Source organism: Erpetoichthys calabaricus, chromosome 16 (assembly GCF_900747795.2).
Source record: "Erpetoichthys calabaricus chromosome 16, fErpCal1.3, whole genome shotgun sequence".
NCBI lineage: Eukaryota > Metazoa > Chordata > Cladistia > Polypteriformes > Polypteridae > Erpetoichthys > Erpetoichthys calabaricus.
The window spans coordinates 75,756,424-75,900,602 of NC_041409.2; the positions used below are offsets into that span (position 1 = coordinate 75,756,424).

At 40.1% G+C, this 144,179-nt stretch overlaps 1 protein-coding gene and 1 long non-coding RNA gene across 6 annotated transcripts; one reads left to right on the forward strand and one right to left on the reverse strand.

Annotated features, from left to right (window-relative positions):
• The first annotated feature begins 32,502 nt into the window (after positions 1-32,502).
• Positions 32,503-100,399, forward strand: LOC114666903 (tumor necrosis factor alpha-induced protein 2-like). Of its 4 annotated transcripts, none has more exons than XM_028821943.2 (15): positions 32,503-33,161; positions 37,904-38,024; positions 47,953-48,339; positions 62,520-62,678; positions 63,198-63,377; positions 63,718-64,351; positions 64,438-64,552; positions 73,073-73,195; positions 74,794-74,894; positions 83,908-84,006; positions 84,391-84,517; positions 89,047-89,172; positions 90,823-90,978; positions 93,556-93,677; positions 98,808-100,399. In XM_028821943.2, the coding sequence occupies exons 3-15, from the start codon at positions 48,003-48,005 to the stop codon at positions 99,022-99,024; spliced, it is 2,496 nt and encodes an 831-aa protein (XP_028677776.2). In that variant the 5' UTR covers positions 32,503-33,161; positions 37,904-38,024; positions 47,953-48,002; the 3' UTR covers positions 99,025-100,399. The 4 variants fall into 4 exon arrangements, with proteins under 4 accessions (XP_028677776.2, XP_051775674.1, XP_028677778.2 ...); XM_051919714.1 differs by having other exon boundaries at positions 37,925-38,024; XM_028821945.2 differs by lacking the exon at positions 37,904-38,024.
• Positions 98,319-106,738, reverse strand: LOC114666905 (uncharacterized). 2 transcript variants are annotated; one of them, XR_003718648.1, is made up of 4 exons: positions 106,710-106,738; positions 104,956-105,083; positions 103,712-103,908; positions 98,319-98,395 (listed from the first exon to the last, which is right to left on the reverse strand). It is a non-coding gene; the product is annotated as an uncharacterized LOC114666905 (long non-coding RNA). The 2 variants fall into 2 exon arrangements; XR_003718647.1 differs by lacking the exon at positions 104,956-105,083 and having other exon boundaries at positions 106,710-106,734.
• Positions 106,739-144,179: the final 37,441 nt, after the last annotated feature.

The window sequence follows — 144,179 nt, forward strand, 5'->3', positions numbered from 1 at the left end:
ATGATGTCCTACATTTGACTTCACTCAGACTTAACTGAGAAATTTTCTTTACTGACCTTATTCGATTACTGGTTTGTAGCATATCTGAGCTTATTTTGGTAGAACTCACCATTGACCATAGTGGCAATACTGGCAATTTAGGGAGATCAGCACATTCAACCAACTGCCTGATAATTCCTACCCTCAACAACATTTTTTGTATCTGCAACTCCAGACAGTGTTCAGGTTTGATGTTTACTTCAGCATGCTTGCTCAAACATTCTTATGTTCCTACCCTGTCATCTATGACATAGTCTTCACCCTCTACTCCTTACTCTGTTAAAACTACTTACAAACCATCTGTCCATCTATTTTTGAACCAACATCATCAGATTCAGGGTCCCAGAGCTTAGAGCCTATCCCAGCAGTAGCTGGTGCAAAACAGAAATCTACCATGGATGAGTCCATTGTAGGGCACAGTAATACATAAATGTTGCATGTTGATTAGCACATTCAAATAAACATTTCACTGTACTTTGAACTTTTGACAATATCGACCCTATGAACCTATAAACCTATTCTGCCAGGCAGCAGACTGAAAAGGAGAGGACCAGGAAATGAAACATAGTAAAGCAAAGTACAGGTCAAAACCAGGGAATCAAACTGCTCTTTAGGCTGCCTAAGGACAAAAATTAACTCATCGTCACAGATGAAATGAAAAACTGTTTTCCAGAAAAGTTGATTGTATAAACACGCACCGAAAATTCATAACATACTTGCTTAGTCTCTTACACCTACAGTATTAGCTTGTGAGATTTACATATGATGGCACCATTGCTATCTAGTTTGGGCTGTCTTCAGTGCAGTTCCCCTAGTGAATCTGACAGTCTTTGGCTATTCCTCCATGTTGTGTCCTTATGTTTTTCTTCGTTTTCCTCACTTTTGTTTTTGTCAGTTGTACCTTTACTGGGAACACAGAAGTCATTTTCTAGCCACCTTTATCGCCATTTCTTGAATATGGTTATCATGTTTTCCAATCTGAAGATATCACAGAATCTTGCATTGGATATTGTGGCTGGCCTGTGGATTTTCAATAGTCATATCAGGCAATTGTTATGAAACTTTGCTAATCTGTTTATGTCCTGTTGGGTGAGATGCCAGCATTCTGAGCCATACTGAAGGACACAAAGAACAATGCTCTGGAAAATTCTCAGCTTGGTGTTTTTTGGAGAGATGAATGAATCCCAGAGGGGTCAAAGTCTGGTCGAGGAAGTGTCTTAATATCTTCTTCAGTTTCCCACTGTGCAGGCAGCAGAATTGGTTAACATTCTTTGTTTGTTGGTTCTTATGTGATAGTAAATGTTTGCACTATGGTGATGCTGGTTATAATTTTGGTTTTAGTAATATTGATATTGACTCTAATGGACTTGGCAATCTGGTCTAGACAATCTAATTTTCTCTATGTATTTTATGTGTAGGAGATCAGAGCATGGTCTTCTGCAAAGTCTAGGTAGTCTAGTGAAGCAAACACTGTCCATCTGATACCAGCCTGCTGCTGAATAGTTGTCATCTTCAACTCTTAGTCAATAGTAAGGGTGAAAAGAAAAGCCGACATGACACAGCCTTATCATACTGCACACTTGATAGAAAATCTGCCTGCGGAGTTACTCACATTGCAGGCAAAATCTTTGTAGAAAATTTTGATCCACTAAATCATTGTTATAGGGATGTCATAGTGACTGAGAATCTTCCAGATGCTCTCTTGATGCATGCTGTCATATGCTTCTTGATGTTGACAAATTAAATGTTGTTGCAGTAGATGCGTGGAGCCACCTCTTGAACCCTCAGGTACCACTCCAGACACTGGATAAAAGTACAAGACTCTTTTATTTTGTCTTGACGTGCACAAAGCACCCTCCACTCCACACTCATAAACTAAAATTATTCTCTCTCAAAACCAATCCTCCTCGCCCAGACACTTCGCCCTCCTACCTCCCAGCTCAGCTCAGTGTCTGGGCTTTCCCAAAGTCCTTTTATACACCCTGACCCGGAGGTGTTCCTGTCCAACAGTCCACAGTTCCTTATTCCTTCTGGGTCAGGGTAAACAGTCCTTTTCTTCAGCCCGGGAGCACGTCGTTTCTTCCCGTCACGTGACCATGATGTACTCCCGGGTTATAGGGCACATAAGAGCCCACGAGCCCTCCTACAGCGACGCCTGGTGGCCCCCAAGGTATCCAGCAGGGCTGTGTGTAGAAACTACAAAGTCCATGAGGCCCTGTTGGAACTCGGGGCACGTTTATGCTGTCCGGAGAGCTCCTCCTGGCGGCCTGGGGGTGAGGGCCGGAGTAAAATGCCGGCAATCCACCACAATGTATATTGATCTTTGACATTCTTAATGCTGATCAAAGATATTCGGCAGCATGAAGATGTTTTCTGTGGCTCCTCTTTCTTTTCTAAAGCCTGTTTGTTCCATGCACAGCAGAATGTCAACACATGAAGTCACTACGATGATTTTACTGAGAACAGAAAGAAGTGTGATAGCTCTCCAGTTGCTACAGTTAGCCAGAATCTGTAAGTTATCCACAAACCTGGACTCTGTGCCAGTGGCTTTTATACCGTCACACCAAAGACGTCAGCCAGTATAAAGTGTATAGAAAAATTTATATTGTTTAGAAAAAATGAAAATTACAACCAATTGATGACAGAACCTATACTTACTTTTTTCAAACCAATGTAAAGCTATCAGTTAACCTTTCTTTATTTGCAAATTAACCAAATATGGAAAGGGAAACCATCAGGAAAAATGTAGAAATTAATTATTCGTAATTAATTAAACCTAAAGACTTTAGTAATAACATTAAAAAAATCAAAACAGTACAAAATACTAAATACAAAACCCAAAATACAAAACAGGCAAATTGCAAAAATCAAAATTCAACTTACAATAATGAAAATGGAAAACAATTATTTCCAAGAAACATCTAAACTTCAAAATCTAGAAGTTGAAATCCTAGATATCAAAGTCAAACATCAAAAGCTGAAAAGCTAAATGAAATGGTCAGAAGACCCACCAAAAAGTGGGGAGAAGAAGAACTCGGCACAAAGTTAATGCCATTGCTGTTTGTAGCACTCAACATACAGCAACTAAACTAATGACCACACCTGAGGACTGTGACCTAATCAGTGGTCTCATCTCTCAATTACCATTAAACATCATTATACAATGAGCAAAACACAGTGGTGAGGAAAGGTGTGCAAGTTGTGAACCCTCATAAATGTTTTTGGCATTTGTCAGGAAATCATCATCAGTATGCATTTCAAATTTACAAACGCACACCTGTGTTAAAAGGCAGCTGAAAGATTCTGGGTTAAGTCACCAGTTATCGTAAGTGACATATTCAAGAATAACATGGTACCACCAGCAATGGTTCCACTCTCAATCCGAAGTTAAATTTAAGTTGCTGTTGGCTTCTGAAAAGTCTTAGTCTCTGAACTGAACCCAGATATAGTGGTATGGATTTTGGGCCCCCATTTCTAGTTGTGTTTTTTACTGTTTTCAGACCAGGTGGTAGGTATTGGCCAATATTGGTTGATTATGTTAAAATATTAAACAGAGATTATATTGATGGCTATAACGTTATTGTTTATAGCTCTATAGAATCATTCAGGGACACTCACTGATGTCTGTACTGCTAGATGTTTAGAGCACAGTTTGTGAGTGTCAGCAGCTGCATCCCTATATATTGCATATCAGCAAAATCAGCCACACTGTTCATTTGTCTTTAGAGAGGACAGTATCAGTTCGAGTGAATTAGTGACTGTCATTTCTGTGATCACTTGCCCAAGAAGAAAGACAGCCAGATGTGACTAGGTTATTGTGGTTTTCTTCATTTCAATTATGTTAATCCCTATGTAAATTATTTTTGCGCAAATTATGTGGTATGTGCTATATACTTGATTGGTATATTGAAGTTATTAAATTGTGTTTCTCCTATGAATATAAATAAACATCTGCCTTTGGGTCAATAACACACTTTTATTTTACATGTCTGTAGTTAGGTCCAGGCTGGAGGTAGGGATTAGAGGGCCTGATGTCATGTCAGCTCTAGGGGCTATGAAATTAGGATCCGTCCACCAAGCCAGGGCTGTCAGTGGTCAGTGCAGCTTTTTTTTGATGAATGGGAGTGGGAGAGTGTTATGATTCAGCCAGAGTTACTATCTTGGCATACAATTATTTTTTTATGTATTTCATATTTTCTTTGTTTTGTTTTTTTGTTGTCTTTCATGTAAAATGATTTCCTTTGATTATGTTTTCTATAATTAATTAATGTATAATGATTTCGTTTCTCTGTGTAATATTGTGTTCTCTTAATCTCTTGTATTTTGTGGGTGATACACAAAATAGAAGGTGGAACCACCCTGAAATCACAACTCCTGAGTCCTCCCTCCAGCTATTCAGAGCAGAGGAAGGTTAGGAGTGGAACATTGCTGTTGTGAAGGAGATAATTACAAGCACAGGTCACCCCTTCAATCACAATAGTTAGGGGCAGATGACCCCAATGAATGTGAAAATTTGCAAATAATACTTGGGGATCCCTCCCAAACTGTGGTGGGATGTGTCACTGTAGAATATTTTTGTGGTTTAATTAATTAATTAACTAATGTTATTAAATACCCACTGGCACACAGGTCAGCTGAGGTTTGACACAAAGATATAAAGAAGTGGGGTGGAAGAAAAGGAGAAAAACAAATGATGAGAAATAAAATCAAGAAGTTAGCGAGTGAGTGAGAGCTTGAGAATGGCGAGAGCCGAGAAGGACAACCAGAGCTCTACGTGGGCTTCCAGTAGGAGAGAGAAAGAGTGAGAGAGAACGAGAGCAAGAAAGATAGAGGTAGAGCAAGAGTGAGAGTTGAGCGAGAGTGTGTGCAGATGGCACAAACCAGTTGGGCGGAAACTTCTGCATAACTATAGGAGCAGTGAAGGTGCAACACAGCTGGTCGGTAGATTCCACACTTCTTTGTTTCTCAAAAATAACCTAATATTAACAATATAGTGTGAACTTACACTAAGAAACATTAAATAACACTAATATTTATATATTATATGATTTTATATGATAGAAATCATTTTCAGTATTGTTTATATATGTTTGGCATACACATCGTCTGTGACTTTCTCTGCTGTTTTGGCAAGCTCCAAAAATATTCCAATTTGAGTTTTCACACTCAACTCATGAATAACCGAATATCAAATTTGAGAATCTGGAGAGGCAACTGTATTATTTCTTGTTTGTTTTGTTTTTTTTTTCCTTCAGTTCTGCTCTGGATTCTGATTCTGATTTTGGATTGTGCATGGGAACAAGTTTGCTGTTGATTGCCCTTTTAGGCAACTCCTTTGTTATGCTGTTGAGTATTTCTTGTTTCTTTTTAATATTTTGTGTAATATACCTTAACTTATAAAGATCGCTTTGTTTAGTTTGTTTCTTCAAACCAAAGGTTTTTATAACACCCTTTTTCTTGGGATACATTAAAGATACTTCAAAACTGTTAAAGGCATTTCGAACTTTAATAGCCCATTTCCCCATTTGTGAGCCTGGTTAGGCCATGGCCTCAGGTAGCATTGTGGGAGCTGGCTTGTTTGGGTGAGGCCAGTGTGAACAGACCAGTGAAGATCTTGGCCTGCTTTGGTGCTTATTTGAAGGTCTCTCACCCATTTGATTGTGGTCTTGACTCCATTTCATAACCAAGAGAGCACATGTCACTGACGAGAAGTTCACCTGGGGAGCGTCCTTCATGGTTACATGTCTGCTAGATTCAGAGTTCAGCCATATTAGCCAGCTGAGTTTAAGGCGAACCACCCCCTGTGGCCACTGCAGCCTTAGGTTTTTGTTCTGGGCTAACAGGAGTGGAAACTAGTGTGTTCTCCTGCTGTTGTAGCCCATCTACCTCAAGGTTCAATGTGTTGTGTATTCTGAGATGATTTTCTGCTCACTACAGATGTAGAGAGAGGTTATTTGAGTTACTGTAGCCTTTCTGGTTTTCGTCCTGGTCGTGGAACAGTGGACCAGCTCTACACCTTTAGCAGGGTCCTGGAGGGTACATGGGAGTTTGCCCAACCAGTCTACATGTGTTTTGTGAACTTGGAAAAGGCGTTCAACCGTGTCCCTCTGGGAATCCTGTGGGGGGTACTCCGAGAGTATGGGATACTGGACCCCCTGATAAGGGCTGTTCGGTCCCTGTACGATCGGTGTCAGAGCTTGGTCCGCATTGCCAGCAGTAAGTCGAACCCGTTTCCAGTGAGAGTTGGACTCCGCCAGGGCTGCCCTTTGTCACCGATTCTGTTCATAACTTTTATGGACAGAATTTCTAGGCGCAGCCAGGGCGTTGAGGGGGTCCAGTTTGGTGGACTCAGGATTGGGTCACTGCTTTTTGCAGATGATGTTATCCTGTTTGCTTCATCAGGCCGTGATCTTCAGCTCTCTCTGGATCGGTTCGCAGCTGAGTGTGAAGCAGCTGGGATGGGAATCAGCACCTCCAAATCCGAGACCATGGTCCTCAGCCGAAAAAGGGTGGAAAAAAGGGTTGGGAGCGAGATACTGTCCCAAGTGGAGGAGTTCAAGTATCTCGGGATCTTGTTCACGACTGAGGGAAGAATAAAGTGGGAGATCGACAGGTGGATCGGTGCGGCATTCACAGTGATGTGGGCTCTGCATCGGTCTGTCGTGGTGAAAAAGGAGCTGAGCCACAAGGCAAAGCTCTCAATTTACCAGTCGATCTATGTTCCTACCCTCACCTATGGTCATGAGCTATGGGTAGTGACCGAAAGAACGAGACCACGAATACAAGCGGCTGAAATGAGTTTCCTCCGTAGGGTGTCTGGGCTTTCCCTTAAAGATAGGGTGAGAAGCTCAATCATCCAGGAGGGGCTCAGAGTAGAGCCGCTGCTCCTCCGCATCAAGAGGAGTCAGATGAGGTGGCTCGGGCCGGGATCCAGGACGCCTCCCTGGTGAGGTGTTCCAGGGACGTCTAACCGGGAGGAGGCCCTGGGGAAGACCCAGGACACGCTGGAGGGACTATGTCTCTCAGATGGCCTGGGAATGCCTTGGGATTCTCCCGGAAGAGCTAGAAGAAGTGGCCGGGGAGAGAGAAGTCTGGGCATCTCTGCTCATGCTGCTGCCCCTGCGACCCGATCTCGGATAAGTGGAAGAGGATGGATGGATGGATGGATGGATGGATGGATGGATGGATGGATGGATGGATGGATGGATGGATGGATGGAGCCTTTCTGTCAGCTTAAACCAGTCTGGCCATTTTCTTGTGACCTATCTCATCAACAATGTGTTTCTGCTGTGCCGGACAGCTCAGGATCCTGCCTAGCTGGGACGCTTGGAAGGGCCGGGAGAGGGACAATATCTCCCCTGGGCCACGAGAGGGCAGCTGCCTTGGTCTGCAAGGGGGCCACGGGATCAGAGCTTAGAAGTTCAATCCTGTTGGGGCCTGTGGCCACCGCCAGGGGGGCACCCGGAAGATAATGGAGCACTGGACTGCAGCATTTCTGCCACAACCAGAAGTGCTGCTGGAGGAGATTCTAGACACACCTGGAGTGCTTCCGGGTGCTCATGCGGCACTTTCGCCACACCAGGAAGTGCCGCCAGAAGACTGTCATGGAGCACCTGGAGCACATCCAAGGCATTATTAAAGGGGCTGCCTCACTCCATTCGGGGAGCCGGAGTTGGGAGGCAGAGGATGGAGCTTGCGAGTGGAGGAGTGAGGGCGGCAGTGTGTTCCAATGGTTGGAATAAGTTCTTTTGCAATTACGGCATCTTAAGTAACCTGAAACTATATAAATATAATATTAAAAAGTGATACCTCTCCCATAGTGATATGGTGGTAAGAAATCACATAAGAGAAAATAACATAGCTTTCTTTAATGACGATTTACGCGGCATAACAGACAAAAGGAAGCCAATGGCAAGACCATTAACAAAGTGGGAGTTCGATGTATACAGTCTGCCATTTTCGTCGCTGTGCTGGAAGGATTTTCAGGATCAGATGACACTATCTCCCATCCATCTGTTGGCTTCCCAGGTGTGTCGGTCAATGTTCCAAGGCATTATACTCTTTCTCCATGTGCAGGCCCTTACTTAGGTAAATCATACCATTCCAACCAAGGCAAAGAGAGGATTCAATTTCATGCACACAGAAATAGTACAGTGCCCATTTTTGTAGTTGACCCTTTTGTGTCTTCTAATGCTTGTCTAGCTGTTCTAAATGATGAGCCCCTGCGTGCTAAATCTGGCCTTTAGCTGTACATGTGAGAAAGAAGCAGATTTATAAAATATTTTTTGTACATAGCACAGTGACATATTAAACATATAAACTTATATTCTGATTACAGGCAGTAAAGAGAAGAGTAACGGAATGAGGAAAAAAAGGACAGAGTTATCGTTGTGGTGATTAGTGGACTGTGTGTGCTGTGCTTAAGAAAAGAACTGTAAATAAACGTGTGTGTTTGCGGACTTCTGGTGTTGTGTCTATCTGTGTCTGGGCATCTTTCACACTGTCTACAAAACTGCCTCTCCCTTGATGTTTTTTGATTTCTGCACTGTTCAGAGTAAACTTTAGAGACTGTTGTCCATGAAAATCCCAGAAGATCAGGTGAGACAGAAATACTTAAACCAGCCCCCCAGCACCAACAACCATGTCACAGTTGAAATCACTGGGATCAAATGTGTTCTGCATTCTGTTATTTGATATGCATATGATTTGAAGCTCCAGACCTGTATCTGTGTGATTTGTTGCATTGCACTGCTGCCACAGGATTGGATGATTAGAAAGTTGCATGGATTCACAGGTGTACAGCTGTTCCTTACAATTTGTGCGATGAGTGTGCATTTTAAAAAAGCAAGTCAGTTTCCATAAAATAAATATGTACCAGGAAAATACTGAATAATTTGAACCAAAGAATTGAAACCCAGAAGTTTACATCAGAAAACTACTTTTAAAAAATCAGAATTATTATGAATGTTACATGCTGTATTAATGAAGTATTATAATTATATTATCAAACTGAAAAAGGGAGGACCATTTTCAGCAATGAAGAATGAGATGGCCACAAAAATACTTTGATTGGGAACTTTCTATTAAACGTATTCTGCAAAATTTGAATTTTATCTGGATCAAGTTTCAGAATGGTGCACAAAGTTCTATTTTATCATAAAAAAGAAGACAATAATATTGGAATAATAGGTACTCATCCATTTGTCCCACAGACATGAAGCTTGGAGCCCTGCATGGCAGCATTAGACACAAGGTCTGAACAAAATCAGAAAAAGGCAGCAGTCAATCCCAGGACACATTCATGCACTCGGCTAATATAACAGCATCCTTGAACCTAACAGACACAGCTTTGGGATCATAACTGTAGTGCCCTCAGAGAAACTCAACGGGTATGGAGAGAAACTACACACAGACACTACGCAGGCTGGGATTTGAACCTAACACTCTGGAAATGTGAGACAGCAGCATTAACAAGTACACCAACCCACCAGACATACTAATAAAAATGAAAAATATTTCATAAGAAGAAACAACTTTGATTAAAAAATCCCTACAGTTCAGAATCATACTCTTAAATGCTAATTTGAGTACACGTTGTTATTGTATCTTCATTTGTATTACTGTTTTTCAAAGGACACAGGAGCAAAACAAAATGTTCTGTCACCTCAATACTGATTTATACTACTGCATAGAGTCTACGCCATTGCCTATGTAGCCTACAGCATATCTACGGCATAGCCAGACTTAAACCTCCTCAAAGATGTGACTACACGTCATGTGGACACTAACCCTATGTAGACCGCTATTATTCTGATTGGCCATTTTGATAGATAGATAGATAGATAGATAGATAGATAGATAGATAGATAGATAGATAGATAGATAGATAGATAGATAGATAGATAGATAGATAGATAGATAGATAGATAGATAGATAGATAGATAGATAGATAGATAGATAGATAGATAGATAGATAGATACTTTATTAATCCCCAAGGGGAAATTCACATGCTCCAGCAGCAGCATACTGATAAAAAAAATATTAAATTAAAGAGTGATAAAAATGCAGGTATAACAGACAGTATCTGTCGCTGAAGCTGCTCCTCTGTCTGGAGATGATACTCTTCAGTGGATGCAGTGAATTCTCCATGACTGACAGGAGCCTGCTCAGTGCCCGTCGCTCTGCCACAGATGTCAAACTGTCCAACTCCGTGCCTACAATAGAGCCTGCCTTCCTCACCAGTTTGTCCAGGTGTATCTCCTTAAACATGCTCAGTTCGTCTTCCACTTTGGAAGGTGCAATGCAGAAGTATAAACTGCTTTCGATAGCATAGCCTATGGCGCAGTTTAAGCACACAGCTACAGTGTAGGCTTGTCCCTGAAGAATAAATGAGCCTTCACAGCACCTAGCCCTGGCCAATCACTATTAGGCTTTGCCTGTGCTTGTGTCAGCTTTCTCTAGTATTCCAGTTTCATTCCACAGTCCAGGCGACTGAGAGCTCCATATTGGCTCACTATGAGTGAGTGAGTGAGGGTTCCCTGTCATTGCATACCAAAAAGACAAACCAATCTTGCGCCAAGTCAGAACCATAGCACATGAATCAAAAAACCATTGAACAAAAAGTAAATCAGAGTACTGAGATAAAAAGACATAGAGAATCACATGTAAATTATTTTAATCCAAAATATGGATAGATGAGAATTGCCCTGATTCAGAACTCCCATGGAACTTTGGTTGAATTGCCTATGCAATGACTGAGGCTCCTACTACAAAATGGCGGCACCTGAAACCAATCGAAAATGGCGCCATTGGAAGACAATAAAAATTATTAACTTTTAAAATAAGTCAGATACAGAAAAACTAGTATAAAAATCATGTCTATGTTAAAAAAAAACAAAAAAAAAACCAGATTAGCTGCATAGGTCACCTAAAAATACAAACAGAAATAAAATCATAATAACCACTATGATACATGACTGTAAAGCAGACATTCAGCAATATTCTTCCTGGTGTGTACACTGCTAAAGCAAGCGAGCTAACCATCACATGCACATCAAACTGATCCTCGCAATCACAGGGTGTTATGATCAAGTTAAGGTTCTTCCCTGGCTAACGTTTAAAGTGCTTTTTTATCTTCTTTGTTCGTTATTCATTATTGTTCACTGTTTTCCATTTTTTGTAATATAAAAAAAGATGGAAAAGAGGACTTCACCACCAAGAAAGGTGGACGGTCGCATCAAAATCCTTGTGACCCCAAAACAAATAATTGCATTTCTCTAAAATGTAAAATAAAAGTCGACATGACAATAAAAGTTGACAAACCATAAATCCAAGTTCTTTAGCTTCATCGTCATGAGCTAATAACAATAAGATGTGAGGAATTAAGTCTGAGGACTGTGGAATAGTGGGTCCATGGCTAAGCAGCACCGGGTCAGTTTTCACATAAATAAGTAACTGAGTAGTCGTCTCGATCTCCGTGGGTGGGTGTATGTGCTCGCATACCTGTGGGAGGTTGGTGGGGTAGTTGAGATGGAACATGCCTGCAGCTGTGGGTTTGATTTGTCTTGATTGCTCAATTTGCTTTCTGCAGTTCACGATTGAAGCGTTGTGCCCAAAGAGGCATGTAAGGTGGAGCCGGCATGGAAGAAAATAGAGTGAAAGAACAGGAGAGGAGATCAAAAGGAGACAGAGGTTAAAGAATGAAGAGACAAAGACAGAACATGGAGAGAACTGCTCAGAGACAGAGGGGTGGGTGGGGGAGACTTGCAGCCAGGAGGTAGTCCCTATGGGAACGTGTGTCTGATGCTCAGGGACTTAAGTAGATCACTCCCATTGAGCAATCAAGGAGCTGGTGAGACGTGGTGCTCGATGGAGTTGTAAGTCCAGGAGAAAGGCAGCGGGTGCTGCAGGGGTAACAGAAGGATCAGGTTGCTGTTCTGCATGGTATCCTTGGACAGCAGTGCCTGGCAGTGGGAGTTGGAGGATTGGCGTGGTGCCCTGCCAGGGCCATGAATGGCTGCAAGGGCCTAAGAGCAAGGTGGTCCAACATGGTGTCCTGCTGGGAGCCATGGGCTTCAGGGATCTGGACCTGGCAGAGAAAGTTAGTCGGTTAGGCATTTCCTTGGCTACAAGGCCTTGTTTGGGTGCAAACTGAGGAGACATCCATTTTAAAGGGATGCACAGGCAACTTGGTTTTAAAGAACAGATACCTGCCTGTGTTTTTAACCTCAATTTTAAAGGAATATTTATTGAACTTTTTTAACCTCCACATTTTGCACTGTTATTTGGATAACTTATTGAACTTTTTGCACTGTGCTAATTATTCCAACATTGTTTTGGTTTTTGGATTAATTAAATAACAGCACTATTCACTTTTACACCAACCCTTTCTATGTGTGTGTCCTGGTCTGCTCGACTGATCTCGGTTACGGTATCGACGGTGGCCTTTAATTTCTTGTCTTTTATTAAGTCAGAATAACTGAGTGCTTCCTGCTAAAGGCTTTTTCATCAGCCTTTTTCTGTTCTGGACATTTCTGAACAATTAATGATTTAATCTAATGCACTAAGCCCTGAAGAAAAACATTGACATATAATGGTTGGTTATTTTCATTCACTTCTGTGCAAGTACATTTTTTAAAGATCCCTTTACACCCATCCCAGAAATCACAAGGGATCTCACCAGTCTTTAGTGCTTTACTTCAATTTCGTTTAGGTGGAAAGATTTCTATGATAGCTCTCACTAATGCTTCAATAACATCCAGTTTTTATTTGTCATCATTCATTGTTCATCACTGTATGCTGTTACGAGCCTTACTATTGTCCCACATTGATTTATTAGTTATGACAAGCATAAGTTGATCAACATCTCCATACTTAGGCAAATAGATATGTATAGTTAAAGCCAGTTGTTTAATAAATGCTTGAGGATCATCTTTAATGGATGGCTAACTGAGCATCAGCAAATGCTCATTAAGTTCTGTGGCTCGTTCTCACTAAACTCTCTCTTTCAGTGGATGCATTCCAATCACACGTACAAAGTCACACCTTCTTCTCCCTTGCATTTTAATCGTCTGTATTTTCTAATTTGACTCTTCCTTACTAACTGTTTTGATTCTGATTCTAGCAGCCACATTCATCTCATACATTTGGCCTATTCCCATATGACATCAGTTTTTGCTTATCTGTGCAGACTCTTAAATTTGTTTCGTTGTAAGTGATCACATATTGACAAATTCAATTTCATTGTGTTACTTTGAACTGTTTTCTTTCTTCTTTGCTTTATAACAGTCCTTGCGTTGACATGCTCTGTGAAAGATGTTATATTGTACTTAATAAAAACTAATTGCTACCTCCTGCTAAATACAATACATTTACATCCTGACACTGGTAAACTTCATTTGGGTCCATTGTGTCTGCTAGGCCAGACCTTGAAGAAGTGATCATGTAGGTAAGAAAATCACTACAAAACAACCATTTACATTTTTATGGTGTTTTTCTGCCATGCAAGATTTAACGATTTTACAAATAGAGCATAATCTGCTTTAGTAACTCACCTGGGGAGTTTTGAGCATGCACCAAATTAACATCGTTTTGGACAAAAATCTTTGAATGCCTCTCAGATAGCCTTGGTGTCACAATCCCTCGTAACCCCTTAATAGCTGTGTTTGGTGGACTCCCAGATGGGCTTAAAATGGAGAAGGACAAAGAAATCGTAATTGCCTTTACCTCACTACCATCACATAGACTTATCTTACTCAACTGGAAGAATCCCACCACACCAGTTTTAAGTCAGAGGGTAAATGATGTCCTATCATCAATTTTAAGATGAAGTTTATGATGTAATAGTTTTAACGTGGACATTTTGAGATTAAAGTTGAATATTCATCTTTAATTACAAAATAAACCACAAGATTAAAGTGGAAAATTCGAGATCAAGATCAAAATGTCATGAAATAGACATTTTTTTCTTCACTGTGCACCTTATTTTTTCCTTCTCTGTGGCCCTAATAGACTTATGTAAACAAGAGACAATAATAATAATAAAAATAATTCTTTACATTTATATAGCGCTTTTCTCACTACTCGAAGCGCTCTCCACAAGGGGAGGACCCGGGAAGCAAACCCACAATCTCCTTACTGCAAAGCAGCAGCACTACCACTGCGCCACCTGTGAGGACGTTAGTTTGCAGTTTGTGACTGCTAAAACACCTGCATTCTTTATTCCCCATCGCTACATTAAATTTATTGTACTTCCAGATGAGCATTAACAGGTTGTCAGCTCTCATGCACACACAGCCCGACCCTACAACTAAAGACAAAATCAAACTTCCTGTTCGACATTATCAAGGAGAGCTGCGGACTAGTTAGAGTGAGGGACTAGGTATGTCAGACTATATACCAGGCCTTCATGGGAGTACATAGTCGACTGCCTCTGATGTGCTAAGATTATGTCAATGAAGGCTATGACTGAAAATTGCTTTGTGTGAAAATTGTTTAATGTGACGTGGGCTTTAAGGATGCAACCAGTGTCCTTCAGCCCAACATAAAAGCACTAGGCCACACTGCCTGTCCTTTAACTGCTCACTCCACTTTCCACATGTCCAATATCACAGACTCACCAAGTTGTCACTTTCCTCATGTGGAGTGCTCCTCCATACAAATTGCTTATCTGGTTTATTTATTGATAGTTTACCTCAGACTTTTTGCTTTACTTGACTACATAACCACCAGCTACAGTAAAAAACGAGTTCTGTGTACAGGTCTTTTGATGTCACAACTCGATTAATTAGTAACGTTTGGTCTTGTGCTTCCTGTTTGGAAGATGGCTGTTTGCTTTGTGTCTGTCTGCTTTCTTTGTGAGCTGTAAATCCCCGGGTCACTTGGGACAATAGCAACAAAACTGCCATAATGGATTCTGCCCAGCTTTCTTCCTTCCATTTGTTTATTTAGTGAATCTGCTTTATCCATTTCAGTAGCAAAACGAGACGCCTTATAGAACCACACTTTGGGCAGCATGCCAGTCTTTCAACGGGCACACTCATGTATCTGCCTGAACCGTAGAAAGACACTGGATTTGGCCTTATGAACACGCAGTGAATTCAGGACTGCCTTCACATGCAGACACATTGCTCTTTGTAATAAGCTCTTTGAAGTTGTGTTACATTTCTGTCTCTGCTGTCCCGTCTAGAGTTTGTTCTAATCTTGCACCTATTGTGTCTGGTTTGACCTTCAGTTAACTGATTAAATAAAGCAGGTTCAGAAAATGGATGAATGTGTGTAATTTAGTCAGTTGTGTTTTTGTATTTCCATTTCTTTTACTTTATTACTGAGTTCTTACATTTTTAGGAAGACAGAAAGCACTAATAACCATTATACTTATTAGATGGTAAAATAAACTAAATATATAAACAAATTAATATGCACTCAGAGATATGTCCTTTCTCACCAAGAAAATTATCATCCTAAAAAGGCCCAGGAAATCAGGTCACAATGAGTGTGCTTATATACACACACAAATCCGGGATAATGCAGTTAAGGCACAAACCTGGTTTCTTAAAAACTTACGCCTATAGGTGCAAGTACGCTTCTGGAACTCTCCTTTGGCAAAACGCTACAACGTCATTAAACTGCACAAAAAAGAGTTAAGTGTCATTATCGGCCACAGTGAATCCGAAAAAAAGCATGAAGTCTGCGATTATTTTCATGTCTTTTAATAATATGTTGTCACACATGTGCACACTGGAGGCAGTCGATGGGCTTGACTAAATGTGTTGTTACGCCAGATCCTCAGAAGCAAACTCAACCTAACCCCACTTCCAGTTCCTCTGCAGGCTAAACTTCCAACTCCACGTCTGATGTCACTGACACGTTTCTTCCTGCCTCTCCCCTATAAAGCCATCATACCCTCTCTATTACTTCCAGTCGACTCAATCTATTTAGATTACTCTGGTTTTTGTATAGTTGCCTCGATCTCATTATTTTCTCAAGTATATGGGGTGGATCCCCAAACCTTTTCTTGCCTTTGCTCTTCTCTGCTTACAACGTGTAGTCTTTCATTTGCTGTGAAGCCTTTTTAACAGCCTTGACCTGAACCACTGATGATGTGTGGTATGAACACTGACCACTTTGTCACCCCATCACACTGTTTCAACATATCTATGCCAAATAGCTGGATGAAAACTAAACAAACATTTTATTTATAGGTTTCTGTTGCACACTGCACACTGCTTTCTGCTTGAAGTATAATTGAGCCCTACAAAGGACCCAGTACATGTGCCTCTTGCCTTACTTTATACCCAGTACTGCAGGGATAAATAACAACACATGTATTTTTACTTCAGTAAAATAAGTACAGTATTGTTTTTGGTGACTCGTTACTATTAAAAAGTAATCAGACTATGTAATACACGTTACCAGCCACACTGCTCCCAAGATTGAGCTGCTGACTTTAGTACTGTATGTTCAGCCCCTCAGCATAAATTTAGAAATTTATGAATGGCAGGAATAATGTGATTGCCAGAGCATTTGCCTCAAGAAATGTATCTTTTGAACACTTCTACCTGTGGCTGCTGAAAGCATGGGTGAAGCTATGCTGGCAAACAGAGTGTATCAGACAAAAGCTTTAACTGTATGTAGTTCATGGTTTACATAGCCACATAACTGGGTTACTCACAGAAAAATCTTCATGTGTTAACCTGGTTTCTAAGTGACCAATAACCTGGTTTCTGAAACCAGTTTCTGTGAATAAATGGGTTATTAATGCACATATAAGCGCACTGAATATGTGGCATGAATCAGAAGCAAGAAGTCTGCAGAATTAATTGAAATAAAAGTACCCCCTACCTGATCTACATGCTGGTTTCTACCTCTCTCCTGACGCTGCTGGGATATGCAGTAAAGTAATATAACCCTATATTAGAAATAATGAGTTCAGAAAAAAGACAGCCAAGTCCAACACAAACATCGCCTCCATGACCTAGTTGTGGCTGCGGTACCCTGTCACTCTCTGGTATTGTTGATCTGCCCTGACTTGTCTGCCTCACACTACTACTGTCTCGTGAACAGGTCAAACAATAAAGAGCCAGGACAGGCTGTTCTTTTTTTTTCTGCATGTTCGCTTTTCAATAGAAACCGATTTCACACGAGGCCTTTCATTCACCCCACTGTCCATTCGTAGCAAAGCTAGAGCTGCTCTTCTTTCTGACTTGTTGTAAGTATGGATGAGACAAATTATTTTTCCTGCCATCAACAAAGTTCCCAGATGATATTTCTGTCTTTAAGTATTCAGGCCATATGTTGGTCAGTTATCCAATTCATAACTTCTTTATTTTCAGGCAGAGGAGCAGAAATGGACAGAACCAATACACTTTAATATTGTTGTGTGTTCTCATCCTGTTTGTTTTCTCTTGGATCTAAGTCTGTTTATTCATATTTGTGTTGGGTTTTCTGAGTTTGTTTGCTTATAACTTGTCTTAAATTGAATAATCTTGTAAGAGTTTACATTGATTTGGAATCTTATTTACTTCTTAGATAACTGTTGGATGGTGTAAAGGGCACTATACAGTATAAAACAAAGATTGATGTATTGAATAATATATGTAATCATACTTTGAAGTATGTGCCTCTTTGATGATGGTCTCTTGCTTACAGGGCCGGTGTGTTAAATAATGCTGACTGAGGCAAGACATGTTACAGTGCATCCGGAAAGTATTCACAGCGCATCACTTTTTCCACCTTTTGTTATGTTACAGCCTTATTCCAAAATGGATTAAATTCATTTTTTTCCTCAGAATTCTACACACAACACCCCATAATGACAACGTGAAAAAAGTTTACTTGAGGTTTTTGCAAATTTATTAAAAATAAAAAAACTGAGAAATCCCATGTACATAAGTATTCACAGCCTTTGCTCAATACTTTGTTGATGCACCTTTGGCAGCAATTACAGCCTCAAGTCTTTTTGAATATGACGCCACAAGCTTGGCACACCTATCCTTAGCCAGTTTCGCCCATTCCTCTTTGCAGCACCTCTCAAGCTCCATCAGGTTGGATGGGAAGCGTCAGTGCACAGCCATTTTAAGATCTCTCCAGAGATGTTCAATTGGATTCAAGTCTGGGCTCTGGCTGGGCCACTCAAGGACATTCACAGAGTTGTCCTGAAGCCACTCCTTTGATATCTTGGCTGTGTGCTTAGGGTCGTTGTCCTGCTGAAAGACGAACTGTCGCCCCAGTCTGAGGTCAAGAGCGCTCTGGAACAGGTTTTCATCCAGGATGTCTCTGTACATTACTGCAGTCATCTTTCCATTTATCCTGACTAGTCTCCCAGTTCCTGCCGCTGAAAAACTTCCCCACAGCATGATGCTGCCACCACCATGCTTCACTGTAGGGATGGTGCCAGGTTTCCTCCAAACGTGACACCTGGCATTCACACCAAAGAGTTCAATCTTTGTCTCATCAGACCAGAGAATTTTCTTTCTCATGGTCTGAGAGTCCTTCAGGTGCCTTTTAGCAAATTCCATGCGGGCTGCCATTTGCTTTTTACTAAGGAGTGGCTTCCGTCTGGCCACTCTACCATACAGGCCTGATTGGTGGATTGCTGCAGAGATGGTTGCCCTTCTGGAAGGTTCTCCTCTCTCCACAGAGGACCTCTGGAGCTCTGACAGAGTGATCATTGGGTTCTTGGCCACCTCCCTGACTAAGACCCTTCTCTCCCGATCGCTCAGTTTAGATGGCTGGCCAGCTCTAGGAAGAGTCCTGGTGGTTTTGAACTTCTTCCACTTACAGATGATGGAGGCCACTGTGCTCATTGGGACCTTCAAAGCAGCAGAAATTTTTCTGTAACCTTCCCCAGATTTGTGCCTCGAGACAATCCTGTCTCGGAGGTCTACAAACAATTCTTTTGACTTCATGCTTGGTTTGTGCTCTGACATGAACTGTCAACTGTGGGACCTTATATAGACAGGTGTGTGCCTTTCCAAATCATGTCCAAGCAACTGAATTTACCACAGGTGGACTCCAATTAAGCTGCAGAAACATCTCAAGGATGATCAGGGGAAACAGGAAGCACCTGAGCTCAATTTTGAGCTTCATGGCAAAGGCTGTGAATATTTATGTACATGTGCTTTCTCAATGTTTTTATTTTTAATAAATTTGCACAAACCTCAAGTAAACTTTTTTCACATTGTCATTATGGGGTGTTGTGTGTAGAATTCTGAGGAAAAAAATGAATTTAATCAATTTTGGAATAAGGCTGTAACATAACAAAATGTGGATAAAGTGATGCGCTGTGAATATTTTATGTGTTCTCACTGGGTCTGAATTAATAAACTTAATCTACATAAAATATATATTGCAATAAAAGGTTCAAAATGAAATGCACCTGTAATACAGTACATCCTTGGAACAACAGGCAAAATAATAAATAAATAAATAACATTTTTGAAAATAAAAAAAATTAAAATATAATAAAACACACAAAATAGTCAAGGGCTGCGCATTGGCACAGTGGTAGCGCTGCTGCCTCGCAGTAAGGAGACCCGGGTTCACTTCCCAGATCCTCCCTGTGTGGAGTTGCATGTTCTCCCCGTGCCTGTGTGGGTTTCCTCCCACAGTCCAAAGACATGCAGGTTAGGTGCATTGGCAATCCTAAATTGTACTTGGTGTGTGTGTGCCCTGCGGTGGGTTGGCACCCTGCCTGGGATTGGTTCCTGCATTGTGCCCTGTGCTGGCTGGGATTGGCTCCAGCCGACCCCCATGACCTTGTGTTAGGATATAGCAGGTTGGATAATGACTGGACTGACTGACAAAATAGTCATTTAAAACAATGCAAATATATAAATTCTTCAATGCTTCAGCTTGACCCAAAGATATATTTTTATTGTGGTTGCAATGACAAAATTGCATACAAAATAAAATGGCTGTTTCGAGTGTCCTGCACACTCTCTAAATACCTCGTGGCAGGTTCAAAAAGCTACAATGTACTGCACTTTTACTACGAGATATTTAACAGACATCATACCTGTGACTGAAAATTTAATAACATTCCACAAATGAACAAAATTTGACAAAATTATCATCGATATACAGTATACACAATACAATACGCAGCAAATCAGGAAAATGAAGACCAATATCAATTACTGAAATGTAGCTTCCAAATGAACTTTTAAAGCTTGGACACTTGCTCTGCAGTAAAGTGATCCATATCACAGTTATGATATATTTGAAAATTTTTATATTCAAATATTTCTTACAATTTTTAAAAGCAGCATATAAATTGGGCACTTGATAAGCTTACAACTCTTACAGTTCATGCTTATTGTTTACTTTTTTGCATTATTACTTTGTAGTGTTAAAAAAAATAATATTGTATGAAAATGCTGCGCTGATCAAAGTGTCACCCAAGGGGATCACCTCTTCATCTCACCCTATGTGCCAGCCCTGCTTATTTAGATTTTAGGAAGACAAATAACTCTGTGTGCTGATGCCTTTTTTAGATTAGGCACATTTTTCAGATCTTCCTAGTATGTGTGGCATGTCAGATTTGCAAAGAAAGTTGCTGTTTATGGAAAAAAAAAACAATGGGCAATGCACAAGATTCAAATCAATGTCAGCTCAAAGCCACAATCTACTGTATTGAAAAGGCCATGTCTCAGAGGGTCGTTCAGATATGTTACTCTTTCTAAACTAAAATGGTAGCATTTATGCAGGCACTTTCCTAAGCATGCCAAAATGTCTGTTCAGAGTCTAAGCTTTCTCAGCCCTTTCTCCAAGCAGCGTGTGGAGAAGGAGTTGTACTTCTGTGTTAATTGGTCATTTATGAAGGGCCATGACGTTTTTAACACTTCTGTACCTTTCTCTGTTTCTTAAATAGTACAGCATTTCTGACTAGACATTTTCGACACTCCGTCCTATGATTAGATTTTCTACTCATGAATTATTTATGCCTCAACCCGTTAATCCTTCACATTAAACCTGCTATTTTGCAGGTTAATTTCAGGGCCATGGTTGCCCCAGTAACTGAGCTTGATTTTGTATAATCTTTGTTTCTAGAACAGGCAGAGCCTGAGTGCTTTCCAGAAGGAAGGATTAGCGAATTATTCGCATCATTGGCCTCACAGATCACATAATTCTGGCTTTATTTGTTCCAGAAAAATGGGTTTAGCAAACTCCAGTTTTTTTTCTGGAAATGAATTAGTCCTGATTCTGTGGATTTTGATTTATATTAGACAAGTTTCACACTAATCTTCCTTTCTGGAATAGACCCCAGGCATTTCCAAAGATGTTGATTCCAATTTTTCGGAGAGCACCAAAAAAATGTTTTATAGACTGGAGCAGATCAGAATTTCTCAGACCTTCACTTTTCCCTTTTCAAATAATTTATCGAAAAAGATATTTTACGATTGACACAGAAGTGTGTATGGGATGAAGCTAAGCTGTCCTCTATTGGCTTGATTTGCATCTTATTATTGTTTGATTGCTGGAAAGAGTTAAATGTTCTGAATCTTAAAAAGCTAGTCAATTAAAATCAAAGTAAAGAAGTTATTGCAGTAGCAGCAGTAATTGGTGTCTAATTAAAGAAGTGGCTGGAACAAAAATCGGTGCCCACAGCAGCCCTCCAGGCTCTGAGTTAGTCCACCTCCTGTTAATTTTTTTCTTTTGTATGACTTTTTGAATCTCTACAGTATATGTTTTTAATAAACTGTACAGTATATCAGTTATCTACATTCCAAAGAAAAATAAAGTCTAAGGTTTGAACACAAGTTTTCTTCTAAATGACAATTTAAAAATATAGGTAAAGGTTTAGGTGTTCTATTGGATACTATCAGTGAACAAACCTAGTTTTTCAAAGACATATAATCTCTATTAAACTACAGCTGATTCTTAAGTTCTTCCTGTCTCTGGACATGAAAAATGCATTTTAAAGAAATAAATTTGAAAACTTACTCTGCAAAGGTGGGTTTGGACCCAGTGGTTCTGTGTCGATTAAATTATTTTGCTCTCACCTGGCAGCATGGTGGCGCAGCTGTCAGGTGTTGCTGCCACACACACCCAACACCTTAGTTTCAAATACTGCACCTGTTTGTTGCCTGTGTGATGTTGGCTCTTTCTTCCTTTATCTCTGTGGGTTTTTCTGTCACATCCACAGAGTTGTCAAGTTTAGGTCAATTGGTGACTGTCCACCAGCTCAGATGTATGTTTGTGTGCCCTGTGATGGACTAGCAGACCCTGGATTGTATTAAGTGAATTTGACAATATATTTACTGTATATGCTTAATTATTATCATAATTATTGTATTTCTCGCTGTTTTGCTTTCTTTTATTTTTTTTCCTGAACTTATTTATATACTCATATTTATTTATTTGAAGAGTTCCTGTAAAAAGATAAATTTCCCACTGAGGACAAATAAAGTTCTATCTATCTATCTATCTATCTATCTATCTATCTATCTATCTATCTATCTATCTATCTATCTATCTATCTATCTATCTATCTATCTATCTATCTATCTACCATATTCTATGACAAGCAGGCTGTGAGTCCTTTAAGTTCTAGGACACAGTGTACATGTCTTCAGCTCCCTTTGAATGTGATGTGCACCAAACAAAGTATCTAACTACTAAAAGCAAATTCTTATTTGTGCCTGGGGCTGTCATCCCTGTTCAATAAAACTATAAAAGTTGACCTTTGGTTCATGCTGAAATCCTTGTGCCTCACTGGCTCAGACTAGTCATTGGCCCTGCTATTAACTTGTTAATGATACCTGCCCACATCTGCTGTTTTTCCATAACTGCCTGACCTGACTAGAGTATTTTGCATTGTACTGTAGCTTTGACAATGGGTTTAATGAAGCTGTATTGCCTCATGAACACATGCCTATTTGTCAGGGGGCAATTTAGCATTGGCAGTCAACCTTACCTGCATGTCTTTGGACTGTTGGAGGAAACTATTGAACAAGGAAAACATGCAAACTCCATGCGTGGGAACACCAGGGACTTGCAATAGTGCTACCTTGGTGGAACTGGGATGCTCATGTAAGAACTTCTTGTACCTATACTGTATGTTGCTGAACATTCACTTCCAATTCATCCATTTTCTGAACCCATTCCGAGATTAAAAGCATTTTTGCACAAGGATGTAACTGTCTTGGAAGAAGCACCATAACATCACAAGAAACATTTACCGAAACTTGCACTCACTCACTCTAAGCCAGTTTAGAGATGCTAGTTAACCCAGTATACACATCTTTATGATAAGAGAGAAAATCTGAATCCCAGGAGAAATATATACATGTTCATATTTACCAATTCAGTTTCTGATTCTGCTTATTCCATTTCAGGGTTGTGAGAACCACAGTCAATCCTAATAATATTAAGAATAGGAGAAGAATCCACTCTGGACAGAATACCTTTAAATTACAGAATGCACGTTATATAATTCTAGCTACCTGCTATCTTGACTAAGTTGGTTCAGTAAATAGACAGATGGATGGAATGACAGGCTCAGGCCATGCTGACAGGTTTCAGCCCAGTTCCCTGATCATTTGTTCACACTAGCAGGCGTAGATTCACAAAGCTCCTTACGACTCCTTGGTTCCAACAGTCTGGGTAAACATTGTATTATTGTTTGGGATCCACACTTTGACTATCTCTATAATGTTATGCTACTTGTATTGTATATTTTTTAAAATGACAGCTGCCTTCTTCAAAAGTTAACAGATTCAAGGAGTGACAGGACACAGCATGAACTGATATGCAGTAGTTAATGCAATAGTCCAACAGGGTACATTCCACGAAGCATATGATTGCATCCTAATAAAGATAATGAAATCTGATAAGATTACCTGTAAGGGTGGATTGATTGCTCAGCAGTAGGAAGGTATGGAATTTAAAGGCAAGGTTTCCATCACGTGTCTCAATTGTATTCCTGTACACTTAGTGTGAAAAAAAAAACAAATTGTACCCAGAAACAGAGGCTCTGTTTTTACAGAAACAGACACAAGAAAAGCATTATTTGGTGCTGTTTTGCATGAGTGACTACCACTGGAGGGAAACTCAAAGGGCTAATGGTAAAGAGATCTGGAGGAGCATCAGCTACTCTACAATGACTGCTGGTTATAGTCAGATTAAATATGCAACGATAGGTGGAGGAGATGCCTCCAGCCAACATACATACGTTTGAAGTGGACCCGCTTAGAGCTTGTCATGATCTGGATTTTGTTTTGAATATTTTTACAGGTTTTCCTTGTCCCAAAAAATCTTTTGAAGGTTTTAGAGATCAGGGGATCTTGTAGTCATATTAGTTTTATGTTTAAAGTATGTTTTAACTGTGTTAGAAACTAAATATTATACTGTAAGTACACTGACAAGTTGCCAGCTTTGCGATGACATCAGCAATAAGTCGCTAACAGTTTGAGCTGAGATTCAATCACCCAAATGAGAAGCTTTAGTGCCAGCGGTAGGGGAGGCTATAAAAAAAAAAACAGCAAGCCTGCCAAAGATGCACAGATATCATCTGGTGCAGCAATAGTTAGCTGTACTTCAGAAGACAGCGAGCTACCTAAAAAAGTGGTGTAAAGAGCAAGAATCCATTGAATTGGTGCCACAAAGTACCACACGGCATTATAATATGTTTCTATGCAGTACCATTTTGTTTTCAATATTGGTGCCACCATCTTGTGACCTTTGTAGAATAACCAGTAGTATGTGACACATGGCATAATGAACAGAAAGATGTAAAGGTCAATGGCATCCACCCCCTCATTGTCCAAATGTTGTGGATATACCAAAGAAAACAATTAGCATTGTTATTGGTTGTTCGATCAGATTTTTGGTAACAAATCCTCTTGTTATTTTGACTTGGACTTTCGTCTTTTGTTTTGGGTCTCGCTATTCAACAACTCTGGTTTTTGACCGCCCAGTGCGTTCTTTTAATTATGATTTTGATTTCATTTTCCTGGGCTTGTTGATTTGATAAATGGTTTCCTGCATTATGGGCTTTCCTTGTTTTAAAGCCTGCAAACCATCTCCTAATTCCATTCTTACTTAAAAACAGTTCAGTCAATAGAGCTTGTCTGAAAGGACAATGCCTGAATATTTTCATGTTTTCAGTACTCTTCACTTAACTCATGCTGCTATCTCAGTCTCTGATTTAGTACGTGTTGGACATTGTGAAGCGCCAGCTACGGTCTGTTTGACACCCTCAGCACACCACTGCCTAGATGTGCCATTTAATATTTGCACTGACTGCACAGAGGAGCAGCCATTTTGAGTAGAGATGGCTAAGATAACTAACCAATGACAAAATTGGTAAGACAAGATTTAGTAGTACAGCCTAGGACTTGAGACATAAGTTACAAGTAGAGTATCGTAGTGAGAATCTCAGAAACCAAAAATAATGAATAGGGCCAAAGCCAAAATGTTAAGTGTAAATCTCAGTTGATGGACATTAAATAGTTCAAAACCAGAGATTATTTTAAATGTTCAAACAGAAAAAATAAGCGTGTTGGCTTGTATCAAAAAATACTATAGGATTGGGTTGTATCCATAAAAAAACACTATAGGTATTGGGTTGTATCCATAAAAAAACACTATAGGTATTGGGTTGTTTCCACAAACCTGAATGATGAATGTTCCGTGTTGCTGGCTTAGGGGTTGTTACACTGATTATGTCACTCAGAATTATTTAATCTTGCTAGATCTCTCCTCTGACTTTGACATCGTCAACAACCAGATCCTCCTTGCCATTCTCTCTGACCTTGGCATTACTGGGACTACACTCAGGTGGCTTCAGTCATACTTCTTGGGCAGATCCTACCATGTTTCCTGGTTTGGAGAGATGTCAAAGGTGTAACAGGCAAACATGGGGGTGCCCCTAGAATTGGTACTGGGCCCGCTCCTCTTTTCACCATCCACTCCTCACTAGACCCTATCATTGAGACCCATGGTTTTTCTTAGCAGTGGTATACTGCCATATCTGTTATTCCTTCCAGAGTGCTATGTAGTATCCAATAGCATCTCTGCATGTCTCACTGATATTGCAACCTGAATGAAGGTACACCATCTCCAGCTCAACATGGCAAAGACATATCTTCTTGTTATCCCAGCTCATCCATTTATTCAGCACCCCATATCTGTTCAGTTTGTCTCACTACTGCTAATACTCGCCAACTTGGTATGCAACCTGTCCTCAGCTGTCGTTTAGGGTCCATGTTGATATGGTTTCATTCTTGCTGATTTGTTTTATACAATATCCACCAGTTCAGACCATATCTCACAGAGTGTACAACACAATTCCTTGTCCAGGTTCTGGTCTTCTTAATTTTATCCATCTCCAAGTCTTCACTGGCAGGAGTATGGGCACGTACCATATATACTCGTGTATAAGTTGGGCCCTGAAACCCGAAAAATCAATCATAATATCAGACCCCAACTTATACGCCCATTCAAAAATACGACTTTTATTTATTTATTTATTTTTATTTTTTACATCTTCTTGTACTGGGTACAGCCTCCTTTCTGCTCTCAAAACAACCTCAAATTTTCATGACATGAGATTTTCATGGCGCCGCAGATGGCAGCCTCGGTGCCTCGTTCCTTGGTGCTTTCTCTGTTTTTGTTTGTTTGTTCCGTGATAAGCTGTCCACCTCTGATCACATACAGCAGAGAGGAACTCTTACACATCGGTCAATTCGCTGGTGAAATTTTTTCACCGTCTTTCACTCAGACGGAATACTTTACAGAACTTTTAGTCGGAGGAGCAGCTGCCCTTTACGGAATTAGAAGGAGACGCCGACGAGGGAAGCGAGCCGGAGCGCTTGTTAAACTGCGCCACCGGGGATTTCGAACTGCGCTCCCTTCAATTCACCTGGCGAACGTCCGCTCTTTGGCCAACAAGATGGACGAACTGCTTCTGTTAAACAGAATAAACACGGACTTTTCCAGATCTGCTGTCCTGTGCTTCACTGAAACCTGGCTTGGTGAGCACATCCCCGATAGCGCATTATACCTGCCGAGCTTCCAACTTCTCCGTGCGGACCGCGTCATGGAGCTCTCGGGGAAAACGAAAGGAGGCGGAATCTGTTTCTACATAAACGAAGGTTGGTGTACAGATGTCACAGTACTAATCAAAACATGCAGCCCTCACTTAGAGTCTTTTTTCATTGACTGTAAACCGTTCTATTCACCGCGGGAGTTTTCCTCGTTTATTCTGGTTGGTGTTTACATCCCACCTCAGGCCTGTGTTAGTGAAGCATTACAACACCTGGCTGACCAGATAACTAACATGGAGCACAAACACCCGGACTCCCTGCTCATTGTTCTTGGTGATTTTAACAGAGCAAACCTCAGGCAAGAACTGCCAAAATTCAGTCAGCATATTAAGTGTCCTACCAGGGACAAAAACACACTGGACCACTGCTACACTACATTAAAGGATGCTTATCGCTCTGTCCCTCGTGCTGCCCTGGGACTCTCTGACCACTGTTTGGTTCATCTTCTCCCGACTTACAGGCAGAACTTAAGATCTGCAAAGCCTGTGGTGAAAACGGTGAAGAGATGGACCAACGAGGCAAAGCTGGAACTACAAGCCTGCTTTGACTGTACTGATTGGAGTGTTTTTGAGTCTGCAGCGACAGACCTGGATGAGCTTACTGACACTGTGACATCCTACGTCAGTTTTTGTGAGGATATGTGTGTGCCCATGAAAACTTTTCGCACATACAACAACAACAAACCCTGGTTTACTACAAAACTCAGGCAGCTTCGTAAGGCTAAGGAGAAGGCCTACAGAAGTGGGGACAGAATCCTGTATAATCAAGCCAGAAACACATTGACAAAGGAGATCAGAGTAGCAAAGAGGTGCTACACTGAAAAGCTGGAAAATAGGTTTACAGCCAACGACCCTGCATCAGTGTGGAGAGGTTTGAAAGACATCACCAACTACAGGAAACCATCCCCCCATACTGAAGAGAACCATCAACTAGCCAACGAGCTGAATTTGTTCTACTGCAGGTTTGATAATCCCTCTTTCACACCTCTCACCCACGCCAATCTAAATACAGTCCCAGCACTCACTACCAAGCCCCTGCCCCTCCCCACTGACACCATACCTGCACTCAGGATCTGTGAAGGGGACGTGAGTCAGCTCTTCAGGAGACAGAAGATCAGGAAGGCACCAGGTCCAGATGGTGTGTCACCCTCCTGTCTTAAAGTCTGTGCTGATCAGCTGGCCCCCATATTTACACAGATCTTCAACAGATCCCTGGAGCTATGTGAAGTTCCCTCCTGCCTTAAACGTTCCACAATTATCCCGGTTCCAAAGAAAACCTCCATTGCAGGGTTAAATGACTACAGGCCAGTCGCCCTGACGTCTGTGGTCATGAAATCCTTTGAAAGACTGGTGTTGACCTACCTGAAGGACATTACAGACCCCCTGCTTGACCCCCTACAGTTTGCTTACCGAGCAAACAGGTCAGTGGATGATGCAATCAACATGGGACTGCACTACATCCTGCAACATCTCGACTCTCCAGGGACATATGCTAGGATCCTGTTTGTGGACTTCAGCTCGGCGTTCAACACTATCATTCCAGAAGTCCTCCACACCAAACTCACTTGGCTCACTGTACCAGCTCCCATCTCCCAGTGGATCAAAAACTTCCTGACAGATAGGAAGCAGCAAGTGAGACTGGGAAAAATCACATCCAGCACACGAACAGTCAGCACTGGCGCCCCCCAGGGATGTGTCCTCTCTCCTCTGCTCTTCTCCCTCTACACAAATGACTGCACCTCAAGAGACCCGTCTGTTAAAATCCTGAAGTTCGCAGATGATATGACAGTCATTGGCCTCATCAAGGACAGTGATGAGTCTGTATACAGACGAGAGGTCGAACAGCTGGCCCTCTGGTGCGGTCAAAACAACCTGGAGCTGAACAAGCTTAAAACTGTGGAGATGACAGTGGACTTCAGGAGGAGCCCCCCAGTGCTGCCCCCTCTCACACTACTCAACAGCATTGTGTCCGCTGTGGAAAACTTTAGGTTTCTGGGATCCACAATTTCCCAGGACCTAAAGTGGGAACTAAACATAAACACAATTGTTAAAAAGGCCCAGCAGAGGTTGTACTTCCTGCGCCAGCTCAGAAAGTTCAACCTGCCTCAGGAGCTGCTCATCCAATTTTACTCTGCAGTAATCCAGTCTGTTCTCTGTTCATCTATCACAGTCTGGTTTGGCTCAGCCACAAAACAGGACAGGAACAGACTTCAACGGACAGTCAGGATTGCAGAAAAAATCATTGGTGTTGATCTGCCCTCCATTCAAGACTTATACAGATCTCGAGTCAGGAAACGGGCAGAAAACATCATTGCAGACCCATCACACCCTGGTTACAACCTTTTTCAACTTCTTCCCTCTGGTAGGCGCTACAGAGCACTGTACGCCAAAACTACCAGACATGTGAACAGTTTCTTTCCTCAGGCCATCACTCTCATGAACACTTAAGTCAATCTCACAGCATCAGGGACAATACTAGGTAAAACCGGAGTCCAATTCCTTGTATGTGTACATATACTTGGCCAATAAAGCTGATTCTGATTCTGATTCTGATTCTGATTCTGAAACATTCCTTTGAGATACTGGTTCATGTTGACCTCCTTGTATCACACAATTTCTGAAGATTTGACAGCTGCACATTTATATTGCCAGTCTCCTTTTCTACTAGATCCCAAATGTGTTTAATTGGATTCAGATCCGATGACTAGAAAGGCCACTGAAGAACATTGAAAACATTACCATGTTCATGAACTGAAACCAGTTTCAGATGACTTTCCTTTGTGACATGGTGCATTATCAAGCTGGAAGTAGCCATTACAAGATTGGTAAACTGTGGCAATGAACTCAAATAGGCCATGTGACTCAACCGATGATTGATTGGTATTAACAGGCCTAAAGTGTGCCAATAAAACACTCTCCTCACCATTACACCACCACAACCAGCCTGAGTTGTTGACACAAGGCAGGGTAGGTGCATGGGTTCATACTGCTGGTGCCAAATTGTGATCCTACTATATGTGTGCCTCAGCGGAAATCAAGATCCATCAGACCAGACTACATTTTTCTAGCTCTTAAGCTGTCCAGTTTTGGTGACCCTATGTCCACTGTAGCCTCAGCTTTCTGTTGTTGACTGACAGGAGTGAAGTACAATGTGGTCTTCTACTGCTGCAGCCCATGCACCTCAAGGTTCAACATGTTGTGCATTCTAAGATGCTTTTCTGCTCACCACAGTTGTACAGAGTGGTAATCTGAGTTACTGGAGCCTTTCTGCAGTGGCATAGCTGGGGGGGGTGGCAAGGGGGGACATCTGTCCCCAGGCGCAGCATCCAGGGGGCGCCGAGTTGATGTTCCTGGAGGGTGCGCGAAATCTTCAGTTGTCCCCGGGCACTGAAAACCCTAGCTACGCCTCTGCCTTTCTGTCCACTTGAACCAGTCTGGCCATTCTCCTTTGACCTCCCTCATCAACAAAGCAAAGATCCCCTGATCAACCTTTGTCCACAGACCTGCTGCTCACTGGATGTTTTTTGTTTGTCACATCATTCTGAGGGCGGCACGGTGGCACAGTGGTAGCGCTGCTGCCTCGCAGTAAGGAGACCTGGGTTCGCTTCCCAGGTCCTCCAGCGTGGAGTTTGCATGTTCTCCCCGTGTCTGTGTGGGTTTCCTCTGTGTGCTCCGATTTCCTCCCACAGTCCAAAGACATGCAGGTTAGGTGCATTGGTGATCCTAAATTGTCCGTAGTGTGTGCTGGATGTGTGCCCTGCCCGGTTTTGTTCCTGCCTTGTGCCCTGTGTTGACTGAGATTGGCTCCAGCAGACCCCTGTGACCCTGTGTTAGGATATAGCAGGTTGGACAATGACTGACTGAATGACTGACATCATGCTAAGAAAACTTGAGAGACTGTTGTGCATGAAAATCCCAGAAAATCAGCGGTTACAGAAACACTCAAACCAGCCCGTCTGGCAGCCAACAATCATGTCATGGCCAAAGCCACTGAGATCACAATTTTTTTCCCCATTCTGGTGTTGTATATGAACATGAACTGAAGCTCCTGACCCGTGTCTGCCTGATTTTATGCATTGCACTGCTGCAACATAATTGTCTAATTAGATAACTGCATGGATAAGCAGGTGTACAGGTGTTCCTAATAATTTTTCATAGTTAAGTATATATAGTTGTGTTGAGTTGTATATATATATATATATATATATGGAAAATGCTTGTGATAAATTCCATAGCACTGTCAAGTGAAGCAGTTTTTGACAAAAGATTTATTCTAGCAAAGTTACACTTTTACCAGAAGTGAATTTCTGCTCTTGGCAGGTTCTGTGATTTGATCAATTTTAAGTGGTGGTGACAGAATGTTTACTTTTATGGTTAACAGTACAAAAATGCTACAACAGGATTAATTGTGGGCTTGATGACACACCGAGGGTCATTGAGCATTAAGACTGAACCTTTCTGCCAACAGTTGGCCACTTCAAAGAATATTTTTTATCACTTTTGATATTTGGCTATTGTCTTAATCCAAGATGATTTATAAGATGTGTATACTGTACGTATAATTGCCTGCATGTATTTTCTGCAGTTGATGCACAGGTAAGTTAACCATCTTGCTCAGGGTCACACAGTGACCACTATATGCCAGCTTTATATGGCACAATTCCATAGTAAACACTGCTTTGAATTCACTTTAGTTGACCCGTTTAATTGTGTTTGTGTGTTTTCACCTGCAGAGCTGGCAGGTGACTCACAGGGTCGGAAATCTTGAGTTTAAAATCCAACAACTTAACAACCAGTTCACACCGCCCGTAACCAGCAGACCTTGCTTTTTACAGTATATATTACCTTCTATAGTGAGGCTTTGAAGCTACCAAACCATTTCCATGTGTCTCTAAAAGGAACACTCTCATGCCAAAAGTGATTCTTAGAATACATTAGCATTACACAACTGCCTTAAATTGGTTTGACTAAACATGGACATGTTTTAAAGCTTTGTATGCAAATGCTCATAACGGCAATTTAATTTAGATTCAAACAAAGCCAGCAGTTTCATGGTCCGACTCACTCGGGGTCATTTAATATGACGACTGGTCCAGTAGCCTTGAGGTTTACAATTAAGCCGGCAGACGTGCTCTCTGAAGAGCATCGGCACAGCAGACGCTATATGAAGGTGATCCACCGGTACAGAACAACAGTTTCCGTAATTTTACAGCTGGAGTTCTGCCAAGTAAATGACAGTGGAGTCACTGGGAGAGTCACCAGGCAGAGATGACCCTGTGACCTTCTGCTTCAAAGCCAATTTACCACTGGGACACGAGAATGCGTCTCCTAGACTCTCACTCTGAACTTTAAGATTACAGTACTGCGCAAGGCGTACATTTCCATTGATTACATGACTTTTTAAACTTTTCGTCGTGAATGAGTGCATTGAAGCAGACTGAACTAACCTCCCAGCAATGCCATGGTGTCCTGTGAATAGACAGAAGGATCACCGTACATGTGTTAGGCACTGGGTCAGATAAACATATTTTATTTTGTGCACTGGTCGTGCCCAACGTTAGATGCTGGTAACGCGTTGGGAAAAACTCCACAGCAACGCCCACTGCCAGAGAGGACAATTAAACCAGCAGCAGGAACAGAAATTCAGCCTCCGCTTACACGTACAGCGGACTGACAGCAAAGTCCAAGACAGTCAAAGGGGACCACCGCACTTCGCTGTCCTGCCTGCTTGTCCACTTTAACTAACCGAGGCTTCTAGGGTGTTAAAATCGGAAAAAGCTGAAGACGTTTATATGGGTCATTTATTTTAATACAGCAGAACCGAGTAAACGCATATGATTCGCTAGAAAAAGTTTAAGAAGAAACTTGATCGATGATGACATTCATCCTGGAGGAGTTCAGGCATCCATTGGGATAAAACAGAGAGACGAGGAGAGTGATAATCTGCTTTCGCGTGTACGGATGCGTGAATACTGTTTGCGGATCAGAGTCGGGTAACCTGAACAGATTGAGCAAGCCTGCGTAGAAAGTGGCTTTCTTCTGTCACCATTAAAGCTCGCGCATACAACCAGGTAAGTAACCTTGGTTTGCTAATGGAAATGATTCTTCATCGGTCTCTTCTCACTTTCCTGGGGATTTTTCTGCTTGTTGGTTTCTCTATCGACAGACAACAGGTTCTCTCGAGGGAGTCACTTATATAAACACACACACCTACAGCTCAGGTTTTACTACATATTCTCCTTTTATCACTTAACAAGTACGAAAGTGCAAGTCAAAGGATGATTTCGCTTTCATTTCAAATAACAGGTGTTTATCAGTTTACAGTTTTCGAATGACTCTTCCTTAATAAAAAATAATTCGAGTCGCAGGCGTCCTTGAGCGACGAGACTTACCTGAATGTCCGCTGGTGGTCATCTGATCCGTGGTCTCGCTTGTGTTAAGAAATCAGAAACAAGCAGTTAAACGAAGCGCATGTGGCAGAGTAAAAGAAAGTTACAGTTAAAGTGAATTACTCTTAAACCATAACTCATTAGAGTGCAATTTAAGACTAGAAGCCTGCTTCAAATCAATCCATTGCTATAATATATACCAATGAGAAAATATGAAACTTGACAGTTTGTTTTTTGATTATTCCTTACATAGTACACGCAATTTAATATTTGAATTAATCGCAGCACGTCAAGTACAGAAGCTGAGGTTAGCTGAACTGGACCCCCGTCGGACTGTATCAGCACTTGTAGGTCCGTAGATGATATTCGAGTCAAATTAGTCAAATACTTCTAGAGATTTTCTTACAATGTTCAGAACTAACAACTATTTCAATATGTACTTCGCTGTATAGCAAAATATCTTTAGGAGTACTTTGAAATTAAATAAGGCTCAACATATCAACCCTTAGAATATCAAAGAGCATTTGAGAAAGCCACATAACAGTTTGATCCATCCATCCATCCATTATCCAACCTTCTATATCCTAACTACGGGGTCACGGGGGTCTGCTGGAGCCAATCCCAGCCAACACAGGGCGCAAGGCAGGAAACAAACCCCGGGCAGGGCGCCAGCTCACCGCAGGGCGCACACACACCCACACACACTAGGGACAATTTAGGATCGCCAATGCACCTAACCTGCATGTCTTTGGACTGTGGGAGGAAACCAGAGTACCTGGTTACCCATGGGAAGAACATGCAAACTCCACGCAGGGAGGACCAGATAAGTGAACCCGGGTCTCCTAACTGCGAGGCAGCAGCGCTCAGTTTGATTGTAATTTAAAAAAGTACCATCTTTATAATATACTACACGTAATACTCTAATAATATTCAAATGAATTTTGTTCTTTCTTTCTGGACATTCTTTATTTTGGGAAAATTTGTTAGGCTTCAAAGATTTGAATTTCTGCAATATCATGTATTTTTGTTACTCTTTCTATAAATGTTCTTTCCCTTTTAAATATACTGCTGTAATAAATTAGAACTATTATTACTACTACCACAACTAATAACACTCATACATTTCATGTAAGGACTACCAAATACAGAGCCAAAGTATAATTTACACCTGTTCCCAGGTTAAGTGAATTGCGATCCACAGTGAATCAAATATGAATAGATAATCTTATGGTTAATGCAAAAGTGAAGTGATTTATATTCATTGTATCACAAATGGGATAGATGGATCCTTACCTGGTCCGATGCACATATAATGGAAGGACAGGGGGATACCACCTACTGTGTTAGGGCTGTATAATGTCCCAATGCAGGATGTGGCAATATCCCGTTGTTGGATTTGTCCATTCAGAAGCCCTGCAGGTTGCTGTCTGTGCCACCAGAGGGAGCCACTGAGAGCAGATATCCCCAATTTGAGGGGGTTCCGCCTGTCCCCAAAGTACTCCCTCTGTGTAGTATTGTGGCACCAGAAGTACTCCCGGGTCCAGCATAGGAAGACAACATTTGAAGGATGTTTAGGGTATTCCCTTCAAAATAAACAGTGTTTAAACCCAGGACAGTTATGAGTGTGGTTGTGTCTGGGGTTTGGGGCTCTGACATTTACACTTAATAAAGGGGTGTTTGCGTGGTGTCTGTGTGTCCATCGGTTGCTATGTCTCTGGCATTCCAATAGTAGTAATAAAATGCATTGCATTTGTCTTTCCAACACATGGCATGTCACAAACATTAACACTGCTTTTACAGGTCCCATACCAAATGGCATATAACAGAGGTGTATGCATTGCTTTTGTCATTCTAACAGCTGGCACACACAAACTTCCAATGATCATTTTACTACTAGAAATGTTTGTGACCTAATTAACTCACCAGCTGATTATCAATATTGGATCAGGTATGTTGAGGCGGGCAATACCCAGCCTTCCTTCGTCATCTTCATCGAAGCACCTTCTAGTTCTTTTTTCATTCCATGTAAACCTTTAATCGCAATGTGATCAAATCACATTCTTGTGACTAAGTTGTGTCTCCTTTTCAGTTTACTTGATGTAATCACATGTTAAGATCAAATGTTAAAATATTAAATTGTGTCCAATTGATCGGCCTTTTTTTCACTTTATATATATGTATGGGCAAGGGATGGGCCCTGAGAGACCCTGATCTATGTAATAGGAGTAATAATAATAATAATTGTTTACATTTATATGGTGCTTTTCTCACTACTCAAAGCGCTCTCCACGCAGGGAAGAACTGGGAAACAAACCCACAACCTTCTTACCTGTATCTCCTCAGACAGTACTAAGTATTGTTCAGCTTATTCATTCACTGAAATCTGGAATAAAGGTTTTGATTCTTTTTAATTTTTTTTCTGAAAAACGATACATTTTTCAGTCCATTAAAAATCCATTAAAGCTAAATGAAAGAAATCATGCAAAATAATGACTGGATTATGTAAGATTAACATAATTAAAATGTGTAGCATAAAACCAGAAGTATTGTAAAATGGCATACCTAATTCATGTAGTAGTAACTTTATCATAATGTATAATTTGAATGAATAAATGACACTGAACTGATATAACATGTATATGTTGAAAACAATGCAGAAGTATTGAGCACTGTAGAAGCAGCATCCATAATTCATCTAAATAATTTGAGTGGGTTTGTTTCAGTGTATATATATATATATATATATATATATATATATATATATATATATATATATATATATATATATATACAGTCATATGAAAAAGTTTGGGAACCCCTCTTAATTCTTTGGATTTGTGTTTATCATTGGCTGAGCTTTCAAAGTAGCAACTTCCTTTTAATATATGACATGCCTTATGGAAACAGTAGTATTTCAGCAGTGACATTAAGTTTATTGGATTAACAGAAAATATGCAATATGCATCATAACAAAATTAGACAGGTGCATACATTTGGGCACCCCAACAGAGATTTTACATCAATACTTAGTTGAGCCTCCATTTGCAAATATAACAGCCTCTGGACGCCTCCTATAGCCTTTGATGAGTGTCTGGATTCTGGATGGAGGTATTTTTTTGGTATTTTGGAGATCCAGGTAGGTGGAGTTGACAAACGCGTGAAGTTCAGGTATGTGTAGTTGATTCCAATGGGCACCAACAGGGTCTAGCTATTGACCTCCAGAGCTCCGCTCAGTTACAACATTGTTAATATTAGGGTCATGGGGCATCCAAGTACTGTCACATGTTAGCTGCACCTACTTGGAGGTCCAGGGTGGAGGCTCAGGGTTGCAGTGATAGCAAACTCATTTAATGCAGAGTTTTCGGGAAGTACTGTAACTGTTAGTAATAATATTTTAGCAAAACAAAATGCACACATTTTGCAAGTTTTAACCATGCAAATGGTTATCAGACATATGGATTATGCGACACGAGTTACATGAGAATTTTTTTTCTTTTTCCCATGGACTTTTTCACATCGTTAGGCACTGTACACTGCTGGTCACCTATCGACCACATTGTGTTTTAATGTTCAATGTTTTATTTCTGCACGAAAACATGAGATTACATTTTTTTTCTTGGCCCCCACTACAACCGACATAGGGTATGTAACATTTTTTAAAAATATATTATTTTTGGGGGGAGTATTCCTTTAATTTTGAGTAAGATTAACAAGAAAAATACAAATAATTACAACAGTTCCCAAGACAATTTATGCCACTGCTTAAAAGAAGATCATTTGGTTTGTTTCTAACGTTAGTTAATATGTTAATGTGACACTTAAGACATTTATGTCAATATATCTTCAAACTGCTATTCATAACACCAGCAGAGATGACATCAATTAATTTGAATTCGATATATAAAATTAAAAATTCCATTGGTTCATTTTTGGCGTATAGTCCAAATTACTTGAAGAAAAAGCAGCTCCTTTTATTGATATTCTTTTCGTTTAAATGTGCGCTTTTAATATTCTGAAGCAGTAGCGTAGTTGGCTTGACCTTATTAGCAGGCCTAGTGTCTGGCAAAATATAACGTTGGATTAACAAATTGTAACGTTTCAGGTCTGCTCTCTGTGACCATATACCGCTTTTAGCGCCGTTCAGAACAACAGACGTATGGATAAACTTTGAAATAAAATTTTAATTAATCAATAAGTGCTCCAGATGTAATGAAAAGCGCTACCTGCTATGTAAATACGAATGTGTGTTTTTCCGGTCTACAAATCCATACCGTTGACTGCGTCTTCATCAGATTTTGCACTGATTCCCCATTGGTACAGAGAAAGACGATTAGCTAAGCCTGGTTGGTTCCCTCACCTCGGGGAGACCAGGATACCCCAGCCAGTATATAATGAAAAACGTTTTGTTTGTTTTTTTGGTCTAGCCATCACTGTCGGCCATTTAGAACGAAACTGAAAGTTCCCTGATCTTCGGATAAGGACTGCCCCTGAGGCTGATAGGATAGAGGAGGTCTGTCCGGTGCCGGTATCGAGTGCGCAGCATTGGTAAGTTCTTCTTGCTCTACTAAAGTCACACTATATGATTTGTTTTCATTAGTTTCAAGGGTTTTGTGAGTGAAGCAAGTCGCACATTTGTCTTTGTGTTTGAACGCAGGCTGCGACCCTAATTTCCTTTGGAGTTTCCTATCGAGTGTCACGAGTGACTTCGCTGCGCTGAATAAAAACGTCGTCTTTGGTCGGTACTACGTTTGGAAGTACAGATTGATCGTTAACCGACGTGAAGTGTATTAACACGTAGGGCACAGTTACATTCTTATACCCCTAAAACGCACAAGTTCTCCGCCAGTCCGCATCCTCAAATCGTCTCACGGCAACGGCGCTTCGCGGCTCGTAAGTACGGCTCTGCTCAGCAGCCTGTCCTGCATCCAGCGACCGGGATGCCCGGACTAGTGATTGAAAGCTTTTCAGTGGTTTCCATAGTTTCTTGGTTTTGTTTGGTTATCAGTAGTAGCTGCGGTGGGTTTACTTGTTAGAAACATAAATCTCAAACTTTAAAAATACGTTTAGGACGCACTTTGGCTTTTATATATGTGTCAGTTTATGGGCTTCTTTATGGGCTACATCATGTGTGCCACTTCCTGGGCTAAGTATTATCCAGGAATATTGACAAGCAGGTATGTTACGTGTGAGAATCCGACATACAGTATACGGTGGGTTTCAGCGTAACCACTGAATGGCCAGGCGTCTGGAAATCTACCTACTGATGTGAAGTCAGCGCTGCATAGCTTTTCAGACTTTCATATTAAATAAATAAAGTAATGATACGCAAGTTTTAGTTTATATTGTTCCCAATCTTTATTTTATATAGCACCTTTACGTAGAAATCACAAAGTGCTTTGCCTGAGACTAACGTGATGTGACGCACCCCGTACGGTAAGACTTCATTATGCCAGGTAGACATTTGTTTGCAGCAGGAAAGTACCAAACGTAAGGAACAGTTACACAGACACAAGCAAATAAGCCAAGACACAACAACTGAGTAAGAATTTTTAATTCCATTACCTATCAGGATGCTGCGTAATTCCGAATTATTATTTTATGCACCGTTTAATGTAACTATTCTTTCTTTGTGCTAATCTTAAGTATGTGCACTTATGATAGCATTAGTTGTCAGTTTTTGTGCCTTATGCTTTGTACTTTCCTGCTGCCAACAATTTTCTCACTGGGCAAATAAAGATCTAGCTAACCCTAACTTAAATCTGCAGCCTGATGGCAACCCCTGAAACTTAGGAAAAGGAGGATGGTGACTGTCTGACAAAATCGAGTTGGCATATAAGGAGCCAGCTGAACTGGGAAATCGGGTATTTAATTCTGTACTTTCCAGTCGAGCACGTTAGCTATTAAGCCATTGAACAGCCTTTAATGTCATGCATTATGTTTGACTCATTAGGTAGTGCTTAACCCCCCATACCTCCCACCTTTACGGATTTCACAGCAGTTAGTTGTGCTGCCTCACAGCTCTAGAGACCTGGGTTTGAATCTGGGTGAAGAGTGCAAGAGATGATAAATTTCCTCCCATATGACCAAAAAAGTGTGCTTTACACTGATTAGTGAATCTGCATTAAAGTTTACCTTTTGATAAGCTAGCGCTTTTTGCTATAATGTATTATGCATCCATCCATTTTCCAACCCACTATATTCTAACTACAGGGTCATGGGGGTCTGCTGGAGCCAATCCCAGCCAACACAGGGCGCAAGGCAGGAAACAAACCCCGGGCAGGGCGCACACACACACACACACACCAAGCACACACTAGGGACAATTTAGAATCGCCAGTCCACCTAACCTGCATGTCTTTGGACTGTGGGAGGAAACCCAAAGCACCCAGAGGAAACCCATGCAGACACGGGGAGAACATGCAAACTCCGTGCAGGGAGGACCCGGGAAGCGAACCATAATGTATTATTATTTTATTTATTTATTTATTTATTTATTTGTTGAGCTTGTTTTAAAAGCAAGATTACCCCCCAGGGATACAAACAATGCTATCTGTTTATGTTGCCAGGGCTTAAAACTGAATTAAGTGGGTTCAATAACAGATGGACCCGTCCATAGTGAACACCATCCATACTTAAAAATCCTGGTTCTTTAATGGCATTTTCCGGTTTTTCTCCACTGAGTTGTGTGGTTCCTCGTAGATCTATTGCTTGACAAAGTACAATTTCATTCTGGGAAGTGTTGTCTGCATATGAAGTTGGTTCTATGTGCTTTGAAAAGCCTGCTAACATGTAGAAAAAAAGCTGAAATCTTTAATGTATGGTAGGCTACCTAGGAGGACACTTAACAGATTAAGAAAACCTGAACTTAGTCTGAGTCTGAATCCTTTTAAAATTAGAAACCCATTGATATGTCACAAATCTGTAACCATCTATTCATGGTTGTTTACTCTATGGAGCCTGTTACGGGTCTAAACAAATAAAAAGTTCTTTCTATAACCTTCATGTGGGTCGTTTGGGAACCAAAAATGGTTCCCCTATGGTATTGCTCTGAAGAACCACTGTGTTGCCCTTATTTTTAAGTGTCCCAGCTTCTCTCTTCGCATTTGTCTATACCTTTCTACAGTTGTGGCGCTCACTGTTGAAGTGCACTAGTGATAAGAATTGAACTGGCACACTTACAATTTATAGGCCAATGCCAAGGTGATTGTCTGCAGTTCATGTTGGCATTTTTACAGTTAAATATGTTAGCATTAATATTGAGCTATCATGAATAACTTCTAATAATTCATTTTTATATTTTGGCTTCAAATGACACAATAAAATAAGTACACTGCAGTAGGCTAAGGAAAGTTGATTCTGTTCACTTCAGTTAGTTCTTCTAGGACACAGTGGCCCTGTGGTTGGTGCAGCACCTGTCTTCAAATGACTTCAAATCCCAGTCTGGTCCTTTGGTAAGTTGTGTCCTGGAGTGTTTTTCTTTTTTTTTCAATGATTTTTAAGGGTATGTAGTTAAGCACACTTACTGGTGGATGAGCGGCTCGCACCTGAGCGTGGGCACTCACTGGGTTCCTTCTGCTGGAGTGGCCACAGGCTAAAAAGCAGGCAGGGAAGGTAAAGGAGAAAAGACAACGGAAAATTTAAAGAGTTGTGCGATCGTGTGAAGAAGTCTGACGCAGGAAAGGTGTTCATTGTCGGGCAGCCTTGACTCTGTTGATATAATTACAGGGAGTAGGACTGATAGCTGGTGCAGCAGTTCTCGAGAGCGGCTACGCTCGAGTCTGCTGACCATTAATGAGCAGACAAGAGCGGAGAGAGGCCACCAGAATCAGAAGCAGGATCTGATGCATAGTGGCGGTCGTTTTGAGGGCAAGGAGCCAGTGTGAACTGCAAGGCACCAAAGAAGGTGGAAGTTGGGGTTTTGTGGTGACTGAAGGAGATGGCAAACCGGAATGCAGTGGCTATGCAAGGAGAAATCATTACGCAGTCCTGAAGGAGTACCAAGGACGACCTCAGGTGGATTACTTGGTTTCTTAAAAATAATGTTGTATTTATTTCTGTATTTATTTTTGGAGTACTTCTGAAGACACTGGTTTTAAAAGCATGATTTTATGAACTTATTTATTGAAGTTAGAAACAATACTTAAGCACTTTTTGGACACTTTAATTCTCTGTGTTAATTAAACTTTTGCACTCTTTGTGAACTAAAAGTCTTGCCTATCTTCTCACTAACCTTGAAGCCCATTGGGAGCCCTAGGCAGGGCAGACAGACATCGCCCCTCATTGTCCATAATGGGTAGTTGGCATTATTAGATTTCGACAAACTGTGGAGGGCAGGGTCCTCTTCAGGGTCCAGAAGACGTGCCCCTTCATTAGCACAAATGGTGGCCTTTTGTGTATTTCCCATGGACGTTAAGGAACACGTGCCCCTTGGTGTATGGAGCGTGTACACTTTTACTTTCTTAAGTTGTACCCAGTACAACAGTAACAGTGCCCACTCTGTATCATCAAAGTTCAACGTCCCTTCCTCTCAGAGTCTGGAGATCGCACCCCTTAACTTCTATAAATGGCTCTCCTCAGTTGTCCGCAGACTATGTCACCTAATGGATTGACCAGCTCTATCCGTCAAGATTACAGATGTCCTGGGACATAAGGTGGGGCCCATGGCTATGGGCATTGGGGCATCACAGCGCCTTAGTGAGTTTTCCTCTGGTTACTCCATTTTTCCATTCACAAAGCCATGTATGTGGAAGGTTATTTGGGACTCCACATTGACCCAGCGTAACTTAGGGAGCGCGGCCTGTGAAGGGATGGTGTCCTGGCCAGGTAGTAGTAATGGCAGTATTGTTACGTGTAAAGAGGGAAGTGAAAATTGTACTTGTATATCTGGATAACATGCAACATGTCGCCACTTTCTGGGGCCATGAGAATGTATTAAAATAATAAATTCATTTAATTTCATTTGGCTGCTTGGCTGCAGGGACAGACTATACCTCCCCACAGCCCTAAAAAGGATCAGAAGAATTAGCAATGGGTGGATGGATGATTTCTAAACAATAGACCAAATTCAAATTTGAACCAAGAGTTCTGAATACATTTACAGATATAATATAAATAAATTAAAACACAACATTTAAACACAGAAAGGCATTTGTATTACATTTTTAAATTCTGTTGCTAAAGCTCATAAATGTTAAAAATTAACATATTGGAATTAGCAGTTAGAATGTACTGTAGCCCCACTTACGGAGTTCTTTGAGATTTAAAAAGTCACTGACCAAACCTGTTAACCAAGCCAGCTGTTTCATAACACAATGAAATATTTAGTGAATTATTGCAAAGTAAAAAAATGAAGCTTAACTCTATTATGATCAATGCAATAGTTTATTTAGAATAAAAAAAATAAATAAAATGTACTAATGAAGTTCTTTGAAAACATTTCCTTTGCCAGTGTGAGAAGCATTGAGGAATGTGCTGACCTTTGACGCAAGGGCTTTGCCTGGGCCGTCTGACTGACCACCACCCGCTGTGTTTAAGGGGTAGTGGAGGAAAGGGGGGCAGAGGGGAGGAATTGAAGGAAATGTAAGCAAATGTGTCTAAACAGTTGAGGGTTACTGGGCTGAGAGGCTGTGGGTCGCCCTTCCTCTTGAACCTTCCAAAAGAAAAGAAGAATGCGGTTGGTAATTAATAATTTTAATTTATGGATGAATGGCTCACATACCAGTGCTAAATCCTGCCTTGCTTCTGATGTCACTTGGGTAGGTCCCAGCCTAAGACGACCCTAAGGCGGATTAATCAGATTCAATAATATATGAATGAAATTATTTTCCTGTAGTAAAAAATGTAAAAATATTTTTTGTTCTTATTAAAATGCAATGCCTAATGAAACAACCAAATTAATGGACTATTAGTTGGGCATGTAATGCCACCCCTTCAGTTTGGGAAATCAGTACACAGAGAAAGGTTAGGATTAGGATTAGGGTAAGGTTAGGGTTGAAAGCCTGGTTGATCTCAGAGGTTCTCTCATTTTCACCCATCAGCATACAAGGACTTAGTGATTTTGGAATAACATTTTGTATGTAGAATTTTTTGCTCTTTCTGTCATGTTTTGTTTAGTTTTGTGTCACCCATTTACGTTTTTGAGTTCTGGAGAATTTTTATTTAGCTTGGGTTCCTTACCTTGATAATAACATAATAATGTTATCAAATGAATTTTTGTGAGATTTCTCACCTCCATGTTTGGTTTCATACAACAACCAACATTGGCTGTCATGTTGTTTTAGAAATAACCCACAGGAGTGTGGCACATGATGTCATACACGTGATGGGATAAAAGGTCAGCTCTGTTGTCCTGTGACTATGCGAGATTGTGGATACATTCCATTAAAGGTAAAGATTCTTGTTTTGATCTTCTGGCTCACAACTTAGTAGTCACGTTTCTTTGATCCAGACATTTGTTTCACATATACGGTTTGACGATACTTCGTTTTAGTGACGTGAATAAAAAATGTTTCAATGTTTGGGCGATTTGAACTTGAAAACCCCTATGGATCTCGTCCTCATTGGTCCACCTCATTTTTCACAATTAATGAAAACCTCTAAATACATTAAGTGTTTGCACACATGCACCTTTTATAACAAAGGCATGGAAGCCGATGAGGTTATAGTCATGGAAACAAGCACAACAGAATAGAGAGAAACCTGGAGACTGAGATATTTGAGTGTTTAGTATGGACACACTAACACACTAATGTCAGAACTTTGGTGGACTTGGGGCGCAGTATTATGAGTACAATAAGCAATGTTTATCATCATATAGGGCAGTGGTCGATGGCAGAGACCTCTTACTGCTTTAACAATTATAACCATTCATGGCTTGGCTTGCCACTGGGTAGCTTTTTCTGCTTACAGGTAGGTTGATGGACTGCAGATCAATATGTGGATTTCCATTTTTACTTCTTTTAAAATAAATGAGGAGGCTTTTTAAAATGTTCTGTCTAAAACCAAAGTATTTGTGCTCTCACAGCTTTCCCTCTCTCTTTGTTCCTAATGGAGCTGTGAGAGGTTTGCGCTTCTCTGACTGTAAACGTCCAAAGGCCTGTGAGTGCTTTTTCATATTGTTTAAGTACTTTAATCTTCTTTTGTAAAATTATGTGAATGTGTACTTAATGTGTCTGCTTTCTAAACCTCAGCATTCTTTTTCCGTAATAAAATGGCATTGGTGTTGCATTTCAAGTAGCGATTTAGGAACAGTATATTAAAAGACTTGCTTTTGTTTGGTTTAGCGTTCCTCGTCTTGGCAAATAGTTTACTTTTCTTACAGTTCCTCACCTTTTGTGTTTAGTATTTATGTTTTATGTGATTGTGTGCTTTAGCTTTTATGTTAAACTAGCTGTACCCCGTGGTTGCTCCCCCATAGTAATGAAACAGGACAAACTTTAAAAATCAATAGACGTTGGCACTATATCTGATCATATTCAGCTTTGACGGGAGAGCGTTCCCCAAATGGGTAGAAAAGCACACGGCTGTGATATTTCTACCAATCAGCAGCTACCCTCTAAAACACACGTAGCTCTGATCTCTCTCTCAAAAATGTCAAACGTTACTTTTTAACAATCAGTAGATGATAATGTCTGTTGAACAAACAGGTATCGCTAGCTAAGCGGAGGCAAGGTGCACTCCAGCACGTGGCAAGAGGTAGAGCAAGTCAAACAGAGGCTGGCACATGAGTGAGGAAGGCCCACAGCCACTCTCTTGGATTTGCATAAATACCTCGGTACCGCAAGCGAACTATGGTACTTCGCACGATGAGAGAAGTCACAAAATCAACCGGAAAGTTCAAGCAAATTATAGAAAACAACCAGATCTAAATCTAGGTAATTCCCTTGTGAAAAGCGGACAGACATACAGACAGAACACGCTTGGACCACAAAATTTTTAAAACCGTTTCTTAGCGAGCACCTATGGGCCAAGGGTAACCTACATTCCAAATTTCAAGTCCCAGGTCCTCATGGTTCGGGAGGTTTCGTGATGAGTGATTAAGTGGTATTTGGCTTTTATATACAGGTATATAGATAAGCACTTTTTGCATTTGGGTGTGAGAATGAGAGAAAAACAGCCTGATAACAAACAGGAAAACACATGCTGCACATTTGAAACCTCGCCTCCCAATGTTAAGCATCAACCAGCTTCATTAGCATAAATAATGTGTGACAGATAGAGGGCACCACTGAGCCCCAAACTCTTTAAACAACTGACACACAGACAGTCATGGGTTCAAACCAAAGGCTTTTATTATAAAAACATCTTACAAAAGGTTTCTCCCAGGTCACACAAGCACAAGTATAAATAATATTCTTCTTTCTTTCCTCCTTCCGTCTGTTCTTCCTCTGTCCACCTCCCTCCAGCTAGTGTTGTCTTCCTTCCTCCCAGCTCTGACTCTCTGTAGGAGGCGGGATGGCTTCCTTTTCTGTACCTCCAGTGCCAGGGCAGATCCCAAAGGAAGCACTTCCAGATCAGTTATCCCAAAAAGTATGGATCATGAAGCCCAGAATCACCCCCTAGCGGCACCCATGGGACCTGGCAGGGCTGACTGTCAGCACTACATCTCCCATCATGTCCCCACATGGCTGCCGGCGGTTCTGGGATGCTGCCTTCTAGTGGATGGGGGATAAAAATATACAAAATTAGGCGCTTTCCCCTATTACTTTCTTATCTTGTTCTCCCATCCGGGTAAGGGTTCTGTACTCATCCTGACTGGGATGCCAGATAATCCTGCTTGGCACTTACAAATGAAAAAACTAATGGAACCTTCCAGTGTTCAGCATTGTACATAAAAACACACTGAAAGTGAATCTGACAACTTTGAGTTGCTGTAATTTGATGTCAGGTTCAGAATTCTGTGTAAATGTTTACACAGTTCTGATTCTTTCAAATAAACGTTTAACAGATTTCTTGAATTTTAACATCCCTGGTTTTTTTGACTATAAAATTTAGATTATTTCTTTGTTATTCTGTATGTTTTTTTTCTCCTGATCACAGCCTTTTCCGATGCTAGCTTCTACCTCCTAAGAGTACATGTGATTGATTAAGTAATTATGAGAGAGCCACCACTACCAGCTGCAGCAACAAGATTCCCAAAGCAAGGAGCATACGCACAGTTGCTCAGGTTTATTAAGTGGCTACTTTAATTCAAGGACCTTCCCAACTTATCATCCGCTTGGGAGACTGCACCTGAAGTGTCTGCTGTAAATGTGTCGCTTGATTGCTGAAGATCTTACATTCACACTGCCAACAAGTCGCCAATCGAAAAACGGTGCTCGCTAAAGCCTGGCCTCTTAGCGTTGATCGTTAAAAGTGACAGTGTTCATTTTGAGGTGTGTTTTGTGTTCCGTGTGGTGTCACTGAAATAAATAAATGAAGCCAGAAATAAATACATAAAGAAGTAAGCATCAAAATACACCGATTTCAAGAGACATTTACATAGTTTTTGCTTAGGTAACGTTTTGTTATTATTTATTTATTTATTGATCCTCACATTTCACAATACATTTATTTACAGTATTTAATTTTGTATTTAATATTCTTCCATATCTTTGAACGTAAGTGGCCAAGCTACAATGTGGATGACATGTGCACATATTCAGCAGATTAGGCCCAATGGCCTCTTGTCACCTCTGTTGTGTATGGTGGATGCCCATAACAGACTTACTCTTTACGTCTTTCTTAAATTGCATCATTTCAGGATTTGCTTCTTTCAGAGAGTGTTTTTAGGTCTTCATAGTTTCTCACATACCATCTACATAACTAAACGATGTAGAATGTTTGATTTGCATATTCCAAAGCTGACTGACGCCCTTCTCTTCCAGGACTGCTGTGTATCCTTCTCTCTACACTGCAAAAAATGAAATCTTAACAAGCCAGACAATCTTGAAAAGAGATAATAGATCTTGTTTTTCTTATTTTAAGAATAACTGACTTGAGTAGATTTGAATGTGTAAGATATATAATCTCATTTTTAGAAAATTTAACAAATTAACAAGTTAAACTTTCTCACTATATTGGCAGATAATTTTGCTTGATTCTAGTACCTTTTTCTTGTTTTAACAAGAAAAACAAGAAAAAATGACATTATATATCTTACACATACAAATCTACTCAAGTCAGTTATTCTTAAAATAAGAAAAACAAGATCTATTATCTCTTTTCAAGATTGTCTAGCTTGTTAAGATTTCATTTTTTGCAGTGTATGGATTTATCCTCCACCCACTGCCACTGAGTGTTGATATTTATAGTCCAAGTTCCTTCTACAACAAGTTGCCCTTTATTGTAAATGTACCCTTTAAATAGCTAAATTAACAGCATTGAACTTGACCATGTTCACAGGCCTGTCTGGCAGGTTACCCTGCATTGCTTCCTCATTGCTGTAAATGTTTATCTTCCTCATTTCACAATACTTTCTTTCTCTTTCACTAAGGTTTCATGGAGGACACTGGCACCATGGCCTAAGCTTGTGCAGTTTAGGAGATGATCATGGAGAAAACTGGATTCTCACGTAAAGGGGGTGCTGCTGGGGGCACCCCCAACCTGCCAATCGGGAATGGTAAATCAGATGGTGCCGTCGTGAAGTCCAAGGAGAGCAAGACAGGAGCAGTTGCAAAGATCACATCATTTGCTGGTTGGGACAACAAGAAGCCTTCAAGACAGATAAAAACCTCCGAGGATGAGTCTCCCCTGAAGAGGGGTGTCGTCGGCAGGTTTAGTTTAAAGAATGTACGTTTAATCAACAGAGAAAGCACACCACCAAGGAGAAAGGCCGAAACAATTGCTGAAATCCTCCCTGAAGAAGAGACACTGAGCTCAGGTGAATATTCTAATGTCAAAAATAACAAAAGGCACAATGATGTGGGCTGCTGGGGTGAACGCTGTTATGGGATGTCACTGTTAGAAGGTAATTTGGTCTAAGATGTCCACCTGACGTTATTTGGGAAAGAAACCTGGAAACTGACAAAAATCTATAAGATTATTAACAACAACACAGGTCATCAGTATAGTGTGTATGCAAGGTTCAAGGTGTATGGCTTTTATTGAGTCAGCTTTACACAAGAAATCATGAAATTTTCCTTCTCAATTGCATCCAGTAACAGACAGAAATGAAATAAAACAAACACACAGAGAGATTAAAACTTACACAGAAATTCTAAAAATGTTTGAAAATGTTTGAAAATCTTTTTTTTTTTGTTGCTGTTAAAACTACTTCTAGCAGTTTGATAGTACATTTAACCTAAAATGGGTACATGATACATTAAAAAAGAAAACTCTGCTTCTGGAATTATCTTTGATATCCATCCATTATCCCACCCGCTATATCCTAACACAAGGTCACAGGGGTCTGCTGGAGCCAATCCCAGCCAACACAGGGTGCAAGGCAGGAACAAATCTCAGGCAGGGCGCCAGCCCACCGCAGTATCTTTGATATTCCTTATTAAAAACATTTATGGTGTTTAGGAGAAAGGAATTTCTGGAGTGATTTGTTTGGGTTTTCAAAGCAGCTATCCTCCCCAACTTACTGAACTAAAGTTCTGCGTATAATGAATGTCTGTCATCAGTTGAGATGATTTCCAGTTATTTTTACCATTGCCCTCTGATACAAACTTTACTAAATCGTCTACATCAGCCCCAATTGCTTTAGCTGCATGGCCAGAAATCTGCTGGAGCTTTTTAAAATTTGCTTTGTCAGACTAATAAACCAGGTAATAAAGCTGAAAGTGATGACAGACTGGATCACACTACGGTAAAAGGACAACATGAGGTCCTTGTCCATTTTAAAAAGTATGATTTTACAGATTGCATGTAGAGAATATGTGTTTGTATTTTAGTTAAGACTGCTATCCAGGGTAGTTTCTACAGTGGTGTGAAAAACTATTTGCCCCCTTCCTGATTTCTTATTCTTTTGCATGTTTGTCACACAAAATGTTTCTGATCATCAAACACATTTAACCATTAGTCAAATATAACACAAGTAAACACAAAATGCAGTTTTTAAATGATGGTTTTTATTATTTTAGGGAGAAAAAAAATCCAAACCTACATGGCCCTGTGTGAAAAAGTAATTGCCCCCTTGTTAAAAAATAACCTAACTGTGGTGTATCACACCTGAGTTCAATTTCCGTAGCCACCCCCCAGGCCTGATTACTGCCACACCTGTTTCAATCAAGAAATCACTTAAATAGGAACTGCCTGACACAGAGAAGTAGACCAAAAGCACCTCAAAAGCTAGACATCATGCCAAGATCTAAAGAAATTCAGGAACAAATGAGAACAGAAGTAATTGAGATCTATCAGTCTGGTAAAGGTTATAAAGCCATTTCTAAAGCTTTGGGACTCCAGCGAACCACAGTGAGAGCCATTATCCACAAATGGCAAAAACATGGAATAGTGGTGAACCTTCCCAGGAGTGGCCGGCCGACCAAAATTACCCCAAGAGCGCAGAGACGACTCATCCGAGAGGTCACAAAAGACCCCAGGACAACGTCTAAAGAACTGCAGGCCTCACTTGCCTCAATTAAGGTCAGTGTTCACGACTCCACCATAAGAAAGAGACTGGGCAAAAACGGCCTGCATGGCAGATTTCCAAGACGCAAACCACTGTTAAGCAAAAAGAACATTAGGGCTCGTCTCAATTTTGCTAAGAAACATCTCAATGATTGCCAAGACTTTTGGGAAAATACCATGTGGACTGATGAGTCAAAAGTTGAACTTTTTGGAAGGCAAATGTCCCGTTACATCTGGCGTAAAAGGAACACAGCATTTCAGAAAAAGAACATCATACCAACAGTAAAATATGGTGGTGGTAGTGTGATGGTCTGGGGTTGTTTTGCTGCTTCAGGACCTGGAAGGCTTGCTGTGATAGATGGAACCATGAATTCTACTGTCTACCAAAAAATCCTGAAGGAGAATGTCCGGCCATCTGTTCGTCAACTCAAGCTGAAGCGATCTTGGGTGCTGCAACAGGACAATGACCCAAAACACACCAGCAAATCCACCTCTGAATGGCTGAAGAAAAACAAAATGAAGACTTTGGAGTGGCCTAGTCAAAGTCCTGACCTGAATCCAATTGAGATGCTATGGCATGACCTTAAAAAGGCGGTTCATGCTAGAAAACCCTCAAATAAAGCTGAATTACAACAATTTTGCAAAGATGAGTAGGCCAAAATTCCTCCAGAGCACTGTAAAAGACTCATTGCAAGTTATCGCAAACGCTTGATTGCAGTTATTGCTGCTAAGGGTGGCCCAACCAGTTATTAGGTTCAGGGGGCAATTACTTTTTCACACAGGTAGGTAGGTTTGGATTTTTTTTTCTCCCTAAATAATAAAAACCACCATTTACAAACTGCATTTTGTGTTTACTTGTGTTACATTTGACTAATGGTTAAATGTGTTTGATGATCAGAAACAGTTTGTGTGACAAACATGCAAAAGAATAAGAAATCAGGAAGGGGGCAAATAGTTTTTCACACCACTGTATGTATTTATGTGCAGTCACTATTTCTACCTTTTCCCCCAGAGCAATGGAGGTTGAGCATGCAGATTGTTGTCTATTAAAGTCAAATATTTATTTGATCTTTTTGACATTCAGAGTAAGATGGTTGTTATTGCACCAGTGTACCAAACAGTCCACTTGATTTGAATAATGGCTTACATCCTCATTGGCATGGTGTTGCTAGCATACTTGATAATAAACTTGGTAATTGTTCTTTCTCAGGTCACCTGTGTAAAGATTAAAAAAGTAAATGTGATAAAGCATAGCCTTGGGGACTGCTATGTTTGCATGAATGACTTTCAAAAATGTGTCCTGTGCTTTAACTGTCTGTGAACTATTTAAAGTGTTCCCACCAAGGGAGCCCCAGACCACATACACAGTAATGCCCAACACACTTTTCAAAATATTCACCCAAGGCACTGTCACAATAATCACCCTTTTAAAGATCATGCACAATAACAATAAATCAAACCAATTTTTCCTCTTTCAGTCCTCCAATTGTTGCCTGCTGCCTCCTGACTCTCATTCATCCTCTGTGAGGCGGTGGGCTTCTTTTCAAGCTGGGCGCAGGAATGCTTCCAGTGCAATGTCGTGTCTTCCTGGAAGCACTTCCAAGACATTTTAGAAAGTAGGGAGGTCCTCCCCCGACAGTGCCCTCTGTTGCCACCCAGGAACCCTAACAGGGTTGCACTTCCGGACTCCCCCAACTGCGCTGCCACATGAGGATCACTGACATGCTCCCTAGTCTCGGCTTCCACTGCTCCAAACAACATACAGTAATCCCTCGCTATATCGCGCTTCGCCTTTCGCGGCTTCACTCCATCGCAGATTTTATATGTAAGCATATTTAAATATATATCGCGGATTTTTCTGCGGACAATGGGTCTTTTAATTTCTGGTACATGCTTCCTCAGTTGGTTTGCCCAGTTGATTTCATACAAGGGACGCTATTGGCAGATGGTTGAGAAGCTACCCAGCTTACTTTTCTCTTTCTCTTGCGCTGACTTTCTCTGATCCTGACGTAGGGGGATTGAGCAGGGGGGCTGTTCGCACACCTAGACGATACGGACGCTCGTCTAAAAATGCTGAAAGATTATCTTCACGTTGCTATCTTTTGTGCAGCTGCTTCCTGAAACGACATGCTGCACGGTGCTTCGCATACTTAAAAGCTCAAAGGGCACTTATTGATTTTTGATTGAAAAACAAACTCTGTGTCTCTCTCTCTCTTTGTCTGCTCCTGACGGAGGGGGTGTGAGCTGCCGCCTTCAACAGCTTTGTGCCACGGTGCTTCGCATACTTAAAAGCCAAACAGCCCTATTGATTTGTTTGCTTTTCTCTCTATGTCTGTGACAGTCACTGCTCCTGACACGCACTCCTTTGAAGAGGAAGATATGTTTGCATTCTTTTAATTGTGAGACGGAACTGTCATCTCTGTCTTGTCATGGAGCACAGTTTAAACTTTTGAAAAAGAGACAAATGTTTGTTTGCAGTGTTTGAATAACGTTCCTGTCTCTCTTCAACCTCCTGTGTTTCTGCGCAAATCTGTGACCCAAGCATGACAATATAAAAATAACCATATAAACATATGGTTTCTACTTCGCAGATTTTCTTATTTCGCGGGTGGCTCTGGAACGCAACCCCCGCGATGGAGGAGGGATTACTGTATTAGTCTGACCAGGCACAAAGTTATTCCCTCGTCCAGGCGGCCAACCCATCTGGCCTTCTGTTCTGGCCCCCATCCGGGTAAGAAACTGTCCTCTCTCCCTGCCGGGACGCCTGTTCTCCTCCTACAAAAGAACGTCCTGAATCCATATTGTAATAATTGAGTTTACATTCATACTGTTCAGTTTCTCAGTCGGTATATGAGCCTGGATGGTAAAGAACGCTGAAGATAAACCAAGAAATAGTGCTCTGTCGTATAAACCAGGCTTATAAAGAAAAGTGCAGATTTGATGTAAGCTGACTAGCAGAGTATCTTCCACAATTCTGTTTATGCAGTAAGCAAATTAGCGGTTATATTGTAATGGCTTCGTCTCTGTCATTAAAATGTTTTTCACCAAATGTTCAAAGCATTTCATTGAAATGGAAGTGAGGGTTACAGGTCATGTTGACTGCTAGGCCTGGAGACCTTAGGAACTGCGGTAATGACTGACTGTTTCCATAGCTCAGGTACAATAGCACAAGTCACGGACGAGTTAAAAAGCAAGTGAAAAACTGGAGAGAGCTGCTTAAAGCAGGACTGTAGGAGCCGACCCGATATGCCATCTGGCTCCACTGACCTGTTGTTATTTACCTGCTACAATCCTTCCTCTACTTCAATGAAACCAAACTCCATCCCAGCATTATTTCTGGTATTTTAACAAATTAGTGCATTTTGGCTACTGAAATTGTTGGCTTCAAGTCTTATCCAAAAAGTCATTAAGCTTGTGGTCCTCGTCTATTGCAAAGTTCACACGTTTTTTTTAATCCAATCCTGTGATTGTTTTCATGCCTTTCCAAACTGCTTCAGATTGTTGTCATTAAACCACCTCTTGATTTTTTTCCTGTGCAGCTTTTTATTTTGTTTAATTAACGTGTTCAACCGCTGCTGTAAACCTCGCTTTTCTTCATCCTTGTTTTCATGAAGAGCATGTAGTTTATACAGCAGTAGTGCTTTAATCTCTTTAAGTGCTATTAGATGGTACACCTTGACAGCTGTTTCTGTAATGATCATAGATTCCCAGAATGGTACTGGTGATGTATCACAGATGGAGTAAGTTTTATTTTACAATAGTTGACACCATCCAAAGGGAATTAACAAGTACAAATTACAGAGTGGGCGGCACGGTGGTGCAGTGATAGCGTTGCTGCCTCGCAGTTAGGAGACCTGGGTCCGCTTCTCAGGTCTGCCCTGCGTGAAGTTTGCATGTTCTCCCTGTGTCTGCGAGGGTTTCCTCCCACAGTCAAAAGACGTTCAGGTTAGGTGCATTGGCGATTCTAAATTGTCACTAGTGTGTGCTTGTTGTGTGTGTGTGTACCCTGCGGTGGGCTGGCACCCTGCCCGGGATTTGTTCCTGCCTTGCGCCCTGTGCTGGCTGGGATTGGCTCCAGCAGACCCCTGTGACCCTGTGTTAGGATATAGCGGGTTGGAAAATGATTGACTGAAATTACAGAGTCGTTATTCTTACTATAGACAGAGAACCTGATGAAGTGATTCCCTCAAAGACAGAAAATGAGTCGGTGGTGGGGATTGAACCGACTCCCATGTGCTTTACAGTCCAGCGTTTAAAGGCCATGTCATTTTAAACGACTTCTCCAGTGATTTTCAGGTGTAGCCTTCATTCACATAATCTTAACAAGTCAGAGGCAGTCGTTGGCACCCTCCGTGAAGCTGATCGTCTCATGTGACATACCCTAAGAGTCACTACAACTAGTTTGGGACTCGCTCCAATGAGATCAAATGTGATTCATTTTATCGTTAGTTGTAGTGTGGGCTCTGTGTGCATTAGAACTGACATCCAATGAATACTCATCCAGAAGCAGAATGCATGAAATGTAGTGACAAGTAAAAAGGAACATGAGTGTTTTGAACCTATCAAACAGAAGAGTTGTATGTCTTTCTAATGTCTTGTGCTTTACATACTATACTACAACAGAATGTAAAAAATAAAAACAGAGCAGAGACAGTGACTGAACTCACCATACCTGTTAATCTGCTAACCCTTCGTAGAACAACGACTCCGTAAGGCAGCACAGGCGCTTTAAACCTCATCAACAGAAGAGAGGCTTGTCTGTCTGATGTCTCATGTATTATATATCACAACAGAATAGAAAATTGGAAAAAAGGTCTAAGATGGCAGCTGAACTCACCACAGCTGTTAACCCTTTGTACAGCGGCAGTTCTGTCAAACAGTATGTTATTGGTTGTAAGAAGAGCGGGAGAACACAAATAACAAGAACCGACGATGAGATTAGGAAATGCAGTCGGCCAATCTGACATACACCATGATTATAAGTCACATAATATGACAATGGCTATAGCCACTAGGCCACAGTCTAGATATTAGAGATTCCAGTCTTGATGTTGGAGAAAAAAAGGTGTTCTGATATTGACAGAGACCTCGTGTTTTTAAGCTTCTGACATGTGTTTTTTTTGTGTACTGCATTGTGGGTAGTTGAAATCCTTGCACTCTGAAACAATGCACTGTATACATTAGTCATATTGATGTATTTTAAGAAACTGTCAATGAGTGTTTCCAGCTATCTAAAGCTAATAATGCCTTTAGCAATATGCACAGCATGGTGGTGGTACCGCTGCCTCACACGTCCAGGGACCTGGGTTTGAATTCTGTGTTTTTGCAATTTCATCCCATGACCAAGTCACTGCCTGCATTAAGTTGGCATATCTTCTGTGACTGTGTGCTTTTTCCAGGTGTTTTCCCACATCCCAAAGACATGCAAATTAAGTTAATTATTGACTTTAGCAGCCCTTGTATGATGAAATGTGCAGGATGTACTAATAGCCCATCCAGTATTGGTGCCTGACTTGTGACCAATAGTACCAGGCTGACTGCTGGTGCCTTTCCATGGGTTTAAAGTCCAAGGAACTGCAGTCAAATCCTCTCCGGGTTTCCTGTCCTTGTGTTCACATATTTTCCCCTTATCTGGAATGGCATTGCCTGGTTGCTTCCTCGTTACCAAGGCATAGGATAGGTGAAACGGTGACTCTAAACTGTCACTTTGTAGTGAACGCACCGTCAAAGCCCTAAAATTCAAAGGAAGTGCATTCTTTAAAGAATAAGCAGCAACAAAGAGAACATGATTGCCGGTAGAGAGTTCAGTCCTCGGACGAAGGCGGATGTCTAAAACGTCACTAAGGCTGCAGAAGGTCAGACGGATGAGGCAGTGTGAGGTCATTCAAAGATTGATATGTCAGTGATAAGATCTTGTAGATGACTCAAGACCACAGTACAAGGCTTTAAGGGTGGATGTGATATGGTGCCAAGTTCTGATACACATGGCACTGTTTGCCAGTTAGCTTTGCACATATTGCTCTTTGTATAGGAGTGAATTGAAAAAGCTATAAAATATAGAATTACAACAGTCCAGCTGAGAAGCAATAAAAGAATGGATTAGGCATTCAGAACAGGGGAAGACAATAGGGTGGAATGTGTTCCAGATCACAAGATGGCATTAAACCTTCAGATTATAAAACACATGAAGTGACAGGACAAAAAAATGACCTATTTTTAATTCATCCATCCATTATTAAACACACTTACTATAGTCAGAGCCACTGACACATTGGAGGGACCCACACTGAATGGGATGCCAGTATATCACAGGGCATATCACACATATCCAGAAAATTTGGAGTTTTTAGTTAATCTCACCAATGTGAGAGCAAAACTGGAATACTGGGAGAAATCTGACATGGGGAAAACATCCATCCATCCATTATCCAACATTTATTTATATAGCACATTTTAATACAAATGATGGAGCTCAAAGTGCTTTACATGATGAAGAAAGAGAAAAAAGACAAAATAAATAAGAATTAAAATAAGGGAACACTAATTAACTTAGAATAAAAGTAAGGTCCGATGGCCAGGGAGAACAGAAAAAACAAAAAAAACTTCAGACGGCAGGAGAAAAAATAAGATTTGCAGGGGTCCGAGGCCACGAGACCGCCCAGCCCCCTGTAGGCATTCTACCTAACATAAATGACCTCAATCAGTCCTCATTGTATTCAGGGTTCTCATGGAAGAACTTGATGATGACGGTCATGTGATGGAAAAAGAACAGAAGAGAAAGTAGGGGTTAGTACGAATTTTGGAGCCACCATGAATAATAATGATAATTAATTGAATATGCGGAGCATCAGGATTAAACTAAGATGAAGCTATGAGAAAGCCATGTTAAAGTAATGTGTTTTCAGCAGTTTTTTAAAGTGTTCCACTGTATTAGCCTGGCGAATTCCTATTGGTAAGCTATTCCAGATTTTAGGTGCATAACAGCAGAAGGCCGCCTCACCACTTCTTTTAAGTTTAACTCTTGGATTTCTAAGTAGACACTCATTTGAAGATCTATACAGGCAATGCCTGGGCTGGGATTTGAATCAAAGACTCCCAAGTTATGACACAGCATTGCTAAACATTGTGCTGCCATGCTGTCTTACCCTTTAACTCACTGAATTCATAATTTATTGCTAAGTATCTCAAGTGCTTGCTTTTACTGCATACTGAGAAGGGTACATTGTAACTAAGAAGCTTGCATATTTATCTAAGATTGCTTGCAGTTGTGAAGTCTATGATAGCAATTGTTTGTATACTTGGACATTTCCAGTAGATTACTTGACTTCCTCAATGCCAATCTAGGTGGACTCTGACTTTCAGGTGTGTTTTGTTTCTAGCCAATAGCTTACTAGCTCTTTAACCTGTAATTATCGAGTTACTTTTAGAGTAAAAAATGTTGTGTGGTTGGTGGCAGTGGCTTAGACTTTTAATGTCTTCTTCTGCAACTTGGTGTGGCCATTCAGAAGGTGAATAATTAACTTCTCATTTACCAGATTAATTCTTTGTCTCTTTAACTCTGATTTTTAACTGATTGAATGAACGTTGAGTTCAAACCAAAGTTGAGGTGATTGCTTTGACCTCAACCCATACAACTTCAGTATTATCCTTTCAAGGAAACTGACTCTCTGCTAAATAAAAGTCAGTAATCCAAACTCCGGGGAGCAGTCTACAACTGAGCGCTAATCTTGAGGAGTGGAGTATTTCTGTTGGTGCCAGAAACTCTCCTAGAAGAATTTTAGTGGAGGCTTTCTCAAAGGCGCATCACATACTGGGACTCATCAGTCAGCATCAAACACATTAGGGGTTCAAATTGCAAATACAATAATTCACTTTAGGTCCAGTTAAATGTTTTGTAGGCTGTCCTGACAGCAAGGGTACAGAGAAGGAAAGTGCTGCATCGTCGGAGACAAGCAGAGCTCAAAGAATGGGAGATTGAGCCCACCAAATCGCCAAAATACAGAGCACAAATACAAGAATCCATCCACCCATCCATTATCCAACCTGCTATATCCTAACTACAGGGTCACGGGGGTCTGCTGGAGCCAATTCCAGCCAACACAGGGCGCAAGGCAGGAAACAAACTCTGGGCAGGGTGCCAGCCCACCGCAGGGCAATACAAGAATCAGAAACCAAGAAATGAAAGCATGAAGTCAAATACCAGCAGATCAAAAATAAATAAACCAAAATGAAAAAGACACAGAAAGACTTTTAGGATCCTAAAGTTGGATGACACGGCATTTCTAACCGAATGCTGGGATGTTCTCATGGAAACCGAAGACATGAATAACACAAAATGGCAGCACTTGTTGGGATCCAAGATAGCGTCCACGTTAACAAAAAACAACTATTATAACACAGGCTGCCTAAAAAGTTTCATTAAATGCAGCTCCATAGTAGTGGTTACTGGAACTGCTTAAAACCGAGGATTCCATGTTAAGGAACTACCACAGTGATGCAGTGAAGGTGTGAAGGACTGTATGCATTTTGGGTTTGTCCTGCATGGGTGTCAGTAGGTTTGTCTACACTCTTATCTCGTTTAGTCTTACCGAGGCACTGTTATAATTTTGTGGCTTTGAAACATTCTTGTTATTATTCTGGGTTAATTCTGTTATTTTGCAATTATTTTTTCATTATGATAATAATTTTCTTTATTTTGGGAATTTATGTTATGGTTGTTGCTGTAGTTGTGTGTCACTTACATTGAGAGCAACTCTTGCTGCTACCTTGTGACAGCTAGAAGTTGCTTTGTTGGATGTCAGCATCAGACACATCCACATTTTCAGATTCAAAAAAAGGAAAGCATGCTGTAGTTAGCAACTAATTATACGAGGTATAAGACAGGACTTTTTTTGACTTAAGATTTTTGTTTTTTGTTTTGGATGATCAGTTTGGTTTTCACCTTCTGGCATTTTTCCCTGCTTTATTTTGACTTTTGGTTTTTCCTTTCTCTTGCTTCAAAACCTTGTTTTCTTTTGAGTCCGCCTTCTCAGATGGAGTGTTTCAAAACATAACGTTCAAATCCTTGATAGGAACTTTAACTCCATGTATGGTTGGAAGAGGTTAGAGGTGGCAAAGAATTGCATTATAGCTCCATTGGAATCTCTGGGAAAAGGTCCATTTTAATGTCATTTGGTACAGTCGACACCACACTGAAAAGATCTTCATCTGCAAAGTACAGGCCTGTGATGGCTAAGATTTTGGACAGTAACACACAGTACAGCTCACCATTAGTCACCTAACCAGCCAATTTTCATTTTCTATGGATTGAAAAAATGATATTTGTAAATTGTTCTGGATAAAATGCAGCAAAATAAATGAGCATGATGAAATCTGCACCCTTTAAACTGTAATCCAGAAAATTGTTGTGTCCATTTTAAAAATTTCACCTTGGTAAGGGAACACATATGGCACAGATGATATGTGAGATTGACAAGGATGTTTAAACTCAAAACTTTAAATGCAAATAATGTAAATATTCGAGTTGTGGTGGCCCCATAGACCTGGGAGACAGGCTTCATACACCGTTAGGTCACTCTGTGTGTGGAGTTCTTCTGCCTGTGTCTGAGTTCTTTCCATATTCTACACCAAGATAGACAGACAGTACTCTATTTGTCTCAAGTGGGAAATTTGACTTTTACAGAAGCTCAAAAAATATAGAAACATAGCAGACAAGAATCCCCTTCAACACATACAAGAATTACAAAAAAGGGAAAAAATAACTCTTTTTGATTCGATAAAGATAAGAGAGCAATCACAGCACAACATTATACAGGCACACTTCAGTGGGTACAGTACTTGTATAAAAGAGCTCAGTAGTGTTCCTTGACACATTCCTAGCAAATAATTAGTTGGACAAAAATCCTCAATGTTAGTGTGTCAGAGAGAGGATGTGCAGCATTTATCATAATGGCCATCAGTTTTCTCATCATTCTCTCCTCCGGCAGGTCAAGAGTGAATCCAGTAATTTAATTCTATTCAGTCAGAAGCGCTGTGACAAGTTCTTAGGTAAAATGCAGATACAAACATAGCCAAATTACTAATAACATAATCATTACACACAGAGACACGGGCAGGAAAACAACTAATTAACATAAATGGACAAATATTGTTAGGCTCCATTAATTAATTGTTGAACTATGGTTAGTTGGCAACGAAGCAGAGGAAAATAAAAATCTCAGAGAAAATAAACCTCTGGAGGGTCACCATTCAATATTAGAGTTTGTGCTGGGCTGTTTAATCTGTTGAGAGTCTTTTCATCTGTTAGTTCCAAGGCTCCCAGTATCTCAGATGTCTTTTCCATGGGCAGGAAATCAGCTTAGCAGTAGAGCATTGGCACCAAGTGGCACAGTAGGATACCAAGTAGAGAACAGGATTGAGGAGGGTTAGTAACAATTTGTATTTATTGTAATGCTTACATTTTTGTATAAAGGACTAACAGAGAGAGATGCACTATGCAATAACACACTACCATTAACTGAGCCTCCCTTCTTAATCAGCTTATAGATTTGGTGGGTCTCCCTTGAAGTGATGTTACCAGCCCAGCACACTACAGCATAGAATGTTACGCTGGTCATTGCAGAGTTGTGGAGTATGTAAAGGATGTCAGTACCCACATTGAAGGAACGCAGCCTCCTTAAAGAAAAAAAAAGATTTCTCTTCCCTTTCTTCTGTAGTTCCCCAGTCCAGCCTGTGACTGATGTGGACCCCCAAGTACCTGTAGCAATGCACCACCTCTACATTCACTCCCTGATTAGTGACTGGGTGCAGATATGCTTTGGTACAGTGAAAGCAAATATTCAGCTTCTTGATTTTGCTGATGTTAAGATGCAGACAATTCTCTTTGCACCAAGAAACAAAATATTCCACCTGACTCTTCTACTCTTTCTCACCACTACCCCCCTTTGTCAATACACCCCATGAGTGCAGAATTACCAAAGAATTTCAACAAGTGACATGACCTGGTGTTATATTTAAAGTCCATGGTGAAGAGACAGACAGTCTGTTATGCAAGACACCAAAGGCTTATTCACCTGGAAATCCCTGAAGTGATTAAAAAAACATATTCCTCATAGTGCCGCCACATTTGTCTAAGCCTTGTGGAGCACATAGATAATTGCATCTTCTGCTTATGATGGTGCGGGTTGGCCTCACGTGACTGGCTCCTACCTCTTCAGGGAGCCTTTTGAACCCACTACTGCCAATAATGTACCCAGGGGATGAACCTGACAAATGAAGACACACATACAGCAGTAAGGGGTAGGTGCATAAGTGACAGGGCTTTTATTAATACAATCTATCATGACAAACAGTGTCCAAAACAGTGCAGTGTTCAAAATCCATAATAAATAAATAATTCAATAAAAGTAGTTTAAGTGGAGGTTAAAAACAAATAAATAAGAATCCATTAAAACAAGGTTAAAAATTCCCTGCCAGGAATCTACCCTTTTCGATTCTGAACCTTGGTGCCTTCGCTTTAAAACTAATGTCTCTTCATCTTACTCTGATCGGGCCTCACAGCACAGGGAGACATCCATCCAACAGGTGCAGACAACCTTTTATCCCGGCCTGTGTCCCCGCTGCCATGAGCCATTCCGTGGGGAGCTGCTGAGCCCCGCACTGCTTGCACTGCTGCTGATACTTGGCTCCTCCTGGCGATGGAGCCTGCACCTTCTCAGGGTGAGATTATTTATTTAAAATCAGCTAATTGCTGAGCCATGGACCCGCTGTTCCACAACGCTCCAATCTATGTTCAATTGGTAAACGGCAATGGGTCCAAGTGGTCTTTCACAAGAGGACTCATTTAGTCCAGGACCTGCCTATTGAAGGTCTTCATGATGTGGGACATAAGAGCCAGTGGTCTGTAGTCATTGAATGAAGATATATACAGGGTACGTGATACTAAACTGGAACAGTGTAAATAAGTGTGGTAGTGTGCGTAAATGAGTTCTGTGATGGGTTGATACCTAATCCAGGATTGGTTTCTGCTAAGGGCCCATTATTTTGGGGAAAAACCATTACTATGTGATACTGCAATTGGATTAAACAGGTCTTAATATGGATAAATTGATAACACAAACTAAGAAAAAGAAGAATGTTATGTGCCAAGAGCACCCATGTCTTAAAGGTGACTTGCACTAGTAGAAACATCCAAAAGGAGGAGATGAGATGAATCTATTAAAGTAAACACATTCTGATTGTGGAAGAGAGACACACCAAATAAGTAAACCAGTATTATGAAACATGAGGTCAATAAGCCATGTAATAAGAAGTCACCTAAGGCTATAGCTGTTATGGAACTGGCCATGTAATTAATCAGTAAAGTTGATGGTCCTTTGTCTAGCTTAACTTACCATGTAAAGAAAATGAAATTTCAGAAATTGCAATCTGCATTTAGTCAGGTGAAGTATTTTTATTTTTTTACTGATAATGGCTATGATTCATCTAAAGGTACGCCGTCAGAAGTAAAACACCGAGATATGCTTTCTACATTGAAGAGAGGTGGGCTTAAAAGGCTGAGTATGATCGGCGTTCTTGGCAAAAGTCCATCAAATAAAAAAAATTCAGAGGAGGAATATGCGGTGGAGTTTATGAGTAACTCAATCTCAGGTAAGCCAGACAGCATAAAATATTGAATTTCTTGTAAACACTAAGGCAAGTAAGGACAGACATTTTGGCTCTGTGAGCATTTTTTAGTGTTAATGAACTTTGCTTCAGAAGAACTGCTCTGCTAAAACAGACCTCTCTATGAATAATGACCAGAGGGTCAAAGAGTTAAAAATACATCGGATAGCTGAAGAAACTTTAGGAGCTGAGGCTCTGGAGAGTTAAAATATGCTGTAAAAACACAAATGTTTAAAGAATACATTTCTTCAGAGCTTGGCTAAAATTCCTATTTTTCATTTCCAAAATAAATGGGAAATTCCATCAAATCTCAGGATGAGAACATGTCAGCAGGACAATCTAGAAACAGTGAAAGTGGCCAATCTAATTTTGAAAGCATATCTGTGGTTTTTGTGGGTTTCATTTAAAGTCCCACGCAGCAGTTGTCCAGTAAGCATTGAATAATTAATCCTGCCACTTATGCTTATCATCCCAGTAACAGTCCCCTTTTATGTTTTTGGTCAGATGAGGCCGGCAGTCCTGAGGCAAAAAGTTCAGATCAGTCGTCTCCTCTGAAGAAGGGAGGCTTTGGAAGGTTCAGTTTGAGAGATGCCCTCAAGAAAATCCCTGTGTTCAATCATAACCACTTAGACAAAGTGATGGAAAGCACCCCAGAGCCAGACCTACCAGCCCACTCATTCTCAGGTAAGAGTTTCAAAGTGGCCATATTAGAAGTTTCATAAGAAGCAAAGCAAGAAGAATGTGTTGCTTCATTTACCTATACATACAGAAGAATGTATCAGCACAGGGTACAGGGTGCATTTATCCATAAATGTTTTGTACTGCTCATGCCATCAATAAAATGTGACAGTATCTAGTGCAGAAATACTTGAAGCTTAATGCTAGCTTACTGACCACCTTGTCCCAGATTATCATATTATTTAATTTTGTGGTACATCATCAATTGCTTGTCCTAACTGGAAGCTTCTTAGTAGAGAGATGATGATCTTTCTTTCTAAAGGATCTTTTTCTTTATTTCATGCAGTTGAAACCTTTCAGGAATACTTGGAGCAAAGGAGGCTGTCACAAGCCAGTCGGCTGCTGATTAATGAACAGCAGAGACTATATGATAGCAACAGTGAGACAACACAGGAAGAGAAGGATGAACTTGATCAACACTATAAACAGCTTGCTGAGATCATCTTTAAGGTTGCCAAGAATGCTGTTACCCTTTCAAAAGAGGACCTTTTGGGCTTGAGGTCAGCTGTCAATGCTATTGGGCAGGAAGAGAAGCAGGATGAACTCTACCTAGAGGAAAAAAATAAAAATCCAAAGATTCAAGCAACAAGGCCTAAAGAGTGGAGGAAGAAACACGATAACATTTTGAAGGAAGCCATCAAGGCCAGAATGGAAAACTTGAGAGATGTACCTGGTGATGAGCAGCTGTCCTCCTGTTTCCAAAGGAAACTTTTCAGGATGGGAATGCGAATTAAAGAGGACCTGATTTCAGTTGTGGACAATGTCAAGGACTGCTACCCAGCAAGCTATGATATTTGCAATTTCTATGCCAAGCTGTACCACAAAGAATTTTCCTTGTATATTCAGCATCAGATTACGACTGATTTGGACTCGGAAGACTGCACATACATGCTCTGCTGGCTCTGTAATTACTATCCCAAGTAAGCAATTTTTTCTTTTGTTATTCTGATAACTGTGACATCTTACAATTTCATCAGATTGTTAATATAAATATGTATTTTTACAGTGATGTGTTAAAAGACAAGAAACTGGAAAGGCACATCAACCACCTCTCATTGAAAAGTCTCATCCCTGATGAGAGACTGCACTACCTAGAAAAAGAGTTCATTGCAGCCAGAAAGGTGAGGAAATGCCTGTGCATGATTGATCTACACCAGGAATGTTTCAAGAAACATAAAGCATGTAGAAAAATTAGCACTGCACACATTTTCTAAAAAAAAGGTGCAATTTACAATATTGTGGTTTAATCTGCCACTTTTAGACACGCACTCCTTGAGCTGCAATTCAACAGTTTGTTTTTATAGAGCATGTTTTACAGTGGTGGCTCAGAGCGACATTAAAACCACAAAATACTAAAACAGCACGTAAAATAACACATCGATCAAGCATAAAATGAATAATTAAGACATAGCAAATGTAACAAGACTGGTAACAGTCATTAGGGATTGGAAATAAAACCTGAGTGAGATGCAGATTCAGGAGAGAAACAGTAATCCCCTATGAGACCACAGATGTTGGGCTATCTAAAAACCTGACAGACAGAGACCACTTGGGTCCTCCCACTACAGACCAACACAATTGCTCACACATGTGTCCGTCTGCTTTTTGTATTGTTAGTTTTAAGTCCATTTAATTATGATGCACTTTTCCAGCTTCCATACCCAACTACAGAATCAACCATAGACCTTTTCAAGACACCTTTAAGGATTTACAAATAACCACGTTTTACAGAATTACTTTGACTTGATCGCCTTTCTGAAAATAATTTTGTTGCCGACTTATTTTGCCCTTCGCCTCTATCCTTTTTGATCCATTACCTTCCAGATAGACTGATTCAGCATGTTGAAGCCTGAAAGAGATTTTGTTTCACTCTGCAATTATATAATTATAATTATATATATAGCAATCAATGCTGCATCTTTCTGGGGATAGGAATTTTAATTTTGGTCTGTTATAACAGTGTCAGACTGTGGAAATAACAACTGGAAGGCAAGTCCAAATGTGGGCTCAATTAATAATGATTCTTGACATCTGGTACACATTCTAAATACAGATTACTCAAAATCTAAGGTTAAAGAACCAATCTTAACAAATCTAGAGAGAAAGAGAGAGCAGCATGCCGCACAAGAGAGTTCAGATCAAAGCAGCGTTCCCCTCCATTAGCTAAAAAATGTGGAAGTCATGTACCAAAAGTCATTGCTGAGGAAGTCAGCCATATTGAGAAAGCTGGGTGTAACATTAGCAGCCATGCTAAATTAATGGATCTTCAGCCTTTTGGTCAAAGGGCCCTCAGACATAATGCTGTAAATGTGGAGAGATACACAAATCAGCAACATTTTTCATTGGTCATTGTGGTGTCTCAGCTTAGATGGCACAATAGATCAACTGCCAAGCCTGCTTTGCTTTATGGTTTCTTTGTATTCCCATATCTTTTGAAAGCTGTTGTCCACATACACACTCTTGGTGTACTAATTGCACACAAGAAATCATATCCAAAGATGGATTGTAAAAAATAACTAGTGTCACAAAATTCACAATGAGACATAGCAAGGTTTGGGGCAGCCACCCGTATAATATGGTATCCTGGCTTCAAATCGTTTTTTAAGTTGATAGCACTGCTGTGCACAAAACTGAGTCCAATACAGAACTGAGGGAATAGGGAAAAGGTGGAGGCTTTTAAAGGGGAAGACAGGAAGTGAAGTCAAAGGGGTCGGGGTCATATAGGTCTTCTGTCATTGGTGCGAGCCCGGACGTGACATCACAGGGTCCGGAGCCAGCAAGGTCTCCTTCCATTGGCTTGGTCCCGAAAGTGACGTCAAGAGGACCAGGTGGAATCTCCCATGAATGGTCTGCAGGAAAGGGAGAAAAAGAGTCAGTGCACTCTGCCACATCCCGGTTTGACTCGGAACTGTCCTTACTCAAGCCCTTTAGCTGCCTCCCATGCGCACGTGTGTGACACTAGACAAGGTCAAAACAGGTAAGACAAGATTTAGTAGCACAGCATAGGATGTGAGACAAAAACCATAAGTAGAGAATCTTAGCAAGAATGTCTGAAGCCAAAAATAATGAGTAGAGCCGAAACCAGAACTTTAAGTGTAAATCTTAGTTGAGGGGGAGAAAATAGTTCAGAACCAGATATCACTTTAAATGCTCAAACAAAAAACACTAAGTATTCAGTTGTGACCAGAACCATACACCTGTGAACGTGTCCCAAACTATGGGCGCCTAGAATGAAGAACAGATGGTGAAGTGAGAGAATGCATTTACTTTTACACACCATTAAAATGCATCACATTTAAAATCCTATGTGATGAGCAGATTCCTAGACCACTAAAATCCCAGAAGTGTTTCAGTTATTTTTAGAGGCCAAGGAAAAAGTAAAAAATCAAAACTAAACTACAATTCATGACACTTGGGCTACATAGACTTTGTAAATGTGTCTGTGGACTATAGAGGGAAAGAATCCTACATGGGTGATTCTCTATCTGATGTTCTTGGTGTACATCTCGGGTCATTTGATATGTCATTGTGTGAATGAATAGACTGCCAGGCTGTTCATATTTTTAATTATATTTTTATATATAATATCAGATTTGTATAGATATTTTTAATATATTACTGTAGTTCCAGGGGGTTAATAGGTTCGCTCAGAGTCACAATGCTGAACGATCAGGGTAGCATGTTTGGATGTTTTGTCCTAAACCCACTTTTCTATGGCATCTGTTGGCAGTTTGCTTAGCTAATATCTTGCCAATATCTGCGTCCTCACACTGAGTCACATATTTCATAGACACAACTCCTGGGGTCTCATGTATAAATGGTGTGTATGCACAAAAATTTTGTGTACACCCGTTTCCACACACACATCGAGATTTATAATAATTAAACTTGGCTTAAAGCCACACACATTTTCATGGCAGCCTTAGATCATGCGTAGGCACATCTCTGCTCGGTTTTGTAAACAGACAGAACCCAGCGTCAAAGCAGTGCTACTGCTTCTGTGGTTTCCCTTCCTTTTTCATATTTGCTTCCATGACATGGACTTATTAAATACACCAAAATTAGTTGCATATCGTTTACAAATTTAAGGCACTAGATTGTAATCAATATGTGACAATATAATGGTGCATGGAATGGCCAAACTGTTCCAGCTACCATGGCTGCTTTAGCGTTGATAGAAGATGTTTCAATGGAAGTATTAGAAGAGAGCACAGATTTAGAGATCATACTGATTTCTTGTCCAATGATAATGACTGGCTTCTAAGTCGATTTCCATTTCCAAGTGCTATCCTCTTGGAGCTGTGTGCTGAACTGGAGCTGGATTTACAAAGGCAGAATCTGAAGAATTGTGCTCTACCTGTTCCTTTGCAAGTTCTGTCCACCCTCAGGTTTTTAGGCACAGGATCTTTTCAGTGTGAACTGGCTGGCCGATTGGGTATTTCTGAGTCATGCCGTGCTAGCTGCATGGGATTGGTATTATCTACTTGTCATCCAGATATATAAGATTTCCTTACCCTGTGGTTTAACGGGCAAACATCAAAGCACAATTCGCAGCAATGCCTGGTTTTCCAAATGTAATCAGAGTGGTCAACTGCAAGCACATTGCTGTAAAGATGCCTTCATAGAATGAATTTGCTTATGTAAATGGAAAGCATTTCAACTCCATTAATGTGCAAAATATCTGTGATTTGAAAATGTGCCTCATTAAAGTTGTGGCGAAATGGCCTGACTCAACTCGTGATTCATTCATTCTGAAAAATAGTAGAGTTGGGAACAAACTTGAAAATGGTGTTGTGTGTGATGGCAGGCTTCTTGGTACGATAAGACATTTAATATTACCTCTTTGGTCAAAAGTTATCTGTATGATGTAACCATATAACATGATTACTTAAAGGACCGCAGATATCTGCTGAAGACATGGCTTCTCACCCCCCTTGCCAACCCACTGACTGAACAAGAGCAACATTATAATGATCTCCACTCTCAGGTTTGGGTGGTGGTAAAATATCAGTTATAAGAGCCTTACAAATAATTGCAGTAGCTTGCCGCTCAAGCGGTGTGAGCCCCAGAATTCCACTACCAATTTCAGTGATATTGACACTCAGAGGGTGGGCTGTGACTCGCCATTTCACGTCAACTTTGATATCTGACCACTTCTTTGTCATTTTGGGCACTGTGCAACTTTCTGAAGCTGAACTTTTGAGTGCCTTCACCATGCTGTGCAACTCCAGTTTCCTTTTGTTGCTTATACTACTGCTTAAGCTACCAAATAGTAAGTTTTTCCTTGCCTCCACTTCACTGAGCAGACTTCCATTTTGCATTCGCTGAAATTCTTCTTTTTTACACATGCATTTGCCATTGTCTTTTAAGAAAACACTAAACGAAAGGGGCTATTTATATTGATTTGCTTATTCAAATAGGTGTAATTCTGGGAGGAGTCAGGGTGGGGCTGTAGGTGTGTGCACGTTGATTGGGATTTATAAAGGGAAAGTGCGTAGAACATCTGAATTGCATCTTCATTTTTTTTTGCGTTCACACTTTTCTAATTTTGTCCATATGCCATTTTTTATTCTAAATTCTATGCAAGGAGTTATACATCAGGTCCCTGCTCTTCACAAACATCACAAAACCTACTCACCACATGCCCTTGATGTGCATCTTTGCTTGTCATCTTGGAGCTCTCTTTGACTAGATATCAATAAGCACAGTTCTTTAAGATTGATCCTCAAACCCAACTCACTGTTTACTCTGGTCTGGTCTGCTTCACTCTTCTGATTCACTTCTGGGATTAGCCTGGCATTTGTTTTACCAGCTGTCTGCTCTCACACCACGGCTGAATTTAAAGTATCTTTGAAGATGACCAGCTCTATTCTACTCCACCATGGTCATCACCATACTTTACTACTCGATTAGTGCAAACCTTCTTACCTCTGAAATTCAAAGATAAAACCGGTTCATATGGCTGCATCTGGAGTCCAGCATCAAGGCAGTGTAACCTTTTTGATTGCTGGAAAATGTCACTGTCAGAATTCTGTTCATGTAGAGCATCCTCTATTCATTTCTCAACTACTCTGCTCCATACCAGCATTACTATATCATCTCTTCTACTCAAACTAGTCTTTTTCACTTAATATGGAAAAAATGAGAAATGCAACTTCTAAAGGAGCAACACAATTATAGTTGTTACCAACAGTAGAATTCCAATATAATTTTGTTACCTGCATTTGCTGAGGTGTGATATAACACTGACATCTCAATGCATTTTTTTATATAGTTTATCAATCCTGAGGGGAAATTGTGTTTTCACATGACCTTTGGGGTTCAGAGCACAGGGTCAGCCATTGTACAGTGCCCCTGGAGGCAGGTTAAGGGCCTTGATCAACAGAGTAGGATCCCTACCGACAGTAATACGATTTGAACTGGCAACCTTCCAGGTACAAGTGCAGATCCTTAGCCATAGAGCCACCAGTCCATTTTTAATATAAAATAATAGCTTATTAAAAATGGCTGGGTGATCGGGTGATGTGATACACATTTAGTGTGTTCATGTACTTTTTATTTTTACCGAAAAATACTTCAGAGCAAATCTTGAAATGCTTTTTGTATGGATTGAGCAACCTAATGTTTCCCCAAAAATGCAGACTGAAAATGTATGAACAGAAATAAATGGATAAAAGAGATGTTCACGTTGTAACTCCCAACAACTCCCATTGCCTGTGAACGCTGCATCTGTTATCTACTGGTGACAGGGTCTTGTTCTGCTGACAGTCCAGGGGTTGTCAAGAAATAAGAACTGTGAAGTTTGTTAGATGATCCACACCTAAAATGTTCCTCCACTGCTGAACTCTCCTTTCTCATTGGTCCTGTTTGCATTTTAGACTTTCATTTTACATCTGCCAGGCATTTTGTCATGATTGCCGACCGTTTGCCATTTCGCAGTTCTTCCTTTAGCAGGTGGTTTCCCAGGACAATAATTGATGAATTCATGGCCCTTTAAAATTCTTGAGGAAGCACTACATGTGAATACAGTATTGTTTATGGTATGCTGCCTGGATTGTTATTTATGGGTTCTGTGATGGAGTCTAGGCCATCTGACTTTAAACTGTAAAAATGCAAGTTCAGCCCTCACATGCGAGTCACTTAACCAGTAGAAATAAAATATAAGTGAGCAGTAATTTAATGTATTCTTATCATAGGTGCCATATTGATGTGGGCAAAGGGTATACTAAATGCTTAATAATTATTATAATAACTATTATTAACAGTCAGAAGTGAGCCAAGGCGTATAGTTTAGTCTAGTGAGTACAGGGCAGGCACACCCAGACTCTTATCTTTTCAAGACAATTGCTTAAAACTTCACTTTACCTATTTTTTAAATATTTAAAGCAATTATTGTCTGACAGTGATCAAAGAAGAAAAGCTTTGACACATCTGATCTTTAGAATACTGGTTACAAGCAGGAGCCCACCTCTACACAAGCATCTGCAATCGCTTACACTGGTCCAGTGTGTTTAGCATTTGACTCAATTTGTAATTAAACCTTTTCAGAACTATGTATGCAGTACAACCTGTTAGAATAAAAGACATATTTGTGCAGCATGTTTCCACAACTTTCACTCATGTAGTCTGACATACCTAGTGACTCCGTCCAACTCCCCTGTGATTCACCCTGACAAAATCAAAACAGATTTGATTTTGTCTTAAGACATAGTTGTGGGCTCAGTGTTTGCAAGAGCTGAGAAATGATGAACGCTCACCCAGGAATACTGTGCATATAATGCAGATACATCAAATAAGGAATGTGGGTGTTTTGGAATTTGCAAAACAGAAGAGAGGCCCATCTGTCTGATATCTAATGTTTTATGTACCATGACAGAATGGAAATAAAGAGCAAAGGGCAGAGTGTGCGGCTGAGCTTGCTGTACCAGTAAAGCATCCATACAGCACTGGCTTGGTCAGGAAGCTTGTTATTGGCTGGCAGAAAAAGGAACAAGCTCATGATACTTTGCAAATGTGAAACTGTGCTGGAAAGTCATCATGGAGTCATATAATTTGTCACACCTCGCTGTTAATAGTTGTGTAATTTGTCAGGCTTGGACAGTATTCTAGTCCATCACATGGACCACTGTCACTCACATACACACACACACCCCTTGTGTTTGCACACAGTGACAATTTGCAATTGCCAAATAACATAATATAAATTAAAATTTAAAAAAATGTAATTACAGTAATTCCTTCTTTGTTTGAACATATCTGGTCGTAGTAATTTTAACAAAATGGAACATGTCAAGCTATGCAGTTATGACAAATGTTAGGGAATAACAAAAGTGAAAGGCAAACTTTATTGCATAGACTATTATGAATATCAAATGAATGATCATAATCTTCAGATAACTGAACTGTGAGGTTGGTTTAGTGTAAGGTTAATACTGATAAATGTTTATTTGCTCTGTGCATAACAGCTGACACACCACAGGGTGCTTCATTCAGATCTAGATAACCTTGTGTTGTCCTTGCTTCCATTGTATACTTTACAGTTAGGAAGGTCATTTAACTTTCCTCTTATGACGTAAAGCATTGGGAGGTGTGAGATGCTGAGGCACTGGTTCTCTTCAATTTGCACTCAAGCAGCTGGGAAGACTTTATAAATCACAAACAGTTTGCTGATGCAGAGGTTTTCGCGCACACATAGCTGGACTTGCAGATCCAGGATTGCCTGTGCTTGTAGAAACAGCCTGTGACAGTGAATACCTACCTCACGCACACAGTCTGCTGGCATTTCATTAACTTGTTTTGGGTCATCTGCTTGACATCAGTAGCAGATATCTGAGATGAGAAAAAGGTACATATAAAAAATGAACAAGTTGGTGGAACCGCAGTCAAGGTTAAATTGAGACAATAAAGTAATTTGTAGTTGAAATCACACAAATTGTTTCTCTGTTTTAAGATAGACAAGTTTGAAGTTTTGCCAATGGTTTTCAATGGGAAATTTTGAAATTTCAGAACTTTGTAGAGCATTGTCTGTGAGAGATTTCTCAATGAACATTGAACTGTCTCGACAAGTTTCTTTGAAGAATAAGCATTCCACATTTCAATAAAATCAGTCTGGGGTCCAAGCTGTTTCATGTGCAAAGACAGATGGACATGGCTATCACAATAGGTGTTTCTCACATTATATGCTAATACATCTAAAATGAATGCAAACAGTATGAGTTAATCAGGCACTGTTGAGGCAGAGTTTGCAGATGCTTCCGCTATCCTTTTCAGTTTTCCCTTGTGTGGTCCATTTCTCTTTCATATCCTAAACATGTGCTGGTTGGGTATCTTGTTGTCTAGTTTCTGTGAGCATTTATGTGGGAGTATTTTCTGAAATGAAAATGCCTCATGTCCAGGGTTGGTTCCTACCTTGTGCTTTTTGCTGCCAGAATAGGTTTCACTTCCTCACATGGAAATAAATGGTTTCAGAAATAAATGGTATGGAAATAAATGGTTTCAGAAGAAGCATGAGTTTTGATTGACTGTTTTAGAATACAATATAAAAACTTTAAATTTCCTTATTTTGTTTCACCTTTCATTGTCATTGTGAGAAACGTACAATCCCAAGTGTGGACTGACTTTGCTGCTTATTCTGCTTTCAGGAATGCATTAAAGGTTCTCTGCCTAGCACCCTGGACATTTACTTGAAAAGATGGAATTCAGAGGATTTTCCACAGCAAAGTAATGGCTATTATAAGACTTCAATGGCTGATGATGTGATACAGGTATCCAACAGAAGTTTCTATTATATGTAATCTGTTATCACTAGGAAGTATGACAAATTGTAACCTGATTGTTTAATTCAGATGCAAAATAAGAAACGACTTATAAGAACAAACCTATAGATGGAGGGTGAGCGTGTCTCATTTCCCCCTATTGAGTGCTGGACTTCCTTTTCTCGTTCTGGAGAATGCTGTGGTAATGTGATCTCTGCTATGAATGAGACCATAAATGCATAATTGTAGTGGTGTTGTGTCGCCTGAACTGCCCCTCTCTCCACTCATTAGACACAGCAGGAAGACAAAACAGTTGTTTTAAATTCTCTTCAGACAGATGTATACACAGAGGAATGCCAACCACATCTGCTGAAAGAATGAACATCGCCAAGTGAAAGGGAGCCCCTGAATGAAGTTCCAGGCTCCCTCCCTCACTTGGTCCTCCTTGGTTTGTTTCCCTTTGTATAAGAAAGTGGAAAGATGCATTGGGAATTTGTGGTCCCACTGTCTCAGGGGATGTAGAATGACAGGAGCCTTCAAAAGCTGAAGAGCAGCTGTTGGGTGTGGCGCCTGTGAGAAAAAGCTCCATTAGGGAGTAACAGACTCACTATGGAGGGAGGCATCTGTAGAGAAACATAAGGGAGGGAATACAGCAAAGGAGTGAGTGAGGGGCTCACACAGCTGTGCAGGATGTGCTTGGGACGGAACTGTGTTCATGCCCCTCACACTGCCTAGTCATGCTTCTGAGAAACCAGTTATAGCACCAATGTACTGAAATCTCTGGGACATTTGTGTCAAAGGAAGTCATCAAGTATCTGCCCAGCTTAAGCTTTACAGGCGTCCGGCAAATGACTGAGCAGTCTTGGTTACCAAAGTATTTTGTACAAAAACAGCATTTACAGTGCATTGAGTGTAAAGTGCCTTATTCTTTTAAGTTGTCTATAGATGAGATCTTTACAGATGTCTCTATGGATGGTTCAGAGAATGCTATGCCTGCCTTCAAGGTGGTCATTGTTGCTTTATAGGAAAAGGACACAGGAAGCCAGGCAGGAGAAGGGATCATGGACCAGCTCTGGCACACAAAGTCTTTATTCACTGGAAATAGACCGCTGATATCCTCCTGTAGACTGTTTGAGGTCCAGGTATCATTAAGCTTTCACCATATGAGGGGAGAGCCTCAAAGAGGAAGTGACAGGTGAAGGAGCACTGGCTACAATTACACTTCATGATTCCATTTGGCACTTGCCATCTATAAGTCAATTTCTGACTGTGTTTTGCCCTGATGCACTTATCTACCAAATATTTTCATAACAACATATCTGTAGTACTAGGGTGTTGTACCATGTTAGCCATTATGGATGTAGTGAGAAGTCAAGCAAAATGACACCTTTTATTGGCTAACTAAAAATATTACAATATGCAAGCTTTTGAGGCAACTCAGGCCCCTTCTTCAGGCAAGATAAAGAAGGGGCCTGAGTTGACTTGAAAGCTTGCGTACTGTAATCTTTTTAGCCAATAAAAGGTGTCATTTAGCTTGACATCTCACAATAACAACATATCCAAAAATATTCAGCTACTGACATTGTTTTCTTTTTAAATGTTAACAGTGCTTTAACACAACTGCACAGACAGGGAAGAAAATTTCTGAAAACCTGTTCAGGAAGGTGATGCCAATTGTTCTGGAGGAGTTTGAACCGTTCTTGGAGAGGTAGGTAATAAACAAGTGCTCATTTGCCATGATCAATTAATTGTACATGGTGTGAAAGATAGAGGCACTGTCGACCCCTTGAACCCTCACACAATACGTCAGACACGTGCTCTGACGGGCTTCGCGGAGGCTTCTGGGATTTGGAGTTCTTATTGTCGGAGGATCGGGTCGCCGCCTTTGGCTGACTGCGATCCACCTGTGTCAATTTGTCAGCAGATTGATCAGACTTTTCCCGGCCCTCCTTACCTTTCTGTGGGGTGAGCGGTGCTTCGCTCGCCTCCCCCTTTCCCTTCGAAAAGTCCAAGTCCGTCTCTTCGAAGACGAAGGCACAAACAGCGGGACGCGGACCTCCTCCTTCCCAGAACACACCGGGGTCAATCACGTGTCCCTCACCGGCCACCAACATGTGGAAGTTGTCTTTAATGCTCGTCGGCTCGAACAGGAGCATGCCACTATCTTCGGGAATATCTCCTTTTTCCTGCGGAGCCTCCAAGTGATCTTTTCCAAGGTACATACATGGGACAAAGTGAGTTATTTTAAACGGATTATTTGTTAAATTCCCGGCATGTACCTCAGAGCGATCGTCTGTCCATGGAAGTTTCTCCCGATTTGTGTAGCTGCTCCGTAGCTCCTCCCGAGCGTCGGCCATTATGAGCGTGGCTCTCCCGCTGGTGATGCCACTCTGCTTGTCCTTCTTCTTCCCCATATCGGACGTGGTGAAGGTAGGTTCTGGCGACGTTGCTGTGTGTCTGGACGTTGTCCTCTTAGGGTTCTGTCCACAGTAATTTTTTTTAAATACAGGTCGTCTGCCAAACCGACGGCCAGAGAATCCTGCCGGCTACGCCACTGTGAAAGATAGGCGCTGTCAACCCCTTGAACCCTCAGACAATACGTCAGACACCAGATAAAAGTCCAATATGACTTTATTTTATAATAATTATGTGCACCAAGCACACTCCACTCCACTATACTCATATAATACACAATAATCCCTATAATAACCAATACAATAATCAATCCTCCACTCCCAGACGCGTTGCCACCCTTCCACCCAGCTCGGCTCAACGTCTGGGATTTTCCACAATCCTTTTATATTCCCTGACCCGGAAGTGTTTCCAATCCCTCAGTCCATGTGATCTCCTATCACTTCCGGGTCAGATAAAAATCCTCTTCTTCATCCCGGAAGCACGTCATTTCCCTTGTCGCCTTGCCTATGACGTACTTCCAGGTTATAGGGCATGTAGAATTCCCTGAGCCTCCCTACAGTGTCTCCTGGAGGTCCCCATGGTATCCAGCAGGGCTGGTTGTAAACACTACAAGGTCCATGAGGCTCTGCTGGAATTCGGGGAACCTCTATGCCGCAGGGAGAGCTCCATCTGGCGGCCTGGGGGTGTTGGCCGGGATGACAGGCCGGCCATCCCTCACAATGGACAATGCAGATATCCTGTGGTTCTCTGTCCTTGTTCAGTAAAGTATTTGCATAAATATTTTGGTCAGGGGTGCACCAGCTACCTGGAAATCAATTAATCTTAATGTACTTTGTAAGGTTTTAATTATATCAACAAGAGGTGAAAAGATGGAAGACCATTTTGGTTTTGTTGTATAGAATAGGAGAAGGTGATCTTCTGACATCTCATCACACCTGGAGTAATGCCAAGGAATCCAAAAGTAGCTGATGGACCATATGAATATGAAGGAAACTACTGAGTCATGCAGTTGAGGTGTAAATCCCTGACAACTTTTAAAAATAACTGGATGATCTATTTGGACAACATAACTAGTAGCTAAACAAATGAGCTTGATGGACTAAATGGTTCCTTATTTGTTCCCCATCTTATGTCTATTTATTTAAATATGAAAAGGAACAATAAAGTAAAAGAGAACACAAAGTACAAAGAGCAAATACTAAGTAAACCCAGTAAGTGCTCACTTGTCTACCTCTCAAGTACCAAACCAGACACTCCCTTCTTACATCCCATCTCTTTCTCCATCTGTCACAACTTTTGCCTGTATTCCTCCTTACAGTTAGCCTTCTGCCCAAAAGTCTATACCTAACTCCAATGTCAAATGCCATTATGGAGTGTTATAGCCTTAAACCTTTTACCAAGGTAACTACACCCCTATGGCCTCAGGGACATCAAAGTAGACATTCTCATAGGGGCCAGTGGTTTCCCTGCATCTCTAAGTCAAATGTAGCCTGGAAGGGGCAGGATTTCTAAAGTAGATAATTTTCTAAGGTAGCCCAGCAAGTGCCCATTCCCTTTAAGGGCCCAACTCCATTATGTCAGACCTTGGGTGGAGAGGACTGGTCTTCTTCCAGCAGGTTCTAGAGCTAGACGTTTTGTGCTGACACTAGTCAGCTGAGAATTTCCTCTGTGACCTCATCACATTCTCTGTCTAAGTATAGGATCACATCCTGACATCTTGTGTCATAGAGGAAAATTTCAGGTTTACACCCAGCCTCCCATTCACCCTTTCCAGCTCTAGTGCCCTTGTTGCATTTCTAGACCATCATGGTGCACTCACAGAGAGGGTGGGAGAGAAAAAGAGATAAAGAGACAGCAGTTTGACATGGAATCATGGCTGTTACTCTGTTTTCTGTATGTGGGACTGGAGATTTACCTGGTAGTCACAGGTGGTGCAGTGCTAGCGCAATAAGTAGATTGTGGGTTAGCTTCCCAGGTCCTCTTTGCATGGAGAGCATTTTGAGTAGTGAGAAAAGCGCTATATAAATGTAAAGAATTATTATTATTATAGTCTCTTGCCAACCATCATCTCTTTACAGTAGATTTTACCAGCTCAGTAAGAAGACTGTAATATTTTTAAAAAGTGAGAGCACCTTGCAGTTTATTAACCTACCAGTTAGTTAGTCAATATCTAAGATGATTTGTCCTGATATTTCAGCTAAATTAGTACCATGTTCATTAGTGTAAAAAACAGCTCCTTGGGTTCCATTTTAAAATTACTTCTTACTTCCAACTAAGCATTCCATAGCAATAATTCTTTTTCATTTTTGTGAGTCATCACACTAAGTAGGTCTTTGGGTTTGGCACATTAATGTGGGTATTGTCGCCTTTTAAAGTGCACTAGTATCATTTCACACGATGCTCAAATGTGTGTGGTGTTATCTGGCAACATGTCACCACAAATTGACTGCACCCATTGAAAAACATAGAGAGTGAAAAAAAAATTTAAAAAGAAAACATTAATATTATTTATGAAAAACCAACACGAGTCAATAAAACATTCAACACTTAGCAATGACATTCTCTGTTGTCAACATAATTGCTCTCCTGTGGGCCACTTCTTGTGCTTCTATTGCCTATTTTATTTTCTACTAGGGGGTTCGCCCCGTGCTCACTTCGTCCACCATTCCTCCAGCCTACGCTACGCACCAGCCACTTCACGTCTCTGCCTATCACGTTGTGAAGAGGAGGGCTGATCGCACCCCAAGGAGACGCGGTCGTTCCTCCAAAACCCCCTTTTAAACAGTGATTCAGTGGGAAACAAATAGTTTTTTTTTACCTCCTCTTTGCTCGATCAGCTGCTGGCTTACTGCTGCTGCCGCCTTGCCGCGTGATCTGCATCTTGCGCGGCACTTTGAACATTTAAAAGCCAGCACAGCAGCTGTCCTACTCTTTGTGTTTTATTTCCGGCCCCAGGTGTGGTTAAATCTCATGGCACAAAGTCTTGTCTCACGGGATGTGAGTTCTTGATATTTTTTAGTTTATAATTTAAAAATGGGATAAGAATCTGAAAATCTAACTCCATCGCATTAAAGTTTGATAAATTCTGAAAAGAATGATACCAAACATATATATGTAGATTTTAAGATAAGCCCAATTTAAAGCATGACAAGAAATGTGACATAAAAACGTCACACAGAATTGTTGCACTTTTAGGCTTAGGATTTTATATAGAGAGAGAGAGAGTAGATTGTCTGTTCCACCATATCATGTTGAATTACACACAATACTCCAAAGCTGATGAGTAACCATCAACTGCCAATTTATAATAGAAAATGTATTACTATGATTTGCCTGCATTTCCTTGTTATGTGATTGTGTGGCATTTAGTTGCGGTATTGTCATTTGTGCCGTAACTTTTTAAAAATGATTTTGAATTTTGAACATTTTTGTGAGATCTGACATACTTCAGAGTGAAATGAATCTTGCCAGTCCAACTAAGATTTCATCCTTACTTTACAATACTGTCTCTGAATTTGATAAAAAAAACCTTTTTTGTTTAGCAGAGAGATGAAGAACAACATTATTGGTAGAGAACCTCCTCGAGGTAATCTTAGCAGTGAAGTCTCAATCTGTCTGGCAGATTATTCCTATTGGTAGAAGATGTGCTTTGTGGCCTTCTAATGAAGTAGCACTCACAATCATTACACACTAGCACATTATGCCATTTAAGCGTTTCACCACTTTCATCTAACCTGTTGTTTTTTTTTTAAGGTGTAATGTAAGTTTGGCATTTCAAAGGGTACAATTGAAGTTGGAAACCACCAGACTTGTTGGCAAACCTGCTTTCCTTTTCTTTTCTTTCCTGTGTTTTAGTAATTTGAGTCTTGAAAAGCACACTTAAAGATGGTTCTTTCAAGCATAGCCAATATTATTAAAGCCCACATGCTGCCTTGTCTTGGTTACTTTTTGGTGGAAGTAACATATTTCTATGCAGGGAAGCTGCGGCGTGCCTCCCAGCCCTGCAGGTGACTCGGATTTGACTTCATCTCCATTCAAATTTGCTGGAGCGATCTGTCATCTGGTATAAGTTAATAGCTTAGATTTTTTTTTAATCCATTGATAAAAAGATGGTAGCCAAATCTGCATTCTAGACAAGAACAAAATTTGCATTTCTGTGAATAAAAATGATATTTGTCTGAAATTAAACCTGGGAAGTTGAGTGCTGCTGCAGTCTGCTCAGGTTCTACACATTTTCACTCGCATGAACAGATTGTGTGGCTCAAACATTAAACTGTAAACTAAACAAGGCTTCAACCTTAAACCTGATCTCACAGGTAATCAGTATGGCGGTAAAAAGATGGAAGCAGTTGAACTTAAATTGCAAGGCACATAGGATGATCATAGTTCCATGAAATGAAAGCATGAAAATGTGTGCCCCTGGACAAAACCCTTGAGATGCAGGTTGGCTGTTTGCCTTACTGACTACCTTTGAGTTCTGAGACGTGAATTGAGTTTAACCAGACACTGGTGCCCTTTTGAGGAATTGGTGTGACCTTCGTAGATGCTGAATGCACAGAGAATATGGCTGCACGCGTGCATGTGAACAGCCAGGATGACAGTGTGGATGGCAGTTTGACACCTAGCTAAGCCTCAGCCAGTGCCATTCAGCTTTAACAGATTGATTTGAATGACATGCTGGTGTTATTATATGATATTTGTTTGTACATGTTCTGAGGTGCAGCTTTCTGACATTTTTGCCTGAAGATCTCAGTATTTTCACAGCTGGAAAGTACGGGGAATTTTTTTGGGAGAGTTTAAAGTAAAGATGCTAGTAAAGTAATGTTTAGATGATTCTAGAACACCTTATTTAATTCTACACTGTAACCTAGTAGTACTAGGGTGTTGTACCGTGTTAGCCATTTTGAATGTAGAGAAAAGCCAAGCAAAATGACACCTTTTATTGGCTAACTAAAAAGATTACAATATGCAAGCTTTCGAGGAAACTCAAGCCCCTTCTTCAGGCAAGATGTAAACTGTAACCTAGTTAAAATTACAGCCTAGGTCCTGGTGCATGGGTCAACATTCCATCAATGGACATATACAGACACAACATCGTGGCATCTTGGTTAGTTATAAGGCCTCAGAGCTGCAGACTTCTGGGTTCAAATACCCCTGACTAAGTGCCGACTGTGTGCTGTTTACACCTTCTCCCCATGTCCATCCCATGTAAACCAGTTTCCTCCCATATCTTAGAATGTAATCAAAATAATATATTTTGTTTATTGCACCTTTCCAATGTTCAATGGGATTAAAGACATGCAGGTTACAGATGGCTAGTGACTCTAAAGTGGCCCATTGTGGGTGTGTAAGTAAGCAAGGGAGTCCGGAGAAGACCTGCCATTCATCTGAACATTGCTTGCTGTCCTACACCTGTTAGCTATAACTCCATGTTACCCAGTATTAGAGTAAGTTAGTTCAGAAGATCAATGTGTGGGTGAACTATTGACCCTATGAAGCTACAGAGCAAATTGTGGTGAATATTTGTGTTTGAAATTAAAATAAATTTAGTGAATATCATTTTAGATTGGTTTATAGCTGACTGTTTACCTGCACTAGTAATGGAGTTAAAAACAAAACCAAGAATTTTAATTATAAGGTTAGTTATACTGTATATATTAAATGTGGCAAACTTTCTACTTTATATTAGATTAAGTACACAGAAACAATATTCAGTTCATTTTATGAGAAATAATGATAAGGGCAGTTGGCGGTGAGGAAAATAAAGTCTAGTTGCTAATGTTAGCGAGGAAAATAAACTATTTGGAGGTCTAGTTTCCTGACCTTTATCTACTGATCACTCAGCCCTCTCCAAGCGTATTCTACAATATGGCATTGTCTCATTTTGTTTAAAAGTAACAGTAGCATCGAGTACCTCTGGAGAATTATAAGAAAAAAAGGAAAATGGAAAGGGGTTAGTACCAGGAGGTCCTCTTGGCTGGAACTATTTTTTGACATATAAATCAACAATGTTACACCTGGCTCTAATAAAATTATGCTGTCCTAAAATGGTGGGTCTTCAAGCAGGATTTAAATGTTGAGACCAATGGGACCTCTGTTCACATTCACGCACAGATTGTTCCAAAGTTTGTGCCCCCACCATTTTCAGAACTCTTATTCATTCTTGTAATTGTCAAAAGAGTCTGCATCTCCTGATTGTGACTGACCTTATATGCAGGCTTTAGTCAGTTCTGTTGAGAATGAGTGCTGTAGCCATAGACAGTTTTACGTGTTTAAAAGTTAACTGGAAGCCAATGTAAAGACTCAAGAATAGGAGTTTCAGTATATGGTTATACTCCCTATTCCTGGTAATGATGCTTGCTTTATAAAGTTTTAATTAAGTGCAGGCTGGAAGCAGAGATTTGAGGAGCTTCTAAGTATAGCATTGCACTTACACTTTAACTATATAAATTAAGTAACTTTCCTGTATCCTGAGTGTTAAGGTATTGCCTCAAGTTTCCTATATTCCTTGTTTGTTAAAAGTAGATCTTACAGCCGTGTTGTCAAGACTTAACGACAGATTAGTGTCACAGGTTACACCTTATTGTCATTACAGTTTTCAGTATTTCCAAAACCTTTGACTTTAAGGATAATTAGTTATCATTCATCTTGTGTTTTAATTCTGTAAAAACACTCTTTACTTAGAATTGTAATGCTAATGAAGTTTCCATGTGTGTGAGAATTGTTGGCATGTTATTTCATTTTCTTGGATGGTCTGCATTATTGTTAGGCAGTCCATTTGTTTTGCTAGTTGATATGTGGCTGAATATTGTCTACACCCATAGTAATTGTGTTGAGTAATGTCACAACAACTTGTGAGTTTTAGGAACAAAAAATGTGATGTTATCTACTGCAAAACTGTTTCGAGAAATGGCATAAAAGAAATATGTTTTGATTGTGCTTGTATTGACATCTGTGAAAAGGAAAGGGAAAAGAAAACTACGGTGGGGTATGTGCATGTATTGCATCTTGCATATGTTATGCATGTAGAGTCCTAAAGCACACTTCTAAAAATGCTTACGAGAGGGTGGAAATACCGTCAAAAACAATACATGCAAAATAGATACAAAAAGGGCCATGGAGAATCTTTTTAAAATCAAAGATTTATTATGACAAAAATGCTCCATAAGTACATGAAGGTCTATAGAGCACACATGGCAAAAAGGGAGCTGTCAGTAAGGACAATCCAAGGTGAACACGTCCTAATACACAATCCACTGACAAAGTCACAAAACAAAGCAGAATGGTCAAAAATCCAATGAATCAAAATAGCAAAAACACAGCAAAAACAGAAGTAACACTCACCAACTCCCTAGCGCATTCAAGATGAATGGCCAGGAAATGTGGGGGACCCCCTGGTTTTATAGGGTGGATGGTGGCAGTTCCTGGCAGGTGACAGGCAGGTGACTTTGCCACTTGCGTAATCACCCACAAAACACATAAAACCTACTGTAACACAAGCAAAGAAAATACAAGAGAAAAAATAACAAAAGTAACAGTAACATAATTAAATGGCTCAATCAAAATCAAAAAGGACATTAAACATGGATTTCAACCCCAGCCAGAGGAGGAACCCCGGCTGGAATATAACACTTGTCACAAATGCACATCAGAGGGTCACCTTCCATGCCCTTTTACAGGTAAGGCACTACCACGCCAAGGCACCACTTGGTGTCTTGTCTGTTTTGTCACCCATTGCTCAGAGAAGATGGCCATTGACAACAGATTGTTTACATTTAGTGCATTTTAGAACAGTTTAACTACATATGATCCCGACCCACTTACTGCTTTGTGCTGGAAACGAAAACATTAATAAATTTGGAATCCATGTCTCTAAAGCTGATGAAATCTGTACAAACACAGAGGTTCTTCAGTTTACCCTCAGGCCTCAGAGGATTAATGGAAAACTATAGCCGAGTGCCATTCGTTTACGGATGAAATGATATCTCATGATGGTAATGTACTGTAGACAGAGAAAAGAGAATTGAGGTCGATACTGAGAGACACCATATGTAGGGTATACAAGAATAATGCAGTATTACAATATTATGAAATTTCTGTGCATATTCTGTCCATTTAGGAGTAGTACTTAAGCATCCATTATAATTCTCAGGTCAGCAAAACAGAATATTGTGATTTAAGCGTCAAATTCTGCACTTGGATAGGAAAGTTTCTCCTTCATTGAATATCACAGGTAACATCTAGGAGTAAAATAGTAAAACAAAGAAAACCAGTTTCCTTCTAATTCCACATTGAATAATTTGCAGGTACCAGAACTTTGTGAAAGATTTCATAAGTGGAAAGGAAAAGCGAGAAAACCGGACTTCAGTCATTGTGGTAAACATGTCCTGCTGTGAAGTCTTCAGGTAAGCCAAAATGTAATTTTCATCTAAAACCCATTTAAGCAGTTGCATTCATTTTCCACTTCAGGGTTTGCTGCTCCACTGCATAAAAATCATGCATATCAGCCTCATGTAGTGGGCTTCATGCATTTGCTATGCTCACATGTTGTAGTGCATACTATGAAGAGGAGTAAATTGAACGTGAAAATGGACAGCTGCATTTCTGGAATAGCCTGCATGTGTAAAAGGAATGACTGTTCACTGCAGCCTGCATCTTCTGCTGTTGAGTTGTATCTGAAGGGCTTCTTCCACGTTCCAGAGCTCACTTGTGTCTATGACTCCTCACAAAGCAGGGCACCATCCTGAGGTAGGAAACAACAGTTTCACAGCTCTGCTTGTGTTTTGCAGGGAATATATTGAAGACCAAAAGGAATTCTTTAAAGCAGAGAGCAAAGAAAAATGTTTGACCATCCTGAGAAACATGGAAACCAGTGGACTTCAGTATCTCTTTCATGTTTTCCAGACTGCTCTGAAGGTACTGTTGAAAACTAAAAGTGAAAGCTGCTCTGTCACCTGTAAATTTACTAAATCTCCACTGATTTAGCAACAATTGTGTTAGTCATCTTTTAGTCATTTTGCAGACTTCATAGACAGTTGCTAGTCAGGCTTTTATCAATTAATGAGTGATTTGCGAGCATGGAGGAACCTTCAACAAAGTGACCATCTTGCTTGTTTGTTAAGTTAGTATGTAAATGACCCAAGTGTTTTATTGAGCCCCTTGAAAAAGGTCACCCGTTTCAGCAGCACAAGTCAGCTGGTGGCTCAGTTCCAGAACTGAACCACTTATTAATGTACCTGTTTATTTTACCTTCCACTGGTACACTGGTGGGCGGCACGGTGGCGCAGTGGGTAGCGCTGCTGCCTCGCAGTTGGGAGACCTGGGGACCCGGGTTCGCTTCCCGGGCCCTCCCTGCGTGGAGTTTGCATGTTCTCCCCGTGTCTGTGTGGGTTTCCTCCGGGCCCTCCGGTTTCCTCCCACAGTCCAAAGACATGCTGGTTAGGTGGATTGGTGATTCTAAATTGGCCCTGGTGTGTGTGTGTCCTGCGGTGGGTTGGCACCCTGCCCGGGATTGGTTCCTGCCTTGGTACACTGGTCTGCTGGATGGCATATCAGAGAGGAACCAATTACTTTCTCATAGTTTATCCTATCCAAGCAGCATTAAGGTGGAAGGCATTCCTGGATGGCCCGCCAGTCAATCAGGAAATACTCATACTCACACAACACCAGTATAATTTAGTTTAATAGTTAAAGCAATCTAATCTGGATATCTTTGAGTATATCAAGAAAAGCCATACACAGACACAGAAAAAACCAGCAAACTCCAGGTTGACACAGACAGTGACCAGGCTGGGAATCAAACTAAAACTGTGAGGCAGAAGGGTTGCCCATGACATTAATTGTTGAATATTAGTTAAACATTCTTAATTACAAATGAAATCAAATTCATACAGAATTCACTGCTTTTTTTCTTTATTTGACAGTGTTCATTTGCAATACAAAGCAAAATAGTTACTTTATTTTTTGGTCACTTTAAATAAGACAAATCATAGAAAAAAATATCGTTTCTCTGGTTGGCAGGGCTGTGTTGTCCTTCTCTCAGTCATCACAGCCTGTGCACATGCAAAACAGAACAAGCTATTGGAAGGGTCCACAGATTGCCATCCACATCACTGCTGGCCGGCCTCCTGTCACATTTTTCTACCCACCAAGCTTTCATCTTCGTTTTCCCCTGTGGACACTAGAGGGCGCTGCAGCTCCTCAAACCCAGAACACAAGTGTAGTCACAGGCAAAGTGATTTTATGAAATGCCATACCTTATACAGGTTTCAATACTCCTTTCACAGACTTTCCATCTCTCCTCCCAGCTCAGCTCACCAGGATGATGCCAGGTGGCTCCTTTTATCTTAGGAGTACTTCCAGTGTCAGATGATTACAGATTGGCAGTGGAAGGTGTGTTCCTTTTTATAGCTCCCTCTGGCGGCACCCACACACCCCAACAGGGTTGTTCTCCTAGACTACATGTCGCAAGGTGCCCTGCAGGAGCATGACTAGAAGCTCTGCCTGAGGGAAGCTGCCACCTAGCATATTGGGAGAATGAACAGCCCCGAGAGATAGTCCTTCCATGTTCTTCCATTTTATCCCGGGCAGTAAAGATACTGAAAACACATCCGGCCAGAACACCAGTCCATCACATATTTCTCAATTTTCTTTTCTCACATCTCATATTTCTTATTTCTCTCATCATCTCTGTAACATTTGCTTTTGTTTTCATTTTTACCAACCATTTCAAATAGTGAACTTTGTGTAACTTCTGCAGCTTATCTAGTGCATTTGCCTATGGATCTTCTATTTTGCAAAATAATTTTCCTCATGCTAGTTGCCATTTTTACATATCATATTTTAGTGCAGTGTGTTCAAGTCAATTTGGCTACCAATTGTACAATTATTTCTTAAGCTTTTACTCTTTTTTTGCAATGGGGATTTACAAGCATTTATTTGCAAATTACTGCTTTGCAGATTTTCAATTTTACATTTATTGTTTTAATTATTGGGCAAATTTTGTATTTCTAGAATTTTCACTTTCTTGTTTGCTGTGCTCTTTTATCATTTGGTCTGGTACATTGCTTTCACATAATTACTACATTTCCATCATTTCTGCACTATTGTCTATCTCTAATTTATCACTGCTTGATGTTTTTTTTTTAATTTTTCAGTACTGAGATTTGCTAAATTTTCCAATTTTTCCTTATGCATGAATGCATATTTTAATCCAAATGTATTATCACATTAAGGCCTAAGGCTGTTTTCCTGACCCGAGAAGAGGCCCAGGCTAGTAAGAGGGTGTCTTCATTGCTCTGCTTTTAGACTTTCTAACCACTGGATAGAGTTTGCTGCAGCTGCATGTTGTTTTTAAGATTTCAACTTTGTATCCATTTAAACTCCTTAATTCCAAAACAGAATCCCGTTTAATCCTGTGACTGACACTCAAACACCACCTTTAGTATGTTTATATGTGCTTCAATAACTTGATTATTCACATTTCTCAAATGCCATATAAACCCTTATTCCAATTAGGGAATTAGGTTATTGACCTCTGTGAAACCTTATTATAGAGGTAGATTTCTCTGCAAATAATCCAATTATGTGGCATGTAAACCCATAACCGGGTTACTGTTAAGGATTTTGCAGTCTCTCCATTGGACTGTCAGCCTGCTTTGTGCACATTTTAAGCAGCCACTGGCAGAAGTGTCCACAAAATATAAATGTTTGTGAAATTGCGTTTTTCCATCTCTTGGCTGAAATGATACGTCTCAACGTTTCAGAAATTGCTAAATGTATATTGATGAGCTGAACGTTCAGTGCTAAACTCAGCAATACAATAACGAGAGTTCAAAGTAATGCGCATTACAAAGTCTGATTACAATTTTAAAGTAGTGAGTGACCTAATGCAACACTCTTCTTATTGAAGTAAAAATACCTGTGTTATTATTTTAGCAGCACTGCGTGCAAGAAGCACATTACTGGGTTGGTCCTCTGCAGGAAAAAAGTGAGCTAAGTGCAATCCAGTAGCAGAAACATATATATAAAGTGTCAGTTTGACCAAACATATTTATAAAACACAAGAAAATGATCACAGGTGTCATGCTTATTTTTGAACTTACAATGACCAGTGATGGCGTTTATCTCTTTTTTGCACAGTTTAATGACATTGGAGTGTTCTGACAAAAGAGAACCCCGGGAGATTACATGTACACGCACATGTAAGCACAGGTTTTTAAGAAACCAGGTTTCTGCCTTAACCGGGTTATTCACCTTAACCCGGTTATGTGTGTCCATGTAAATGCACTGATTGTTTCAAAACCAGGGAAATGATGAGTGATTCTACTTAGCACTCGTGCTGATTGGTGAAATTTTCCAAAGTGTTTTTCACAGTGAATTTGCTGAGTTCGCCAGTGACCCTATATGCTGAATTTTTCTCCAAAAGTTTGCTGTATGGCCAGCTTAGACAATTTTTTTCCCAGTACCCCATAATGCTTTACAAGGCCTACATGACATTGCAGAGCTATCACAGCCAATTTCAGATGGGGATGTCACTGCCTGATCTGCGCTACTTGCCTGATTTGCGTCAAACATGCAGACGTTTCACACATGCTTACCATCAGCATAGTCCACCTCAAATGTTAATTTACAGTGTATTCATGCATGCTAGATGTTGCTATCCAATGATACTCCAGCTGGATTTACACTCTACATATGTTTAACAAAACAAAAAAAAATGTAGTATTTTCATTTAAGGGGTACATTAGCTGACCACAAGGAGAATATTATGAAAATACTGTATGCTGTGTCTTCACTGCTTGTTTAAGCATGTTATGCTCCATGTAGCACAGATCAGGTAGGGACAAGGGCAGGTCCCCAAGTATATAACGTTGATCCCATGATCCCATTCACTGTGGCTTTTAGTTAGTCATAGTGACAGGAGATACAGAGAGATAAAGAACTCAGAGTACTTTGAGGAACTGCTGCCTCAAAGCCCAGGTCACATTTCTAGCCATAATTATCAGTCCAACATAATCAGCAGATGCCTCCCTAGCCACAAGGGACACTTAAAAGGACACAACACCATTATAATCCACTCAAAATTAGTTCAGTTTCTCCTTCCCTTGTTGCGTCAGTGCATTATGCAGCATTTTCCAAAACTTGAAGCAAAGGAAATTCAGAGGTGATTGCACATCACTTTTCAAAATGATGCTGTCATGTTAAGCTCTAGACCTCAATATACTTGTCACATACTTTGACACATTATGGAAAGTGGTGTTATCAACCTGATGTTCATCAGCTGTAGCTCTGGGAGCCACAGTACAACTTAGCAAGGGGTATGGTGAGACATTAAGATTGGCCTGAGCTGCATTCCTAGACTGTTGGTGGTGTAAACTAGGATCTGATACTGTGAAGACAACACATAGGAAACATAAAATCAGAGCCTTCTCTTCCTTCCACAGCCATCATATAAAGGCCTGGTTACCCAGGAATGGATGGATAACAGCAGTTCCATCATTGAGAATCTGCTCAGCATCGCAGACAAACAGATGCAGGAATTCAGAAAAATGAAACCAGGCTGCTTCCAGGTAGGTGACTCTTGATGCTAAACTTAAAGCCAAACATAAGATGGTCTGGTTAAACACACACTTTATTTATATGCTGAGAGGGGTTTTTGAAAAAGAGCAGTAAGCAGTACCAGGGGGCAACAGCAGACCAGGATTTTAACAACTGAGCACATGTAGTTCATTTTCAGTTGAGTTGCTTGAAGCACCATTAATCTGTGAGGCAGACAATTCAAGGTAAATCAAATTACAGGAGGAAACCAGCAACTGTCAACAGTAACAAGCGGAGGAGTTTTCCCGCAAAAAGCAAGAATGATCAGAATTACTGTTATCAGGATTATTGTCAGAAGTGACATGTTTTCAGAATTTTCATGCTTTCATTATGAAAATCCTGGTCCTGTCAGTGGCACTAAACAGTAAATATAAAAATAAGCCCCTGACTATAAAGATTGGGTAGCTAGATGCCCTGTTTATTCATAAGACATCCTGCCATTGATGTCACAAATTTTGTGCTTATATTGCTAGTCCAGGTTAATGGAATTGTCAGCAGTCTTCTTGATCAATCATGAATGATGCCATTGGTTGTCCACCTGCCCACTGTTTCTTTCACCAATTATAAAGGCTTCTTCCCTGGTAATTTTGCATATGCACTATTTACATAAAAACATTAACGATTCCATAGAATACATGCAATTATCCATCCTTTTTCTCCAATGACCAGAGTGAATCAGGGGAAAAGCGTACTTGGACGGTTAGGAAAAGAAAGTTGCTTTATTTATTTATTTATTGATTTTATTGATTTTATTAAAATCAAATAGCATTCCAGTTGGCACCCTGCCCAGGATTGTTTCCTGCCTTGTGCCCTGTGTTGGCTGGGATTGGCTCCAGCAGACCCCCGTGACCCTGTGTTCGGATTCAGCGGGTTGGAAAATGGATGGATGGATAGCATTCCATGCAAATAACTCAAGTTTCACAAAAAAAATCATCCCCACCCCTGAGAAAGACAGCTAGGCCAGCAGAGTAAAACTTAAAGCTAATAAAAATAAGTAAATAGATACATTAATAAATGAATAAAGATAAATGGAGTAAAAGAGGGGAGAGAACCTGCTTCCTCAATTTAAATGCTTATTCTAAAATGTTATTGATTAGATCCTGCCAGGTTTTGAAAAAGTTTTGTACAGATCCTCTAAGTGCGAATTTGATTTTTTCCAATTTCAGATAATATATAACATCAGTTACCCACTGACTGAAAAGAGGAGAATTAGGATTCTTCCAGTTGAGCAAATAAGTCTACGTGCCAATAGTGAAGTAAACACAATTACAGTTTGTTTGTTTTTTTTAGCCCAGATGTTAGTCAGGATCATTTACAGAGTCTTGAGAGCATGAGAAACTACCATTAAGCACAAGTCTGTGTTTTTTGGACCAGTGATGACTTGATAATTAAGGTATCCTCATGAAGGTGTTGGACAGCTTTGATATTTACACAGATTTGCCTATAAGACTCCTTTTTACTTTATTCTTGTTTTATTTCTTTCGGTCACATTCTGTGCTGCTTACCCCAGGTCCAAGAAGTGAGTCTCTCTCTGAGGTTGACAGGCTCATCAACACATTGGCCTACAAGATTAGCTTTGCAGGGAGCCTAGCCACCCTAACACTTCTGCCTTTCTGTTTCAGAAGCTGGTGGGCAAATTGCATTCCAGCATCATCACAGAGTACAGCAGGAGGATAATGAAGAGGAAAATTAAACTGAAGAGCAAAGAACAGCAGGTGTCTGTTGCTAACCAGATATGTGCAGAATCGAAAAAAATTGAACAACTTTTCTCAAAATATGTAAGTGTTTATACACACTGTAAAGAATAGGGACAGTGCAGACAAATGAAGGTCAACATGTTTGAGCAGGTTGGCATATTCATATGCTTACGTGTGTGACTGGATGATTGTGGCAGGTCTCAACACCTCCAAAGCAAAGCTGATTTTCACTTACTTGCCAAGACACCTCAATGCATTTTCTCAGAGTCTCTCACTTATTAGGTTGAAGACATTTTGACTGCAGTAATAATAAAAAAGATATATAAAGTGGTAGCACAGTGGTGCAAATGTTAAACTTGCTACTTCAAAGCTCCACTGTCCTCAGTTGAAATGGCACCATGGGTGCTGCCTGTGTGAAGTTTGCTATTTTTCCAGTTTCCTTCTCCAGATGGGTTACCTGGTAACTCTGAATTGACCCCATATGAGTAGACATGATTGTGTCCTGCAATATACTGGTGCCTCCATCCAGAGTTGGTCCAAGTCTGGTGTCTGATGTTGCCAGAATAGACAATGACCTTCCACAAACCTGAACTCGAATTAAGTGGGCTCAGTATGAAATGTTTTTCTTTTGTCTTAAATACTTTCACCCCTGCATATGTGTTGTTTCTTCACAATAGGCACCATACAAGCCTCTAGGTTCTTTGGTGCTTGGTGGACAATAGGTGCCCCAAAAATACCGTAGACTGTTAGCTTTCTGTTTCCTGTATAATCTGCAGTTCTTATACTGGAGAACCTCCAGTGATTGCTGTCAAAGCAACATTTTAAGATAAAAGCATTTTAACCCCTTCATGGAATAATGAGTTTATCAATCTTATTTTTCAAGGTGTTTTTTGTTCCAGTAGTCAGTTCAAGTGTCCATTTCTTCCACTCTTCCTCTGTCTTCCTCCAGGCAGTAACATGTCCAACAGGTCTTTTATATTTCAACAACAACAACATTTATTTATATAGTACATTTTCATACAAATAATGTAGCTCAAAGTGCTTAATCTCCATCTCTGTAAGCAGAGGGTTCTTTCCTGGTCATCCTCAGTCGGTTCTCCCAGAGTGTGGTCTGGTGGGTGTTCCAGGGTGACCTTTTTGAGCATGGGTTCAGAAGAGGGAGGTCATGTTTTACTAACATGCTGGAATTCTATGAGGAAGCAACAAAAGGATATGATCAAAGTGGAGCATATGATATTATTTATCTTGACTTTCAGAAAGCATTTGATAAGGTGCCACATGAGAGGTTGGGCATCAAACTAAAAGAACTGGGAGTTCAGTGTGATGTTTTTAGATGGGTGCAGAATTGGCACAGGCACATGAATCAGAGGGTGATGGTGCGAGGAACCTTATCAGAATTGGCCGATGTTAAGAGTGGTGTTCCACAGGGGTCAGTGCAAGGGCTGCTGCTATTTTTAATATATATATAAATTATTTGGATAGGAATATAAAAAACAAGGAGGTTAAGTTTGCAGATGACACCAAGATAAGTGAATTGGCAGATAATTTGGAATCCATTAAACCATTACATAAGGACTTGGATAGCATACAGGCTTGGGCAGATTTGTGGCAGATGAAATTTAATGCCAGTAAATGTAAAGTGTTACATGTTAGAAGTAGAAAGGTGAGATTTGAATACACAATGGGAGGTCTGAAAATCAAAGTACACCTCATGAGAAGGATTTAGGAGTCGTAGTGGACTCTAAGCTATCGACTTCCCGATAGTGTTCAGAAGCCATTAAGAAGGCTAACAAAATGTCAGGTTATATAGCACCTTGATGTGTGGAGTACAAGTCCAAGGAGGTTCTGCTCAAGCTTTATAATACACTGGTGAGACCTCATCTGGAGTCCTGTGTGCAGTTTTGGTCTCCAGACTACAAAAAGGACATAGCAGGACATAGCAAAGTCCAGAGAAGAGCGACTAGACTGATTCCAGGGCTGCAGGGGATGAATTATGAGAAAAGATTAAAAGAGCTGAGCCTTTACAGTTTAGGTGAAAGAATATTAAGAGGAGACATGATAGAAGTGTTTAAAATTATAAAGGGAATTTAGTCCAGTGGATTGAGACTGTGACTTTAAAATGAGTTCAGCAAGAACACTGGGACAGAGTCGGAAATTTGATAAGGGTAAATTTCACACAAACATTAAGAAGTTATTTCTGCACACAGGTAGTGTGGTAGACGGTAGGACTTTAGGAACTTTCAAAACTTGACATGATATTATTTTAGAAGAATCAAGTGGATAGGGCTGGCAAGCTTTGTTGGGATGAATGACCTGTTCTTATCCAGATTGTTCAAATGTCAGCAAAAGCAAAGCTGTTCTCAAAGTATGAAAAAAGAAGAAGACACTTTGGGGTACTACAGAGTGTTGTGCACATGTCAGGTATTTGGATTATGAATCAGGCAAACTGTGACAAATTCTCCTTATCGGAGTAGTGGAGCAACTCAACTTTCTAAAAATCTTTCAAAAATCACCTATCCTAGGCTTCTTTCAACACATTATTTGACAGTTGTAGTTATTCTTTATGGTGTTCTGTTCTACAGTATATTATTGCACTAATGCTGCAGTGAAAGAACAATATGTGTCGTGAAACTAAACTGGAAACTTTGATCTCCACAGGAATCTAAAGAGGACTGGTTACACCCCATTCTTCCAAAAGTGGCTGAAATCCTCCGGTTGCAGGATGCAAGCAGCATTCAACTTGAAATCGCCACAATGGTCAGAGACTACCCAGACATCAGGTGAGCAGAGTGCACCTGAACTAGAAGGAGTGGGTCAAATTCAGCATGTCCATGTGTAATGCTGTTCTCAGATCCTGCCACGCAGAAAAATGGGAAATATGATTTTCCCAGTGAGAAATTTCCCATGAACACCCTTCAAAATGGGAGCTTCCGTGGAAAATTAATAATGTTACCTAAATTAGCCGAGCTGTAACCTAGTCTGAAAGTTTCACCTTATTCCATAAAATAAAAAATAATAACTAGGTCAACCAGAAATTGCATTTTTCTGGTCAAGATATACTTGAAGCAAGGCAATAGCCTATTAAACATGTACGTTGTTTTCTATTATTATGAAAAAATTAGAGCTTATTTTTAATTGCTTTCTGCGTTGTGTAGCAAATGAACAGCAACACTGCATTCCTTCCAGAACACAGACCAGAAATTCACAAGTGCAATAGAGTGGGAAGGTGAGATGTCACAAGTGGGAACTCCGAAAATTCCATAGCACGTGAGTGCAGCATTAGCACGGTGGTTTTTTTCCATCTTCTTTTGCTGCTGTTCATGCCAGCTGGGTTTTGCACTGCATCAGTGATTAGTGGGATGTTTCTGGCAGGTAAATCCTGAGTGGCTGCATGCAGGCGCACATGACACTTGCCATTTTCTAACTTGCTTAATCCAGACCTTTTAGTGCTGGAGCCAATCCAAGTTAGAATAGAGCACAAGGCAGAAACAAACTCTGGACAGGGTGCCAGTCCATAGCAAGGTAAACACACACACACACATCACATGCTAGGGCCAGTTTAGAATCGCCAATTCACCTTACCTGCATGTCCTTTGGACAATTGGAAGAAACTGGAGCACTAAGAGGAAAGCCAACACAGACACAGGGAGAACATGCAGACTCCACAAAAGGAAGACCTAGGATGCAAACCTTAGTCTCCTTACTGTGAGGCAGCAGTGCCACCATGCTGCCCAACATGACATCTGTATAAATTTTGCATTAAGCAAATGACCAATCATAATACATATGTTGCTAATAAACCGTAAACTGCGGCTCATTGTTTTCTTTATGTTGTACTCTACAATGAGGAGAGAAAATATAATATTGGTAATAACCACCACATTATAATGTTTTTGTAAATGCCAAATTATTACCATAAAATGCTTTTTACTACCTGTCCAGACAACATAGTCCAAAGAAATTATGTGCTTAGAATTTCAAGTGGACACCATCAATTGGCCAAATGTACACTTGCTGGGCAAATTATTAGGACAGGACACTACACTAATACTGGGTAGGGCCTTTTCCTCTCAAAACAGACTCGGTTCTTCATGGCATTGATTCCACGAGATGTTAGAAACATTCCTGTGAGATTCTGGTCCATGTTGACGTGATTGCATCACACCATTTCTGCAGATTTGTCAGCTGCACATTCATGCTGTGAATCTCACGTTCTACGACATCCCAAAGGTGTTCAGATCTGGTGAGTGGGAAGACCACTAAAGAACACTGAACTCATTGTCATGTTCATGAAACCAATTTGAGATGATGTTTGCTTTGTATCATGGTGCATAATCATGCTGGTATGAGCCATTAGTAGATTTATAAATTGTGGCCATGAAAGGAGGCACATGGTCAACACCAATACTCAAATAGGCTATGGCATCCAAGAGATGAATGATTAGTATTAACCGGCCCAAAATGTGCCAACAAAACATTCTACACATCATTACACCACTACCACCACTAGCTTGGACTGTTGGCACAAAGCAGTTTAACTCTGAGGGCTGGATATTTTTACAGAAAACATAGTTTTCTGAAAAGCAATGGTTTAACATAGAAATCAACATTAAACATCTGTTGCTGCATGCTGTGGCTGCCAGTTTGCCAAGAATGTGTGACAGGCTGTCTTTGTGTGACTGGGGCAGCAGCAGTGGTCACTGTCACAGTTTATTGCAGTCTGGTTTCTACCTCTTATGATTGCTAAATGGCAGTCCTCCCAGGCAAACAGTGCTGTAGGCATGTCAACTACTTGAACCTGTTCAGCACCATGAATAGCTGGGGACCAATCAGTTCGTCTTTGATCGCTTGTATCAATATCGGAGTCCAACAAGTCATAGTCCAGTTCAGAGAGAATATGTAAAACATCGTCCATGGAGTATTTTGCTTTACGCATTCGCTTTGATCTCTCGGCAGATGTCAGTGCCATTTTTGCCATTGTTTGTGCCTTGCTACTCACGGGAGCGCAGGAAATCTCGGTCAAAACCAATGAAGCTAACTTTGCTTCTAGCAATGAGAGTCCAACTAAGTTGGTTTTGTCACCGTTTACAATTGATTACCATCGTCAACTCCTCCTTTTGACAAAAGTCGACATCAGCCCTGAAAGAGTTAAGTGCAGGGATTCATTCTGTGGGTGTCAAATTCTGACCATACCATCTATGTGCCTCAGCAGAAATTGAGAGTCATCAGACTGGGCTACGTTATTACAGTCTTCATTTGTCCAGTTTTGGTGAGCCTATGCCCACTGCCACCTCAGCTTTCTGTAGTAGGCTGGCAGGAATGGAACTTGACGTGTTTTCCTTCTTTTATAGATCATTTGTCTCAAGCTTCATTGTTTTTTTGCATCCTGAGATTCTTTTCTACTCACCAGTTTTATACAGTGGTTATCTGAGTTACTGTAGCCTTTCTGTCAGCTCAAACCAGTCTGGCCATTCTCCTCTCACCTCTCTCATCAACAAGGTGTTTCCATTCACAAAACAGACACTCACTGGATGTTTTTGTTTTTTAGTACATTCTGATATGACAATTGTGTATGAAAATCCCAGGAGATCAGCAGTTTCAGAAATACTAAACTAAAACCAGCACGGCTGCCAACAACAATCATACCACAGTTAAATTCACTGAGATGACATTTTTCCCAATTCTAGTGTTTAATGTGAACTTGAACTGAAGCTCCTGACCTGTATCTGTGATTGTATGCACTGCATTGCTGCCACATGATTGGCTGATTAGATGTTTTCATGGATAAGCAGGTGTACAGGTATTCCTAATAATTTGTTCAGTGAGTGTATACAGCATATGGTAGGGAAGGTTTCAATTATTCAATGATTGATAAAAATAAAGGCCTATCTAATAAAAAGGTTAATAAACAGTACACACTGTGATTGTTACATGCAATAATTACGAGTACTGTATCATTTTTAACTAGTGTTTTAATTTCTAGTAAACTGGCTAGTGAATTGAATTGCTTTGAAATATCTGAACAAGATGGTGTTTGCTTGTATACGAATGTGCCCTCAAACGACTGATGCCCTTTCTGGAACAACTTAGAGCCTTGCATCCCATTCTGCTAGATAGGCACTGGCTTCCCATGAACTTGAGCTTGTTGACCAGTCTGGAAAATGGATGGATGGACAATTGTAGTGATCATCAGAAGACTTGATCACACTGACTTAGCTGCCTAACTCAAATCATATCACAACTCCAAGGGCATGTATTCAGCTACTCTAATTTATGGTGAATCTTTTTAATCAGTGACATGATTTGCACAATTAATTATAGTAAGAAGTTAACAGTAAGCAACACAAGTTACATGAGAATTTGTTTTTCTTTTTTTCAATTGACGTTTTTCACATTGATATTGGACAGAACAGATCACCGTTCAATTCCATTTTCAATTTTCTTTATGTCTTTTTTCCACTTAAACATGAGATTAAATTTTTTTTCTCAGTCACCACTACAAATGACATCGGGGAAATAATATAGAAAAAAATACCATTTCTGGGTGGAGTATTCCATTAAACAAAACAAAACCAAAGAACTGTTGGTGCTTTACACCTTCATAAACTGAACTTTACAGATCTCAGTTAGCACAGACACTTTGACAGTTCAGACATCAACACAATTGCTGTGTCTGTCGGCACCAGCTGCTTCCTTCTGATAAACATCAGACACTCACTCAGAATGGAGCTCAACAAATCATCTGAGAGCATTGTGTGTGTGCAGCCTCTTAGGAAATATACAGTAGATGATGCCCCCCCAATAAATCACTCCATATTTTTATGTGGCATCTTTAAGCATGGTGGCACAGTGGGTAGCGCTGCTGCCTTGCAGTTAGGAGACCTGGGTTCACTTCCTGGGTCCTCCCTGTGTGGAGTTTGCATGTTCTCCCCGTGTCTGTGTGGGTTTCCTCCGGGCGCTCCGGTTTCCTCCCACAGTCCAAAGACATGCAGGTTAGGTGGATTGGAGATCCTAAATTGTCACTAGTGTGTGCTTGGTGTGTGTGTGTGTGTGCGTACCCTGTGGTGGGCTAACGCCCTGCCCGGGGTTTGTTTCCTGCCTTGCGCCCTGTGTTGGCTGGGATTGGCTCCAGCAGACCCCCATGACCCTGTAGTTAGGATATAGCGAGTTGGATAATGGATGGATGGATCTTTAAGCACACACCATCACAAAGCACAACAGAAACAATTGTTTAATACAAAGATAAAAATATACAAAATACCACTGTTGTAAAAGAGGACAAAGACAGATAAAAGTTTGGGATGACACACCATGTATATTGTAAAATTCAAAATAATAAAGTGCTTTCCAGCAAAAGTAACATCTCTGAAGATGCAAGTCTGAAAACAGACTGCCCACGCTGGCAACACTTTGGTTAAATACAGGCAGGAAGAGATGGCTCCAGGTGGACACACACCGGAAGTGATGTCAGAGGTGGTGAGGTTGTCAATCATCTCGTCTGTAGAGGGAAGAAGAGAAGAGGCATTTTAGTTTACAGCACCCTGCTGCGGATCACTTAGAAATGACCACCACCACAGCCTTTAAGTTGTCCCCAAAGCGCACGTTATACAATATTTAACCCCCGTGAACAAAAAAATTAACTGTATAACATTACTGACAGCTGCAATTTTCCTGGCACGCTTTGCCAAATTTGTAATATGACATTAATCGCATGAAAACCCTTGGTTTGAAACATGGCTGTTGGTATGATATGCAAGAAAAATTGTTCCATGTAAATTAAAATTAAAAAAATGCTGTGGTAGTGACGTTCAGGCCATGCACAAAGGAGAAGGTGAACAGGGAGTTTTAAAGAAACAGAATGGCCATCTCTGCTGCCTAATTTCTGACTACTGTTGTCTTTTCTTTTCTAGAGAAGATCACATTTCTGCTTTACTGGATATGAAAGTGAACCTGTCTCCCAAAGATGTGAAGAAAATCCTGAAAGTTTTGAAAGAAAGAGAACCAGAGAGTCAGGACAGTCCCATTAAGTCGAAAGATTTCTTCTCAGAGGTTCAGGTTGCCCAAAGTCGAAAAGGCAAATGGCTCCCTAAAACATTAAGCAAGTTTCCAATTCAGACCAAACGGTAACTGTTTCCTTTCATAAGGGATCTGTCCACATTGGACTTTATTATTCCTTTTTAAGACTGCAGTACTCTTGGGGTAGACCATTGTATTTCACCTGTGGACTTTTAGTGAATATGGGGAAAAAATAGTATCTTTGACACAGCCTGGAGAGCTATTGGGTAAAACAACAAAATCAAGATGTAGAACTTGTCACTGTTTCCTCCAGTAAGGGTGTTGTGTGGACAATGCAAGCTCACTAAGGGAAGTGGAGGGACCTGTGACTGAAAAAGAAATCTAAATTCATTATACTGCTTACGGTCAATGACGTGGATAGGACATATTTAGTCTGTACATCTATTTGCCGAACAGCAAGAGGGGTGCAGAATGTAGCAACACCACTTCCCAGCACTTGACTTTGGAAGACATGGTTTATCTGTGGAATTTGAATGTTCTCCCTGTGTACGTCTGTGCTTCCTCCAATAGTCTAAAGACTTGCTGTCGGAGTAATTGAGCCAGTGTGATTGAAGATGCGCTGCAGTGGACCAGCATCCCATCCAGGGTTGTTGCCTCCACCATTACATCACAGCAACCCTGTACAGGAAAATTAAGAATCACAAGGATGGATTCCTCTACTACGAAAATCACTATTTATAAAATATAGCTTGTTGTTTAATCATTCATTCATTTAGCCTGCTGCATACTGCCTTATGGCCATCATTGTAAAATTAAATAGACTTCCTTGAACATCCATAGTAAAGTGTTAATTATTCATTATTCCTGGCAATATATTTTCTGTAATAAAGGTTAACAATGAAACTGTAGCGAGATGTGTTAGATGGCAGGCTGTACTTTTATGCTACAAAGGCTTCCTGAGGCCATTCTTCTCAAGGGACAGGTGCTGGGGCAGTAAGAGGCATCCTGACTATAGCAAACAGAGTGCATAACTGTGCCAGAATCAGCTGACCATGTGCATGCTGGCTCCAGTCAAAGATGAGTTCCCATCAGCATGTTCTGCCATGATCTCTGCATACTACTGCTTTCATCGTGTGTGACAGGCTTCAATTACAGCTGTTTGTGGTATCGGGGTCATAATCCATTTCACAAACCAAATGTGAAACTTCTCACGCCACACTTACCGTGTTGCAGAGCTTTCCTTTGGATTCCTGATTCCCTGTGATGTCTGTCATTGCCAATAAAGGTCAAAATTGGCTGCCTTTAACATTCAGGCCCTCAGGCATGGATTGTATTTGTCAGCATCCAAGAAAAAACCACGAGAGGTGCTGCACACTTGTGGAGCCTCATGGATGGCATTGGTGGATGGGGAGGCGGTTGTAACATGTCTGCTTTTAACATGAAACCGCAATTGAAATGTGAAATGAATAAAATATGCAAAATGTAATGCATCAGAGTGATAATTTATCATGTGAGTTTTTGATGAGCATAATTGCACAACATTCCTCTTTATAAATTGGAATATTATGTATTATTTCAATAAATGCTTTTCTCACTACTATGATTTCAATGAAATGTATACACTGATAAATTCTATTAACTAAATGTGGGCTCAAGCCAATCAAATCTTCATATTAGACAGTGGATTTTGAAATCATCCCTGAATTTAACTATAAGCCAGCCAGCCATCCAAACACACTGCAATTTCTTCAGGAAGGCAATTGTCTGTGAAGAGTATGGAGAAAACCTGGCAGCCCAGAGTGCTCCACACATGCCCTGTTAGAGACTGGTCCAGGTAGACGTCTGGCCAGCAAATGTCGCTCACGTCACATTGGCTTGCCAAGAGAAGGCAGCTATGTGCGGTCTGATGGTCAGACATACACTGCTTTGTGTGGTTTGGCAATGCTATTTCTGCCATCATCTTGATGAAATCCGGATGTCAGGAGCTCCAAGGGAGATTTGAGCTTTGCAGTTCGATTTGACCCGATGCTAGTCTACTTCACTCCAGGCTGCACCACCGTGACTTAACTGTTAGCAGTCAATGGCAGATTTGGTAACAGAATGCTGTAAACCGAAAACAGGGTCTGTGTGCATAGATGGTGAACACTGTATGGGAGTCTGGCACACATTTGGTCCTCTGGGCCACCATATCATTCAAGACTCGTCCATCTATGGTCCACCATCTGGGCCTCACGAAAACCAGCAAGTCAAAACCACTTTCAAAATTGTGCAGTTGTCCATACAACTGACAAACATGACACTGATGCATTCATAACATGCTAAGCAACAAAATAAGCCTTCTGAGGTCACCATAATCCAATCCTGTTCAGTCAGTGCCATGGTGGTGTGAGTCCAGTGCGCACCCCCTACTGAGACTTATACTCATTGCAGACATACAGACTGAATCTGGACATAACCTAATAAAATTAACCACTTAGGTTTCATGCAAAGGAGATGCCTGTAAGTTTTGATTTGTCACAGAGCGTTTTTAAATTTTATGTTTAAGTGTCAGAAATGCATCAGCTTTCTGTCCTGGCCTAATTCCACAGCTTCAGACACCTGAAGGAAGGCACAGTTTGTCATTAGCACGACTCTGACTCACAACTCTGAATCCCTACAATTTGAAGGCTGACATTTCAGTTCCACAGTGGCCCGAAAGTGTACTCAGTCTCAAAAGTGAATAGAACCTTCCACTAATCCCAGTCAAATTAAGAGGAAGGATTTCACTTACATTGGCTGCAAAAATGAGATATTATTAAAATCATGAGTTTGAGTTAATCAACAATGCAGTTTTAAAAAGATGCGCTGAAGTAATTTCATTATTCTATGCACAGTGTGCCAGTGTGGGGCCAGGATTCTTATTGTAACAGCATGATAAGCAGCCTACAAATTGCTAAAAACAATCTACCCGGTCTAAAAATCACGCCTTACTCTCGCCCACAGGTATTTATCAAAGTACGGAAATAAGTTCAATTTGAAAAAAAGTTAACTATTCCATGAACAATTTCTTTTAATAATGATTTTTACTTGTAATATGCTTGTAGCTTTGAAGCAAAAGGCTACCCACTGAATCCCCAACAACAAAAAATTAAAAGAAGCAAACAGAAAAATACAGCATAAATATTAAAACTTTGAGACATAAAAGTCATAATTAATTAGAAACAGGTAAACATTTTCTGTTTTCTTTTGTATTACATCAGATTAACACCGTATCCAACACCCATTGGCGCAGTGGTAGCACTGCTGCCTTGCACTAAGGAGACCAGGGTTCATGTTCTGGGTTCCCCCACAGTGCAAAGACATGCAGGTTAGGTGGATTGGTGTTGTGAAATTGGCCTGTGTGCGTTTGTGTGTTCACCTTGCAATGGACTCAGCTATGTGTCTACAGATTGTTCCTGCCTTGCACCCAATGCCTGCTGGGATAGGCTCCAGCTTCTTAGGAGATGGGTGGATGTTTCTTGATCACTGCTCACTTAAACCATTTAGCAAGATACTAATGCCCTGACACTCTTTAATGGCCTCCTCTCACTACCATACAAGAAATCCATTCATTAATTTACCAAAATCACTTGTTTCAGTAGAGGGTCGTGGTGGGCTGGAGCACATCGCAGGACACAGTCGCGTGCCTGCCCAAACTAATGAGAACAAACTTAGAGTAGACTTCATGTTTTTGGGATGTAGGTGGAAAACATAATGCCTGGTGGAGAAGAAAGTCCACACAGAGCAGGACAAGATTTCAGTAGAGGTCCTTGGAATTGTGTGCTGGCAGTTCTAACCACTGTGCCATTCTACTGCCCTTATTAAAAATATACAGACTGGCTGTTTTCCTGGCCTCTTTACTGCTTCCTCCAACTACCTGGATTCTTAGATTATTAGAAACACTTTTGATGAGAACAGGCCATTCAGTCCAACAAAGCTTTCCAGTCTTATCCACTCAGTTCTTTCAAAATAACATCAAGAAAAGCTTTGGAAGTCCCTAAAGTCCTACTGTCTACCAGACTTCTTGGTCATTTATGCCATGTGTCTGTGGATCTCTCTGTAAAGAAAAACTTCCTAACATCTGAGCGAAATTTACCCTTAACAAGTTTCCAACTGTGTCACCATGTTCTTGATAAACTCATTTTAAAGTCACTGCCTTGATCCACTGGACTAATTCCCTTCATAATGTCAAATATGCCAATCACGTCTCCTCTTAATCTCTTTTAAAGGCTCAGCTCCTTCAGTCTCTCTTTGTAGCTCATAGCTTTCAGTCTCAGAATCAGCCTATTGCTCTTCTCTGGACTTTTTCTTATGCTGGTGCTAACTGGCAGTTTTAGTGACTGTTAGGGTCACACAGTGAATAATTGCTTTGGGCTGATCTTTAAGGTAGCCACCATCAGCCTAGTCGCTCCTCTCTGGACTTTTTCTAGCCCTTCTATATCTTTATTTGTAGCCTGAAGACCAAATCTTCACACAGGACTCCAGATGAGGTCTCACCATGTGTTATAAAACTTGAGCAGAACCTCCTTGGATTTGTACTCCACACATCAGGGCGCTATATAACCTGACATTCTGTTAGGATTTTTAATGGCCTCTGTACACTGCCTAGATGTTAATAGTGCCTCATGGGACAAAAGAGGCGAGGAGCCCTCAGGAAAGGTTGCGGAGCCAAGCAGGTCACTCTATTTAAAGCCCAAGTCCAAACAACAGAATTAAAATACTGCAATAAGACCTCAGTGGTTCAAGAACAGAAAACAGGTATGTAAACTACATGGTTAACCTGTTTGGCTTGTCTGGTTTAAAGGCTCTATTGAGCTGGTCAAGATCAGGTATGTCCAACATGCAGAAGGTCTGTTTCACATCTGACGTCATTCCTCCTGAGGACATTGGTAGTTATAGTTCTTAATGAGAAGAGGCAGGGTTTCGGAGAGGGTCATGGGCATGGCTCAGTTGCCCTCACTGGGGGTTTTCTTGGCACTGCAAAGGAAAAAAAGAGATGATAAAGTTAGAAACAGCGCCCCATCTCACTCTAAGGCAGTATTGCAAGTATGAGCAGAATCTGATCTATCCCATCTACACACTACACCCTGAACTCCTGCTTCTTTTAGTTTGCTGTCCAATCTGCTTTGTAAGGCTCAATACACAGAAGACAAACATTGATTCTCTTCCCTAATAAGGTGAGGAATACTGTGCTATGTTTGTATGAGATGCACAATGACTAAAATGTTTGTAAATCAACAGGATCACACTGGACCAGGGAGCAGACCTGTGAGCAATAAACATTAAAAGTAACTGTCCTGGCTGTTGCTATTTTCACTCCCATTTGTCTCTTTTGAAATTACTGAAATCCAGGCTGTCACTTGCACACCCTAGAATGGCCCACCTATCCAGAGTGTGGGATTTCAGATTTTAACAGCCACTTGTTGCAGTTGGTGACAGCACCAGGGCTAAGGGGGTGTGTGATGAGGGATAGAAGCACAATAAAAATGCACTGTTGGAAATCTACCTGGCAGTCAAATCCCAGCCCGGACATTGCCTATGTAAAGCTGCCCCACCTATCCCCAAATCTGTGTAAGTTGTTCTTCCACTTCCCAAAGACACGTGTTTGGTTAATTGCCCGTTTGCCCTGTGTGAATGAGTTCTGCCATGGGCATAAATGTGTTCCTGCCTTGGACTCAGTGCTGCTGGGATAGGCTGGCTCCCCATTACCCTGAGTTAGATAATAAGTGTATAAAATGGATGGAGACGTGAACTGTGCAGGCAGTGTGGTGTTGGGGTTCAGACTACAGATCCTGAGGTTGTGAGATCAACTCCCACTACTGACACTGTGACCCTTAGAAAGTCACTTCACTTGCCTGCATGTACTCCAACTGGAAAAATCAGAACAAAATGTAATCAATTGGATAAAGGCGTCAGCCAAATAAGTTAATAATAACTCTTACCGGCACGAATAGGAAGAACTGTAAAGAAGGAAACAAATACTGTAGAGTTTGTGATACAATTTGCATTGTTTGCATACTTTACCTGCTACCTACGAATATATTGTTCCGATGTAATCAAGAATGCATCCTATGATGGACTGACATCACACCCAGTGTCAGTACCGGCTTCATGTCCTTTGTTGTTTGGATTGGCTGTGGCTCTTCGCCGTCCTACAGTAGACGGAGTAACGTAATTGTTGTACCAGTATAATAAACTGAAACAAGTCTGAATTAACGTAAGTAGCCCTAATGCAGGGGGTGTACATGCAATGTTATGATTTACTCCATGATGTAGAAGTGCATAATAAACAAGAATAGTTGCATTATATGTTTGAAAGATTAAAATGTGTGCTTCAGTTTAAAGTCTATATTGTAACAGAAATGTGTCATCTTTCACCCACTGATAGAGGTCCGCTAGATCTCTAGGAAAGGTTAAAAAAATAACATCAAATTCATAATAACCCACCCACTTATATGTTTTAAAGTTGACATTTTAACCTTCTGGTACGGGCTCTTAGGATCGCCATTAAAGCATTAAATATCAAAAAGATGAACACATTCATAACCGGCAATCTCAAAATAGCATAAACCTACATTCCACGTCACCATTTTTTCGACGTTTTATGAAAAGGAATAACTTTGACCCTTTCGTGTCTCATTAGTGAGTGAACCCTTGGGGTCGGCTGATGCACAACTTCACGTCCTTTTGCTGAAGGCACCTATTAGCTTACTCTTTATCATAATGGTGTCATTTCTTGGACAACATATGTTTCCATAATGGCCTTAAATATAGTTTTCTTTGGGTCCAGGGGGAACACCGAAAAGCTTGATGTCTTGTATAAGTGGAAATCAAGACGAGTCGAACTGTATACAGTATCACATGCGGGAGTTTCTCATACCGGTAAGTCAGGAGGCTCCAGAAAAAAAAATTTGAAGTGATTCTGAAGCGTTCATAAGTAATTCTTACGAACACAGTAACTATATTTATGCATTCGTCTATAGTTATATACAGTATATGTGTGTGTCTTTATTAATTAACTGCCATCGCAACAACAAGCTCGAAATAAAATTCGGCGTGCCCAGTCTGTCAGTAGGTGGCGCCGTAACTCCGCGCCAGACGTCACAAGGAAGCTGCTCCCTCCTATGGAACGCTTTTTGGGTCAAATGTGTCAGAAGCGAGCCTATTACCGTACGCATCAGCATATCAGAACCATCAGTTTATGATCAAAATGCGTTCCAGATAGTACCGCTACTGTGTGTTTTTAAGAGAAGCATCTACGTCTCTTCTTTTCGTTTACCTTATCTGGTAGGTATGCAAACTTTTAGGGATATGATAAGATAACATAAGTTTCCAAAATGAGGGAGGAAAAGGAAGGGCAAGAGCATTACAATCTGAGCAAGCGCTGAGAATTTGCACGCGGACGCTGAGACCGCAGTACTGGTAAGTTTGTTAACCCACGTTCAACTTGTGCCTGAGGAAGTGCCACACAAAAATGAAAGTAGCCTTCGTTTTGTCCATGGTGGTTTACTATACCACATAGTAATTTTAAAAGTCTGACTTAAGAACTCACAGGCTGCCCTAGCACGTGGAAATGCAATCCGAAGATTATGAATCAAACGGCCGTGAATCATACTTCGGAGTCAAGATAAACCTGGTCAATTTGCAACATACTTTCCACCATAATTTAGGCAAATTCAAACACGGATTGTGTAAACTCCAGACCCAGTTTCTTTGTCCAGGGTGATAGCCACCCCTTCTAATGATCGCAGCCTAGCAGACCGATGTGCACTACCTACCACCAGCCGCCACTTTCTGTTACCGTGAGCAGGAAAGTAGCATTGGCAACCAAACAGAACTCATATGTAGACTTAGGGCTTTAAGTGTATTTGCATAACCGCGCCCACTTCTTTCTGCGCACAGCCTGACATGGACAAAACCACGCCCATCCTCTTACGAAATTGGTGCTGCACGTGTTCTGTTATTTTTTTGTGTGTGTATGTATTACGTGTAGGTTATTATATCACAATTTGCCGCCAAAGGTGTCAATATGACAAACATCTGACAGATCACTCTTCCTATCAATTTCGGCTGCCTTTACTTCACAGACAGTAAAGGGAAATTTTGTAAGACCAGAATAAAAAAACAGAAAAATAAGGAAAAGGGTACAGTATTTGAGAAATTAATACGCGTAGAAGGCGATTTAAAAATGACAATTTGGAACTACGATTTAAATATTTTCTTTTTAATTATGGCAGCAAGGACATATTGGATGTGTTTGTAATTAGTTCAGACCATTTTGCAAATATCCGTTTTTATTTTAATAATAACAAAATAATACATTTTATTTATATAGCACTTTTCCCCATGCTGAAGCGCTTCACAGAAATTCAAAATGAACAACAGTGAGTATACAGCATTGGATACAAATAATATCGGCATGAAACACTAAATAAAAACCAATATAGTTAACAGAAAGATTTGAAATTGCGTGAAAAAAATATAAAACAGAATTTAAAAAAAAAAACAAGAACCCCCTGAATGACAATCTGAGCAGGTCTGTCCTCATCTTACCGTCAAACTACAAGCATGTTATTGACAGCAACAGCTCTCTGTTATCCAAGCCAGAATTGTAATATCTATCTATCTATCTATCTATCTATCTATCTATCTATCTATCTATCTATCTATCTATCTATCTATCTATCTATCTAATAAATAACATAATCTATGATTGAAACACAGATTACCCTGAGCACCTGGATAGAGAGGATAAACTGAAAGAAGGGGTCAGAATGTCAGGGTAAGTTAAAAGCCTTCCTGAACAAATGAGTTTTAAGTTGTTTTTCAAAAAGAATTAATTGAGTCAGCTGGCCTAAATAATTTAAGGTCATTCCAAAGTCTGGCTGCAATGGAGCTGAAGGCCAGAGTTGATGGACCTAAGTGGGTGAACACGACCATAGGAATAGAGGAGGTTACAGTGCAAGGCCATTTAAAGCTTTATAGGTTAGTAACAGAATTTTATACTTAAATCATATAAAACATGGAGCATGTGTGGATAGAGTAGAATGGGTGTGATGTTCTCTCCAATGCGGGTTCGTGTAAAGACTCTTGAAGCAAGAGTTCTGAATGAAGTGGAGCTGTGATAACAGATTTGAGGGGGCACCTGTCAGTAGAAAGCTACTGTAATCAATGGGGGAAGTTTCTCAGCATTAGAAAAGGAGAGGAATGATTGAACACAGGTTGTATTACAGAGTTAGAAGTAATAACATTTCTTAATATGCTTTATTTATGTAGAATAAGAAAGGAAGGAATCAAAAATGACCCCAAGATTCATTGCAGAAGAAGGAGGTGTGATGATAGCATCACTAAGAGTGATTGAAAAAGAGATAATTTTCTTAAACTGAGCTTTAGTGCCAATTAGCATTACTTCAGTTTTGTTCCAGTTTCATTTCCAGTTTAAAAGAGTTATATTCCAACCGCATTTTACTTTCACTGAGGGAAGTTGTAAGTTTGGAAAACTCAGAGGAATTTTCACTTTTTGCACTGAAATAGATCTGAGCTAATCATCTGCATACAAATGAAGACCCAGAGTCTTTTTCTGCTGATCAGTGTAAAAAAAAACCCAAATTAAATCCCCTGGGATTCAATGTTGTACAACAAGAAAATATGAAAACATTCATTGGTGAATACATCTTGTTGGCACTGTAACTGCAAAGCACTGAAAAATGTGTGAGCTTGTTGAGAACAAATGTCACACTGCACCAAAGTTTAGAATTAAGAAATCAATCGCATTGGGTTAGAAAACTGAGCCTTTTATTGGTTACTCATTGTTTTTGGGTAAGCATTCTTGAAAAAAAGCAAAAACTTTGTCCACTTGATTTCCATTTCTAAGAAAAAAGAAAGAATTGTTTCCCCAAAATACCTAAAGGTGTCTATGGAAGTCCACCCAGGAATTAACCGATATTCTGATATTTTACAAATGGGCAACTTAAGTCCCAGTACTTATTTTATGAAAAGATAAGAATGTAGCAACATGGGATGTTGTCTTTAATATAAGTGCTGAAGAACTGTTTTAAAAACATTTTTATTTATAAAATGAATTCCAAATGGGTACTTGTGTTTACCAAGTCTTTTGAGGTACTCATCTGATAAATTATGTTAACATGAAGACCCTTCTAAATTATATATGCCTGGATTTCCCACATCACAAATAATGTGAATCAGAATTATCTATAGTATATTTTTTAAAACCCATGTTACAAACATTAGATATAATTGCAGCAATATGAATTGTACAAAGCTTGAATGCAAAGTAATATTAAATGGCAAAATATGCTAGGGCTTTTATGTAGGAACTGAACAGAATACATCCAAAATATATTAACCAAAATATTAAATATTGCTGAGTTTTTTTTATTAATTTGAGAAACAAAGGCAAACAGAAAAAACAGCAACCATGTAAGTCACAATGAGAAAATGCTACAAGTATACTTTTTTCATATTACATATTTCTTCTGGATTTTATTAAAACATAAAAATGCACAATAAAACATAAATGTAAAAGAGTGACCATGTATCAGAGCTGTAAAATGTTGCAAATCCCTTTACATCACATTTTTCTACCAGAAGGCACGATAACATTGTAGCAGTTGGTGTTCTGCCAGTTTTGCTGCCCTATCAAATACAAAAATTATTTTGTAAATAAAACATATAAGATAAAAATGTGCACAAAACAGTGAGTTACTGCTTTCAAATGTAAAAATGAAAATGTCTGACTGCTCTATTTTTGCAAAATTATACATGAGTCTTCAGCTGTTTACTTGTATATAGTGGTAAAACATCAGATTTGTTGACAGGATTGAACACTGGTTATTGAGTAAATACTATATATTAAAAACTCCAAGCTGACCACAGAATGTCTCATTTAATTACCCAGGTGCCCAGTGACCACTGACAGAACTTCCAAGGATCAACACATAAAACACCAAAAGCAGGATCTCCCTGCATATATCATTCAAGCCATAGTGACCCATACCCAAAACTTGTTGATGCTGGGAAGTCCAAGGGTTTGATTGTTGAACACTGTGTTAAACCTCATGTGACAAACATATTATTTTTTCTGATATATTCATGCACCAAATAATAACATTTATTGACCACTAACAGTACTCATTTTCTTAATTAGGGCATGTTGGTGTGTACACAGTGTATTGACGGGTAATTTGGAAAACAATGCCAGTAGCATTGAGGTAAGTGTCTCCAGCAGGGGGCGCTTGTTCCCTGGGATTGTGTTCTTTATTGATGCAGAACAGACTTGAGCGTTACACACAACCCTTCACTAAGCAAGGCAGAAATAATCAGACGAGTGCCCTTGCTGGAGACAGTAAGCTATATCTCACTCTGTACACCCTACCTAACATGCATTAACAAGCAATTTACTGATCACTGTCTTTGACAGTTTGCATTTGGGTTAAGGGGCTTCACCTTTTATCACCACCTTGGCAAAAGATAAACTTTTAAGTTCTGTCGGTGTAAAGTATTTAACTTACACTTTGTATCCTCTTCAGAGTTTAGTTTGATGTCTAGAAGTGAGTTGCCATATAAGCAGATTTGACCTAAGGGTGCACCTAAGTATTCTACAGAAATAATACAGGGATCTATCTATATCTGAGATCATGGTCACCAGTTATATGAGATATGGTCAGTTATCAGGGGACAATAACTCAGGTCCAGTCAAGTGTAACTATCACTTCAGGGCTGGGTTCACAGTCAACCCAGAGTTTATGGGACACAAAGGAACATCCTGCCCTACAGTCTGGGAATGAGATGTCCAATTGTCCATAGATACAAATTATTAATATGCATACTTTGAATAGGAGTGAGGAGTTGTTTTGGGCTATTTCTTTTCATGATTTGTCATTTGTGGTGCACTGCAGGAATGTGCATGGAAAGACCATTGATATTCAGTTGTTATTTCTCAAGAAGACAGTTTAAATAACCTTTGCAAGTAATTATAGGATGGAAAAAAACAAGCCAAAACTCTACTGACTTCCCATCAGGTGAACAAATGGTCATCATGAGAACATGAGCCTTGTGGATGTGGAAAACACAGGCCATTACCTTCCATTTGCATAGTGCCCTCCATAGTGTTCGGAACAAGTACTCATTTTTCTTTGATTTACCCCTCTGCTCCACAGTTAAAATTACAAAACAAACAATTCAGGTCTGATTAAAGTGCACATTGCAGACTTTTCTTTTAAGGGGATTTGCACACATTTTGGTTATACCACGTAAAAATCACAACACTTTTTCTACATGGCCCCCTCCCCCATTTTAGGGCACCATAATGGGACACAGCAATGGCAGGTCTAATAAAGCCGTCATATTTTGGACTTTGTCGCATATCCCTGCTTGAAGTCTGTGACTCACTGACATCTCCAGGTGCTGAAGATCTTCTCTGGTGATGCTCTGCCAAGCCTGGGATGTAGCCATTTTCAGCTCCCGTTTGTTTCGGGGGCTTGTCCCCTTAAGTTTTTTCTTGAGCATATGGAAGACATGCTCAATTGGATTTATTGGCTTGGCCACTCAAGAATTTGTCATTTTTTCAGCTTTGAGAAGCTCCTGTGTTACCTCAGCAGTATGTTTGGGCTTATTACCTTGTTGCAGGATGAAATGCTATCCAATGAGTGTGGAGGCATTTACTGAAACTCGAGCAGATCAGATGTTTCTCTACACCTCAGAATTCATTGTGCATCTACTGTCAGCAGTTCCATCATCAATGAATATATGTGTGCCAGTCATACATGCCCAAGCCATAACACCCTCCCCCCACCAAGTTTAACAGATTAGGTGATCTGCTTTGGATCTTGGGCAGTTCATTTTTGTCTCCACACTTGCCGTCACTTTGATGCAGATTTACCTTTGTCTCATCTGTACACAAGACTTTTTCCCAGAATTCTGCAGGCTTTTTTTAGGTACTTTTTTGCAATCTGTAATCCAGCCATCCTTTTTTTGTTGCTAACTAGTGGGTGGTAGCTTGATCTGTAGCCCCTGTATTTCTGCTAATGAAGTCTTCTGCAGATAGTCGTCTCTGACACACACACATCTGCCTCCTGAAGACTGTTTCTGATCTGTCAGACAGGTGTTTGGGGCTTTTTCTTTACCAAAGTGAGGAATCTTCTGCCATCATCAATGGAGGTCTTCCTTGGCCTACCAGTACCTTTGCATTTACTGAGCTAACCAGTGAGGTCTTTCTTCATAATAATATTCCAGACAGTAGGTTTATTTCATCCTAAGGTTTTGACTGTGTTTCCAATGGTTCTGTTCCTGTTTTTCAGCCTCATAATGTCTTCTTTGGCTTTCATTGGCACAGCTGTTGTCCTAATGTTGAACAACAGCAACTGCAGACTCCAAAGGGTAGAAGCAGACCGAGGTAACTTATAAAGCAATGAAGTACACCCGAGTCATCACAAACACCTGTTTTGCCAATTGTTCCAAACATTATGGTGCCCTTTATACATGGTGCCATTTACAAAAACTGTTGTCGTGCCTACATGTTGTGACCGAAATGTATGCAAATCCCCTTAAATGAAAGTCTACAGTGTGCACTTTAATCACGTCTGAATTGTTTGATTTGTACTTTTAAATTGTGGAGCGGAGGAGTACATCAAGGAGAAATGTGTGTTTGTCCCAAACATTATAGAGGACACTGTAGGTAGAGTCATTGACACTCTTGGAGGATAGCCAACCCAAGACAGATGGGGTACTTCGTGTGATTGACTTTAGACTTTATCAGCTACCCTTCTACTTTAATAATAATTTTTAAAAGTGTATATATGTTGATATGATATATGTTCTTTTATTTTAAACCTTTGATGGTAGAGCAGTTGCTCCTGTTTCAAAAAACCAAAAATAGTGATCACCATTTACTTTTTCAATTCACTCTTACAGCAGAATATGCACATTTTGTCAACATGAACATCTACAGGTATTTCCATTTAATTCAGTATCTTTTTTTCTGCTTTCAGTTTTGTTTTTCTATGAACATTTAAAACCTTTACCTGAATCTGTACATTTAACACACATTATTAAGAGCTGGTCATGTTCCCAAAGTTCTCTGCTAATTAAACAAGGAGCTTAGTGGGACTTGCCTGCTTATTAAATTGGCTGCTACTTCAGTCAGAGTGTTGAGAAGTAGTATAATACTTGAGACCAACCTGCTAAAATACACAAGGCATGAGAATAGCCAAGCAAGCTTATTTTATGTCAGAAACAACAGAAGAAATTGTGCACTTCGAATGCGTCTCTCAGCCTGTCTAAGTCAAAAGGCCCTCTTCTAGCTACTAGTCATCAAGCCAACGTTGAGCTTTGCCAAAGCCATGCTTGACAGATTTGCCTCCAGGTTGCCTAGAGCTAGTTATGTAAACTGGAAAGCATAGCTTTGTGCAATTGCTGAAACCATGAGACATTACTCTTCAGCCAGGCCATTACTGGGTCTTTATCCTTAATATTTTTAGCTCGGCTTTTTAAAAGCTATTCCATGCTTTTAGCCTTGACTGGGTGTTTACCATGATTTAATGGTAATCGTCATTAATAAGTGGGGGCTCAGAGCTTATTTGCTCGCATTCAGTTTATCCAGAGGCCACAGTGCTGATTTAACCCACGCGCTCAAGCAGGATAACTGAGGAGGTGGTGTCATGTGACCTGATTTATATATGAAAGAAAGAGAGAGAGAGAGAGAGAGAGGCTTTTAGGCCTCTGCCATCTGACCTAGCACTTGAAAGCCTGCCTCATAGTTACCAGAACTTTATGCTGCAGCTCTCAGATGCCGAGTGTACCTCTGTCCTAACTTTCAGTAATGTCTTTACATGTAGACCACATGTGGCAGAAAAATAAAATATGCCTTAGTTTGATTATTGTATTATAGATCTTTTCTTTTTTACAACGTTTGTCAAATATCCTTCATTGATGATAATATACTGTATTTATTTCATGCACCCTAAAGTGTTGCAAGACATATTTATATTCTATTTTCAGTCTGTGTTCATTCTTTGTGTAAATGTATGTATTACTACTGTTTGTCAGTCATCATCAGTATGTAATTTGGATGGTTACCTTTACTGTACATTATGAGTTTGAGACCTGGTGAAGGCCACACTGCTGACATGTTGTGTCTCTAATGTTCTTTTCTGATTTTTTAGTATGAAAATAGCCTTTACACCCCTTTGCACAGTTCTGCTGAAGTCTTCTGTGTTATTGATTACTAATGCTTAGTATGATTAGTTTTGCACTGCACAAGTGGCAGATTTCATATTAAGTGATTGGAATAAGTGATAGAAAAAAATTTGATATTAAAATTTTGTTTAAAGATTTGTCTTTTCAAATTCAAATATCAATATATATTAGCAGAATAAAAGAACTGTTAACATCCATGTAAAAGGTCATTGTCAAGGAGGTTGCAGAATGCAGAATTCTTTCAGACAAGCAAACACGTTTACAGCTGTCAAAAACCAGACAGCTCCGACATACTTGGTTCAGATCCCAGCCTGGTTGCTGTCTCACTGTGGTTTTCCTTCCAAGTCCAAATGTCTTGCAGGTTTGGTTCATCTGTGACTAAATTGACCAGGTGTGAGTTTGCTCCACACTGGAATAGTGCATCCAGTGCTGCTAGGATGGACTCCAGCTCATGTTGACTCTACATTTGGATTAAGTAGATGGAAGATTTTACTAACATAAGCAAACTACATTTTTCATAAATTTATTTATCAAAAATATATAAATATTATGAAAGGTAATTATTTAACATTAAGGAAGCTAATGGATTTTTGCCAAACATTTCCCCACACCTTCCTGTAATTAAAAAAATAATTTCTGACTTAGTAAGTCATTTGTTTCACAATTTAGGCTACATTTTTAACTTACACTTTTTCGGTTATGTGTTTAAAGGATTTTATGTATAAAAAGGTCAAGATGCTGTATATACCATGGAATCCTAGTTGTGTACATATAGCGTCATGACTGCAAACTTGCCTTCATGAATGACTAAGAGGTATTCCTTTAGCTAGCTACCACTCTTTAGATACGTGTGTGTATGATACAGTTTTAACAGTTTTTAGCTCATAATGGTGTTTGTTGTTGCTCTATTTAAGGAGTGTGATGGGATCCTCAGGGAAAGCTATTATAAAGACTGATGTAGTGACTAATGAAAATATGTGAGAGTAATTAGTCACTAGTGAAAATGCTGCCTTATTCTTTATAGCTGAGGTTAGGCTTTGTTTTTATTAATCAAAAGTCATCATAACACATCATCAAAGGATTGCAAATATGTTACAGATGTTTTGTTTGTATTTGTTCCAAATTGTGGTGTATTTATGAATGGTCAGGTGAACTGCAGAATGAAGAGCATCATACAGGACAGACACGGGGCACAGTAATGCTCTAGGAATTGTACCCTATATTGCCAAAAGTATTGGGACGCCTGCCTTTACACCAGTGGTTCCCAAACTCAGTCCTGGGGACCCCCTGTGGCTGCAGGTTTTTGTTTCAACCAAATTCTGTTTGACATTGAACTCTTAACCTAATTAAGTGAGTCGTTATTTCCCAGTTTCTGTGTTTGGAGTCAATATAGAAATTACAAACTAAGTTTGGTAGATTTTTATTAAAATGCAATAAGCTGTTATATGGAGCATATGTAGTTTTTTTTAAGTAGTTAACAGTATTTTCAACTTAATTTTCATTCTGCTTTTCCAGATGTTCTGGTTATTTAACTGATTATTTAGTAATTCGAGGGTCTGACACTGAAGTCATTTCAGCTTTCATCATCCCGGGTGTGTGCTGTACTGGTTGTTAATTGTCATTATTAGGGTTAAATGAAGGGAGCAAACTACACAGAAAAAAGGGAAAATAACAGGAAAACAACAAAAGAGAGTTAAGCATTTATAGCATTAGAAAAAATAGAAGTATTTGTAAATGTCTTATAAATGTAAAAAACATACTGTTGTGTTTTTTTCTGAATGCAGAATAAGAGAAGAGTAAAAAGACCAGCTAATTAAATGAGATCAGTTGTTATCAATGATTATCACCAATTGTGAATATGATTGGAACAAAAACCAGTGGGTCCCCATGCCCAAGTTTGGGAAGCACTGCTTTACACACACGTGAACTTTAATGACATCCCAATCTTAATGCATAGGCTTTAATATGGAGTTAGCCCACTCTTTGCATCTCTAACAGTTTCAACTCTTCTGGGAAGGCTTTCCACAAGGTTTAGGAGTGTGTTTATGGGAATTTTATGAGCAGGAGAGCCTTTGTGAGGTCAGGCATTTGATGTTGGATGAGAAAGCTTGGCTCTCTCGCAGCCTCCACTCTAATTCATCCCAAAGGTGTTCTCTCGGGTTGAGGTCAGGGCTCTCTGCAGGCCAGTGAACATCCTCCACACCAAACTGGCTCATCCATTTCTTTATAGACTTTGCTTTGTGTACTGGTGTGCGGTCATGTTGGAACAGGAAGGGGCCATCCCCAAACTGCTCCCACAAAGTTGGGAGCATAAAATTGTCCAAAATGGTTTTGTATGCTGAAGCATTAAGAGTTCCTTTCACTGGAACCAAGGGACCAAGCCCAACCTCTGAAAAACAACCCCACACCGTAATCCCCCCTCCACCAAATTTTACACTTGACACAATGCAGACAGCCAAGTACCGTTCTCCTGGCCAGACTGGGCCATTGGATTGCGTGATTCGTCACTCCAGAGGACACGTCTCCGCTGCTGTAGAGTCCAGTGGCTTTGTGCTTTTACACCACTGCATCTGACACTTTGCATTGCACTTGGTGATTGAAAGCTTAGATGCAGCTGCTCAGCCATGGAAATCCATTCCATGAAGCTGTCTATGCTGTACTGTTCTTGAGATTTTGGAGGTCTGGAGCTATCGACTCTGCAGAAAGTTGGAGACTTCTACACACCTTAGCATGCGCTGTCCCCGCTCAGTGATTTTATGTGGCCTACCACTTTGTGGGAAGGTTGCTGTTGTTCCCAATTGCTTCCACTTTGTTATAATACCACTAACAGTTGACTGTGGAATATTTAGTAGTGAGGACATTTCACAAATGGACTTATTGCACAGGTGGTATCCTATCACGATACCACGCTTGAATTCACTGAGCCCCTGAAAGCAACCCATTCTTTCAGAAATGTTTGTAGAAGCCAGCAGCCTGCATGCCGAGGTGCTCGAGTTTATACACCTGTGCCCATGGAATTCAATGAGCTGGAGGGGGGGTCCCAATACTTTTGGCAATACAGTGTATGCAATATCAGGAATGTCTATTGCAATTTTAGTGTATAAGGATTGGCAAGACCGATGGTAGTGGAAAGGAATAGGCAGGTATACCTATACAGCAGAGTAAGGGTTGTAGAGAGCAGACAGTTCAAACTTTACAAGGGAAAATAATGAAATAACAAGGAGTAGGACCATAGCCCTTAAAATGACTGCTGCTCTGCATGTCAGATATGGAGGTCTGCCCTCCTCAGTATCGGGGTCCAAAGTGAAAACCAAATTCCAGTGGAGAGTTGGTATATACTGTGTAAGGGCTGAACTGGAAGAAGTGGAGCTGTACACTGAAGGGCACAAGTAATGTCATAGTTCACCTGGAAATTCATCCTCCTGCCTAGGGAAATGAAAACAGGAGCCGTTCAAGACTGTGTTGCACCCTCATGTTTTCCCACATTTCTCACCTGCTCAAAGCCAGCTTGCATGTGTGACTCTCCCTTTGCTCATCCCTTCCTTGTAGGTAATTAGTGTGAACAATATGTATAATCAATAATCAGTACACCCTAATCATATGCTTTAAATGGTTACATAGACATATTTACACACAGTTTCAATTTGCATTTAAAATTTTTAGCATTTAGTAGGAAAAGCTTATTACTTAATGTAGAGACCGTAGACTGATTTAAAAACCACCTAATCCCACTTTGGGGAGCCACAAATACACAGTCTTCTGGCCACTCTGCCATGGTGAGCATGTCTTTATTTGTCTAGCTGACCATAAGCTAACAAAAAGCAGGTGATATATGACTAGATTTTAAAAAGGTGTCAGTGGCTTCCTGTTCCTTCTGCCTCCATGAACTGTCGTGGTTTTAGCATTTTGGACCATTCTGAATACATTTTCATGTGTATTTGATAATTTGGATTTTGTTTTATTGTTATGAAAATAAACTCTTGTTTTGTTTATGATGCCACTGCAATTCTATTTTGTTTCGTTTTGAGTTGTGGTCACTGTCATTTTGAGCTTTTTTTGACCGTTCTGGGTGTTTTGGTGCAGCGTTGCTACCAACGCCAGATGCAACAACATGTGGTGTTACAACCCAAACACTATTTAAAATGGCAGAAAGCTACATAATTCATTAAAGTTAGCTAAGGGCTTTGCCTGTTTTTTTGGGGGTTTTTTTGACAAATGACTTTTGGTTAGATATTTTGGCTTTGGTACTTGGGTATCATGTTATTTCTGTTTTTTTTCTCCTCCTTTCTCCATTTTCTTGACTAAGATTGTTAACTTCTTTTCCTCATCCTTGCCTTTGCCTTCTCTCTGTTCTGCTCTTTCATCAAAGGCACAGCAATGGCACAGTTAGACTCAATGTGACTAAACAGATTATTTGATGTTGGTGCAGCCAGGGGCCCTGAGCTAAAGACTACTTTTGAAAATGTGGTCAGCCAAGCTCCCTTTGGTGCCAATTAGAATTCTCCAGGAATGTGCCTTTGCTGACTGTCAGGTATAAATGTAATTCTTCTCCACTCCTTCCTGTGAAGTAAAGACCACCAGCAGGTTACATGAGGGCATCTCGCACCAAATGGCATAGCAAATTGAAGGAGGTGCAGCTCTGTCGCTTTTCTGTGCTGCATTTCAATAAAATGCCTGACTTCAGTTAAATCTGTTTTATCACGAAATGAGAACCTGATGATTAGGATGATGTGAGATGTGGCAGCTGAACGGAGTGCCGAAATGTGTCACAAGAGGAAGTACTTGACGGGATTCTAAATAGTAATAATAATGTCAAGTGAAGCAATCTCACAGTTCAACTTCCGGACAGAGCTGGCATGTTGCTGATACCTGCGTATTCACACTTGTGTCCTGAGGTTGATGGGGGTGTAGTTTTTTTTTCTGAAACCACACCCTGCAGTGGTGATAATCATGAGCCAATCACAACACCTCAGGATGGAACACCAGTTCATTGTGGGTATGTTCACACACAAGCCCATGTTGTGCGTTATTTACTGGCCCAGTCTGCAGTTTATGTGGCCTATAACTCATGTTTTTAGAATGTGGGATGAAAACTAGAGTACAGAGAGAATATGCAAACTCAACAACAACAACATTTACTTATATAGCACATTTTCATACAAATAATGTAGCTCAAAGTGATTAGTCTCAGACAGAGACTACGTTTGGATTAGAAGCAACTTTTGTGAAGCTGTAGCATAGCAGCAGTAACCACTGGATCACCATGCCATCTCTCCAGAGGGGTCATTTCATGAAAATTGTGTCCTGTTATCATCGTTGTGGCACTGGTCAATATAATAATTTGTTTTATGTTTTCTTCTTAGCTTTGACACACCTAGCCAACTGTCACTTTTGGACAATTCACCAATAGTGGTGGGTTTCTCTAACCAGTTTCTCTTCACTTGGGTAGCATTCCCTTCGCAGCACATCCACGTTGGGTTCTCAGGATGCAAATTCTGGTGCATAACTCACAGATATTGCGGAAAGCAACTCTCTTAGCATGTTGTGCCAAAATAGAACTACGTCAGCTCAAGTGACTAACTGGGCTTTTGACTACTGGGGTGTCAATTCTTTGCAGCAGGCTTGTTCAATCTGAGGCCCACTAAACTTGTATAGTTCTCAACACGTTTGTCTTAATGCAATTGTATATTCTAACTATCCTAGATAAATGGGTCTGCTGAATGAGAATAATTTTTAATTCTTCTGTTTTAGGCCTTAGACCTTTGAATGATTTGTCAATTTCCTTTCCTCAGTTCTTGAGCTGAAGTCAAAGCAGATTTTCCTGTGGCTAAGAGGGCAGAGGAGGGTGGGTGGATTTTGAGACTTGAGCATTATAAGTAGTCTGCCTCAGCACAGCTGTGTGGTGTAAGGGTAATACGTCCAGATTAATTGTCACTTTGGTATGCATTAGGGGAGGCTGGTCCTGCTCAAAGGTGGGCTTGTATGTGGATTTACTTTACTTTTGGGTTGTCACCTCAACAGGTCCAGCCTTTGCTCTGTGTTACTTATATTTTCCCACCATTTAAAATTTTGCTTCTGTCTGCCGCTTTAAGAGAGCTGTGCCAGTTGTGTCCTGATGGATGACGTCACTCGATGTGACAGCCAGTTACGCTAGCAGGCAAAGCAATTTAACTACAATCTTCACACACCTGCTCAACCTGCTCTGAATTGCCTCCCCTGCTAATTTTGTAACAATTTTCCACTCTCATTCTCTTTTTTTTTGCTTTGAAGTCCCAAGACTTTGAAAATTACATTATACATTATATAACATTTACTTATTTGTCTGTTCCTTTTTTCAAAGTGCATCCATCCATCCATTTTCTGAACTTGCCATTTCCATTACAGGATCTCAGATATTTGGGTCTTGTCTAATGAGCAGGCCTTACTCATACACACTCTCACCCCAACCTCTCGCCACATTAGATAATGTCCTTGGGAGGTGTAAGGAAACTGGAATATCTTTAAAAAACCCATAACTACTCATGTGGAGTATATAAAATCTGCAAACAAAACGACTAGTGTGGTAGTAGCACCCAAATTCTTTGAGGACTGAGGCAACCATGCTAAACAGTATGCCTGTGAGCTGTTGATTACAGCAAAAATGTATGCCCTGGAAAGTTAAGCAAAAATGTTCCCATATTCAGGCCTGAAATGGGGACCTGAAATAGCAATCTATATAGAGTAAGAAGAGTCTGCTACTCCTTAGGACACCTTGCACTTTTTATAGCATGGATGGACATGTAGGCTACTGGCTCGTGCAGAACTCCAGTAACATAACGCCCAGGAGCCATGTCTGACTGACAGCTGTCCAATATCCTCCATCTCATTTCCAAACTTGATGCTAAGATGGCATGACAGTCCGCCAGGAGGCCGGTCTGCGACTTTTCTTTGAATGTGTTGGATGGCAAGAATGTCCATTAAATCCCAGTTGTTTTCTGGTTGTGCTCCACTTCTCTGGAAAAGTACACTTCTTTCTGTTTACCCTTGACATTGTTTGTTATCTGAACCAGTTCATTAATTTTTTCCCCAGCTAAAAATTTGTGTCTTAAAAAACTGACACTCTGTACTAAATAGTAGAATTAAATATAGGACTGTCTGATGCTATGGGGGCAAGCTGTGGCACATCGTGACCCTGATGTGGATTAAGCATTTTTGGGAGTGTTATGCTGAATTTAATATAGAACTGGTTACAAAAGGCTAGTCATACAGTTTTAAGATCATGCACATTCAAGTCAGCTTATTGACTTTTTGTTGTTTATCAATATTGTGAAAGAAATCAAACTAATATACAGTAGCAGGGGGTTAAGAAAATGAAGAAGTTCCAAAATTAAATAGTAGCTCAACAATTTTCATTTTATTAGCTGGTCTTTCCAGGGTTTTCTTTCACTTCAGATTAAGTGGTGTTCCCTGGTGACGGAGAATAAAAAGTCACAGTTATGACTTCTGGCACATGTTTCCATGTGAGGGATGAAATCATAATGTCACATCTGGGCAAGAGCCATGTGGAAGTGCGCCTTATCTTGCAGTGATGCTAATAAAAATGTGCAAGAACATGCTTTGCCAGGCAGTGACTTAAAGAGCCCAAACATGACTGCACAGTATTCCAAAAGCGCTGACTCACTTTTGTCTTTCATTTTTATAGATTACTTATCATTTGGATTCAGATTCATTTGGCTTCAAGAGTTGAGGAGGCAGAGGATGTGTAAGCCAGTTAAGCTGTTCCTCAAGCATATTTGGAGATTAGAGAGTCTCATAGAATACCATCCAAAGAGCATACAGAATACCGACAAGACAAGTCATACAATGAAATACAAAAGAAATAAGCATGTTACATTAATTCTGCTGCCATCATCATAAACATATCTTTAAGACTAGTCAAAATCATTGTAAATTTTCTTTTTTTTTTCATCTTGTACCAGACAGAACTGGTATACTGTATCTGAATCAGCACATTTACCATCAATATCACCACTGCCATGTGGGCTTGCTGCACTCTGCAATTTAGTATCTACAATTGCTAGACAATGGCTTCAACCAGTGTGCTTAGCTCATCACATAGCAGAAATCCAGTCGAAAAAGTATATTACACATGCCAATGGATCAGTCTTTGATGGTATTATTCTTAAATCCCTTTAGGATTTTAGGTTAGCTCAGTTTTTGACTTAGTACCTTCTTTCTTGAGATCAGTTTTGCTTTAGTACTTTTTATTGCTTACTGACCACATTACCTATCAAAGATGGGTAACAGAATTAATTTAAAAATATTTGATATATCTTTCCCTTCGTGTACCCTCAGCACCTTTCCTCAGTATCTGTGTGTGTCTGAGCCTCTCCTTACTGGTGCTCCCACTTTCGAGCATGTTCCCGTAAAGCCTTCTTCTCAGACTGTATCATTTCATGGTGCCTTGCTCGCCTTCTGTGCACTATTATACAAACCCCATTTCCAAAAAAGTTGGAACACTTTCTAAAAATACAGTAAAAACTAAATCTGTAATTTGGTAATTCACTTGGACCGTTATTTAACAGGTAAAAGGATAAAGAAAAGATTTTCACAGTTTACACCAACAAACTTAATTCTATTTGTTAAACATAAATTTAGAAATGAATGCCTGCAACACACTCCAAAAAAGTTGTGACAGAGGCAAGTTTACCACTTGGTGACATCCCTTTTTCTTTTAATTATGCTTCTTAATCATTTGGGAACTGAAGAAACTAATTGTTTCAGTTTTTCAAGTGGAATTTTTGCCCATTCTTCCTGTATAAAAGACTTGAACTTCTCAACAGTCCGTGGTCGCAGTTGTCTGTTTCTCTTCTTCATGATGTCCCAGACATTTTCAATAGGAGACCAATCTGGACTGCAGGCAGGCCAGTCAAGCACACAGACTCTGTGTCTAAGAAGACACGCTTTTGTAATTTGTGGAGAATGTGGCCTGGCATTGTCCTGCTGAAATATACATGGAGTTCCTGGGAAAAGACGTCATCTTGACTGGTGTATATGTCTCTGTAACATTCCAATGTAAGCCCCCACATCAATGATGCCGTCACGTGTATATAGATCCCATATGCCATGGACACTGATGCCCCCCTGTACCATCTTAGATGCTGTTTTGTTTTTCCCTTTCGTTGATAACAGTCTGGATGATCTTTTTCATCTTTGGCACATAGAATCCGATGTCCATTTTTCCCAAAAACAAGCTGAAACGTGGACTCATCTGACCACAGAAGACATTTCCATTGTCTTTTAGTCCATCTCAGACGAGTTTGGGCCCAAAGAAGTTGACGTCATTTCTGCACAAAATTGATGTATGGCTTTGTCTTTACATAATAGTTTCAGTTTCATGTTGCAGCAACGGAATGTGTTAAGAGACAATGATTTCCCAGAGTACTCCCAAGCCCATGTGGCTACGTCCATCACAGTAGCATGACGGTTTCTAATGCAATACCGCCTAAGGGCTTGAAGGTCATGCACACATCAAAAGTGGTTTCTACCCTTGGCCTTTAAGCACAGAGATTTCTCCTGACTCCTTGAATCTTTTCACAATGTTGGTGGCAGACCTAAATTCTTTGCTATCCTGTGCTGAGAAACATTGTTTTTTAAATTGACAGATAATTCTCTCATGAAGTTCAGCACAAAGTGGTGAGCCATGACCCATCTTTGCTTGCAAAGACTGAGCCTTTGGTGGATGCTCCTTTTATACCCACTCTTGATACCCACACCTGTTATCAGTTAACCTACTAATTGAGGAACCTTACAGAGTATTACTTGTATAACCTTTACATTCTTACTTTGCCTCTGTCCCAACTTTTTTGGAATGTGTTGCAGGCATCAACTTCTAAATTTGTTTATGTTTAACAAATATAGATGCTATAAATTTGTCTTCAACCAGACTAATTGTATCATTTCAATATAACCGTGTATGTCCTCTGAATTTGTTCAGTTCAAAATAATAAACATAATATCTCTGGAAACCTTGTGTCATTTATATTTGTTCAATATTATGTATAATTATAAGATTGCTATAATTGGTATGATACGATTAGGTTTGGGGTATGTGGAAACAACGTTTCTAAAGTGATGTTATTGTTGTTTTACAGACAGTTTGCATAACTGCGTTGCTCCCAGGTCTAGCAGCCCCAATACCACCAGTGAAATGAAAAATGTGCTGGGGGGCACAATATGTACTCAACAAAAAACTCTTCCTTAACATGCTCTTTAAAGAAAATGAGCCATTTTTTTAAATGGGTCCAACATACCCAATAACCCCACAAGGGTTAAAAATAGATCGATAGGTGACATTTTTGGTGCAACAGAAAGCTCTGTCTCAAGTATATTTACTCCTCTGCTGCAGAGTCAGAGTTTTTGTTCTGTAGTCATGACTGTTTTCATTGTACAATGTGAAGAAACAGACATTCCAGTGCTCACATGATCTGAAGTAAAAGCTGTGCCTTAGATTAGCTCTCATATTCATCATTTGAAAGGAAAGTTTTTTCAAGTTAGCACTACCCATGAACTGCATACTAAGCTGTGTCTCTTATTTAAGGGTGACAATGTTATTTTGAGCAGAGGAATTTTAGGTGTGTCTTCACAGCCAGAGGACTTTTTACCGTTTGTCATAAACTGAGATTAACTATGTCAGAATACTTTTGTGGTTTACTTCTGTAAATTTCTGTACTTCTGCTCTTTTGCACCCAACCACTAATTCTTTTTTTAATAAATAATAGTCCCATTTAAAGGTCATAATTTAAGGAGGGCGTATTGTGTTAGCAATTAGATACACTTCTGCTCTCGGCATTGCCAAAGGCTAGGCGTTTATTTTTCCATAACAGGTTTCTATTACAACTTAAGTGAATTGCCAGATCAGGCCCGGAATGGTAAGCAAATGAGGCACTACAGAAGCAAGGTGAGACCTGCGAAGGAAATGATATGGTGAAAATGGAATGACTACTGTCATGGGCGGTAATTCAGTTTTATATAGCAATTCCTTGGAAGTAATTATTCTAGGGATTAAGAAGTGAAACAATGGCTTTGGACATGGAAGCGTTATTTAAGTCCCCCGGTGTGACGGGTAGCAGCAAGTAAGCCTCTTATGTTTTCTGTGCTCCTCTATTCTCTATTGAAAACCTAAATGTTGGTTGCCTGTTTCTTTACATACAATCTGGGATTTTGACAACCAAGAATGCCTGCAACTTGCAGAAGAAACCATAGTAGGATGTTTCAAAGCCAGTTGTAACTCCTGTCACCAATTCAAAATCATTCAGGGCTCTGTCCTCCAGTGGGAGACTGGCCACAAACTCAGCATCTTTGAATCAGAAAGCACAAGTTTAGCCAGTTGAGCTGAAGGGAAGTATCCTTGCCTGAGTGAGTAAGCAAGCTTCTCACTTCTAACTGTTCATGGATAGGGCTGCCCCCCAGTACACTCACCCCAGTTTACCTACTTGACATAATGAGGAATTCCCCCTTGCTGTACTAAGCAAGCAAGTGCTTTCTAATATGGAGATTTGAGGTCATCTCTGTGTGAGAATGTGAAATCGAAACTGTTAAGGCCCTGAAGGATTTCTTGCTAGTGACAATCCTAGAAGCAGATTAGGGGATAAACCCCAAAGTTATGCCAGGCTGGGTCTTGAAAGCCCCTTCCTATTTAGGGATCAATAACTTTCAGGGGGTAAACTGATGACAGAGCTTGTTGGGTGAGAGGCCAGCAATCTAAAGAGTTATGAGATTGAGACAAAGAAATGCTTGTGTTGACCAGGGACCAGGGACCTCTCTTAAAAAGACAAGGCTACTCTCCTAGTTGAAAAAGGCTCACAGAGGCATCAGAATTTAGTTTTCTCATTTTATACTTTTTTATATATCATTTGGCCTCTGTGCATAAATTCTGGATTCCCAGACAGATGATTGCCTCATATCTTTGATAACACTATTTGTATTCCAGCCTGTTTTTTAAGATGATAGGTGCCACTTTCCAATGGCCACTCCTGATGCTTGTTCAATTTTCTAGCCCCTTCAACATTTCCATGTATTACTTGTTCTTCCTTTTTTTTGACCTCATGACTACTTTCTTGTCTTCAGTTAGCCTTAGACTTGTTGTTGCATTATCCTCATGTGATCACCCACCTGCATATAATGCAGGATGTTGGTCTGTCTCTTAGTGTGGGTTGGTTGGTTAAACCATTCTACATTCATCCTTCTTAGGCCATCACTTACACTGAAACTGCAATTAACACAAGATATTCCACTGGTTAGTCTAGAGAAGGCAGTCATTATGCAGCTTAATGATCACCTCAATAAACACGCTATTCTTCATAAGTTTCAGTCCGGTTTCAGAACAAATCACAGTACAGAAACTGCCCTCGTTAAAGTAGTAAATGACTTGCGGGTAAATGCAGACAGAGGCCATTTATCTGTTGTCATCCTTTTAGATCTGAGTGCCGCATTCGATACCATTGATCACAATATTCTTAGAAATCACCTTAGTCAATGGGTGGGCCTCTCTGGCAGTGTCTTAAATTGGTTTGAGTCCTACCTGGCAGGTAGAAAATTCTTTGTTAGTTATGGTAATTATACTTCAAAGGACGCATGATGTTCTATATGGTGTTCCACAAGGTTCTATCCTGGGTCCACTGCTTTTTTCAATTTGCATGTTTTCTGTTAGGTCAGATTATCTCAGGGCACAACAGCTATGCTGATGACACAACTGTATTTTATCAATAGCGCCTAACGATCCCGACTCTCTTCATTCACTGACGAAATGTCTTACTTGTGTTTCTGAATGGATGAGTAATAATTTTCTCAAACTAAATAAAGAGAAACCAGAAATTTTAGTGACTGGCAATAATGGATATAATAAGGTTATTAGAAATAATCTTGATGCATTAGGATTAAAAGTCAAGACGAAGGTAAAGAAAGTAGGGGTAACTGTTGACTCTGACTTGAATTTTAAATCACATATTAATCAGATTACTAGGACAGCATTTTTTCACTTACGGAATATAGCAAACGTTAGACCTCTTATAACATTGCAAGATGCTGAGAAATTAGTTCATGCTTTTGTTTTCAGTCGACTAGATTACTGTAATGCACTCCTCTCAGTACTACCCAAAAAAAGACATCAATCGATTGCAACTAGTGCAGAATGCAGCTGCTAGAATCTTAACTAGTAAAAGAAAATCCAAGCACATCTCTCCAGTTTTGATGTCACTACATTAGTTACCTGTGTCATTTAGAATTGACTTTAAAATACTGCTTATGGTTTACAAAGTCTTAAATAATCTCGCTCCATCATTGTACAGGGGCGCTGTACAATGGCTGACCCTGCACTCTGACCCGAAGGGGTATGTGAAAACTAACAAATTCCTAATACAAGAAATTGTATAAGGCGAAATAAAGAACAAAAAAAATAAATAAATATTTCGGAATGTCTTACACCTTACACTCCAAGTCGTAACCTTAGATCTTCAAATGACTGTCTGCTTAGAATTCCAAGAGCTAAACTTAAAAGAAGTGGTATGGTGGCCTTCTGCTGTTATGCACCTAAAATCTGGAATAGCCTGCCAGTAGAAATTCCCCAGGCTAACACAGTGAAGCACTTTAAAACACTGCTAAAAACACATTACTTTAATATAGCTTTCTCATAGCTTCATCTTAGTTTAATCCTGATCTGCGCCACCACCAACTAATCAAAGCACTGTGATGTCCCTACATTGATGGATTAAAGGCCAGAAGTCCACATGACCGTCATCATCAAGTTCTTCCATGAGAACCCTGAATACAATGAGGACTGATTGAGGTCATTTATGTTAGGTAGAACACCTAGAGGGGAGCTGGGTGGTCTCGTGGCCTCGGAACCCTTGCAGATTTTATTTTTTTTCCTCCAGCCATCTGGAGTTTTTTTTTTGTTTTTTCTGTCCCTGGCCATTGGACTTTACTTTTATTCTATGTTAATTATTTATTTTGTCTTTTTTCTCTTTCTTCATCATGTAAAGCACTTTGAGCTCCATCTTTTGTATGAAAATGTGCCATATAAATAAATGTTGTTGTTGTTGTTGGTCAACTAATAGACAATGGTGATTGTTTGTGGCAGAAGACCCCATCTCTGGGGATGATGATTTTTGCACACAGTTGTCTTCTTTACATCTACTCTTTCTCCTTGTTGCATGTTTTAAAGTAGCCCAGGTCTCTTAACTCAGCTTCCTATATCCCACGTAGTGCCATCTACTAATTTTGTTTTAGGATGATAATTTCTTTATCCTTCCAAATATTTATTACAGTTAAAGCTTAATATTTTAAATGAAAGTTCAAGAGGATAAACAAGATATTTTTGTCAGGATTTTGCTTTTATTTACCAAAGGTGCCAATATTAGTGGAGGGCACTGTGTACTCTGAGAGACTCCAACTTCACCACAACACTTGTAGTCCAGGTTTTTTTTTAAATTTATGTCAGGGTCTTCAATCACATGATTGCAATCTTTGTCCAAAAGTTAATTTTGAATATTTGTGCGAATTGAAGCTGTTCATCTCTCTTAATGCAAATCTTTAAGGAGCTTGAAAATTCAGAAATGGGCTTTTGCTTTTCAAATAGAGTTCAATGTGATGGGGGGCAGGAAAAGAACTAAAAACCAACTTGAGTCAGGAAGTTATGGCAAACCTCTTTCAGATAGCATAATGTACCACTGAAAATGGCAAGAAATGTGTTAAAATGTATAAAAGGGAGTTCTAATCTAGCAAACCCATGTTATCACTGTATGTCACACAAATCTTCTTCACTTCTTTGTAGCACTTTAAAGTGTAGCAAAAATGAGCATTCCAGAAATAAGAGGACTGTCAATCCAGAGAATATTTTTCTGGAGGATCACAGCAGCTGCTGGTATTAAATCCAACCAATTTCTTTACCAGAAGTTTCTGTCTTTAATTCCATCTTTCTTTCACTCAGCTTCTTTTTTTTGTCAGAAATGTCCAACAATTTGTGCTTCAGTATTTCAAAATTCATCTAAATCACACTATGATTTTACTTTTTTTGCTTTCTGATATTCAGTTTATTTTGGACTATCACCCCTCTAAGCCTGGGGCAACTGCAGTAATTTGAAAGCACAGTACTGTATCTGAGCTTCTCAGATAAACATTCCTGGAGCTGTTAAAGTGAATTAAGTGAAGAAGAAATGTAGATTACTGTAAAAGTTATATTTAATGATCCCATACTGATACATCATACACATAATTTATGATGCCACTTTCTCCTGTTTTAGACTGTGAGAGGTTGAAGGCTGTCCTAAGAAGTATCAAGTACAAGATAAGGACCAACCTTAGATGTGACACCAAACCATCATATGGCACACACATCTAGGTCAGTTTGTAGTTGGAGTCAATAATTAACCTGAAATGTATGTCTTTGACTTGAAGGAATATCTACAGGACACAGGGAGAACATACACACTTTGCAGAAAGTGGCAGGGATCTGAATTGAGTTCCAGGTCAAACAACATATTGCACCCTCAAGCCTCCTCATTACCGGCGCACATTTAAAAAAATTCTTATAAAAGCAAACTATAAAGGTGGGTATTACTAAATTTGTAGATTAAATTTTAATGTCTAACAATATGAGATTTTTAGCTAGTAATATTTGGGGAATGGTCTCCAATTAAGAAATATATCTTCAGCTCAAAAGGAACATTTTTAAATTGTTTCTGTAAATTATAGGGCAGTTGCCATTGATTTTGTCAGTACCACTGATAACTGGTTGTGAGGTGAAATTGTAGAGTTTGTGGTTAGTAGTTTGCATCCTATGAAGTGGTTATTTTTCTCTTTTTTTGTTGCTATTCTTGGTTTGATGTACATGACCAGCTCTGTGCCAAATATAATTAGATATGTGTTTGCTATTTTCAGTGCTGCTTTTATTTGAATAATGTGTTTTGGAATTTTTCAGGTTAAAAAGGCAAGTTTCAAGGAAAGGTAGTTGTACTCACTTTCATCGTATTCTGTGAACATGACAATAATGACCCTATACACCTCTAATGCTGTCATAATTTTAATGTAATATGTGACTTTTTCTGTGTTTTGTTTGTTTTTTTGTTTGTATTTTGGGCATTGCACCAAAGACATCTGACATGTTTTAGTTGTTACACTGATTATCAGGCATGCATCTGTTTTTGTTGTGTGTATGCTGGCATGTGATGTCAGTTAGAGCCATGTTGTATAAGAATTTCTAAATAATGAATCAAATCTAAGTAAAAATGTCATGAATTTTAGGAACATGACTTCTGGTCACCCTCATTTCTTGCTTTGCCCATGTATTCCAGACATCAAACTGATAGTAATGACTCTTGCCTCTCCCAATTACATGCTTTGCTTTACCTCTGCCACTTGGGAAAATACTGTATTCTTCCTAGAGTAATACATTCTTTGTTCCTTCAGACAGATATGTGCTTTTTACAACTTATAACTTATATAATTTAAGAGGATGTGTTGGGGCCTTCTTCTGTGTAGCTGTCTTATGTACATGCACTGTTAACTTTAGTGTGTCTTCTAATACCAACATTATAAGAAAGATTTCTAAAATATAGAAAAAAATAGAATTGAATTCACGAATGATTAGAATCTATTTAACTAAGAACCACCAAACATCAGTATTCTGTACTGGATCTGGGTAAATTGATTTCCCTAACATTTTCCAAAGAAGGATCCAATTCACATAAATGGTTCTGTATTTGCACAAGTGGAGAATTGGCAGTTCAAAGGACACGTCTCATATCACTCAGTGAATTAGTGTTGGTATTAGAAAATCATAGTTGATAGTCCCTCACCTTGGCCACTAAGCTACTTGCCTGCACACACAGTAGAGTATTAGTACTGCTCCAAGAAGACAGTTTTAGAATCTTATTAATGGATTGAGAATTCTTAATGCTTAACACGTTTTAAAGATTAGTAGTGAAACACAAATTAAAGGACACCCAGCTGGAGAAATGAAATCAGGAGGAAATTCCTTACAGAGATGATTGTGTAAGTGTGGGAGGGCTCATCTTTGAAGAAGGCTACATGAGTCTAGACTCAGTCTTCACATGATTGATTTTCTTCTTCTAGTGTGCATTGATTAATGGTGAATTTTTTAATAACAAAAAAAAAATACAGTAATCCCTCACTATATCGCGCTTCGCCTTTCGCGGCTTCACTCTATCGCGGATTTTATATGTAAGCATATTTAAATATATATCACAGATTTTTTGCTGGTTCGCGGATTTCTGTGGACAATGGGTCTTTTAATTTCTGGTACATGCTTCCTCAGTTGGTTTGCCCAGTTGATTTCATACAAGGGACGCTATTGGCAGATGGCTGAGAAGAAACCCAACTTACTTTTCTCTCTCTCTCTCTTGCACTGACTTTCTCTGATTCTGACGTAGGGGGATTGAGCAGGGGGGCTGTTCGCACACCTAGACGATAGGGACGCTAGTCTAAAAATGCTAAAAGATTATCCTCATGTTGCTACCTTCTGTGCAGCTGCTTCCTGAAGCGACATGCTGCACGGTACTTCGCATACTTAAAAGCTCGAAGGGCACGTATTGATTTTTGATGTTTGTTTTTCTCTGTCTCTCTCTCTCTCTCTCTCTCTTTGTCTGCTCCTGACGGAGGGGGGTGTGAGCTGCCGCCTTCAACAGCTTTGTGCCGCGGGTGCTTCGCATACTTAAAAGCCAAACAGCCCTATTGATTTGTTTGCTTTCCTCTCTATCTTTCTGACAGTCTCTGCTCCTGACGCGCACTCCTTTGAAGAGGAAGATATGTTTGCATTCTTTTAATTGTGAGACGGAACTGTCATCTCTGTCTTGTCATGGAGCACAGTTTAAACTTTTGAAAAAGAGACAAATGTTTGTTTGCAGTGTTTGAATAACGTTCCTGTCTCTCTACAACCTCCTGTGTTTCTACGCAAATCTGTGACCCAAGCATGACAATATAAAAATAACCATATAAACATATGGTTTCTACTTCGCGGATGGCTCTGGAACGCAACCCCCGCGATGGAGGAGGGATTACTGTAATCAGTTAAAAGAAAGATTTTACTTTCCAAATATGGATACATACGTTGTGGGCATTCAGATCTTTATTTCCACAAAAATGTCTTTGTTATGCAGACCCTTTAAAAGGACACATACTTCAGGCATATTACAAAATCTTTTTTTTTTTTTACACCACATATTTCAAGTCATGGTTGGTTAAGTAACAGTGAGCAAGTGTTTGAAATTTCAGGCCTGCTTATTAGCCATGACAGTAGAGTGCCTATCTAGTGGCCCCAGAGACAGATTGAATCCCCTGGCTCCTAATTCCAGGGCCCAATCTGTCATCTTCTGTACTGGGTATCGCAGAGCTTTACCTTATGCTGAACTAATTTTTGTCCAAACAAACGTGGTCATTAAAGTGTTAAGTTGCTTTGAATAAAGACGAAGTTCCCATTTCAAATAAAGCCTCCCCTGCATTAGTGATGTTGTAAAGAACAGTAAAAGAACTCGCGCTGCTTTGAATACTGAATTTTAAAGGGCTTAAGCAATAAGCTTAGAAATTACCCACCTGAAGGATGATTGATGACTAACACTTTTTGCATCTAAGTGCTCTTTAGACCGAAAGGGATATTTTTGTGTCAGTGTTTTTGTTAATACTGTGAGATAGAGAACCTTTAAAAAATAACTAAAAGGCAGCTTCTGATAGCAGTAAATTAATTAAGTGCAAATCTGTGGAATCTTTTTTTATTGTGTGCAGCCTCTTTTTCCAGTAAATTTTATCACGTAAGAGGTTTAAGTTAACTAGGCAGTGTTTGTAAATTCATTAGAAAATTGTGAATCCTGTATTTTGGTGGGGAAAATTCTTCATATTTTATTTTAATTTCATTTGGCTAAAACAAACACCCTCACATTTTGTAATTATTTGGGACTATTAGACTTGTATATTTAACCCAGCCACAGGGGATGCACAAACCAGTGTGTTTCTTTCGTGCCAGTCCCAAGCCCGGATAAATGGGGAGGGTTACGTCAGGAAGGGCATCCGGTGTAAAATTTTGCCAAATCAATATGCGGACAACAATTTTGGATGATCCGCTGTGGCAACTCCTAACAGGAGCAGCTGAAAGAAGAAGAAGAAGACTTGTATATTTAACATTCAATCTAAAAATCTGTTGTGTGACTCAAATTTGAGTATTGAGGAAAGGCTTGTCCAATTGATGGAGTTAATTAAATGTTATCAGGGGAAAAATTCAGAAAATCAGAAAGAGTGGACTTGAGGACATACAGAGATCATAGCACAAAATCATGAAGATCTAATAATGAAACTGTTAGTCAAAATGAAAAAAGCCATTTCCTACTAAAGCAGTAGTATTTCTTTGTTTTGTGATAATGTTTTATTCCTTGATTATTGGAAAGCCATTTCTTTGTTTATAAACCAAAGATTGGAGGAAAGCTTACATGTGCTGCCATTTATAAGGTTGGTGTGATAGAAACGTGTGTTGTATCATACCATCTATGAAAAATAATGCACAAAAATCAACTCCCATAGAAAAACATCAGACAAAATAGCAAAATAACAATGTCACAAAAATAATGTGAAGAATCTACAACAGTACAAACAGTACAACTGAAAAAAAAATAACTGAAAACTTTTCTGTCTGTCAGTTTACCACTCATTTTATAGGGTCACCAGGTTGGTCCCCCTCAAGGAAGATATTATAGCATACATTTTTAAAGCTGGATACCCTTGGTGAAGCCTTTTATGACACCCAAGTGGGATAGTGACTTTTATTCTAACCCACATAACAAGGGTAAAAAAGTATAAAATAAAGTAATACTAGAAAATATTTAACAAGATCCTGATACTCGGGAGTTCATTGGCTTTTTAGCACACACTCCCTTATATCAGTTTGTCAGAGTCCTCTGACATTTTGGTGCATGTTGAAAAGCCAGCTCTTATCAGATACACAGACAGATCAACAACGGTGGAAAAGTTCAGAAAAGGAATGGAACTGAATGATTCATAAAGTGTGGTCTAGTGTGCCGAGCATTCATGCCCTAATACAAATAAAAAATGTTCATTTGTCAAGCATCTCTAATCTACCATCAAGGGCAAGCTCTATATCTGTGAGTGATGTCATCACGCAGCCACTGTGCTAGGTCACATGTTAAGGGAATGTCATACACTTTAATAATTTGGGGCAATTTTTTTTGTATATGTCTCAGATGGCCATGGATTTAAAATCACTTCTCTCAAATTCACAAAAATCAAATACTCTCCCTGAGGGCATCTGTTAAAAACTTTTTCAGAACCTGGCAAGAACTTAATAATGTAATCCTAAAGTTAACATGCAGGGCCTTTCCTTGATGTTTTTTCTTTGTGCACTGTTTTATCCTATATAAAATAATTATTTGAGATGGGGCTCTCTAGTTGTTAAGCACTCTTGTTTGGGTGAGTGTTGAGTGCTGAATTTTATGGATTGCACTTGCTATGTTATTTTCATTTGTTTCATTGAGTTGTCTTCAGTTTGTCAGAATCAGGCTTTTGATTTAAGTTTTTCCCCAAGTGTTCCTTTACTTTTAAAAATAATGTATAATTTCTATAGTTTTGAAGGATAATGAATCCCAAGTGTTTTAATGTTGTTAAACGTGATTCATATTCTTCTGTGGGGCTCTTGTTTTGCTTATGGGCGCTGCCATTTTGGGATAACTTTGCCGACAGTTGTTATGCTTTTGATAGGCTAGACAACCAAGAATGGCAACACATGACATCATGGCCTCAACATGAGGTGTTTCCTAGTCATTCAAATAAAAGCCATAGTTTATTAATATTTATTGCTGGTAATGTCTTATTGTGCATAATTTATTAATTACACTTTGTCACAGGTGTGTATGTAAACGAAAAAGACATAATAGGGTTTGCTAATATTTGCAGTTTCAGGCATACGCAGTAGGTCTTGGAATGTATCACACGTGGATACAGGGGTTCCACTGTATTAGTTTTGCATTTACTGGTTATGACAACTCTTTTGCCCTCTGACTAGAAATTATGTCTCCCTTTTTTTTTGCCTTTGGTTATGTGTACCCTTTTTTGGCTTATGACTTACTGCCCTGTTCTTTGGCTATGATCCTGGATACGTGTTATGAGCTCTGTTTACTTCCTGATTATGATCCCTACTTAAACTCAGGCCATTGCACGCCAGCTTCTGATTCAGCTTTCTGTCTAAAAACTGCTGTCACCCAACACAAATCAAATGGTTTTTGTTTTACTATGAAAGGAATTACATTTTAAAACTTTAAAATGAATATCCCTCACATCCAACATTACCTTTAGCCACTCTTCTCGTTCTCCACCTGTTTGAGTCTTGACTACTGTGCTCTGCAATTTTATACTTTATTTTACTAGTATGTTATTTTAAATGCAATGCAGATAAAATAAAACCAAAAAAATTAAATGCCTGATCCTACAAATACACTGTTAGATTAGTGAAGATTTGTGTTTTCAGTATCCCAAAGTCCATGTTCATGGCCTAATCTTTGTTAGCTCTGCTTTCCATTTGCACCATTGCTTCAGAGCATGAATCTGTTTTTCTGGTTCAAAAGACACAAACTGTCTCAGATTTCCAGATGATTGTTATCATAATATTCAGGAAATGTGTAATTTCAAGAAAGCTGTACAAGCGGCTGGATGAGTATTGTTAACAAAGACCGGTCGTTCAGGCTGTCTGACAGTTTGACCAGCAATAAATGTTGAACAGTTAAAATGTTTTTGTTACTGTACTTGGCATTTTGAAACTTGCAGAACAAGTAAAGGAATGTGGTGAAAAATAATTAAACTATTTAGCTTTTTCTTGATGTAATTTAAAACAAATAGCTTTTTTGACTTCCTCTTCTATATCCATAAATTTTGGTCTCTGGTCTCACATTGATTTCTTTTAATTAGATATTATTTTAGAACTCATGATGTTTGATTTTTCTGTTGTTTACAGAGAAGTTTCTTTATTCTCTGTGGTTCTGTATTGCTGTGATTACTTGAAGGTTTAAAGCTGTTTGCTTTATAATAATGATGAAAGGAGCATTGCACAGTATTGTAATGTCAGATTATGATTAATGTAAAGTTTTTAACTGTAGCTCAGATGTTAATAGTCCCTCATATGCGCATAATAATAAAAAAATAGCTTATTTCTCTTAATAAAGCATTTTTACATACATAGTATGGCATAGTGGCGGCACGGTGGCGCAGTGGGTAGCACTGCTGCCTCGCAGTTAGGAGACCCAGGTTTGCTTCCCAGGTCCTCCCTGCGTGGAGTTTGCATGTTCTCCCCGTGTCTGCGTGGGTTTCCTCTGGGTACTCCGGTGTCCTCCCACAGTCCAAAGACATGCAGGTTAGGTGCATTGGCGATTCTAAATTGTCCCTAGTGTGTGTGTGTGTTGGGGGGGGGGGGGGGGGTTCCTGCCTTGCGCCCTGTGTTGGCTGGGATTGGCTCCAGCAGACCCCCGCGACCCTGTAGTTAGGATGTAGTTAGGGGTTGGATAATGGATGGATGGATAGTATGGCATAGTACTGCTTTATATGAAGTATACTGTACTGTATGTAGATTGATATTTATATATCAGCATTTCACATTCACTTATGTACTAATTAAAAAGCAAGGATTTAAATAGAGCAGTAAAAAGGGTAAAATCTTAAAAAACAAGGAAAGGAAAAAGTATAACACACATGAATGCTTGCTACATTCCAGTAACATAGGAAAAAACAGTTTGTAATTTGCGAAATAACAGCTTATTTAATAAAAATAGGAGTTCATTTAAAAGGGAAGGGTGTTTTTTATGATCCTTTGCAGCCACAGTGGTACACATTACTAAACTAAAGAATCACTCATTTGAGTCTCATGTCATGTCATCTCATCTTCTTATCCACTTATCCTGGTGAGTGTCGCAAATTGACAGTAGGACATGCACAGGCCAAGCAGGGCAATCCAGGCTTCCCTGTCCCCAACTACAAATTCTAGCTCTTCCTAGGCATTTCCAAGCCAGCCAAGATATATAATCACTGCTGCGTGTCCTGGGTCTGCCACAGGGTCTCCACCCAGTGGGACTTAGGGGGAGCTGCCTGGGAGACACTATCACGACTTTCCCAAACCAACTCAGCTGTCTATTCTTGGTTAGGAAGAGCAATGACTCTACTCTGAGGCTCTCCCTTTTCATACTAATGAGAACAAAAGTGAGTACAACACTGAAGTAGCTGTTTCCCTTTAGCACCCAGTGTCATTTGTGCCTGTGTCCACACAAGGCTTTGAATACAGTTAAATGAGCACACTCTACAGGATAAGGTGAATTCAAAGAAAGTGGTAAAAGAAAGTTCCTGTAGTTATTTGAAGTAAGACTCCCTGATTTGTGAAACTGTTCAATAGAATAAAAACCTGTAGTTAGAGCACTTTACGAATAACCTTGAGGACCACTAATTTAAAAAGATTCAATTATGTGCATTAATAATTTTGATCAAACACATTTTCATTGTGGGTCATTTCATGTTGGTGTTATATTACCCTGGGTGTCACAGTGGTTGGCTCTGCTGCTTATTGGCTCCAGGAGAGGATGAACAAAATCTGTATGGTGTTAGTCTGTTCTCCTCATGCTCATGTGGTATTTTCTACAAGTCCTCTTATATCCTACTCCATCCCAGGAAAATGCAGCGAGCCTATACTGACTTGTTATGAATACGATTGATTGTGTTAATGTGTCAATTTGTCCCGCAATGCACCTATTACTGGGTTTGCTGTTACAAAACACCCGATCTTGCAGTATCACAGGTATGCTCTAATTCCTGCAAATCTACCGTACAATTAAATTATGCAGTCTCTGTGTGATGGATGATTGTGTTACCTTGTTGCCAAACACACATTAAATTGTTTTTCCATTTTTATTTAAATTTTTGTCCCATGCATCCATTATTTGTATTATTAAAATCATTATGAAGTATGGAAAGAATCATTAAGAAACTTTCAGCATTTCTAGGCAAGCTCTGTAATTTTCATTGTTTTTGGTCCTTCTTTGTTAAGCAGGAGCATTGATATCATTATCATCCCAGACATCTTTAAGGAATCAATGTTTACACCAAGGTAAGCCCTGTGTGACCTCTTTCATTGTACCGAGTCAAAGTTATCATTCCCAAAAAGGCCACCACTACATGTCAACCATCCTTTTTCATTTAAATTGTTTACAGTCATATGAAAAAGTTTGGGAACCCCTCTTAATTCTTTGGATTTTTGTTTATCATTTGCTGAGCTTTCAAAGTAGCAACTTCATTTTAATATATGACATGCCTTATGGAAACAGTAGTATTTCAGCAGTGACATTAAGTTTATTGGATTAACAGAAAGTATGCAATATCCATCATAACAAAATTAGACAGGTGCATAAATTTGGGCACCCCAACAGAGATATTACATCTTTACTTAGTTGAGCCTCCTTTTGCACATATAACAGCCTCTAGACGCTGTCCTCCTATAGCCTTTGATGAGTGTCTGGATGGAGGTATTTTTGACCATTCTTCCATACAGAATCTCTCCAGTTCAGTTAAATTTGATGGCTACCGAGCATGGACAGCCTGCTTCAAATCATCCCAAAGATTTTCAATGATATTCAAGTCAGGGGACTGTGACGGCCATTCCAGAACATTGTACGTCTCCCTCTGCATGAATGCCTTTGTAGATTTCGATCTGTGTTTTGGGTCATTGTCTTGTTGGAATATCCAACCCCTGCGTAACTTCAACTTTGTGACTGATGCTTGAACATTATCCTGAAGAATTTTGATATTGGGTTGAATTCATCCAACTCTAGACTTTAACAAAGGCCCCAGTCCCTGAACTAGCCCCACAGCATGATGGAACCTCCACCACATTTGACAGTAGGTAGCAGGTGTTTATTGGCTCCAGCAGACCCTGTGACCCTGTGTTAGGATATAGCGGGTTGGATAATGAATGGATAGCAGGTGTTTTTCTTGGAATGCTGTGTTCTTCTTCCGTCATGCAAAGAGCTTTTTGTTATGACCAAATAACTCAATTTTTGTCTCATCAGTCCAAAGCACTTTGTTCCAAAATGAATCTGGCTTGTCTAAATGAGCATTTGCATACAACAAGCGACTCTGTTTGTGGCGTGAGTGCAGAAAGGGCTTCTTTCTCATCACCCTGCCATACAGATGTTCTTTGTGCAGTTTGCGCTGAATTGTATAGCGATGTACAGATACACCATCTGCAGCAAGATGTTCTTGCAGGAATTTGGAGGTGATCTGTGGGTTGTTTGTAACCATTCTCACAATCCTGCACATATGACACTCCTGTATTTTTCTTGGCCTGCCAGACCTGGGTTTAACAGCAACTGTGACTGTGGCCTTCCATTTCCTGATTACATTCCTTACAGTTGAAACTGACAGTTTAAACCTCAGAGATAGCTTTTTATAGCCTTCCCCTAAACCATGAGACTGAACAATCTTTGTTTTCAGATCTTTTGAGAGTTGCTTTGACGATCCCATGCTGTCACACTTCAGAGGAGAGTCAAAGGGAAACACAACACAATTGACCACCTTAAATACCTTTTTCTCATGATTGGACACACCTGTCTATGAAGTTCAAGGCTTAACGAGCTAATCCAACAAATTTGGTGTTGCAAGTAATCAACATTGAGCAGTGACAGGCATTCAAATCAGCAAAATTAGAAAGGGACCCAAAATTTTGCACAGCCAGTTCTTCATATTTGATTTAATTTCATACAACTAAATATTGATTTGCTAAAAATCTTTGTTCGGAAAACACCCCAGTGCTCAGTTGTTCCTAGGAAATGAAAGACATACCACTGTTATCTTTTTTGTTGAAAGTACAGTATACATGCCCTGAGCGTCATTGCATGGAATCCATGTTTTTGTTATCTAAGGGGGCTTACGTGCTGCAGATGTCTTCCTTGGTGCCACACAGTTCATTATCCTGCCGTTTTTAGAGTGTTTTTATCAGTAGATGGCAGACTTTCTTTCTGCCTATCTGAGCAAAGTCTGATGTTAAGACAGGGTTCCAGACTGTTCACTGTTCTAATTAGTTTCAAGTCTTCCAAGTTTTGACAAGCAGAACTAAGGCCTTAACAACCCACTGCTTTTCATGTTAACAATGACAGGTCACCGATGAGTGCAAAAGTCAAGTTCAGGTCAGGACTCAACTTGTAAATGATTAATTCTGGTCTCACTAGAAAAGTGGCAAGAGACAAATTTAGGTCAAGAATGACAATGCTAGTGAACAGTGCTGGTCTGTACATGGAGAAAATGTAAAGCCAGTTTCAGACAGTAACAAGTGTCCAGTTCTGGTCAGCATTGCATAGGTACAATAACTAATAAGTATATATCAACTTAGTGTTCATTGTTGGTGAATACTGGCATTGATCCATTGAGTAATTACAAGCCAGTGGATTCATAATCAGCCTTTGGTACTGCTGCTCAGACAGCTGTTGTGAATGAAGTTAAAACAAAATGAGAAGAATAGGGATCATGAAGAGTAATGATGATACCAATACACATATAAAAAAGACACCCAAGCCTACAGTTCAAGTATTCAGTCTATAAGCAGTAATGTCACTTCTGCAACAGACTCCAACGTCTAAATTCAGAATTCCCCTTCCACTTTACCACTTGTGGTTCTGAAGGGATTGGATCACTGGCCGTCTTCTTCCTGTAATGCATCATTTCCCCTTCACCTTTGAAAGTCAGGCAATAAAGACATATTTCGCAGCCATCTGCTGAAATGCCACTTCCCTCCTGAGAACTGATTATGCAGCACTTGACCTTCGGCCAGGCTGTCTAATAGAGACACAGGTGGCATCTCTTGCAGTATGTAAAGGTCTTCCGTCTCCTCCCTGTGGGGCTCCCAGTGTTGAGCTGTGGCACACCCCTTGCTGTCTGCTGCGTGGGTGAGCTGAGTAGCGGTGAGTGCCGTTTATGAATTCTGTGCACCCTTTGCGTTCCACGTGTAGTTCTTTCTCTTTTAAACTGAGGCCTACTCCAACAGACACCATGAACCAGCTCTTTGTGCCCACACACTGAGTGGACAGGTCCTAGAGACAACACATAAGGAATCACTCTTCATGGAAGGGTCACTGTAGCCCTCCTAAAACACATTGAAGCCTTACTTGCATCTCCTCAGTCTGACATGAGCTCCATGCTTGCTGTGTAATTACCCCTCCAAGACTGCCATAATCAATGTCAAATACAACCATTTAAACTGCCCCAATGGCAGTGGCGCAGCTCATCAGAAATACAGCCTAACTGGAGGTGCCTCAGCCATCATGAAATAGGCTCTTCTCCTAACACTTCCAATCTCATAAGCCATGCTACTCATGTGGCTACAGGGTACCTTTCTTTACACTGTTAGGTTCCCTATGATTCTAATTAGCTGCTGCACCCTGAGAACAAGTCCGACTCCTTCAAACAGCTGGTAAATGCTACACCGCTCCTGATAGACTCTCCCACAGTGAACGCCGTTTGACAGCCATTCAGAGATGCCCCACCGAGAACAGGCAGGTGCCAATAGACAGCGGGAGTCCTCTAAATCCCAGCATGAGCCAGGCCACAGAGGGCTGTCACTATTGTTCAGTGTTTAAAAAAAAAATAAGGTCTGCAGGAAACTTGTTGGCAATAAAAAGAGGCTGAGTGCTTTTAGTGGCAGAAGTGAAAGCAGTAAGTGCTCTTGAAATGGAGGTACCTCTCATATTTAGATCAATGCAGGGCATTTTTATGTTATTGTGAAAGGTCATGGCCTGTGACACAGCAGGTCATCTAGCACAAGCGATGCATCACATTGGCAGTAGTGCTTCGAGGCTGGCTAAAGTAAGATCCTCCAGAGGTTAGGGCTAAAATGGGAGACAGTGTAGTAATGTTGTCAAACTTGGAAGTAACACAAAGGTGCACTGGGACGTCTGTTGCTATTCTGTGAAATGTCTCCTGCATTCATATGAGGATAAGCCAGCCAAGTGGCCAGTAGTTTAGGGACACACTAAGATCCGACCGCACTATAGGGGATCACATAGATGCAGTGGAAATTTGTGTTGGCTGCGGGGTCCTCAGTGGGGATTAGTGGGGAGGAATTCAACAACACACTAGAATGCCATTTAAATTGACAAGTAACTCAGAAGTGTTCTGGAAGTCTATGACTGTATTAGGAGTTGTCTCAGAAATAACACAGTAATCAGAGAGATTTAATTCAGGGACACGACTGGAGTCCAGCGGAACTGGGAGTTTAATCAACACCCCAGTAAATGTCTGGTTAGTCTGTGAGGAGTCTTAGTATAGCATACTTTGGATCAGAGGCATTAAGTGGCTCATAAGTTTGGGAGATAACAACAGTGCAGATGAACTATAAGGTGATTTAGAGGTGCACTGGAAATTTGTAGCTTTGCAAGGAGATATTTGGGGCACATCAAGATTTAATTAATGGACACAGCAGTCCAACTGAACTAGGAGGTGACTCTGATTCGAAATTTATAGCTAGGTGGACTTGTATATGCACATTGGTAATGGAAGTGGCTGAAGTGAGTGGTAATTTATTGACATAGGTTGGGAGCATGCACCAAATACTAGTAGTGACGTTGAAGAAGCAGTTGACTCACAATTGCAGTGAAAGTCAAGAAGTAATGGGAGGCATCTCATAGATCCACTGGGAATCGGTGACCAAAGGGGTAGTAATTTAGGGACACAACAGAAGTCGTCCTGAACTCGGAAGTTTGTCAGAGATGTAGTGAAAGTCTGTACTGGGAGGTGCATCAAGAATACTATTGAGATCAGGGCCCAGAGTGGATTTTTATTTAGGAAGACATTAAGACTTTGTGGCCAGTTTTCTCTGTGGTTGTATCAGGGGCACAATTGTTTCTGTTTTCAAAATCTTTATCTGTAAGCACAGTGTTGTATAAGCCTGAGAAGTTCGCAGCGGAGAATCCTCTGTCACATAACACTTTATCTTCCTTTCGGAAACTTTGTGCTTGTACTGATAGACCCTAATCCATCATGAAGTATCTTGTGATTAAAAAAAAAAGAAAACATTTTATTTTATAGGAGACTAAATGTCTGCATTTGCGTGCTGATTTAGTAGTTGTGGCCAACTGACTCAGTAAGCAGCTCTGCATCCTCATGAGCTCAGATGCTCCTCACGCTTTTCTGGCTGCAGCTTTCCATTATTAAGAAGCCAGACTGCTGTGAGCTGCTATGAAATGACACTCAGCAGGCGGACGGAACCACAGCAGAGGCGTTCAGCAAAGCAGTAGAATCTTTCAGTCAGGTTTTCTTTGTGTCACTCACATCAATTATTGTTACTAAACCTGCATTGCGCACTGCATTACGTAACTGCTGTTATCTAATAAAGCCAAGCCGTCACTCGGTGTAGAAAATAGAAAAAGAAGGCAAGTATTCAACAAGTGCAAAATAAAGATTCAAGAGGGCACCTAATCTATAGCAGGGTCCCTGCTGCAGGGAGAATATGCCTCTGACTTGCTGTCGGGGAAGTTCCTTATTATCACTTAGTGAGACACCGGCGGGTGGCGGATGCCCATTGTCTCATTGTCACTAACCTCTTGGGTAGTGCTAATTATTTCTAAATGAAACACAGGGGGAGATGCATAAATATTGAGGGGTTGGAACAGCCTTCTTATTAGAAATATTTTGTTGTCAATATTTTAACCTCACTTAGGAGATTATATGAAGGATAAACTTAATTTTGTATAGGACCTTTCTATAGTAGAAAAGCAAGTAGCTAGAGTCTATTCTGGTAGCACTGAACACAAGAAAGGAATAATTAAGAAAATAAATGGTTTGTGGGGTGACAGTAGATAAAAGCAGTTCACTGTTTCAGATGCTGGGATTCAACTTAGGGTTATAATCCTTGTCATTACAAAGTTGTGCCCATTCGCCCCATGTCCATGTGACATTCCTCAGGGTAGTTAGAGTGGTACTTCTGAGTTGTGGTAGACGCGATGTCCTTTTCA

Bases quoted from the DNA above. Each gene is read 5' to 3' on its own strand.
- LOC114666903 (XM_028821943.2), top strand. From the start codon at position 48,003: ATGATCATGGAGAAAACTGGATTCTCACGTAAAGGGGGTGCTGCTGGG. The intron at 63,378-63,717 runs GTAAGAGTTTCA...TATTTCATGCAG, and splicing joins ACCAGCCCACTCATTCTCAG to TTGAAACCTTTCAGGAATAC. The intron at 64,553-73,072 runs GTGAGGAAATGC...TTCTGCTTTCAG, and splicing joins AGTTCATTGCAGCCAGAAAG to GAATGCATTAAAGGTTCTCT.